General features: G+C 47.3%; 4 protein-coding genes across 6 annotated transcripts; 2 read left to right on the forward strand and 2 right to left on the reverse strand.

Annotated features, from left to right (window-relative positions):
• Nucleotides 1–11,885: 11,885 nt before the first annotated feature.
• Nucleotides 11,886–32,006, forward strand: LOC132766231 (zinc finger protein 658B-like). The gene is made up of 2 exons (XM_067464923.1): nucleotides 11,886–11,946; nucleotides 27,888–32,006. Exon 2 carries the CDS (start codon nucleotides 28,104–28,106, stop codon nucleotides 29,631–29,633), a length of 1,530 nt encoding a protein of 509 aa, XP_067321024.1. The 5' UTR covers nucleotides 11,886–11,946; nucleotides 27,888–28,103; the 3' UTR covers nucleotides 29,634–32,006.
• Nucleotides 32,007–36,290: 4,284 nt separating this feature from the next.
• Nucleotides 36,291–48,860, reverse strand: HSD17B8 (hydroxysteroid 17-beta dehydrogenase 8). Its single transcript, XM_060760723.2, has 9 exons — nucleotides 48,768–48,860; nucleotides 44,188–44,378; nucleotides 43,098–43,214; nucleotides 41,964–42,062; nucleotides 41,621–41,706; nucleotides 38,487–38,571; nucleotides 38,266–38,308; nucleotides 36,898–36,972; nucleotides 36,291–36,795 (listed from the first exon to the last, which is right to left on the reverse strand). The coding sequence occupies exons 1-9, from the start codon at nucleotides 48,814–48,816 to the stop codon at nucleotides 36,779–36,781; spliced, it is 762 nt and encodes a 253-aa protein (XP_060616706.2). The 5' UTR covers nucleotides 48,817–48,860; the 3' UTR covers nucleotides 36,291–36,778.
• A 4,204-nt stretch (nucleotides 48,861–53,064) lies between these two features.
• On the reverse strand, nucleotides 53,065–77,285 carry SLC39A7 (solute carrier family 39 member 7). The gene is made up of 8 exons (XM_060760613.2): nucleotides 77,109–77,285; nucleotides 76,260–76,813; nucleotides 72,685–72,853; nucleotides 72,509–72,589; nucleotides 64,022–64,150; nucleotides 61,081–61,170; nucleotides 59,280–59,476; nucleotides 53,065–54,849 (listed from the first exon to the last, which is right to left on the reverse strand). The coding sequence occupies exons 2-8, from the start codon at nucleotides 76,806–76,808 to the stop codon at nucleotides 54,598–54,600; spliced, it is 1,467 nt and encodes a 488-aa protein (XP_060616596.2). The 5' UTR covers nucleotides 76,809–76,813; nucleotides 77,109–77,285; the 3' UTR covers nucleotides 53,065–54,597.
• An 864-nt stretch (nucleotides 77,286–78,149) lies between these two features.
• On the forward strand, nucleotides 78,150–121,587 carry RXRB (retinoid X receptor beta). 3 transcript variants are annotated; one of them, XM_060760625.2, is made up of 10 exons: nucleotides 78,150–78,196; nucleotides 104,458–104,681; nucleotides 106,244–106,397; nucleotides 108,694–108,873; nucleotides 111,073–111,311; nucleotides 111,638–111,767; nucleotides 111,956–112,088; nucleotides 117,012–117,103; nucleotides 118,367–118,472; nucleotides 120,115–121,587. In XM_060760625.2, exons 1-10 carry the CDS (start codon nucleotides 78,187–78,189, stop codon nucleotides 120,260–120,262), a joined length of 1,416 nt encoding a protein of 471 aa, XP_060616608.1. In that variant the 5' UTR covers nucleotides 78,150–78,186; the 3' UTR covers nucleotides 120,263–121,587. The 3 variants fall into 3 exon arrangements, with proteins under 3 accessions (XP_060616608.1, XP_060616607.1, XP_060616610.1); XM_060760624.2 differs by lacking the exon at nucleotides 78,150–78,196 and adding an exon at nucleotides 78,325–78,497; XM_060760627.2 differs by lacking the exon at nucleotides 78,150–78,196 and adding an exon at nucleotides 78,349–78,497 and having other exon boundaries at nucleotides 111,073–111,245.
• The last annotated feature ends 309 nt before the right edge of the window (nucleotides 121,588–121,896 follow it).

The following is a 121,896-nucleotide window of genomic DNA, read 5'->3' on the forward strand; positions in this document are numbered from 1 at the left end:
TCACTTGGTTCCCTTTTTCGCTCCTTCTCTCCTTCCCTTGGCTCCCTTTTTCACTCCTTCTCTCGACTCCCCTTTTTGTTCCTTCCTCTCCTTCCCTTGACTCCCTTTTTCACTTCTTCTCTCCTTCTCTTGACTCCCTTTTTCACTCCTTCTCTCCTTCCCTTGGCTCCCTTTTTCGCTCCTTCTCTCGGCTCCCCTTTTTGCTTCTTCCTCTCCTTCACTTGGTTCCCTTTTTCGCTCTTCCTCTCCTTCACTTGACTCCCCTTTTCACTCCTTTTCTCCTTCCCTTGGCTCCCTTTTTCACTCCTTCCCTTGGCTCCCTTTTTTGCTCCTTCCTCTCCTTCTCTTGGCTCCCCTTTTCGCTCCTTCTCTCCTTCTCTTAGCTTCCTTTTTCACTCCTTCACTTGGCTCCCCTTTTCACTCTTCCTCTCCTTGACTTGACTCCCTTTTTCACTCCTTCTTCTCCTTCCCTTGGCTCCCTTTTTCGCTCCTTCTCTCGGCTCCCCTTTTTGCTTCTTCCTCTCCTTCACTTGGCTCCCTTTTTCGCTCTTCCTCTCCTTCACTTGACTCCCCTTTTCACTCCTTTTCTCCTTCCCTTGGCTCCCTTTTTCACTCCTTCCCTTGGCTCCCTTTTTTGCTCCTTCCTCTCCTTCTCTTGGCTCCCCTTTTCGCTCCTTCTCTCCTTCTCTTAGCTTCCTTTTTCACTCCTTCACTTGGCTCCCCTTTTCACTCTTCCTCTCCTTGACTTGACTCCCTTTTTCACTCCTTCTTCTCCTTCCCTTGGCTCCCTTTTTCGCTCCTTCTCTCGGCTCCCCTTTTTGCTTCTTCCTCTCCTTCACTTGGCTCCCTTTTTCGCTCTTCCTCTCCTTCACTTGACTCCCCTTTTCACTCCTTTTCTCCTTCCCTTGGCTCCCTTTTTCACTCCTTCCCTTGGCTCCCTTTTTTGCTCCTTCCTCTCCTTCTCTTGGCTCCCCTTTTCGCTCCTTCTCTCCTTCTCTTAGCTTCCTTTTTCACTCCTTCACTTGGCTCCCCTTTTCACTCTTCCTCTCCTTGACTTGACTCCCTTTTTCACTCCTTCTTCTCCTTCCCTTGGCTCCCTTTTTCGCTCCTTCTCTCAGCTCCCCTTTTTGCTTCTTCCTCTCCTTCACTTGGCTCCCTTTTTCGCTCTTCCTCTCCTTCACTTGACTCCCCTTTTCACTCCTTTTCTCCTTCCGTTGGCTCCCTTTTTCACTCCTTCTCTCCTTCTCTTGGCTCCCCTTTTTGCTCCTTCCTCTCCTTCTCTTGGCTCCCCTTTTCGCTCCTTCTCTCCTTCTCTTGGCTCCCTTTTTCACTCCTTCACTTGGCTCCCCTTTTCACTCTTCCTCTCCTTGACTTGACTCCCTTTTTCACTCCTTCTTCTCCTTCTTTGGCTCCCCTTTTTGCTCCTTCCTCTCCTTCACTTGGTTCCCTTTTTGCTCCTTCTCTCCTTAACTTGGCTCCCTTTTTCTCTCCTTTTCTCCTTCCCTTGACTCCCTTTTTCGCTCCTTCTCTCCTTCCCTTGACTCCCCTTTTCACTCCTTCTCTCGGCTCCCTTTTTTTGCTCCTTCACTTGCCTTCCTTTTTCACTCCTTCCTCTCCTTCACTTGCCTTTCCTTTTCGCTCTTTCTCTCCTTCACTTGGCTCCTTTTTTCACTCTTCCTCCTCCTCTTCTTCTTCTTTCATCTTCTGTCCCTTCTTTCTGGGGATCAGGTCTCCTGAAATAGGCTTTGGGGACCCTCCCCCCAAAAATTCCCTCTTCCCTTCCCTCTCCTTCACTTGTCTCCCTCTTCTCCTTCCCTTCCTCTTCTTTCTTTCATCTCTTCCTTCTTTCTAGGGATCTGGCCTCCTTTCTCTTCCCTTCCCTCTCCTTCACTTGTCTCCCTCTTCTCTTTCCCTTCCTCTTCTTTCATCTCCTCTTCCTTCCTTCCTTCCTTCCTTCCTTCCTTCCTTCCTTCCTTCAAGGGATCTGGCCTTCTCTCTCTTCCCTTCTTTCTCCTTCACTTGGCACTCTCTTCTCCTTCTCCTCCATCACCATCTCTGCAGATAGACTCTCCTTTTGGGAAATCTGGTATTTCTGGTTCTTTCTTTCTTTCTTTCTTTCTTTCCTTGCTTCTCCTTCTTTCCCTCTTCCTCCTTCCTCGCTCCCTTCTTTCTGGTTGCTTGGGGGTCTCCTTCCTCTCCTTTGCTTGCCTCCCCTTTTCGCTCCTTCTCTTCTTCCCTTGGCTCCCCTTTTCACTCTTTCTCCTCCTCTTCTTCTTTGATCTTCTCTTCCTTCTGGGGATCGAGCCTCCTGAAACACGCTTTTGGGGGTCCCCCCCCCCAAATTCCCTCTATCCTTCCCTTCCCTCTCCTTCCCTTGTCTCCCTCTTCTCCTTCTCTTCCTCTTCTTTCATCTCCTCTTCCTTCTTTCTGGGGACCTGGTCTCCTCTCTCTTCTTTCTCCTTCACTTGGCTCCTTCTTCTCCTTCTCTTCCTCTTCTTTCTGGGGATCGGGCCTCCTGAAACATGCATTGGGGGGACAACCCCCCCCCCCCAATTCACTCTGTCTCCCCTTCCCTCTCCTTCACTTGGCACCTTCTCCTCCTCCTCTTCCTCTTCTTTCATCTCTTCCTTCCTTCTGGGGATTGAGCCTCCTGAAACACGCTTTGGGGGGACCCCCCCCCCCAATTCACTCTCTCTTCCCTTCCCTCTCCTTCACTTGGCACCTTCTTCTCCTTCTCTTCCTTCTTTCTGGGGACCTGTCCTCCTCTCTCTTCTTTCTCCTTCACTTGGCTCCTTCTTCTCCTTCTCTTCCTCTTCTTTCTGGGGATCGGGCCTCCTGAAACATGCATTGGGGGGACAACCCCCCCCCCCAATTCACTCTGTCTCCCCTTCCCTCTCCTTCACTTGGCACCTTCTTCTCCTTCTCTTCCTTCTTTCTGGGGACCTGGCCTCCTCTCTCTTCTTTCTCCTCCACTTGGCTCCTTCTTCTCCTTCTCTTCCTCTTCTTTCTGGGGACCGGGCCTCCTGAAACATGCATTGGGGGGACAACCCCCCCCCCCCCAATTCACCCTCTCCTTTCCTTCCCTCTCCTTCACTTGGCACCTTCTTCTCCTTCTCTTCTTTCTGGGGACCTGTCCTCCTCTCTCTTCTTTCTCCTCCACTTGGCTCCTTCTTCTCCTTCTCTTCCTCTTCTTGCTGGGGACCGGGCCTCCTGAAACATGCATTGGGGGGACAACCCCCCCCCCCAATTCACCCTCTCCTTTCCTTCCCTCTCCTTCACTTGGCACCTTCTTCTCCTTCTCTTCTTTCTGGGGACCTGTCCTCCTCTCTCTTCTTTCTCCTCCACTTGGCTCCTTCTTCTCCTTCTCTTCCTCTTCTTGCTGGGGACCGGGCCTCCTGAAACATGCATTGGGGGGACAACCCCCCCCCCCCCAATTCACCCTCTCCTTTCCTTCCCTCTCCTTCACTTGGCACCTTCTTCTCCTTCTCTTCTTTCTGGGGACCTGTCCTCCTCTCTCTTCTTTCTCCTTCACTTGGCTCCTTCTTCTCCTTCTCTTCCTCTTCTTGCTGGGGACCGGGCCTCCTGAAACATGCATTGGGGGGACAACCCCCCCCCCCAATTCACCCTCTCCTTTCCTTCCCTCTCCTTCACTTGGCACCTTCTTCTCCTTCTCTTCTTTCTGGGGACCTGTCCTCCTCTCTCTTCTTTCTCCTCCACTTGGCTCCTTCTTCTCCTTCTCTTCCTCTTCTTGCTGGGGACCGGGCCTCCTGAAACATGCATTGGGGGGACAACCCCCCCCCCCAATTCACCCTCTCCTTTCCTTCCCTCTCCTTCACTTGGCACCTTCTTCTCCTTCTCTTCTTTCTGGGGACCTGTCCTCCTCTCTCTTCTTTCTCCTTCACTTGGCTCCTTCTTCTCCTTCTCTTCCTCTTCTTTCTGGGGATTGATCCTCCTGGAACACGCTTTGGGGGGAGCCCCCCCCCCCCAATTCACTCTCTCTTCCATTCCCTCTCCTTCATTTGGCACCTTCTTCTCCTTCTCTTCCTCTTCTCTCTGGGGATCGGGCCTCCTGAAACATGCATTGGGGTGACCCCCCCCCCCATTCACTCTCTATTCCCTTCCCTCTCCTTCACTTGGCACCTTCTTCTCCTTCTCTTCCTTCTTTCTGGGGACCTGGCCTCCTCTCTCTTCTTTCTCCTCCACTTGGCTCCTTCTCCTCCTTCTCTTCCATCTCCCTCTCTGCAGATAGGCTCTCCTTTTGGGGGGCTCTGGCCCGGCTGGTACCTTGAGGTGGCTATTCTTTTGGGGGGTGGTGGTGGTCCTCCATCCCCTTTCTGGCCTCCTCTTTCCTTCCTTCCTTCCTTCCTTCTTCTTTTCCTGCTTCTTTCTCGGACTCTGTTCCCCTGAGCCGACCTTTGGGGGTCCCTCTCCCCCTCCTCCCCCCCCACCCTCCTCCTCCTCCCTGTGGGTCTCTGCAGATGGACCTTCAATAGGGCCAAGATATTTGGGGGGGAGGGAGGGGGAGGAGGGCCTGCTCCTCAATGGGGCCAAGGGCTTTGGGGCTGGGGGTGGGTGGGGGGAGAGCCACCCAGGGAGACCAGTGTGGGGAGGGGGTGGGGACCGGTTGCCAAGGCGCTGGGGAGGGATGCCCAGGCTGTGGGGTGGGCTGCCAGGCTCTGGGGCCGCTGGTTGCCCCGGTGATGGGGACCTGAATGGGAGGCATGGGGCCCGGCCAGCTTCAAAGGGGACGCAGAATAGGGGCTGGGGGGAGAGGGAGGGGCACCCCCCACTAATCCCCTCCTCTGATTCAAGCAGCTGCGAGGAAGAAGAAGAAGAAGAAGAGGAGGAAGAAGAAGAAGGGGGCTTGGGGCCCACAGCCCATCTATCCATCCATCCGGACCACCAAGGGGTGGCAAAGGGGCAGAGTGACCATTTGGGGTGGAGAAAGAGAAAGAGAATAGGGAAAGAAAGAAAGAGAATGTCCCACTGGACACCTCCTGAACCTGGGGTGAAATGTGGGGAAAGGGGCACCCCATTGGCTTGTTTTTCCGGCTACATGGCCATGTTCAAGAAGCATTCTCTCCTGACGTTTCTCCTGCATCTACGGCAGGCATCCTCAGAGGTTGGGAGGCCTGTTGGAAACTAGGCAAGTGGGGTTGATATATATACTGACTGTGAGAGCCGTTCAGCAGTGGAACTCTCTGCCCCAGAGTGTGGTGGAGGCTCCTTCTTTGGAAGCTTTGAAACAGAGGCTGGATGGCCATCTGTTGGGGGTTATTTGAATGCAGTATTCCTGCTTCTTGGCAGAATGGGGTTGGACTGGATGATGGCCCAGGAGGTCTCTCCCAACTCTTTGATTCTATGATTCTATGATTCTATGACCTGTGGAATGATGTCTAGGGTGGGAGAAAGAACTCTTGTCTGTTGGAGGCGAGTGTGAATGCTGCAATTGGTCACCTTGAACAGCCTTGAATAGCCTAGTAGTTACTGCCTGGGGAAATCCTTTGTTGAGAGGTGATTAGCTGTCCCTGATTGTTTCTTGTCTGGACTTCCCAGAAGAAAGAACTCGTATCTGTTGGAGCTAGGTGGGAATGTTTTAATTGGCCACCTTGATTAGCATTTGATAGCCTGGCGGTTTTTAGGTGTGGCTTGTTACTGCCTAGGGAAATCCTTTGTTGAGAGGTGATTAGCTGTCCCCGATTGTTTCTTGTCTGGACTTCCCAGGAGAAAGAACGCGTATCTGTTGGAGCTAGGTGGGAATGTTTTAATTGGCCACCTTGATCAGCATTCGATGGCCTGGCAGTTTTTAGGTGTGGCTTGTTACTGCCTAGGGAAATCCTTTGTTGAGAGGTGATTAGCTGTCCCTGATTGTTTCTTGTCTGGACTTCCCGGGAGAAAGAACTCGTATCTGTTGGAGCTAGGTAGGAATGTTTTAATTGGCCACCTTGATCAGCATTCGATGGCCTGGCAGTTTTTAGGTGTGGATTGTTACTGCCTAGGGAAATCCTTTGTTGAGAGGTGATTAGCTGTCCCTGAGTGTTTCTTGTCTGGACTTCCCGGGAGAAAGAACTCATGTCTGTTGGAGCTAGGTGGGAATGTTTTAATTGGCCACCTTGATTAGCATTCGATGGCCTGGCAGCTTCAGACATGACTTGTTACTGCCTGGGGAAATCCTTTGTTGAGAGGTGATTAGCTGTCCCCGATTGTTTCTTGTCTGGAGTTCCCCTGTGTTCTTTATTTACTATTACGATTTTTTAATTTTCAAATACCGGGAGCCAGATTTTCTTCCTTTTCATGGTTTCTTCCTTTCTGTTGAAATTCCTCTGTTTCCTGGCCCACCCTGCTCTACACCTTCAAAACGTGGACTGTCTACAGACGTCACATGCAACTCCTGGAACGATTCCATCAGCGCTGCCTCCGAAAAATCCTACAAATCTCTTGGGAAGACAAGCAGACAAATGTCAATGTGCTGGAAGAAGCAGAGAATGTTTGAGGACCGGGACATCCGTAGGGAGACCAAGGTGCTTGTCTATAAAGCCATTGTCCTCCCAACCCTGCTATAGGCCTGTGAAACGTGGACTGCCTACAGGCGTCATATGCAACACCTGGAACCATTCCATCAGTGCTGCCTCTGGAAAATCCTGCAGATCTCTTTGGAAGACAAGTTTACATATGTCAGCGAAGAATATAATTGGATGGATGGATGAATAGATATTTCGAAAAAGTACCAAAAAAAGAGCACCAAAGTGTTGTTCCAGCAGAAGTCACCAGCCAATCCCTCTCCAATGCCAGAGATACAGCTTCATGGTGTAACATTAGAAAATGTGGACCATTTCCACTCCCTTGGCAGCCACCTCTCCACCAAAGTCAACATCGACGCCGAAATACAACACCGCCTGAGCTCTGCAAGTGCAGCATTTTCCAGAATGAAGCAGAGAGTGTTTGAGGACCGGGACATCTGCAGGGATACCAAGGTGCTTGTTTATAAAGCCATTCCCCTCCCAACCCTGCTATACGCCTGCGAGACGTGGACTGTCTACAGACGTCAACATTGACACTGGAATACCTCACCGCCTGAGCTCTGTGAGTGCAGCATTTTTCCGAATGAAGCAGAGAGTGTTTGAGGACCAGGACATCTGCAGGGATAACAAGGTGCTTGTTTATAAAGCCATTCCCCTCCCAACCCTGCTATACGCCTGTGAGACGTGAACTGTCTACAGACGTCACATGCAACTCCTGGAACAATTCCATCAGCGCTGCCTCCGGAAAATCCTGCAAATCTCTTGGGAAGACAGGCAGGGAAACGTCAGCGTGCTGGAAGAAGCAAAGACCACCAGCATTGAAGCGATGGTCCTCCACCATCAACTCCACCGGACCGGCCACATTGTCCAGATGCCCGACCACCGTCTCCCAAAGCAGTTGCTCTACTTCGAACTCAAGAACGGAAAATGGAACATTGGAGGGCAGGAAAAGAGATTGAAAGATGGGCTCAAAGCCAACCTTAAAAACTCTGGCATAGACACTGAGAACTGGGAAGCCCCGGCCCTTGAGTGCTCCAGATGGAGGTCAGCTGTGACCAGCAGTGCTGCAGAATTTGAGGGTGAAAAAGAGAAACATGCCAAGAGGAAGGCGCGTCAAGCCAACCCTGACCAGGACCGCCTTCCACCTGGAAACCGATGCTCTCACTGCGGAAGGGAGAAGATGTGGATCAAGAAGAGGGCTCCACAGTCACCTACGGACCCACTGCCAGGACACCAAACTTGGAGGACCATCATCCTCGGATTACGAGGGATTGCCGAAGCAAGCAATCTTGCTCTTCCAACTCTAGGATTCCAGGATTGTGCCTAATCCAGGCATGGGCAAAACAATAGACCTCCAGGTGTTTTGGACTTCAACTCCCACAATTCCTAGCAGCCGTTGGCAAGTGCCCCCTAGAGGATCTCAGTGTCCAAAGGGGTGGATTGTATGGGAGAAGGTCATCCTGTGGGTAACCTGGATCCAAACCATGGAGGGCTTTGTAGGACAATGCAAACACCTATACATACCTTGGGTTGTTGTGGAGTTTTTGGGCTTCTTGTGGATTTCCATGGCTTCTCCAACTCTGTGAAGCCATTGAAACTCACAAGGATGTGCTCACCAAGGTGGCCAATGGAAACATCCTCACTTGCCTCCAACAGACCAGAGTTCTTTCTTTCTTTCTTTCTTTCTTTCTTTCTTTCTTTCTCCCACCCTGGACATCACTCCCCAGATATATAAGCCCCATTTGCCCAGTTCCCAACAGGCCTCACAACCTCTGAGGATGCCTTTAGCCATGGATGCAGGAGAAACATCAGGAGAGAATGCTTCCAGAACATGGTCAGTCAGCCCGAAAAACCTACAACAACCCAGTGATTCCAGCCATGCAAGTCTTCAACAAAAGTGCAGGTTTTCAAAACCCTGGAAAGGGAGGTAAGGCAGCAACCCAATTTTTTTTGGGGGGGGGGGGTGTGCTTTTGTGCGTGAGCAGACGGACTGCCATCTGCTGGACAGCAAATGACCGTTCTTTGGTGTGTTGTCCAAGGCTTTTCTGGCCGGAATCACTGGGTTGCTGTACGTTTTCCAGGCTGTGTCTGGCCTTCCTCCAGAAGCATTCTCTCTGATGTGGTCGGAAGTGGACCCCCCCCCCCCCCCGGATTCTGTAAAAGATATTTCAAAATCAGGAAATTCATAGTTTTGCCAAGGACACCAAGCTGGAATGATCCCATAATACCCTATCTCTCCTCCTGTTTTTATGAATGGACTCTGACTACTCAGTGCTCCCCTGAACTTCCATGCACCCCCCCCCCCATGAACTCTTATGAGTTCTTATGAACTTTCATGAACTTTATAGGGACATTTATAAATTCTTGCCAAACTTTATGAATTTTTATGGACTTTGAGAGGGAGATGTAACTTCCCCTTAGACCCTGCATGACCCCCCCCCCTTCCTATGAACTCTGTGTATGCTACCTTGCCCCATTCCTCATTCTGATGCCGAGGTCGGCCCAGACCACTGCTTTCCAGAAGATCTGACCAGCTGCAGGGAGTTCCGCAGTTCCTGGACGCCGAGTTGGACCAACACTGATGAAATGTGCCCCAGCAGCAGCCTCAACCAGGGACTCTTTGCAGCCTTGTGCTCTCTCCTTTCGCTTCTTTTCCCAGCCCAAACATTGTAGCATAATCTTAAATAAAGACTAATTACATTGTAACCTTCACCTCTTCAGAATGATACTTTGTGTCCTCTTCCTGACTCACTAACCTAAAATGCATGAATTCACCTTTTTTCCGGGCCGCGGGCAGCTGCTTGCCCGCCTGGGATGCCTTCCAGGCGTCCCAGGGAGGCCGAAACTGTGTTTCTTTAAACCGTGGATATTATTGTTGTTGTTGTTGTTGTTGTTCATTTGTTCAGTGGTCTCCGACTCTTCGTGACCTCATGGACCAGCCCACGCCAGAGCTCCCTGTCGGCCGTCACCACCCCCAGGGTCTCCTTCAGGGTCAGTCCAGTCACTTCAAGGATGCCGTCCATCCTCCTTGCCCTTGGTCGGCCCCTCTTCCTTTTGCCTTCCACTTTCCCCAGCATCATTCCCTTCTCCAGGCTTTGCTGTCTCCTCATGATGTGGCCAAAGGACTTCTGCTTTCCCTCTAGTCTCCTTCCCTCCAGTGAGCAGCCGGGCTTTATTTCCTGGAGGATGGACTGGTTGGATCTTCTCGCAGTCCAAGGCACTCCCAGCACTTTCCTCCAACACCACAGCTCAAAAGCATCTCTCTTCCTTCACTCAGCCTTCCCTAAGGTCCAGCTCTCACATCCGTAGGTGACTACAGGGAAGACCATGCCTTTGACTAGGCAATGGATCTTGGTTGCCAGTTTGATGTCTCTACTCTTCACTATTTTATCAAGATTGGACATTGCTCTCCTCCCAAGAAGGAAGCGTCTTCTGATTTCCTGGCCACAGTCTGCATCTGCAGTCATCTTTGCACCTAGAAATACAAAGTCTGTCACGGCCTCCACGGTTTCTCCCTCTATTTTCCAGTTGTCAATCATTCTTGTTGCCATAATCTTGGTTTTTTTGACGTTTAGCTGCAACCCGGCTTTTGCGCTTTCTTCTTTCCCCTTGATGAGAAGGCTCCTCAGCTCCTCCTCGCTTTCGGCCATCAGAGTGGTGTCATCTGCATATCTGAGGTTGTGAATGTTTCTTCCAGCCATTTTCACCCCAGCTTTGCATTCATCCAGCCCCGCACATCCTCGCATGATGTGTTCTGCATACAAGTTAAAAAGGTTGGGTGAGAGTATGCAGCCTTGCCGTACGCCTTTCCCAATCTTGAACCCGTCTCCTGTTCCGTGGTCAGTTCTGACGGTTGCTACTTGGTCCTTGTACAGATTCCTCAGGAGAGAGGGAAGGGGGCTTGGGATGCCCATCCCACCAAGAACTTGCCACAATTTATTATGATCCACACAGTCAAAGGCTTTAGAAGAGTCAATGAAGCAGAAGTAGATGTTTTTCTGAAACTCCCTGCCTTCCTCCATTCTCCAGCATCTGGATATTGGCAATCTGGTCTCTCGTTCCTCTGCCTTTTCTAAACCCAGCTTGAACATCTGGCAACTCTCGCTCCATGCATTATTATTATTATTATTAAACTGTATTTGTACCCCGCTAGCATCTCCCGAAGGACTTGATACGACTTACAAAGGCCAAGGCCTCAACACACAACATAACAATACAAAACCTAAAGCAAATCAAAAACAATTAAAACAAAATAAACAACAAGCAATAAACAATACACTAAGACACAATAAAACTGGGTCGGGCCAGAGTAATGGGTACAGGATTAAAAGTGCTGATGTGGCAGGTGGAATATAAGGTTTATAGGGCAAGTGCAGTGTGCGGTGTGCAGCAATCTTACTTCTACTAAAGTGCTTGTGGGACTTGGTATTGGAGATTTCCTAATCTGGGAAGGCACATTGGAACAGCCAGGTCTTCAAGTTTTTTCTAAAGACTGCCAATGTAGGGGCCTGTCTAAGGTCTTTGGGGAGGGTGTTCCAGAGTTGGGGGGCCACCACGGAGAAGGCCCTGTCCCGTGTCCCCACCAAGCGTGCTTGCGACGCCGGTGGGATCACGAGCAGGGCCTCTCCAGATGACCAAAGTGAATGTGTGGGTTCGTAAACAGAGATGCGGTCACGCAGGTAGGCTGGTCCCAAACCGTTCAGGGCTTTGTAGGTAAGCACCTGCACCTTAAATTGGGCTCGGAATATAAACGGCAGCCAGTGGAGCTCATTGAACAGGAGGGTTGACCTCTCTCTGTAAGGGGCCCAGGTTAACATCCTGGCTGCTGATCGTTGGACCAGTTGGAGCTTCTGAGCCGTCTTCAAGGGCAGCCCCACGTAGAGCACATTGCAGTAATCCAATCTGGGAATCCTTTGTTGGGAGGTGTGAGCTGGCCCTGATTGATTCCTGCCTGGAATTCCCCTTGTTTTCTGAGTGTTCCTCTTCATTTACTGGCGTGGTTTTAGACTTTTCCAGGACTGGCAAGCCAGGTGGTCTTCTTTTTCCTGCTTTCCTCCTTCCTGTTGGAATGGCCCACCTGCTTCCTGTGGATTTCAGGGGCTTCTCTCTCTGTGTGGGGGTGGTGGGAGGGGCCCAACCACTGAAATCCACGAGAAGCAGGTGGACAAAGAACACGTTCATGGTGGAGCCCTTGGTGAACTATAGATCTCATACCTGCGTGTGTTTGTGGGAAGGAAGGGCCTCCCCCTTTGCCTCCCCTTGGCAGCCTTCGCCCTCCCATTGGCTGGGTCCGTGAAGCACCGCCCCCTCCGGAGGTGTCCCTCCCCAAGCAAGATTGACGGGCAGAGGAGGAGGAGGAGGAGGAGGAGGAGGAGGAGGGGCTGTGCAGAGCCTGCGGTGGAGAGAGGAAGGCCAGGAGGAGGAGGTGAGGAGGGCCAAAGGGAAGGGGCAAGGAAGGAAAGGCCTCCCCCCCCCCGCCCAAAAAATATAGCTTTAATGTATTGTATTTACATTACAGTACGTAACAGTAGCCAAATTACAGTTATAAAGTAGCAATGAAAATAATGTATTGTCGAAGGCTTTCATGGCTGGAATCACTAGGTTCTTGTGGGTTTTTTCGGGCTATAGGGCCATGTTCTAGAGGCATTCTCTCCTGACGTTTCGCCTGCATCTATGGCAAGCATCCTCAGAGGTAGTGAGGTCTGTTGCAATTAGGACAATGGGTTTATATATCTGTGGAATGGCCGGGGTGGGGCAAAGAGCTCTTCTCTGCTGGAGCTAGGTGTGAATGTTTCAACTGACTACCTTCATTAGCATTTGAAGGCCTGGCTTAGCCTGGGAAAATCTTTTGTTGAGAGGTGATTAGATGTCCCAGATTGTTTCCTGTCTGTTTTGCTCTTGTAATTTTAGAGTTTTTTAATACTGGTAGCCAGGTTTTGTTCATTTTCATGGTTTCTTCCTTTCTGTTGAAATTGTCCACATGCTTCTTGTGGATTTCAATGGCTTCTCTGTGTAGTCAGTGGAGCTCCTTGAACAGAGCTCCCAAACCCTAAGCTTAACCCTTACTTACTTACTAATCTTAACCCTAACCCTTACCCTAAACCTAACCCTAACACAAACCCTAAGACTAACCCTTACTTAGTGACTTACTTATCTTAATCCTAACCCAAACCCTAAACCTTACCCTAAGCCTAACCCTTAACAGTAATCTTAACCCTAACCCTAAGCCTAAACCTAACCCTTACTTACTTATCTTAACCCTAAGCCTAACCCAAGCCTAAGCCTAAGCCTAACCCTTAACAGTAATCTTAACCCTAACCCAAACCCTAAACCTAACCCTTACTTACTTACTCATCTTAACCCAAACCCTAAGCCTAAACCTAAGCCTTACTTACTTACTTATCTTAACCCTTAGCCTAACCCAAGCCTAAGCCTAAGCCTAACCCTTAACAGGAATCTTAACCCTAACCCAAACCCTAAGCCTAACCCTTACTTAATTATCTTAACCCAAACCCTAAGCCTAAACCTAAGCCTTACTTACTTACTTATCTTAACCCTAAGCCTAACCCAAGCCTAAGCCTAAGCCTAACCTTTTAACAGTAATCTTAACCCTAACCCAAACCCTAAACCTAACCCTTATTTACTTACTTATCTTAACCCAAACCCTAAGCCTAAACCTAACCCTTACTTATTTACTTATCTTAAGCCTAAGCCTAAGCCTAACCCTTAACAGTAATCTTGACCCTAACCCAAACCCTAAGCCTAACCCTTACTTACTTATTTATCTTAACACAAACTCTAACCTTAAACCTAACCCTTACTTATTTACTTATCTTAACCCTAAGCCTAACCCAAGCCTAAGCCTAAGCCTAACCCTTAACAGTAATCTTAACCCTAACCCAAACCTAACCCTTACTTACTTACTTTTCTTAACCCAAACCCTAAGCCTAAACCTAACCCTTACTTACTTATCTTAACCCTAAGCCTAACCCAAGCCTAAGCCTAAGCCTAACCCTTAACAGTAATCTTAACCCTAACCCAAACCTAACCCTTACTTACTTACTTTTCTTAACCCAAACCCTAAGCCTAAACCTAACCCTTACTTACTTATCTTAACCCTAAGCCTAACCCAAGCCTAAGCCTAACCCTTAACAGTAATCTTAACCCAAACCCTAACTCTTACTTACTTACTTACTTATCGTAATCCTAACCCTAACATTAACCCAGAAGCCGCCGTAGGTAATTTTCAACGGTAAGCAAACAATATTTTGGTGCTCCCCCCCCTCCCCCGAACCAGTCACTGATATATATTTTTTCTGTTCGTAGTGTGGGAGTTCTGTGTGCCATATTTGGTTCAATTCCGTCATCGGTGGAGTTCAGAATGCTCTTTGATTGTAGGTGAACTATACATCCCAGCAACTACAACTCGCATATGTCAAGGTCTATTTTCCCCCAAGGGCGCCCCTGGGCAAAACCAACTCTACTGCAAATAGAGTTGGTTTTGCGTACTTGCGTAATGGGCTGAGCTGCCCCTGCATCCACCAACCCTTCACCTGGGAATAGTAGGAGAGCTGGGTATCCGGAAGCAGCTTTTCCTTCGTGAGCGCTGTTTGTGAAACGCAGAATGGAACACAGAGATGATAGAAGGAATGTCAGAATTCTTTAACGGTAAAACCCAAACCCAGTGGTTCTCAACCTGTGTCCCTCCAGGTGTTTTGGCCTACAACTCCCAGAAACCCCAGCCAGTTTACCAGCTGTTAGGATTTCTGGGAGTTGAAGGCCAAAACATCTGGGGACCCACAGGTTGAGAACCACTGCCCTAACCCGAACCCTAAACCTAAGCCTAACGCTTAACAGTAATCTTAACCCTAACACAAACCCTAACCTAAACTCTAACCCTTAATCTTAACCCCAACCCTAACCCTAACCCTAATCCTAACCCTTAACAGTAATCTTAACCCTAACACAAACCCTAACCTAAACCCTAACCCTAACCCTTACTTACTTACTTATCTTAACCCTAACCCAAAGCCTAACCCTAACTCTTAACAGTAATCTTAACCCCAACCCTAACCCTAACCCTAATCCTAACGCTTAACAGTAATCTTAACCCTAACACAAACCCTAACCTAAACCCTAACCCTAACCCTTACTTACTTACTTATCTTAACCCTAACCCAAAGCCTAACCCTAACTCTTAACAGTAATCTTAACCCCAACCCTAACCCTAACCCTAATCCTAACCCTTAACAGTAATCTTAACCCTAACACAAACCCTAACCTAAACCCTAACCCTAACCCTTACTTACTTACTTATCTTAACCCTAACCCAAAGCCTAACCCTAACTCTTAACAGTAATCTTAACCCCAACCCTAACCCTAACCCTAATCCTAACGCTTAACAGTAATCTTAACCCTAACACAAACCCTAACCTAAACCCTAACCCTAACCCTTACTTACGTACTTATCTTAACCCTAACCCAAAGCCTAACCCTAACTCTTAACAGTAATCTTAACCCCAACCCTAACCCTAACCCTAATCCTAACGCTTAACAGTAATCTTAACCCTAACACAAACCCTAACCTAAACCCTAACCCTAACCCTTACTTACGTACTTATCTTAACCCTAACCCAAAGCCTAACCCTAACTCTTAACAGTAATCTTAACCCCAACCCTAACCCTAACCCTAATCCTAACCCTTAACAGTAATCTTAACCCTAACACAAACCCTAACCTAAACCCTAACCCTAACCCTTACTTACTTACTTATCTTAACCCTAACCCAAAGCCTAACCCTAACTCTTAACAGTAATCTTAACCCCAACCCTAACCCTAACCCTAATCCTAACCCTTAACAGTAATCTTAACCCTAACACAAACCCTAACCTAAACCCTAACCCTAACCCTTACTTACTTACTTATCTTAACCCTAACCCAAAGCCTAACCCTAACTCTTAACAGTAATCTTAACCCCAACCCTAACCCTAACCCTAATCCTAACCCTTAACAGTAATCTTAACCCTAACACAAACCCTAACCTAAACCCTAACCCTAACCCTTACTTACTTACTTATCTTAACCCTAACCCAAAGCCTAACCCTAACTCTTAACAGTAATCTTAACCCCAACCCTAACCCTAACCCTAATCCTAACGCTTAACAGTAATCTTAACCCTAACACAAACCCTAACCTAAACCCTAACCCTAACCCTTACTTACTTACTTATCTTAACCCTAACCCAAAGCCTAACCCTAACTCTTAACAGTAATCTTAACCCCAACCCTAACCCTAACCCTAATCCTAACGCTTAACAGTAATCTTAACCCTAACACAAACCCTAACCTAAACCCTAACCCTAACCCTTACTTACTTACTTATCTTAACCCTAACCCAAAGCCTAACCCTAACTCTTAACAGTAATCTTAACCCCAACCCTAACCCTAACCCTAATCCTAACGCTTAACAGTAATCTTAACCCTAACACAAACCCTAACCTAAACCCTAACCCTAACCCTTACTTACGTACTTATCTTAACCCTAACCCAAAGCCTAACCCTAACTCTTAACAGTAATCTTAACCCCAACCCTAACCCTAACCCTAATCCTAACCCTTAACAGTAATCTTAACCCTAACACAAACCCTAACCTAAACCCTAACCCTAACCCTTACTTACTTACTTATCTTAACCCTAACCCAAAGCCTAACCCTAACTCTTAACAGTAATCTTAACCCCAACCCTAACCCTAACCCTAATCCTAACCCTTAACAGTAATCTTAACCCTAACACAAACCCTAACCTAAACCCTAACCCTAACCCTTACTTACTTACTTATCTTAACCCTAACCCAAAGCCTAACCCTAACTCTTAACAGTAATCTTAACCCCAACCCTAACCCTAACCCTAATCCTAACGCTTAACAGTAATCTTAACCCTAACACAAACCCTAACCTAAACCCTAACCCTAACCCTTACTTACTTACTTATCTTAACCCTAACCCAAAGCCTAACCCTAACTCTTAACAGTAATCTTAACCCCAACCCTAACCCTAACCCTAATCCTAACGCTTAACAGTAATCTTAACCCTAACACAAACCCTAACCTAAACCCTAACCCTAACCCTTACTTACGTACTTATCTTAACCCTAACCCAAAGCCTAACCCTAACTCTTAACAGTAATCTTAACCCCAACCCTAACCCTAACCCTAATCCTAACCCTTAACAGTAATCTTAACCCTAACACAAACCCTAACCTAAACCCTAACCCTAACCCTTACTTACTTACTTATCTTAACCCTAACCCAAAGCCTAACCCTAACTCTTAACAGTAATCTTAACCCCAACCCTAACCCTAACCCTAATCCTAACCCTTAACAGTAATCTTAACCCTAACACAAACCCTAACCTAAACCCTAACCCTAACCCTTACTTACTTACTTATCTTAACCCTAACCCAAAGCCTAACCCTAACTCTTAACAGTAATCTTAACCCCAACCCTAACCCTAACCCTAATCCTAACCCTTAACAGTAATCTTAACCCTAACACAAACCCTAACCTAAACCCTAACCCTAACCCTTACTTACTTACTTATCTTAACCCTAACCCAAAGCCTAACCCTAACTCTTAACAGTAATCTTAACCCCAACCCTAACCCTAACCCTAATCCTAACCCTTAACAGTAATCTTAACCCTAACACAAACCCTAACCTAAACCCTAACCCTAACCCTTACTTACTTACTTATCTTAACCCTAACCCAAAGCCTAACCCTAACTCTTAACAGTAATCTTAACCCCAACCCTAACCCTAACCCTAATCCTAACGCTTAACAGTAATCTTAACCCTAACACAAACCCTAACCTAAACCCTAACCCTAACCCTTACTTACTTACTTATCTTAACCCTAACCCAAAGCCTAACCCTAACTCTTAACAGTAATCTTAACCCCAACCCTAACCCTAACCCTAATCCTAACGCTTAACAGTAATCTTAACCCTAACACAAACCCTAACCTAAACCCTAACCCTAACCCTTACTTACGTACTTATCTTAACCCTAACCCAAAGCCTAACCCTAACTCTTAACAGTAATCTTAACCCCAACCCTAACCCTAACCCTAATCCTAACCCTTAACAGTAATCTTAACCCTAACACAAACCCTAACCTAAACCCTAACCCTAACCCTTACTTACTTACTTATCTTAACCCTAACCCAAAGCCTAACCCTAACTCTTAACAGTAATCTTAACCCCAACCCTAACCCTAACCCTAATCCTAACCCTTAACAGTAATCTTAACCCTAACACAAACCCTAACCTAAACCCTAACCCTAACCCTTACTTACTTACTTATCTTAACCCTAACCCAAAGCCTAACCCTAACTCTTAACAGTAATCTTAACCCCAACCCTAACCCTAACCCTAATCCTAACCCTTAACAGTAATCTTAACCCTAACACAAACCCTAACCTAAACCCTAACCCTAACCCTTACTTACTTACTTATCTTAACCCTAACCCAAAGCCTAACCCTAACTCTTAACAGTAATCTTAACCCCAACCCTAACCCTAACCCTAATCCTAACCCTTAACAGTAATCTTAACCCTAACACAAACCCTAACCTAAACCCTAACCCTAACCCTTACTTACGTACTTATCTTAACCCTAACCCAAAGCCTAACCCTAACTCTTAACAGTAATCTTAACCCCAACCCTAACCCTAACCCTAATCCTAACCCTTAACAGTAATCTTAACCCTAACACAAACCCTAACCTAAACCCTAACCCTAACCCTTACTTACTTACTTATCTTAACCCTAACCCAAAGCCTAACCCTAACTCTTAACAGTAATCTTAACCCCAACCCTAACCCTAACCCTAATCCTAACCCTTAACAGTAATCTTAACCCTAACACAAACCCTAACCTAAACCCTAACCCTAACCCTTACTTACGTACTTATCTTAACCCTAACCCAAAGCCTAACCCTAACTCTTAACAGTAATCTTAACCCCAACCCTAACCCTAACCCTAATCCTAACCCTTAACAGTAATCTTAACCCTAACACAAACCCTAACCTAAACCCTAACCCTAACCCTTACTTACGTACTTATCTTAACCCTAACCCAAAGCCTAACCCTAACTCTTAACAGTAATCTTAACCCCAACCCTAACCCTAACCCTAATCCTAACCCTTAACAGTAATCTTAACCCTAACACAAACCCTAACCTAAACCCTAACCCTAACCCTTACTTACTTACTTATCTTAACCCTAACCCAAAGCCTAACCCTAACTCTTAACAGTAATCTTAACCCCAACCCTAACCCTAACCCTAATCCTAACCCTTAACAGTAATCTTAACCCTAACACAAACCCTAACCTAAACCCTAACCCTAACCCTTACTTACTTACTTATCTTAACCCTAACCCAAAGCCTAACCCTAACTCTTAACAGTAATCTTAACCCCAACCCTAACCCTAACCCTAATCCTAACCCTTAACAGTAATCTTAACCCTAACACAAACCCTAACCTAAACCCTAACCCTAACCCTTACTTACGTACTTATCTTAACCCTAACCCAAAGCCTAACCCTAACTCTTAACAGTAATCTTAACCCCAACCCTAACCCTAACCCTAATCCTAACCCTTAACAGTAATCTTAACCCTAACACAAACCCTAACCTAAACCCTAACCCTAACCCTTACTTACTTACTTATCTTAACCCTAACCCAAAGCCTAACCCTAACTCTTAACAGTAATCTTAACCCCAACCCTAACCCTAACCCTAATCCTAACCCTTAACAGTAATCTTAACCCTAACACAAACCCTAACCTAAACCCTAACCCTAACCCTTACTTACGTACTTATCTTAACCCTAACCCAAAGCCTAACCCTAACTCTTAACAGTAATCTTAACCCCAACCCTAACCCTAACCCTAATCCTAACCCTTAACAGTAATCTTAACCCTAACACAAACCCTAACCTAAACCCTAACCCTAACCCTTACTTACTTACTTATCTTAACCCTAACCCAAAGCCTAACCCTAACTCTTAACAGTAATCTTAACCCCAACCCTAACCCTAACCCTAATCCTAACCCTTAACAGTAATCTTAACCCTAACACAAACCCTAACCTAAACCCTAACCCTAACCCTTACTTACGTACTTATCTTAACCCTAACCCAAAGCCTAACCCTAACTCTTAACAGTAATCTTAACCCCAACCCTAACCCTAACCCTAATCCTAACCCTTAACAGTAATCTTAACCCTAACACAAACCCTAACCTAAACCCTAACCCTAACCCTTACTTACGTACTTATCTTAACCCTAACCCAAAGCCTAACCCTAACTCTTAACAGTAATCTTAACCCCAACCCTAACCCTAACCCTAATCCTAACCCTTAACAGTAATCTTAACCCTAACACAAACCCTAACCTAAACCCTAACCCTAACCCTTACTTACTTACTTATCTTAACCCTAACCCAAAGCCTAACCCTAACTCTTAACAGTAATCTTAACCCCAACCCTAATCCTAACCCTAATCCTAACCCTTAACAGTAATCTTAACCCTAACACAAACCCTAATCTTAATTGTAATCAAATTGTAACCCTAACCCAAACCGTAACACAAGCCCTAACCCTCCTTCCTTCCTTCCCAACCTCTCTCCCTCCCTCAGTCCCATTCCTTCCTCCCTTTCTTCCTTGCCTCCCTCCTTCCTTCATTCTGCCCTTCTTTATTTCCTTCCTTCCCTTGCTTTCTCTCTCCCTTTCATCCTTCCTTCTTTTCTTACCTCCTTCCCCTCCTTCCTCCCTTCCCTTCCTCACTCTCAGTTCCATCTTTTCCTCCCTTTCTTCCTTATCTTCCTCCTTTCCAACCTCTCTCTCCCTCCCTCAATCCCATCCATTCCTCCTCCCTTTCTTCCTTGCCTCCCTCCTTCCCTCATTCTTTCCTTCCTTCTCTCCCTCCTTTCTTCCTTGCTCCTTGCTCCCTTTCTTCTTTCCTTTCTTCCCCTCTCTTCCTTCCTTCCTTCCTTCCTTCCTTCCTTCCTTCCTTCCTTCCTTCCTCCTTCCTCTCCTTCCTTCCTCTTTCCCTTTCTTCCTTCCTTCTCTCCCTCCACCCCTCCATCCCTTCTTGCTTCTCTCCTTCCTTCCTTGGTCCTTTTTCCTTCCTTCCTTCCCTCCCTCTTCCTTTCTCCCTCCTTCCTGCTTCCTTGAGCAAGAATATTTGCCCCAGTATTTCCCAAGAAGATGGAAGCTGAAAAATCACATGGATGCAAACCACATTTAATTTTCTATTCAAAATGTTCTTTTTTTTATACTATAATTATTGTCTTAATTCACGTTACTATTAATTTTAATGAACATGTTAAAAGTTTTGATTGTAGTTTATTTTGAGATTGACACAATTCATTATCCTTCACCCTTGCGTGGTAGCCCGGATTCTGTTCTTTAGCCACATTTGTGGTTGATTCAGTGAAATCAATGTCACCCTCTAATATTGGAAGCTGCTCCCCTACTTTCCTTCCTTCCTTCTTTCCTTCCTTCCTTCCTTCTTTCCTTCCTTCTTTCCTTCCTTCCTTCCTTCCTTCCTTCCTTCCTTCCTTCCTTCCTTCCTTCCTTCCTTCCTTCCACCCTTCCTTCCACCCTTCCTTCCATCCTTCCTTCCTTCCTTCCTTCCTTCCTTCCTTCCTTCCTTCTTTCCTTCCTTCCTTCTTTCCTTCCTTCCTTCCTTCCTTCCTTCCTTCCTTCCTTCCTTCCATTTATATTTTCTCCCTTCCTTCTTTTCTGCCTTGCTTGCTCCTTTCCCTTCTTCCTTCTCGCCTGCCTTCTTTACTCTCTGCCTTCCCTCTCTCCTCCTTCCATTCCTTCCATCCAACATTTCTACATTTTTCTTCCATCTGTCCCTTAATTCTTTTCTCTTTTCCTTCCTTCCTCATATTTTGTTTGTTGAATCACCTTTTGAGCCAGGAAAACGTCTTCTGCCAACGGGCTTTTGGGGAAGAGTCTGGGGAGGTTGGGTATTGATTTATTTATCGCCTCAGGAGCAAACCAAACAGTTGCATTGCATTAAAAGCAAACTCACAAACAAACAAAACACAAAGTTTGCAGACGTGGTATTCTATTCAATGTCCTTTGACCAGTATCTGGCCCCTTGGGGTGCCTCTGGTGTTGCTGCAAGGAGGTCCTCCATGGTGCATGTGGCAGGGCTCAGGTTGCATTGCAGCAGGTGGTCAGTGGTTTGCTCTTCTCCACACTCGCATGTCGTGGATTCCACTTTGTGGCCCCATTTCTGAAGGTTGGCTCTGCATCTCGTGGTGCCAGAGCGCAGTCTGTTCAGCGCCTTCCAAGTCGCCCACTCTTCTGTGTGCCCAGGGGGGAGTCTCTCATTTGGTATCAGCCATGGATTTAGCCATGGAGAAATTACACTGCTTAGCCGATATTTCACCTCCTGACATCCACCGGGAAGTGGCAGCCAATAGTGAAAGGACCAAGGCAGAGACATTTCCAGCTCATCCCTTGTTTGGGTATCAGCCAGCACGTCAATGACTTAAATCAAGACATAGTTTTCTAAGATCTACAGAGACACTCGCTGGAACACCTCAGCAAGTGAGAGTCCAAAAGTGGCAGGCTCAAACCCAGAACCTCAACCAATGGCTGATACCAAATGAGAGACTCCCTCCTGGGCACTCAGAAGACTGGGTGACTTGGAAGGCGCTGAACAGACTGCACTCGGGCACCACAAGATGCAGAGCCAACCTTCAGAAATGGGGCCACAAAGTGGAATCCTCGACATGCGAGTGTGGAGAAGAGCAAACCACTGACCACCTGCTGCAATGCAACCTGAGCCCTGCCACATAATGCACAAGGGAGGACCTTCTTGCAACAACACCAGAGGCACTCCAAGAGGTCAGAGACTGGTCAAAGGACATTTAACCAACTACCAAACTCACAAGTTTTGTATTTTGCCTGTTTGTTTGCTTTGTTCTGTTAGAGATGTAATATAATGGACTGGTTGCTCTGACACAACAAATAAATAAAAGCCATGGATTGAGGTTCTGGGTTTGAGCCTGCCACTTTTGGACTCTCGCTTGCTGAGGTGTTCCAGCGAGTGTCTCTGTAGATCTAAGAAAACTATTTCTTGATTTAAGTAGTTGACGTGCTGGCTGATACCCAAACAAGGGATGAGCTGGAGATGTCACTGCCTTGGTCCTTTCACTATTGGCTGCTCCTTCCCGGCGGATGTCAGGTGGTGCAATACCGGCTAAGCAGTGTAATTTCCCCAGTGGTGAAGGGCGCAGACACCCCGTGATGATGCGGCATGTCTCATTAAGAGCCACATCCACTGTTTTAGCGTGGTGAGATGTGTTCCACACTGGGCATGCGTACTCAGCAGCAGAGTAGCATAGCGCAAGGGCAGATGTCTTCACTGTGTCTGGTTGTGATCCCCAGGTTGTGCCAGTCAGCTTTCGTATGATATTGTTTCTGACACCCACTTTTTGCTTGATGTTCAGGCAGTGCTTCTTGTAGGTCAGAGAACGGTCCAGAGTGACTCCCAGGCATTTGGGTGCGCTGCAATGCTCCAGTGGGATTCCTTCCCAGGTAATAATCCTCAGAGCTCGGGATGCTTGTCTGTTCTTAACATGAAAGGCACATGTCTGTGTTTTAGATGGATTAGGGATCAGCTGGTTTTGATAATCTTATAAAATGATTTCCAATTTTTTCTCCCCCCCCCCCTTCATACCAGATATATGAGTGCCACCCCTCTCTCAACTCTATTCCTTCTGTAATTAATAGTTTCTTATCTGTGTATAATTGTCTGTCTAGTCGATATAAATAAAATGTAATGTTTGTTTGTGGGATTAACATAACTCAAAAATCACTGGACGAATTTACATGAAATTTGGACACTACACCCCTAACAGACCAACGAGTGACCATCACTCTAAACCTCTCCCATAAAATAGTGGAAAGGACTTAAAACCCCCAAAAAGCTAAATGATGATACAGTGCATGTGCGAAAATGACAGCTCCCAGCATCCCCTAGACCAGGCCCTTTAAGTGAGGAGGATGCTCCAAATGCACTGCTTCCAAGCTGCAAGCTTGCTTCTCCTTGGATTTCTTTCAGAGCACTCCAATCCATACATATTTCCTATTCCTGGACTGCAACTCCCAGCAATCCTCCAGATAGATAAGATATATAGATTAGCCTGGTGGGGATGAGGGCAGGGCCTTCTTGGTGGTGGCCCCGCGACTCTGGAACTCTCTCCCACCAGAGGTCAGAACCGCCCCGTCTATCCTGGCATTCAGGAAACAGGTGAAGACGTGGTTATGGAGACAGGCTTTCGATGAATGAGATAACGCCCTAAGATTTGGATGGAAGATGATGTATATTCGATTTTAGCATGACGACTGACCACCGTAGTTTTAAATATATTTTGTTATTTTAATGTGTTACTGTAATTGTGAATTATGATATTTTTACTGATTGTATGTGTTTTTATGGTTGGAAACCGGGCTGAGTCCCTCAAAGAGGTGAGAAGCTCGGTATAGAAAACTTTGAAATAAAATAAATAAATAAATAGAGATAGATAGTAGGTACAGTATATTCTGGCGTATAAGACTACTTTTTAACCCAAGAAAATCTTCTCAAAAGTCAGGGGTCGTCTTATATGCGGGTGTAGTCTTATGCATGGGAGTCATCTTAACTCTATATTTTAACTGGAAAAGTTGGGGGTTGTCTTATACGCCCAGTCGTCTTATATGCCGGAATATACGGTAGATAGAACAATCAGGAGGACTTATGGGAGTTGCAGTCTAAGAATAGGTAGAGAAGGATGAAAAGAGAGGAAGAAAAAGGGAGGGGAAGGAAAGAGGGAGGGAGGGAAGAAAGGAAGGAAGGAAGGAAGGAAGGAGAGAAGGAAAGAAAAAAGAGGAAGGAAGGAGAAAAAGAAGGAGGAAAGGTTGGTGTGATGAAGTGTAAATTTTTATCTACAGTTATGAATGTATTGTTATAGATAAGTGTTTGTAAGGGTAAGTATATAGTATTGCATAATTTTGGGGGATGGTAGCCAGCTTAGCTTGCTTTGAGCTGAGTTGCTATGGAGATAGGGGCGGAGCCAACTGCCACTTGGCAGAGCAGCCATTTTAAAGCAGTCAGTCTGTGGTCGGTGAACTGCAGAAGTGGCTGGTTCTGTTGTGTGTAGAGAACCAGTGAGGATTCTGTAGTCAAAGAACTACGGGGGAAGGCTGATTCTTTGGTATTAAGAATCAGGAAGGTTTTGGCTTTGAGCCAATATAGTTTAGATAAGTCAAGTGACTTATTTATATTAAAAGTAACGGTTGTGGAAAAAGAGGGGAAGCCCTAATAAGCATCGTAGGTTCGCAGCTTGGGAGTGATCCTGGATTCATTGCTGAGCTTGGAACCCCAGGTCTCGGCGGTGGCCGGGAGAGCTTTTACGCAATTAAAACTTGTGCACCAGTTGCGCCCGTACCTTAGGAAGTCAGATCTGGCCACAGTGGTCCACGCTCTTGTTACATCCCGATTAGATTACTGCAACACCACTCTACGTGGGATTGCCTTTGAAGACTGTTCGGAAACTCCAACTAGTTCAGTGGGAGGCAGCCAGATTAGTCACCGGAGCGTCATACAGGGAGCATACCACCCCTCTGTTGTGTCAGCTCCACTGGCTGCCGATCCAGTTCCGAGCACAATTCAAAGTGCTGGTTTTGACCTACAAAACCCTATATGGCTCCGGCCCAGCGTACCTGTCTAAACGCATCTCCCTCTACATCCCACCTCAGAGTTTGAGATCTTCTGGGGAGGCCCTGCTCTCGACCCCACCTCTATCACAAGTGAGATTGGTGGGGACAAGGAGCAGGGCCTTCTTGGTGGTGGCCCCTCACCTGTGGAATTCACTCCCCAGAGAAATTAGGTCATCGACATCCCTCCTCTCTTTCAGAAGGAAATTAAATACATGGTTGTGGGACCAGGCTTTCGGGCAATTTGGCGGTTAGATAAGGACAATGATGACCAGAATCGATAGTACTTGACAATGTGGAATGAATTTACGGACTCCGAGATGGCGAACGCTGAGCATTAGATTGTTTTTATTGATTTTATTGATTTTGATGTATAAACTGACTGTCTTAATTGTTATAATTGCTGTTTACATGTTTTATCCATTGTTATGTTTATGCTGGCATCGAATTGTGCCTTTGTAAGCCGCCCTAAGTCCCCCCTCGGGGGTTGAGAAGGGCGGGGTAGAAATGCGTGAAATAAATAATAATAAATAAATCTTTATTGTAACAGAACCATCATCAAGAAAGAATAAGCATGTACCTGAAACGATCTGTTAAAGGAAGAAACATCTTTTTTTAAAGGAACTAAGTTTGAGACCTGTTTGTTAGAAGAATTAGACCTCCTAAGAGTTATTTAAGAACTGTTATGAACATAACCTTTGAAGATCTGTACCTCTAAGAGAAAGGAAACTTTGAAACCATCAAGCTTCTGTACCTCAATAAACTTTTTACAGTTTCTTTTTAAAGTCAAGCCTATGTCACCATCCCTTTCCAAGTCAAGTTACGCTACATATTGAAGAAAGACCAGAGCAACATTACAAGCTATTGGTTGTGTCATCAATATAATAAGCCCTCACAAAGAGGTGGCTCCTTTTACCAACTCTCTACATATTGGTAGCAGTTATATTTATACATCCTTACAATTTGGTGGCATCATTACAAATTAGTGGCCAAGCCTTTACAATTAGTAGCAGTAATATACGGGCGCCTTCACAGTTGGCCACAGCAACGTGTGGCGGGTACTGCTAGTTGTGTATAAAACGGCACTGAATGTTTGCCGCATATGTATGTTCTGTGATCCATCTTCAGTCCCCTTCAGGGTGAGAAGGGGAGAATATAAATACTGCCAATCAATCAATCAATCAATCAGTAAACGAACAATAGGATTCCAATTATGCTGACTCAGTGAGCCTGAGCCTGGACAGTTTGTTATGATGTATGAATCTGATCATTTTCGTTGGTTTCTGTGTATGTCCTTCAGAACCTTAACATCTGCATTTCTTGATATTTCCATTTTAAATATGACCATGAAGGGAAAAGGGAAGAGATCAGGGCGGTAGAGAAGGTTTTCAGATTTCATGCATGATCTGGGGGAGATCATCCGGAGTTTCGGGGTGCGGTGTCATCTGTACGCGGATGATGTCCAACTCTGTCACTCCTTTCCACCTGCTTCTGAGGAGGCTGTCCAGGTCCTGAACCGGTGCTTGGCCGCTGTGACGGACTGGATGAGGGACAACAGATTGAAACTAAATCCAGACAAGACAGAGGTACTCCTGGTTAGTCGCAAGGCCGAACAGGGCATAGGGTTACAGCCTGTGTTGGATGGGGCCGCACTCCCCCTGAAGACGCAGGTTCGCAGCTTGGGAGTGATCCTGGACTCATCGCTGAGCCTGGAACCCCAGGTTTCGGTGGTGACCAGGGGAGCATTTGCACAGCTAAAGCTTGTGCGCCAGCTGCGCCTGTACCTTGGGAAGTCTGACTTGGCCACGGTAGTCCACGCTCTGGTTACATCCCGTTTAGACTACTGCAACGCTCTCTACGTGGGGTTGCCCTTGAAGACAGCTCGGAAGCTCCAACTAGTCCAACGCTCGGCAGCCATGATACTAACAGGAGCGGAGCGCAGGGAGCATACAACCCCCCTGTTGCGCCAACTCCACTGGCTACCGATCTGCTACCGGGCTGAATTCAAAGTGCTGGCGTTGGCCTTTAAAGCCCTAAACGGTTCCGGCCCAAGCTACCTATCCGACCGCATCTCTGCCTATGAACCCACCAGGAGTTTGAGATCTTCCGGGGAGACCCTGCTCTCGATCCCGCCTGCTTCTCAAGCTCGGCTGGCGGGGACGAGAGATAGGGCCTTCTCGGTGGTGGCTCCTCGGCTGTGGAACGCCCTTCCTACGGACATTAGACTAGCACCATCTCTAATGGTATTCCGCAACAAGGTGAAGACCTGGATGTTTGTGCAGGCGTTTGAGTAATTTAGTGCAATTTGGTAATGGAACATAGGAATGGAACAATGGACGACGAACCTGGACTACGCTTGGATGATGAGAAGATTGGGTACGGTTGTGTTTTGTAATAATTGTGCATTGTAATGGCTTATTGGTAATTTATGGATAATGTGTTAAGTCAATTGTTCTATGTTGTATGGAACCACTGCTGTTTCTACTGTTTTTACTGTTTATGAACCGCCGTGTGTCACCTTCGGGCTTGAGATACAGCGGTATAGAAGCAAAGTCAATAAATAAATAAATCTGTTGCTTTTTCTTGACCAGGGAAATGAGGATCCTGTGGAGCTACCTCTGGCGTGATGAGAAACAAACTCGTGGATGCTGAGGAATTTGGAAGCCAAACTGCAGAAAAAAAGACCAATAATATAGGAAGGAGAATTCTTGTCTACGTGTCAATCCTACAGAACCCTTCATTTTGGATCAGAAAGGGAAAAAAATCAACTATCCATATTGCAGTTAAATATTCATATAATTGTCAAAATGGAGGAGAAAGCATATAAATGCCCTGAATGTGGAAAGAGCTTCGCTCAGAGTAGACATCTCCTTTTACATCAAAGAATTCATACTGGGGAGAAACCCTATAAATGCCTGGAGTGTGGAAAGAGCTTCATTGGGCGTGAACATCTACGCTCACATCGAAGTACACACACAGGGGAGAAACCCTATAAATGCCTGGAGTGCGGAAAGAGCTTCACTCATAGTTCAAGTCTGTGTTCACATCTAAGGATTCACACTGGGGAGAAACCTTATACATGCCTGGAGTGTGGAAAGAGCTTCCCTAGTAGTGGAAATCTACGTTCACACAAAAAGACTCACACTGGAGAGAAACCCTATACATGCCTGGAGTGTGGGAAGGTCTTCGGTCATAGTTCAAGTCTGTATTCACATCAAAGAATTCACACTGGGGAGAAACCTTATACATGCCTGGAGTGTGGAAAGAGCTTCCCTAGGGGTGGAAATCTACGTTTACATCAAAGGACCCATACTGGGGAGAAACCTTTTACATGCTTGGAGTGTGGAAAGAGCTTCCCGAGTAGTGGAAATCTCCGTTTACATCAAAAGACCCATACTGGAGAGAAACCCTATAAATGCTTGGAGTGTGGTAAGAGCTTCTCCCAGAGTGGATACTTACATTTGCATCATAGAACCCACACTGGAGAGAAACCCTATTCCTGCCAGGAATGTGGAAAAAGCTTCGCTCAGAAATCAGGTCTTTCTACACATCAAATAACCCATACCGGGGAACAACCCTATAAATGCATGGAGTGTGGGAAGAGCTTCACTCAGAGTGGATATTTACATGAACATCAACGTAGTCACACTGGGGAAAAACCTTATATATGCATGAAGTGTGGAAAGAGCTTCGATCGCAGTGCACTTCTACGTTTGCATGAAAGAACACACACTGGGGAGAAACCCTATACATGCCTGGAGTGTGGAAAGGGCTTCACTCAGAGAGGACAACTAAAGGCACATCAAAGAACTCACACTGGAGAAAAACCCTATACATGCCTGGAGTGTGGAAAGAGTTTCCCCTTCAGCGGCAGTCTACGTTCACACAAAAAGACTCACACTGGGGAGAAACCCTATACGTGCCTGGAGTGTGGGAAGAGTTTCCCTTTCAGCGGCAGTCTACGTTCACACAAAAAGACTCACACTGGGGAGAAACCCTATACGTGCATGGAGTGTGGAAAGAGCTTCACTACGAGTAGCCAACTAAATAGACATCAAAGAACTCACACTGGAGAGAAACCCCATACGTGCCTGGAGTGTGGGAAGAGCTTTGCTCATAGAGTAAGTCTACATAGACATCAAAGAACTCATACAGGAGAGAAACCCTATAAATGCATGGAGTGTGGAAAGAGCTTCGCTCAAAGTGCATCCTTATGTTCACATTCTAAAACTCATACAGGAGAGAAACCTTATCCATGCCTGGAGTGTGGAAAGAGTTTCCCTCGGGGTGGAAGTCTACGTTTACATCAAAGGACCCATGCTGGAGAGAAACCCTAGAAATGCCTGGAGTGTGGAAAGAGCTTTGTTTTCCGTGGAGGCCTACGTTCACATCTTAGAACTCACACCGTGGAGAAACCCTATAAATGCACAGAGTTTGGGAAAAAGCTTCTCTCAGAGTGAAAACGGCATTCCCATCAAAGAACCTGTACAGGAGAACACTGGGATTTGACACCTGAGGGATTCTGTGAGAAGTGAACAGGAAGCTTTGATAAATGGAAATGTGAGCATAATGTGGGCGTCTTGAAGAAAAACCTAGAAATGTTGGGCTCAAACTACATTAGAGACTGAAAGAAATTGCTACGATTACGTTCACAACGACACCAGGGTTTTATTTGTTAAGAATGCTGAACAATCTAGTTTAAAATAGATAAACTGGGTTGTTGTAGGTTTTCCAGGCTGTATGGCCATGTTCTAGAAGCATTCTCTCCTGACATTTCACCTGCAACATTTCGGTTGTGAGGACACCTCTGAGGATGCCTGCCATAGATGCAGGCGAAATGTCAGGAGAGAATGCTTCTAGAACATGGCCATATAGCCTGAAAAACCTATGACAACCCAGTGATTCTGGGCATGAAAGCCTTCCATGGCTCCAAATGGTGAGCCATGGACTTTAAAAAATATTTTTATTGAGATTTTTAACATAATGAATAAAAAAAAGTAGGTAAAGAGGAGAAATAAGGAAGAGGGTGGAAGAAGTTGGTATCAGCAAGGGTTGGGGGGTTAGGGATGTGGAAGAAATGTATTAAGGGGGTAAAAGGTGAGGGATAAAAAAAGACAGGATTGCTCAGGGAGGAAAGAGTAGGGAAGGGGAAGCGGGGATAAAGAGGAGATTCTTTCGGCTTCCAGTCACCTTCACATCTGATCTCTCACTTTCATTGGTTTATCTCCTCGATTGGAAGGCTAGTCCTCTTGTTGTATTTTTCATTAGAGTATTATATTTAATTATCATTACATGTTTATCATCCATCTGAGATTCTCTTGAATTAAGTAATTCTTCACTGGGTACCAGTCTGTTTTTGTTATCTTCATCTTCTGGTTTGTCTGTCCATATTCATAATGTCTATTATCTTGATCAGCCACTGTTCTTCTTGTGTGGGGGTTTCCTTCGTTCCCCAAAACCTCACGTAACAAATTCTGGCTGCTGTTGTGAAATAATTAAGTAATTTTCTTTATTGGCTTCTATGACAGGCACACTATAATATCCCACAGCTGAACACCAGTATAACATATCCCTATCTAATATATCACCAAATATCATGCCGCTGGACACCACTAAGGAGGAAAATATCACAACCAGTGACGTGAGGCTGGAGGCTTATTGATAATATGTCTGGGCAGGATAGTTCTTTCCCTCAAAGATTCACTTTTCCCTCAAAAATCCTACCCCCGTGCCTCCAATTTGGTAGCGAGATGTAGGTAGACATGTGTAATGATAGAGTGAACACTGCTTGTCTTTTAATCTTCTTTTGGTTTAAAGCTGCCACCAACCCAAGTTGCCTTAGGATTTTTAAAATGAGTTTTTGAGGTAAACTTTTCCCAATTCTTCCAACACTGCTCTTCCCCTCGCTCCCAGAATGACTGTTTGGATAAGAGACCTTTCTGTAGTATCAGGATGTTGAAGTTACTGGAAGTATCACCAAAGAATAATGATAGATTGAGGGACGATAGAGACTTTTTGAAAGTTAAATAGAAAAAGATTTATTTATAAAAACAGGCAACTAACTTCTTCTGAGAGGCACAAAACGCTTGACTTGTTGCAAAAGTTCCACAGCTTGATGGTTGCTGGAATGAGTTTCTTCACTTAGTTACATACAGAGCTAACCAAACAGATCTAGCTGCTAGTAACAAAAATCCCTCACTCTACTTCAGAGAAATAGTAATGAGTTTCTGACTAACCTATCCTCGGCAGTCCCCTGAGTTATCAGCTAACTCTTCCCAGAGTTCTTCCTGCTAACTAAATCAGCCTAGAGAGCTAATCCCTTGTGCTATCTCCCACAAGAAATCCGGTTGCTGTCTGACCCTTCTCCTGTCAGTTAATCAGCCCCTGTCTGACACAGACACTCTCTCCCTGAAAACCCAGTTTTCAAAAACACTTCATCCACCAGCTCCCAGTTCTCAACTCTACAGAAGCTGAAATCTTTCCCCCCCTAAGCTTTTGCTCCTCCCACTTGCTCTAGCCAAATCCCAGGAGACTTCAAACTCCTTCTATCTATCCCCACCCAAGATGGCTGCTTCCCTGTCTTACACTCTCAAAATGGAGGTTTGCCATACTGTTATCCAGGCTTCTTTTCCAACCTACTAGGTAAGATTCACTACAACTTCCAATTCTGTCTCTGATATTCCTAATAAAAAAGGTTCTGGTTTAAAGTCCATCTTTGTTTCTAATATATTTTCAATTTTCCCACGTATGCTCCTCCAATATGATTTGGCAATTTTGCATGACCACCACATGTGGAAGAAGGAGCCGATTTGTTCCTCACATTTCCAACATGTTTCACTTATGTTTGTATAACATCTGGCAAGTTTTTGTGGGGCGATGTACCACCTGTACATCATCTTCACCCAGTTTTCTCTCAGTTCCATAGCACAGGTGTATCTTATTTTTCTATTCCAATTTTTCCCCAATTTTCTAGATTATTGGGGGGGGGGGATATTCTCAGCCCACTTGATCATGCAATCTTTCATTAGTTCTGTCTCCGTTGACCACTCTAGTTGCTTCCTGTAGATTTTTGTTATCAGTTTATTTTCTGAAGTCATTATTTTGTCCCAAAGAGAGTCCCTTTCCATGAAGCCAATCTTTTTATCTTTTGTATAGTGTTCTCTAATCTGTCCGAATTGGAACAATGAGATTCCTGTTTATTTATTTATTTATTTACTTATTTATAATTCAAACTTATATGCGGCCACTCCCCTGGGGCTCGTAGCAGCTTACAAGAACAGGCTAAAATCGAACACAATTTGAAAACAATTTAAAACAATTTAAAAACAGGAATATCAAAGATCAAAGACCTGTCGAAACAGATAGGTCTGTCGGAAAGATGATAAGTCCCGCAAGGCACAGACTTCAGGTGGCAGAGTGTTACAGAGTGGTGGTGCCACTGCTGTAAAGGCTCTGTGTCTGGTTGCTGTTAGACGCAAGGTCTTGACACTGGGAATTTCCAATAGATCTTGGGGTTGGTAGAGGGTGAGGCGGTCTCTCAGGTACATGCAAGGCCTTCAAGGTGAGTACCATCACGTTGAAAGTGATTCGGTGCTCAATGGGTAACCAATGCAGCTGTAGTAAGATTGGTGTTATGTGGCATCTCATCGGAATTCCCGCAAGAAGCCGAGCAGCTGCATTTTGTACCAACTTGAGCTTCTGGATCACCAACAGAGGAAGGCCAACGTAGAGGGCGTTACAGTAGTCCAGTCTTGGGATGACCATAGCCTGGATCACTGTAGCTAGGTCGTCCCTGGACAGGGAGGGGGCCGCAGGTGAAAGAAGGCGGTTCTGCTAATGGTGGAGACCTGGTCCTCCATCATCAGCAGAGGGTCCAAAAGGATTCCCAGAGTCTTGACCAATGATGACAGGCGTAGCGCCTCGGCATCCAGGGTAGGCAGCTGGACATCCCCACTGCCTGGTCCACCCAGCCACAGGATCTCCGTCTTTGCTGGATTCACCCTCAACCTGCTGGCACGCAGCCATCCAGTCACGGCCTCGAGGCCTGGATGGAAACAATCGGGTACAGAGTCCGGTCGGCCTTCCCTCTTCAGCACCAGCTGAGTGTCATTGGCGTACTGGTCACACTCCAGCCCAAAACCTCGAACCAGCTGAGCAAGTGGTCGCATAGAGATGTGAAACAAGAGAGGAGAGAGAATGGCCCCCTGAGGAACCCCACAAGAGAGAGGGGACCTCTTGGAGACCAGGCCTCCCCTCTCCACTCGCTGTCCACGGTTGTGAAGGAGTTAATTCTGTGTTAATTCTTCTTGTGTTTTCAGCACCAGCCATGGACCTTTTTGGTTGCTGTTTCCAGGGCTTGTTTTCCAAAGGGTTCCATGTAGAAATTTGCTGCGACTGGGCTGAGAGGGCTCCCCATGGCTAGGCATAGGCATGTGTCAATACAGCTTTGTTGCTGTAAATTAATAATAGCGGGATCATGGAAGGGGGGAAAACGAGTGGTGTCGGAAGTCAAGGGTGGAAGGAAGGGGTAGGTGGAGTGGACAGATGTATCTCTACGTGGGGTTGCCTTTGAAGACAGCCCGGAAGCTCCAATTAGTCCAACGGGCGGCAGCCATGATACTAACTGGAGCGGAGCGCAGGGAGCATACAACTCCTCTGCTGCACCAGCTCCACTGGCTGCCGATTTGCTACCGGGCTCAATTCAAAGTGCTGGCGTTGGCCTTTAAAGCCCTAAACGGTTCTGGCCCAACTTATCTATCCGAACGTATCTCTGCCTATCAGCCCACCAGGACCCTCAGATCTTCTGGGGAGGCCCTGCTCTCTATCCCACCGGCTTCACAAGCGTGGCTGGCGGGAACGAGAGACAGGGCCTTTTCTGTGGTGGCCCCTCAGCTTTGGAACGCCCTCCCCATAGAGGTACGATCAGCCTCCTCGCTGATGGTGTTTCAGAAGAGATTGAAAACATGGATGTTTAAACAAGCATTCGGTTAATCCGTTGCAACAAATTTTGATGACTAAAGGATTGGTAATCATGGACGACGACTTTTGGATTGCGATTCCAGTTACGAGATGCATGGGATTATTATTGGTGGCCCAATAATTTGTATTGTATATGTGTTTTATGCTTTTAAACTGAATACTGTTTTTTAAGTGTTGTAAACCGCAATGAGTCGCCGACTTAGGCTGAGATATTAGCGGTATACAAGCGCATAAATAAAATAAATAAATAAATAAATAAATCTGTATTATGTACATTGGATTTTGTTTCTTTCTTTTACACTCTGTATACTTCCATTGCACAATAAAACATATATTGTCACCAAGAATTTGTTTATTTTATTATTTTATTTACTTCATTTATATAGCGCTTTTCTCAGCCCTTCGGTGACTCAAAACGGTTAACAATAGCAAAATTCAGTGCTCAACATCATAAAAAGAGTTAAAAACAGTGATATAATAAACAATCAGTTAAGCATAACTATAACATCTCATTAGCGTCTCGTAGGTAGAATCAAGATCCAATCTCATAATCCCTTGTTCCATGTTCCTATATTCAATACATTAGTATTGTCATCCTAGTCCATGTCCTTCAAACTCTACAAACATCTGTCCAAAGGCCTGGTCCCAAAGCCATGATTTTAATTTCTTTCTGAAAGCCAGGAGGGAGGGAGCAGATCTTATCTCATTTGGGAGTGTGTTCCATAGGTGAGGGGCCACCGCCAAGAAGGCCCTGTCTCATCCCTGCCAGACGCATTTGCGCAATTGACAGGAGCGAGAGCAGGGCCTCCCCGGATGATCTTAGATTACGAGATGGGACGTAGGGGTAGATGCGTTCAGACAAGAATGGTTTGTGCGCAGAGAGGGAAGGAACCAGTTATGTCAACGCAAGAAGAGTGGCCCATAGAGATCTGTGAATTGCTTATTTATTTACCTAGGCAATCCCTCATTGTCCAAGTACAGTTGTCCGCCAAGGTCGGTGTCCTGGCTGTGGGTCTGTAGGTGACTGTGGAGCCCTATTCTTGACCTGCATGTTCTTCCACAGTGAGAAGAAGAAGAAGAATTTTTCTACCACCGGCAAACCTCCATCTCTGAAGGTTCACCTGAAAAAATGCAGGTGGAACCAATCTGGGTCTTGGGCCTTTCAGTAGTGAAAGGACCAAGGCAGAGACATCTCCAGTCCATCCCTTGTTTGGGTATTAGCCAGCACGTCAACGACTTAAATCAAGAAATAGTTTTCTAAGATCTACAGAGACACTTGCTGGAACACCTCAGCAAGCGAGAGTCCAAAAGTGGCAGGCTCAAACCAAGAACCTCAACCAATGGCTGATACCAAATGAGAGACTCCCCCCTGGGCACACAGAGGATTGGGCGACTTGGAAGGCGCTGAACAGACTGCGCTCTGGCACCACGAGATGCAGAGCCAACCTTAAGAAAGTGGAATCCATGACATGCGAGTGTGGAGAAGAGCAAACCACTGACCACCTGGTGCAATGCACCCTGAGCTCTGCCACATGCACAAGGGAGGACCTTCTTGCAGAAGCACTCCAAGGGGCCAGATACTGGTCAAAGGACATTTAATCAACTACCAAACTTGCAAATTCTTGTTTTGTCTGTTTGTTATTGTTAAAAATGTAATACAAATGTCTAGTTGCTGATGACACAATAAATAAAAGAAAAATCTCACCCTGTGTTTTTAAATCATTTTATGTACATGCAGCCCACTCTGTCATTATGTTTGGTTTCTATGTTTTGTGTATATTGTTTATATGCTTTGATGTTTTATACTTTATTGTTATGTTGTTTATTTTATTGCAATTTGTATTTTTGTATTGTAATATGTTGTTTGGGCTTGGCCCCATGTAAGCCGCTCTGAGTCCCCGTCGGGGGAGATAAATAACGTTTATTATTTATTTATTTCTGCGGAGCATTCCCTGATTTCTGCCCATCTTCAGTTCCACTGTCTCCTTGGTGCTCCCCAAAAACGGCATTCACAATTGTGTGGTTATTATGTTTATTGTTATCATCATCATCCTCATCATCATCATCCCTGAGTGCACATTTATCTCATTGTAATGGATTCGCAGGTCTGTCCATCCAAAGGCACGTGAAATGATCAGGTAAACACGACTCAAAGTTTCTCAGTTGAGAAACCGCACGGAGAATCACGGTGTTGGAAGGGGCTCCCAAGGCTCATCCAGCCTGACCCTTCTGCCATTAAGGAAGGCACCGCCCAATCCCTCCCCAAAGATGGCCATCCACTTGGCCCTCTTGGTCTAAATGCAGCTTTTGGGGAGAAGCCCAAGAACAACCTTTGGGACCCAAACACACCCTCCAAAACACTTGTATAATCAATCAGTTTCCAATTGCATTCAAAATTGTCCTGCCACGCAGGTAATCATCCATAAAGAGTATGCAAAGGTCCCTTATTGGAGGGAAGCAGTCTCTCTGCATCACAGTCTTCAGAAGACGAGACACGGGGAGGTCAGATGAACAGGCCTCCTGCAGAGGAAAGAAGGGAGAGGAGCATTATCATGGCCGACCCCATACAGGCCCCCATTAGGGCTCCCTCTTAAAGGGCCAGCCCCCTCCAAAGCATCCCACCTGTGACCTCGATGCTGGCTCCGGTGATGTAGCGGCTCTCCTCCGAGGCCAGGAAGGCGCAGACGTCTGCCACGTCTTTTAGGGAAAGAGGAGGAAACAGCCAACGCTCAACATCAATTGACAATAGGACAGGATATGTCAGAAACATTGAAATTAACAAGGTATTTTTAATTACAAAAATTTGACTGAGGCACTGAAAGGGTTAAATGCATGCAGAGACTCAGAAAAGCTGTGGTTCAATATAAGCAGGCTGTGCCTGTGGCTTAGCAACGTCGCAGTCCGAGAGAGCTCTCAGTGTGACAGAAGCCTGTGTGAGAATGCCTCAGTGGGAGAATAGGCCTCGGAGTGTGAGGGAGGCCTCGGTATGAGAAGGCCTCCTGTGTGTCAGCAGGCGTGGCTGTGGCTTAGCAATGCCTCAGTGTGAGAGAGCTCTCAGTGTGAAAAAAGCCTCTGTGTGTGAGAACACCTCAGTGGGAGAATAGGCCTCAGAGTGTGAGCTATGCCTTGGTATGAAAAGGCCTAATGTGTGTCAGCAAAAGCTGCAGTTCAGGCATACCTGTGGCTTAGCAACGCCTCAGTCCAAGAGAGCTTGCAGTGTGAGAGAAGCCTCTCTGTGTGAGAGAATGCCTCAATGGGAGAAAAGGCCTCAAGAGTGTGAGGTATGCCTCGGTATGAGGCTTTGTGTGTGTCAGCAAAAGATGCAGTTCAGGCATGTCTGTGGCTTAGCAACGCCTCAGTCCGAGAGAGCTCTCAGTGTGAGAGAAGCCTCTGTGTGTGAGAGAACGCCTCAGTGGGAGAATAGGCCTCAGAGTGTAAGGTAGGCCTCAGTATGAGAAGGTCTCGTGTGTGTCAGCAAAAGCTGCAGTTCAGGCATACCTGTGGCTTAGCAACGCCTCAGTCCGAGAGAGCTTGAGGTGTGAGAGAATGCCTCAATGGGAGAAAAGGCCTCAGAGTGTGAGGTATGCCTCGGTATGAGAAGGCTTTGTGCGTGTCAGCAAAAGCTACAGTTCAGACATGCCTGTGGTTTAGCAACGCCACAGTCCGAGAGAGCTCTCAGTGTGAGAGAAGCCTCTCTGTGTGAGATAATGCCTCAGTGAGAGAATAGGCCTCACAATGTGAGGTAGGCCTTGGTATAAGAAGGCCTCGTGTGTGTCAGCAAAAGCTGCAGTTCAGGAGTACCTGTGGCTCAATCCAAGAGAGCTCTCAGTGTGAGAGAAGCCTCTCTGTGTGAGAGAATGCCTCAGAGTGTGAGATAGACCTCAGTGTGAGAAGGCCTCGTGCATGAAACTCCAGTGTGAAGGTTGAACTTTATTTGTTTTATGGAAAAGCTTATTTCAACAACAACAACAAGCTGGAGTTGTGGCTGACCTTCAGGGTCTCCCAGTCGGCCCAGAGGCACCATGGATGCAAACTGGGAAGGGAAGGGGAGAGAAAAAGAATCCAGGTTAGGAACACCGGTCACAATGAGAGAATTCAAACCCAGAGCTCTGCTCCGCTGCCACTCAAGAGTTGGAATACGTAGTTCGTGGCTTTGTGGGCCTGCCCAACAGCTCTTCCCCATTAAAGCCAGGGTCCACTCTGGTGCTGACCTTGTCCAGGACCTTCTGGGGGACCTTGTCCGTCATGGGCGAGCGGATGAAGCCCGGGAGCACCGTGTTGCAGCGGATGCCGTACCTGCAAGGAAGCACCGGATTGGGGTGTGTGTGTGATCCGTTTATTATGTTTTGTATTCCACCTTTCTTATCAATGAGGGACCCAAGGCAGCTAAACCATAACTACAGAACCCTAGAGTTGGAAGGGGTCTCTAAAGGCCATCCAGTCCAGCCCCCTTTCTTCTCTCGAGCCAGGCACGCAATGCCAATTAAAGCCATGCAAATGCACAACGAATACAAAGTTTAAAAGAAAAAATACGATTGGACCCTGTTGTGTCATTCACAACATTAGATGGGAAAAAGTACATATCAAAATGCATTTAAAAGACGGTGAGGTTGCCATAAATTCTCAATCACGATCCATGAAAAATGGAAATAAATTAGATAATAATAAGAATAACAACAACTTGACTTATATTCCACCCTATCTCCCCAAAGGGACTCGGGGCGGATCACGGTACAATTACATGGCAAACATTCAGTACCATTTTGGACAGACAGGACAGAGACAGACAGAACAGAAAGGAGGTATGTTGTGTTGACGTCCAGCTTTTTGGCACATAAGAGGTTTTGCTCAAATCCAGCCACAAGGGGGTGCTGTTGCTCTATCCTCTATGACGAAGAGCCATCAGGACTTCTTCCTTCCTTTTGCTCATCGGGCATTTTCTGTTCTTTTTTTCTTTTATACCTCCCTTGCTTGTGAAGAGGTTCCTTATTTCTCTACTTACAGCAAAAGATGTTTTCTAACTGCTTAGGTAAACAGTAAGCTGGGCTGACAGTCAGGTGCTCACGCCGACCCGGAGCTTCGAACTGGCAACATTTCGGTTGGTAGATCTTATCATTGCTGGTGATGGTGATGATAATGATGATGATAATATTTATACTCCACTTTATCTCCCCCAAAGGCGACAAAGCGTCTGGAGGACTTACGGGAGCCTACAGAAGCATGCTCTGCTCTCTATGAATTCTCCTGGGCGGCTCTACGGTTTATTGTTGAAGGCTTCCCACCAACAAGCCCGGCACGGGCTGCTGCTCTTTTTCCCTCTTCACCTTCCTCCTCCTTTTCCTTGGCGCCTTCCTTCCCACCAACAAGCCCGGCCCGGTCTGGGCCTGTTGATGGGAAGGGGGGCGCCGAGGAGGAGGAGAAGGAGGAAGGTAAAGAGGGTGAGGAGGGAAAAAGAAGAACCTATTTACCTTCCTCCTCCTTGGTGCCTTCCTTCCCGCTGATTGGGTGAGTGAGAGAGTGAGTGAGTGAGTGAGTGAGTGAGAGGTGCTGTGGAGGAGGAAGGTAAAGAGAGCGAGGAGGCTGAGCTTACGCTATCACTGCCGCCATCAGATCTGCATCCAGAGCGCATTGGCGGGGCCTTTCTACTCAGTGTTCCCTCGCTACTTGTACTTCTCTATTTTAAATTCATTTTTTTTTAACCGCGAAACAGCGAGTCCGCGGAAAGCGAACCACGAAGTAGCGAGGGAACACTGTAAACACTCCACTTGCCTCACTGCCAACAGAAGCTCTGAAGATGCTTGCTACAGATGCTCCTGGAACACGTCCATACGGCCCGGAAAACTCACGGCGACCCACTGATCCTGGCAATGAAAGCCTTCGACAATGTCTATATATTGACACATCAGATTATTTGAGAACACAGAAATGCTGGACCACTCTAACAACCACCATGTCAGACTACACAGAGAAGCCATTGAAATCCACAAGCATGTGGACAATTTCAACAGAAAGGAAGAGACCATGAAAATGAACAACATCTGGCTACCAGTATTTAAAAACTCTAAAATTACAACAGCAAAACAACAGAGAGCAAACATACAAGGACACCTAATCACCTCTCAACAAAAGATTGCTCCAGGCACTGCCAGGAAATCAAATATAAAATGGGGGACGAGGCCTGGTTCGAGAGCAGTACATGTGAAAAAGATCTTGGAGTCCTCGTGGACAACAAGTTAAACATGAGCGAGGAATGTGATGTGGCGGCAAAAAAAGCCAATGGGATTTTGGCCTGCATCAAGAGGAGCCTAGTGTCTAGATCTAGGGAAGTCATGCTCCCCATGCTCTATTCCGCTTCGGTTAGACCACGTGACCTGGAATATTGTGTCCAATTCTGGGCACCACAATTCAAGAGAGATATTGACAAGCTGGAATGTGTCCAGAGGAGGGCGACTAAAATGATCAAGGGTCTGGAGAACAAGCCCTATGAGGAGCGGCTTAAGGAGCTGGGCATGTTTAGCCTGAAGAAGAGAAGGCTGAGAGGAGATATGATAGCCATGTATAAATATGTGAGAGGAAGCCACAGGGAGGAGGAGGGAGCAAGCTTGTTTTCTGCTTCCTTGGAGACTAGGACGCAATGGGACAATGGCTTCAAACTACAAGAGAGGAGATTCCATCTGAACACGAGGAAGAACTTCCTGACTGTGAGAGCCGTTCAGCAGTGGAACTCTCTGCCCCGGAGGGAGTGTGGTGGAGGCTCCTTCTTTGGAAGCTTTTAAACAGGGGCTGGATGGCCATCTGTCAGGGGTGATTTGAATGCAATATTCCTGCTTCTTGGCAGAATGGGGTTGGGCTGGATGATGGCCCATGAGGTCTCTTCCAACTCTTTGATTCTATGATTCTAGGTGTTCAGTTGAAACATTCACACCTAGCTCCAGCAGACAAGAGTCCTTTGTCCCACCCTGGTCTTTCCACAGATATATAAACCCTTTTCCCTAGTTCCAACAGACCTCACTACCTCTGAGGATGCTTGCCATAGATGCAGGCGAAACGTCAGGAGAGAATGCCTCTAGAACATGGCCATATAGCCCAAAAAAACCTACAACAACCCAGTGATTCTGGCTATGAAAGCCTTCGACAATACAATATCTATATATCTCTATCTGTATCTATCGCATCTGTCTATTGCATATATCTATCTACCATAGCTATCTATTGCATCTTTCTATTTCTCTATTAGGAGAGAATGCTGCTGGAACATGGCCATACAGTCCTAAACACTCCCAGCAATGCATCTCTGGGGTTATTTACCACCCAAATTTCCCCCCGGGGCCCCTCCTGGACTGACCTGGCCAGCTCCTTGGCCGCCGTCTTGGAGAGGGCCTCCACTCCGGCCTTGGAGGCGGCGTAGTTCACCTGGCCCAGGTTCCCCACCTGCACAAAGGAAGAGGTGTCTGGCAAGGGGGAGGGGTCTCCACCAAGAGAGCCCCGGGGGTCTTAAGGTCTCTGTTTCAACCCATGGGAATGGCACAGGGGTTGGAGCGCTGGGCCACAGCTATGGAGACCCGGGTTCGAGTCTTGGCTCGGATACAGAACCCCACTGATTGGCCTTAGGCCTGCTATAGGGGTTGCGACCCAGAGGCACAAGGGCGGTCTGGATTTGCAAGGCCAGAGAGGACGACGGAGGGCACCTTTCCCACGATGCTCCCCATGTTGACGATGGAGCCCCCTCCGGAGGTGCCGCTCTCCACCAGGGCCCGGGCCACGGCCTGCGTCACCAGGAAGGTCCCCTGGAAGAGGAATCGCAGAGTCAGGAGGGGCCCCCAAAGGCCATCCAGTCCAGCCACCACCCGATCCCTCCCAACAGAAAGACCTATTTATCTAAGTCACACTGTGACTTTCCTCCCTCTTGACACAGCCTTGGCCTTTGCAGCCAGAGCATCCCACCCTTGACTCACCTTCAGCTTCCGCTTCCCTCCGCAGGCAGGGGTGCGGAGCAGGCGAGGGCTCTTCGTTGCAGGTGAACTATAAATCCCAGCATCTGCATCTCCAAAATGTCAAGGACTATTTCCCTCAAACTCCACCAGTGTTCACATTGGGGCATATTGAGTATCTGTGCCAAGTTTGGTCCAGATCCATCATTGTTTGAGTCTGCAATGCTCTCTGGATGCAGGTGAACTACAACTCCCAAACTCAAGGTCAGTGCTCACCAAACCCTTCCAGTATTTTTCGTTGGTTGTGGGAGTTCTGTGTGCCAAGTTTGGTCCAATTCCATCATTGGTGGAGTTCAAAATGCTCTTTAATTGTAGGTGAACTATAAATCCCAGCAACTACAACTCCCAAATGACATAATCAATTTTCCCTCCAACCCCACCAGTATTCAAATTTGGGCATATTGGGTAACGTAAGGTAAAAGTTTTCCCTTGACATTAAGTCCAATCATGTCCAAGTCTGGGAGTTGGTGCTCAATTTCTAGGCCAAAGAGCCAGTGTTGTCCATAGACACCCCCAAGGTCATGTGGCTGACATGATGGCATGGAGCGCTGTTGTTGGGTATTTGTGCCAAATTTGGTCCAGTGAATGAAAATACATCCTGCATTTCAGATTTTTACATTATGATTCATAACAGTAACACAATTACAATTAGGAAGTAGCAATAATAATAATTTTATGGTTGGGGGTCACCACAACATGAGGCACTGTATTAAGGGGTTGCAGCATTACGAAGGTTGAGAACCACTGCCTTAGACTCAAGCCAGGTCTCTCCCATCCTGTATCTACACATCTCTCCCGACTAAGGTCCCTTCTGTTTGCAAAAGCACCCACCTTGAGGTTGACCCGCAGCACGGCGTCAAAGGCCTCCTCCGTCTGCCGGAGCAGGAACTCGTCCATCGTGATGCCGGCGCAGTTGACGCAGACGTTGGCTGGGCGGGAGAAGTGGGTCTGGGGGCAGAAGCGGGTTAAAGGTGAAGCCTCGCAGAGGAACTCCCCCACTTTAAGGCAAGCAGATCTGGAGCAGGGGCCATCTGTTGGGAGGGCTTAGATGGGGGTGAGACTGGGTGACCTTTGGGGGACCCTTCCAGCTCTGGGATTCCAAGTGGGATTTCTCAAGTCCCAGCTGACCCCCAGCAAAGCCATTTCCTATCCCTTCCAACTCTAGCAGAACACAGCCAGCCTGCCTCCCTTCTCTGGGGGTCTTGAGCCAGGGGGCTTTCTGCCTGGCACAAAGGGGTTGGGTGGATTACAGAACGGCACAATTCAATGCCCATAAAATATTTAAACATAGATAAAAATTCACTACATAATAACATCAATAAGAACATCATAAAACCAATAAATCCTCCAGATTTCATTACAAAATCATTACATTGCCAGATCCGAGTCCAATTCAGCGACCCACAACCCAGTCCAAAGCCTGTCCATAGTCCGTTCTAAAACAAGCCTTTTACCCAAACGCCTCGTCCCAAAATCATGTTTTGAGCTTCTACCTAAAGGAAAGGATGGATGGAGCTGACCTAATTTCGCTGGGGAGAGTGTTCCACAGGTGGGGGGCCACCACCGAGAAGGCCCTGTCTCTCGTCCCTGCCACACACATCTGCGAAGAAGGTGGGAGCGAGAGCAGGGCCTCCCCAGATGATCTTAAAGTTTGAGACAGGACATAGAGGGAGATACGCTTGGACAAGTAAGCCGGGCCGGAACCATATAGGCCAAGACCAGCACTTTGAATTGTGTTTGGAAGTGGGCTGGCAGCCAGTGGAGCTGACACAACAGGGGGGTGGTATGCTCCATGTATCCCGCTCCAGTGAGTAATCTGGCTGCTGCCCATTGGATTAGCTGGAGTTTCTGAACAGTCTTCAAAGGCAACCCCATGTAGAGTAATGTATTCCCGTGCTGCCACTGCCCCAAGGGTGCTCACCTGGATGTGGGCCATGAGAGTGGTCACGCTGCCTGCGCTCCCAACGTCCAGGGGCCAGGCCTGGTGGTCCCCCGCCGGCAGCCCCTGCAGTGTCCCTTGGGCCCCGGCTTCGTCGCGGTCAGCAATGGCCACCGAGGCCCCTTCCCTGGCCAGGCGGGAGCAGACCGCGCGGCCAATGCCACTGCCACCCCCTGCGAAAGAGAGGAAGGCACGGCTCAAGGACAGCCAGGTGAGAGAGATACAGAGATAAGGTAGGCAGGTAGATAAAGAGAGAGATGCAACACAGGTATGATGGATTAGCATACTCTACATACACCCTCGCCTTGACACTGGGTAACTACCCCAACCCACTGTTGTGATATACACTATTATGCTTTGAATGTATTGTGTTTTAATTGGTCTGATCTTTTATATTAATAATAACAACAACAACACTATTTATATTCAATGCTGTTTGGACAAACAGGGCAGAGACAGACAGAATAGAAAGGAGGTAATTATGTCAACGTCCAGCTTTTTGGCGCCTTGGAGGTTGTGCTCGAATTCAGCCACAGGGGGGTTCTGTTGCTCCATTTGTGACGAAGAGCCATCAGGTTTTCATCCTTCCTTTTGGTCACCGGGTATTTTCTGATCTTTTTCTTTATGGTGTCCTATAATAGATCTCTGGCTTTTCAGCAGTTCTTAATTTCTCTACTTACAGCTCTAAGCTGTTTTCGAACTGCTTAGGTAAACAGTGAGCTGGGCGGACAGTTGGGAGCTCACGCCAACCTGGGGCTTTGAACTGGCGACCTTTCAGCTGGTAGATCTTATCATTGCTGGTGATTTACCAGCTGTGCTAAAGCCCGGTTTTAATTGTGTTCATTCAGTTCATACTTAGTTAAATTTGGTTGTGTATAAGTTATATTTAGTTTATTTCAGTCCATGTTTCGTCTTGATTGTTGTTTGCATGTTCTTGTCATGGAATATATGCCATTGTTTGTTATACTTTGGAAACTGTCCTTGAGTCACTTCAGGGAGAGAGGGTGGGTTATAAACACAGCATTATTATTATTATTATTATTATTATTATTATTATTATTAGAGTAGATAGATGCAATAGATAGATAGGATAGATAGATATATGCAATAGATAGATTGATGAAACAGATACACAGATAGAGTAAACAGATAAAGAGATGCAATAAGACTGATAGGGTAAATAGATACAACAAATAGATATATAGGTAGATATGGTAGAGAGATGCAACAGATAGATATGGTAGACAGATAGACAGACAGACAGATGCAATAGATAGATATGGTAGATAGAGAGATGCAAAAGAGTAGAAAGATGCAATAGATAGATAGATAAGCAGACAGATATGGTAGACAGATGCTATAGATCAGTGGTTCTCGACCTTCCTAATGCTGCGACCCCTTAATGCAGTTCCTCATCTTGTAGTGACCCACAACCACAACATTATTTTTGTTGCGACTTCACAACTATCATTTTGCTATTGTGAATCATAATGTAAATATCTGATATGCAGGATGTATTTTCATTCACTGGACCAAATTTAGCACAAATACCCGATACGCCCACATTTGAATACTGGTGGGGTTGGGAGGGGGATTGATTTTGTCATTTGGGAGTTGTAGTTGCTGGGATTTATGGTTCATTTAAATTAAAAGAGCATTCTGAACTCCACCAACAATGCAATTGACCCAGACTTGACACACATAACTCTCATGACCAAAAGAAAATACTGGAAGAGTTTGGTGGGCATTGACCTTGAGTTTGGGAGCTGTAGCTCACCTACATCCAGAGAGCACTGTGAACACAAACAATGATGTATCTGGACCAAACATGGCACAAATACTCAATATGCTCCAATGTGAACACTGGTGGAGTTTGGGGAAAATAGACCTTGACATTTGGGAGCTGTAGTTGCTGGGATTTATAGTTAACCTAAAATCAAACAGCATTCTGAACCTCACCAACAATAGAATTGGGCCAAGCTTCCCACACAGAACTCCCATGACGAACAGAAAATACTGTGTTTTCTGATGGTCTTTGGTGACCCCTCTGACACCCCCTTGTGACCCCCCTTGTGACCCCCACATTGAGAAACACTGCTCTATAGGAAAATCACCTATGTTTGTCTCTCTAGGCTTGTTTTTGTGTCCTGCAAAGGCTCCTCCTCTGTGGCTTGGTGGGTCTGCGCACATGCTTCACGGCAGCCAGAATGCTTCTATTGGGTCCAAAGGTCCTTCTTTTCCCAGGCAGATTGGGGGAGCAAGGGCCTTTGCATTTCTGCTGGAAATGGGGCAAGTGGGGTTTATATATCTATGGCATGTCCAGAGTGGAAAATATACATAAACCCCATTTGCCTAGTTTTCAACAGACCCCTCAACCTCTGAAGATGCCTGCTGTAATTGTTGGAGAAACATCAGGAAAGAATGCTTCTGGAACATGGCCAGACAGCCTGGAAAACTCTCAGCACACCAGTGATTCCGGCCATGAAAACCTTCAACACAATACTAATACTCCAAGCTTCTTGGGAGGACCTTAAGTCTTGAAATTCCAAAAAGTAACTTTCCTAAGCCTCTTGAGGAATTGCAATAAATAATAATAATAATAATACTCCCTCAAGCTTCTTGGAAGACCTTAGGCTTTGCAATTCCAAAAAAGGAACTTTTCCAGGCCCCTAGTGAGATTAGAGGCATTGCAATAAATAATAATACTACTCCAAATTTAGGCCTTGCAATTGCAAAAATTTAACTTTCCCAAGCAATTTGGAAGACTTGAGGCATTACAACACAAATAATACTCCAAGCTTCTTGGAAGAATAATAGAATCAAAGAGTTGGAAGAGACCTCCTGGGCCATCCAGTCCAACCCCATTCTGCTAAGAAGCAGGAATATTGCATTCAAAGCACCCCTGACAGATGGCCATCCAGCCTCTGTTTAAAAACTTCCAAAGAAGGAACCTCCACCACACTCCCTCCGGGGCAGAGAGTTCCACTGCTGAACGGCTCTCACAGTCAGGAAGTTCTTCCTCATGTTCAGGTGGAATCTCCTCTCTTGTAGTTTGAAGCCATGGCTCCATTGCGTCCTAGTCTCCAGGGAAGCAGAAAACAAGCTCGCTCCCTCCTCCCTGTGGCTTCCTCTCACATATTTATACATGGCTCTCATCATATCTCCTCTCAGCCTTCTCTTCTTCAGGCTAAACATGCCCAGCTCCTTAAGCCGCTCCTCATAGGGCTTGTTCTCCAGATCCTTGATCTGCTCCCTCTTCCCTATGACTTCCTCTCACATATTTATACATGGCTATCATGTCTCCTCTCAGCCTTCTCTTCTTCAGGCTAAACATGCCCAGCTCCTTAAGCCGCTCCTCATAGGGCTTGTTCTCCAGACCCTTGATCATTTGAGTCGCCCTCCTCTGGACACATTCCAGCTTGTCAATAGACCTAGCCCTTGCAATTCCAAAAAAAAGTAACTTTCCCAAGCAATTTAGGGGATTTGAGGCATTGCAATAAATAATTTTAGTAATGATAGTAATAATAACATTCTTTGCAATTCCAAAAAAGTAACTTTCCCAAGCAATTTGGGAGGTTTGAGGCATTGCAATAAATAATTTTAGTAGTAATAATAATAACATTCCTTGCAATTCTGAAAAAGGTAACTTTCCCAAGCAATTTGGGGGATTTGAGGCATTGCAATAAATAGTTTTAGTAGTAATAATAATACCATTCCTTGCAATTCCAAACAAAGTAACTTCCCCAATCAATTTGGGGGATTTGAGGCATTGCAATAAATAATCTTAGTAGTAATAATATTAATAATATTCCTTGCAATTTCAAAAAAGTAACTTCCCCAAGCAATTTGGGGGATTTGAGGCATTGCAATAAATAATTGAGTAGTAATAATAATAACAACATTCCTTGCAATTCCACAAAAGTAACTTCCCCAAGCAAGTAGGGGGATTTGAGGCATTGCAATAAATAATTTTAGTAGTAATATTAATAACATTCCTTGCAATTCCAAAAAAGTAACTTCCCCAAGCAATTTGGGGGATTTGAGGCATTGCAATAAATAATTTGAGTAGCAATAATAATAATATTCCTTGCAATTCCACAAAAGTAACTTCCCCAAGCAATTTGGGGGATTTGAGGCATTGCAATAAATAATTTGAGTAGCAATAATAATAATATTCCTTGCAATTCCACAAAAGTAACTTTCCCAAGCAATTTGGGGGATTTGAGGCATTGCAATAAATAATTTTAGTAGTATTAATAATAATAACATTCCTGCAAGCTTCTTGGAAGACCTGGGCCTTGCAATTCCAAAAAGTAACTTTCCCAAGCAAGTAGGGGGATTTGAGACATTGCAATAAACAGTTTGAGTAGTAATAATAATAACATTCCTTGCAATTCCAAAAAAGTAACTTTCCCAAGCAAGTAGGGGGATTTGAGGCATTGCAATAAATAATATTAGTAGCAATAATAATAACATTCCTTGCAATTCCAAAAAAGGAAATTTCCCAAGCAGCCTGGGGGGGGGGGGGGGGTTGGGGGTGCAAGAGGGTCAGGGCAGTGTACCTGTGACCAGGGCCAGGGTCCCAGCCAGCCTTAAAGGGCCAGGCGCCATCGCTCTGCCTTTGCAGCCACTGGAGTGGCAGCCAGGGAAGCAGTCAAGCCCCGCCCTCCTGGAAGTGAGTGCCATAGAGGCTGCAGGCAAGAGAGGGACAGGCCGCTCTGGGCAGCCCTCTCCGTAGCCTGAGTCCTCCAAGGGCTGGGAGGCCACTTGGCAACCATGCACCAAAGCCTCAAGGCTGCCTTTGACCTTTGCTTTGCTTCCAAAGGCTTCACTCAAGCAAATCAAGCCATTGGGAACACAACAAAAACCAAATGTGGTAGCTGGTTAAATGTCCTTTGCCCAGTATCTGGCCCCTTGGAGTGCCTCTGGTGTTGCCGCAAGAAGGTCCTCCATTGTGCATCATGTGGCAGAGCTCAGGTTGCATTGCAGCAGGTGGTCAGTGGTTTGCTCTTCTCCACACTCGCATGTTGTGGATTCCACTTTGTGGCCCCGTTTCCTGAGGTTGGCTCTGCATCTCGTGGTGCCAGAGCGCAGTCTGTTCAGTGCCTTCCAAGTCGCCCAGTCTTCTTCTGAGTGCCCAGGAGGGAGTCTCTCATCTGGTATCAGCCATGGATTGAAATGCTGGGTTTGGGCCTGCCACTTTTGGACTCTCGCTTGCTGAGGTGTTCCAGCGAGTGTCCCTGTAGATCTTAGAAAACTATTTCTAGATTTAAGTCGTTGGTGTGCTGGCTGATACCCAAACAGGGGATGAGCTGGAGATGTCTCTGCCTTGGTCCTTTCACTATTGGCTGCTACTTCCTGGTGGATGTCAGGTGGTGCAATTCCGGCTAAGCAGTGTAATTTCTCCAGTGGTGTGGGGCGCAGGCACCCCGTGATAATGCGGCATGTCTCATTAAGAGCCACATCTACTGTTTTAGCGTGGTGAGATGTGTTCCACACCGGGCATGCGTACTCAGCAGCAGAGTAGCATAGCGCAAGGGCAGACGCCTTCACTGTATCTGGTTGTGATCCCCAGGTTGTCAGTCCGCTTTCGTATGATGTTGTTTCTAGCGCCCACTTTTTGCTTGATGTTCAGGCAGTGCTTCTTGTAGGTCAGAGCACGGTCCAGAGTGACTCCCAGGTACTTGGGTGTGTTGCAATGCTCCAGTGGGATCCCTTCCCAGGAATCCTCAGAGCTCGGGATGCTTGTCTGTTCTTAAGGTGAAAGGCGCATGTCTGTGTTTTAGATGGGTTAGGGATTGGCTGGTTTTCCCTGCAGTAAGAGCCCCTAGAGCTTCGGAGAGCTTCTGTTCAACCATCTCAAAGCTCCCTGCTTGAGCAGTAATGGCACGATCATCAGCATAGATGAAACTCTCTGTCCCTTCTGGCAATGGCTGGTCATTGGTGTAGATGTTGAACATGGATGGAGCGAGCACGCTCCCCTGAGGCAGGCCGTTCTTCTGTTTCCGCCATCTGCTTCTCTGGCCCTGGAACTCAACAAAAAAGCTCCTGTTTTGTTCTGAACTGAGATTGCATGGCTGTGGATTTTGTAATTGCATTGGTTTTTTACTATTATTTATTTACTAGCTGTCCCCTGCTATGCGTTGCTGTGGCCCACATGGAGTTTCTGTGTGGGAGGTTTGGCCCAATTCTATCATTGGTGGGGTTCAGAATGCTCTGTGATTGTAGGTGAACTATAAATCCCAGCAACTACATCTCTCAAATGTCAATATTGTATTTTCCCCAAACTCCACCAGTGTTCACATTTGGGCATATTGAGTATTCATGTAGAGTTTGGTCCAGATCCATCATTGTTTGAGTCCACAGTGTTATCTGGATGTAGGTGAACTACAACTCTCAAACTCAAGGGCAATGCCCACCAAACCCTTCCAGTATTTTCTTTTGGTCATGGGAGTGCTGTGTGCCAAGTTTGGTTCAATTCCATCATTGGTGGAGTTCAGAGTGCTGTTTGATTTTAGGTGAACTATAAATTCCCAGCAACTACAACTCCCAAATGACAAAATCAATTTTTTTGAGTGAAGGACATACATTGGGTTGTTAGGTATATTGTGTCCAAATTTGGTGTCAATTCGTCCAGTGGTTTTTGAGTTCTGTTAATCCCACAAACGAACACTACATTTTTAGGGTTGTTGTAGGTTTTTCTGGGTTATATGGCCATGTTCTAGAGGCATTCTCTCCTGACGTTTCACCTGCATCTATGGCAAGCATCCTCAGAGGTAGTGAGGTCTGTTGGAAGTAGGACAATGGGTTTATATATCTGTGGAATGGCCAGGGTAGGACAAAGGACTCTTGTCTGCTGGAGCTAGGTGGGAATGTTTCAACTGACCACCTTGATTAGCATTTGATGGCCTGGCTGTGCCTGGGGCAATCTTTTGTTGAGAGGTGATTAGATGTGCCTGATTGTTTCCTCTGTGTTGTTTTGCTGTTGTAATTTTTGAGTTTTTTAATACTGGTTGCCAGATTTTGTTCATTTTCATGGTTTCTTCCTTTCTGTTGAAATTGTCCTCAACCACTGTCCCAGTGATTCCAGCCATGAAAGCTTTCAATAATACATTTTTAGGGTTGTTGTAGGTTTTTCTGGGCTATATGGCCATGTTCTAGAGGCATTCTCTCCTGACGTTTCGCCTGCATCTATGGCAAGCATCCTCAGAGGTAGTGAGGTCTGTTGGAAGTAGGAAAATGGGTTTATATATCTGTGGAATGGCCAGGGTGGGACAAAGGACTCTTGTCTGCTGGAGCTAGGTGTGAATGTTTCAACTGACCACCTTGATTAGCATTTGATGGCTTGGCAGTGCCTGGAGCAATCTTTTGTTGAGAGGTGATTAGATGTGCCTGATTGTTTACTCTCTGTTGGAACTGGGTTGATATATCTGTGGAATGGCCAGGGTGGGACAAAGGACTCTTGACTTCTGGAGCTAGGTGTGAATGTTTCAACTGACCACCTTAATTAACGTTTGATGGCTTGGCAGTGCCTGGGGGAATCTTTTGTTGAGAGGTGATTTGATGTGCCTGATTGTTTACTCTCTGTTGGAACTGGGTTGATATATCTGTGGAATGGCCAGGGTGGGACAAAGGACTCTTGACTTCTGGAGCTAGGTGTGAATGTTTCAACTGACCACCTTAATTAATGTTTGATGGCTTGGCAGTGCCTAGGGGAATCTTTTGTTGAGAGGTGATTAGATGTGCCTGATTGTTTACTCTCTGTTGGAACTGGGTTTATATATCTGTGGAATGGCCAGGGTGGGACAAAGGACTCTTGTCTTCTGGAGCTAGGTGTGAATGTTTCAACTGACCACCTTAATTAACGTTTGATGGCTTGGCAGTGCCTGGGGGAATCTTACTTTGAGAGGTGATTAGATGTGCCTGATTGTAACCCGGAAAAACGTACAACAACCCAGTGATTCCGGCCACGAAAGCCTTCGACAATACTACATTTTTATTCATATAGATCACGTCAGAAGCGAATTGAGAATACAGCTATAATGTACAGAAAAACCACCAATGACCAGCCACTGCCAGAAGGGGCAGAGAGTTTCCTCTATGCTGACGATCATGCCATCAATGCTCAAACAGAGAGCTTTGAAATGGCTTCAAGGTTGAGTAAGTTCTATCCAACTACACTTAACATTTCAAAATGTCATGATCAATGTTTTTAGACGGAGGGGAGGGCTGTTTTAATAGATCGATTGGTGGTATCGGTGATGTATTGGGCAATTTCTCAATGGTACATTGTGGAAAAGAGTTAATAAACATGTTGGTTTTTAAAATAATCATGTTATATTTATACCATTTTTTTTCTCTCTTGATCAAGACCCAAAAGGAGGGGCAATTAAAAATCTACAGCATATAGAAATGGAATGAAATCACTTAGAAGTCTATCAAAATAATCAAAACACGATGCATGGATTAATTCTCCGCCTTCCTATTTCCCCAGCTACGCTGAAAACGTCCCGGATTCTGTTCCTTTCTTCCTTCGTTTTCAGCACGACTCACAATCAATGTACAAATTTCAGTTGCCACAATTTAGTATTTGAAACTGACCCCAAGTTAGCTTTCTTCCATCATAACACCCCGTGCAATGCTCTACAACAGGCATGGGCAAACTTGGGCCCGGCGGGCGTTTTGGACTACAACTCCCACAATTCCTAACAGCCGAAGATTCCAAAAAATATCATGTAAATATATAGATATGCATATAAAAAGAAATGTACCATTCCGACAGCCCTTGGAAGGCAGGCATGGGCAAACTTGGGCCCTCCAGGTGTTTTGGACTTCAACTCCCACAATTCCTAACAGCCGGTAGGCTGTTAGGAATTGTGGGAGTTGAAGTCCAAAACACCTGGAGGGCCCAAGTTTGCCCATGCCTGCCTTCCAAGAAACTTGGGGGTATCTTTTGCTACCTATTTTTTTGGTGGCGTACTGGGGAGGGAGACTAAACATCCCATCATCCCCACAAGCAACACCCAAGTTCCAAAGGCCTGGAAAACCAGCCACGAAACTCTAATCTGGCCCCCACTTTCCACCGTTATATACATTCTGGAACCATGATTTTTTGAACAATGTCCCCACCCAAAGTCGGAGAAAGGAGGGACTACAACTCCCAGAATCTCCACACACCAGCCTGGGCAGGGGATTGTGGGAGGCGTAGTCACAAAGACCACTTTCAGCCTTAAGACGGAATCACATTAGCTGTTACTCCACTACGATGGCTCCCTCAGGCAGAACCCTGGGATTTGTAGTTGAGTAATAAGTCCAGGAGTCTAAGGCAGAATCACATAAGCTGTTACTCCACTACGACGGCTAACCTCAGGTAGAACGCTGGGATTTGTAGTTGAGTAATAAGCCCAGGAGTCTAAGGCAGAATCACATTAGCTGTTACTCCACTATGACAGCTTCCTCCAGCAGAACCCTGGGATTTGTAGTTGAGTAATAAGCCCATGGGATTTGTAGTTGAGGAACATGAGTTCTCTCTGGTTGAGAACTTTAAAGGTCCTTCCCTCTGAACTACAAGTCCCAGGATTCCATTGGAAGCAGTCATAACATTAGAAATGGAACGACAGCGTTGTGTGATATTGTCCTCAAGACGATTCCAAGTGTCCCAATTTGTGTATGAATCCCTTCTTGTTTTGGTCCCTTTTCCTGATGGCCCCTTCTCCATTCATTAGTAGGGGGCGCTTTGGCCCATGAGACCGAAGACAAGGAGGATCGCAAGTCCCATCACTCAACCCAACGACAAAGCCCTTGTCGTCGTTATCAGAGTCCAGATGGAGATATCCCATTCCTTTCCACATCCCATAATAATCCCCACCACCATCATATCCCGACGAATCCCACTGGAGATGTACCAGATGTTCCACATCCCATATTAATCCCAACCACCATCATTCTGTGTCCTCCTGGACAAGTCGGGACAGAAGAGTTGGACTCTCTGGAGTCCCAGACCGACTTCCTCGTCACTTCATGGCGCCCCCTGGAGGGCAGGAGGGACATGAAATCTCGAGAAGTTGGCCCTCTGGAGCGCTTCCTCTTTGCTCGAGAGGAAAGGGAAATCTGGACAAACTGACAAAGAATTGTTGGCTTCCTAGAGTAACAGATTCACTTCCTAATTGCAGGGTCCTCACGGCGCTCCCGGAGGACCAGGAAATCCGAAGCCCACCAGGGTGGAAGAGTTGGCCCCAGGGAGTACCAGGCACGCTTCCTCTCTTGACGGGTCGTCACAACGTCCCACAAGTCCAGGTGGTCCTGCTCGTGGGGGAAGTGAGGAAGTTCTGGCGCTCCCTTTGGCTCCTCTGTGCCCGGGTCGAGGGAAGCGCCCGCTGTCCGGAAGGGCGGCTACTCGTACTGGGCGATGAAGACCATCATGGCCACGCCTGCCACCAAGCCCATCACCTGCAGGAGGGACTGGATCGGGCCGGATTCCTGGAGCAGCTCCGGCAGAACCGAGACAGTGGCCACGTAGATGAAGCCCCCGGCCGTGAAGGGCAGGATCCAGGCCGTGGCCGCCTCCCCCGCCCCCTCCGCCAGCAAAGAGACCACTGTCCCCGCCAGCGCCCCCAGCGCCGTCACCAGCTGCAGCTTCATAGCCTGCCAAAGGGAGACAACAAAGAAGAAGAGGCGACAAGTCAGTCTTGCGTGCACATTGAAATGGTTCTCACAATTCTATTCTATATATATCTTGGGAAGTCTGACTTGGCCACGGTGGTACACGCTCTTGTCACATCCCGCCTAGACTACTGCAACGCTCTCTACGTGGGGCTGCCCCTGAAGACGGCCCGGAAGCTGCAACTAGTCCAGTGCGCGGCAGCCATGATTCTAGCGGGAGCGGAGCGCAGGGAGCACACAACCCCCCTGTTGCACCAGCTCCACTGGCTGCCGATTTGCTACCGGGCCCAATTTAAGGTGTTGGTACTAGCCTATAAAGCCCTAAACGGTTCCGGCCCAAGATACCTATCTGACCGCATCTCGGCCTATGAACCCACCCGGACTTTGAGATCTTCCGGGGAGGCCCTGCTCTCGGTCCCACCAGCCTCTCAAGCACGGTTGGCGGGGACGAGAGATAGGGCCTTCTCGGTGGTGGCTCCTCGGCTGTGGAACGCCCTTCCTGTAGACATTAGGCTGGCACCATCTCTTATGACATTCCGTAGAAAGTTGAAGACCTGGATGTTTGTGCAGGCTTTTGAATAATTCAGTGAAATCTCTGGTAAATTGAACATAGGAAAGAACAATGGACGATGAATTTGGATCACGTTTGGATGATGAGGCGATCTGGGGTGGGTTTTTTTGTGATAACTGTGTATTGATGTTTGTTTATTGCTAGAAATGAAATTGTGTAGTTTAACTGTTATGATATATTGATTACTGCTGTTTTTACTGTCTCTGAAAATAGCTGTTCTTTTATGATTTTGTGATTTTGCTGAAAACGAAAATGACATTTAGAAATGTGTACTGGCTCTAGTTTTTATGATATAAGCAATCACGTGATCACGTGTGGTTGAAAAAATGCATGTTGCGACTTACACTATGGAAGATTCTAGAATATTCTAGAAAGTTTGATGACGCAGTATGAGTGCCGTGTGCAAAAGCCAGAAAGCCCTATATAAGGCCAGACTTTTGAACGGTGAGAGTCAGTCAGTTGAAGTTCAAAATGAAGTTCAACAGGGACAAATGCAAGATACTCCACTTTGGCAGAAAAAATGAAATGGGTGACGCCTGGCTCGAGAGCAGTACGTGTGAAAAAGATCTTGGAGTCCTCATGGACAACAAGTTAAACATGAGCCAGGAATGTGATGTGACGGCAAAAAAAGCCAATGGGATTTTGGCCTGCATCAAGAGGAGCATAGTGTCTAGATCTAGGGAAGTCATGCTCCCCATGCTCTATTCCGCTTTGGTTAGACCACATCTGGAATATTGTGTCCAATTCTGGGCACCACAATCCCAGAGAGATATTGACAAGCTGGAATGTGTCCAGAGGAGGGCGAATAAAATGATCAAGGGTCTGGAGAACAAGCCCTATGAGGAGCGGCTTAGGGAACTGGGCATGTTTAGCCTGAAGAAGAGAAGGCTGAGAGGAGATATGATAAGAGCCATGTATAAATATGTGAGAGGAAGCCACAGGGAGGAGGAGGGAGCAAGCTTGTTTTCTGCTTCCTTGGAGACTAGGACGTGGAACAATGGCTTCAAACTACAAGAGAGGAGATTCCATCCGAACATGAGGAAGAACTTCCTGACTGTGAGAGCCGTTCAGCAGTGGAACTCTCTGCCCCGGAGGGAGTGTGGTGGAGGCTCCTTCTTTGGAAGCTTTTAAGCAGAGGCTGGAGGGCCATTTGTCATGGGTGATTTGAATGCAATATTCCTGCTTCTTAGAAGAATGGGACCTCATGGGCCATCATTCAGTCCAACCCCATTCTGCCAAGAAGCAGGAATATTGCATTCAAATCACCCCTGACAGATGGCCATCCAGCCTCTGCTTAAAAGCCTCCAAAGAAGGAGCCTCCACCACACTCCCCCTGGGGCAGAGAGTTCCACTGCTGAACGGCTCTCACAGTCAGGAAGTTCTTCCTCATGTTCAGATGGAATCTCCTCTCTTGTAGTTTGAAGCCATGGCTCCATTGCGTCCTAGTCTCTCTCCAGGGAAGCAGAAAACAAGCTTGCTCCCTCCTCCTCCCTGTGGCTTAAGATAACTCTGACCAAAAGGTCATGAGTTCGAAGCCAGCCCGGGTTGGAGTGGGTTTCCAACCAATTGTGTAGCCTGTTGTCGACCTTTGCAACCTGAAAGACAGATGCATCTGTCAAGTAGGAAAATTAGGTACCACCTCAAAGTGTGGGGAGGCTAAATTAACTAATTTGTTGTTGTTCCTTCGTTCAGTCGTCTCCGACTCTTCGTGACCTCATGGACCAGCCCACGCCAGAGCTCTTTGTCAGCCGTCACCACCCCCAGGGTCTCCTTCAAGGTCAGTCCAGTCCCTTCAGGGATGCCATTCATCCCTCTTGCCCTTGGTCGGCCCCTCTTCCTTTTGCCTTCCACTTTCCCCAGCATCATTCCCTTCTCTAGGCTTTGCTGTCTCCTCATGATGTGGCATTCAAAGGACTTCAACTATATATGAGGCCATAAAAAAAAAAGACTCAAGCAAAGCACTCCAGCAAAAAAGCATGCGGGGAATGTGGAAGTACTTCATCAGCGTCGCAGATGGACAATGAAAGCAACAGCTCCCCTGGTATCCAGAAAAAGTTAAATAGCTTCTGTGTATGTCTATATGTGTTTGTATGTCAGAAATTGGCATTGAATGTTTGCCATATATGTGTACACTGTAATCCGCCCTGAGTCTCCTGCGGGGTGAGGAGAAGGGCGGAAGAGAAATACTGCCAATAAATACATGAATAAATAAATACTAGCTGTCCCCTGCCACGCATTGCTGTGGCCCAGTCTGTGTATATATATGTATCTATATGTGTGTATATATTTGTGTATATGTGTAAATATGTGGTTTTGCACATGCATTGTAATGTATTTTTATTTATTTATTTATTGCTTTTAAAGTCTCTTCTGCTGTGTTTTCCAGTGTTTTTATGAGTGATGGTCACTTGTTGGCCTGAGAGGTATATTGAAGAGTGGTATACAAATGTAGTAAACAAACAAACAAATAAATGTTGGAGGGCTTAGAAAAGCCACAGAGGTGTTCTCAGTGGTGACTAAAATGATAAAAGGTCTGGAGAACAAGCCCTATGAGGAGCGGCTTAAGGAGCTGGGCATGTTTAGCCTGAAGAAGAGAAGGCTGAGAGGAGATATGATAGCCATGTATAAATATGTGTGAGAGGAAGCCACAGGGAGGAGGGAGCAGATCAGGGGTCTGGAGAACAAGCCCTATAAGGAGCGGCTTAAGGAGCTGGGCATGTTTAGCCTGAAGAAGAGAAGGCTGAGAGGAGATATGATAGCCATGTATAAATATGTGTGAGAGGAAGCCACAGGGAGGAGGGAGCAGATCAGGGGTCTGGAGAACAAGCCCTATGAGGAGCGGCTTAAGGAGCTGGGCATGTTTAGCCTGAGGAAGAGAAGGCTGAGAGGAGATATGATAGCCATGTATAAATATGTGAGAGGAAGCCACAGGGAGGAGGGAGCAGATCAGGGGTCTGGAGAACAAGCCCTATGAGGAGCGGCTTAAGGAGCTGGGCATGTTTAGCCTGAAGAAGAGAAGGCTGAGAGGAGATATGATAGCCATGTATAAATATGTGAGAGGAAGCCACAGGGAGGAGGGAGCAGATCAGGGGTCTGGAGAACAAGCCCTATGACGAGCGGCTTAAGGAGCTAGGCATGTTTAGCCTGAGGAAGAGAAGGCTGAGAGGGGATATGATAGCCATGTATAAATATGTGAGAGGAAGCCACAGGGAGGAGGAGGGAGCAAGCTTGTTTTCTGCTTCCTTGGAGACTAGGACGCGGAACAATGGCTTCAAACTACAAGAGAGGAGATTACATCTGAACATTAGGAAGAACTTCCTGACTGTGAGAGCCGTTCAGCAGTGGAACTCTCTGCCCTGGAGTGTGATGGAGGCTCCTTCTTTGGAAGCTTTTAAACAGAGGCTGAGTGGGCATCTGTCAGGGGTGATTGGAATGCAATTTTCCTGCTTCTTGGAAGAATGGGGTTGGACTGGATGGCCCATGAGGTCTCTTCCAACTCTTTGATTCTAGGATTCTTGAGACATGTCCTAGATCCCCCAGAGCAATTCTATGGCCTGCTTCTGCTGAAGTGGCTCACTGCAGTAATGGTACTGAAAATTAGATGTATATGGGTATAGGCACACAGCCATTTGATCTGCCTTCCTGCCTTCATGCTAGGGAACCTGGAGATTTATAGTTTGGCGAGGACTCCATCCAACAAAACCCCTGAGTAAATCTGGCATTGGCACACCACCCTTCCAAATGGGAATGCCCTGGGACACAGAATGGTGAGGGACATGAGTTCCCCCCAAGAAAGCCCTGAAAGCCCTCTGCACATGCCCTGGTGAGAGTCGAGGCTGACCTTGCGCTTGCTGCAGCCGGACTGGACGAGGATGGCGAAGTCCCCGACCTCGTGGGGCACTTCGTGGAGCAGGACGGTGAGGGTGGTGACGGCGCCCACGGTGCTCCCGGCCAGGAAGGAGGCCCCCAGCGCCAGGCCGTCCGTGAAGTTGTGCGCAAAGTCCGCCGCCAGGTTCAGGTAGCCGGCCACACGCATGTCTGTGATGGAGCAAAAAGGGGGAAGGAGGAAGAGAAGGAGGAGAAAGGGGGAGGAAGGAACACAAGGAGGAGGAGGAAGGAGAGCAAGACAGAAGAAGAAAGACAAGGTTGGGATGAAAGAAGAGAAGGGGAAAGGGAAAAGACAGGAGGAAGGAGAGAAGAGGAAGAATGAAGTGGAGAAGAAAGGGAAGAGGAGGAAGTATGAGAAGGAGGAGGAACGTGAACAAGAGGGAAAGGAAGAGGAGGAGGAAAAAGAGGGAGAGGAAAAGAGAACAATGAGAAGGGGAAGGAGAAGGAGAAAGGAAGAAGAGAAGAGAAAAAGAAAATGAGGAATGAAACAAAGAGGAGAGGAACAGAATGAAAATTGAAGAATAAGGTGAAGAAGAAAGAATAAAAAAGGACAATAACATGAAAGAAGGGGAAGAAGAAGAAAGGTAGTGGAAGGGAAGAAGAAGGATTAGAGAATGAGGAATGAGAGGAAAAAAGGAGGAAGAAAAGAGAGGAAGAACACAGTGGGGAAGAAAGAAGAAAAGAGTGGGGGAAAGAAGAGAAGCGGAAGAGGAGGAAGTGAAGGGACAGGAAGAAGGGAGGGAAGGAAGAAGAGGAGCAAAAGGAAGAGGTCAACGAGGAGGGAAGGCAATAATGAGAAGAGAAGAAGAAAATGGTGTGAAGAAAAAGAGAAAGAATTAGGAGGAGGAACGTGAAGATGATAGCAAAGAAGAGGGAAAGGAGGAGGAGGAGGAAAAACAGGGAGATGAAAGAGAACAACAGGAAGAGAAGGGGAAGGGGGTAAAGGAAGGAGAGAAAAATGAGAAGAGGGAAGAGAAACGACAGGAAGGGAAGAAAAGGAGGAAGGAAAGAGAGGAAGAACACAGTGGGGAAGAAAGAAGAAAAGAGTGGGTGAAAGAAGAGAAGCAGAAGAGGAGGAAATGAAGGGATAGGAAGAAGGGAGGGAAGGAAGAAGAGGAGCAAAAGGAAGAGGTCAATGAGAAGGGAAGACAATAATGAGAAGAGAAGAGGAAAAATGATGTGAAGAAGAAAGACGAGAAAGAACAGGAAGAATTAGGAGGAGGAACATGAAAGTGATAAGAAAGAAGTGGTAAAGGAGGAGGAAAAAGAGATGAAAGAGAACAATGAGAAGAGAAGGGGAAGGATAAGGAAGATGAAGGAGAGAAAAATGTGAAGAGGGAAGAGAAAAAAGAGGAAGGGAAGAAAAGGAGGAAGAAAAGAGGAAAAATGAGGTGGAGAAGAAGGAAGAAGAGGGGGAAAAGGAGGAGGAAGAAGACGGGAGAAAGAAAAGACGAGGGTAGGAAAGGACAGATTAAAAGAAGAGAAAAAAGAAAGGGGAGAGAAGAAGAAAAAGAAGAGAATGATAAGAAGAAGAAGGAAAGAGGAAGAAGGAGAGAAAGAAGGGGATTGGAGGAGGAAGGAAGACAAAAGAAGAGGGACAACGAGAAGCAAGGAGGGGAATGTGAAGAGAGTGGAGAAGGGGAAGAGAAGGAGTGGAGAAGAGGAGGAGGAAATGGAAGAGTGAGAGAGTTGGATGAGTTGGATCCCCTTCCCTGCCCCTCTCAACAGGACCCACCCCCCTGCATCCCACTCACTGCTCCCAGGGGCCTTCCTCTCCTTCTCCTTCTCCTTCTTCTTGAGGACTGCCTTCTCTCCTTCGTCATCACTGCTCTTGGCCTTGGAGGCTGCAAAGAAAGGCAACATTTCTCCTATTTTCACACTGAACCTGTGCTCCTAAACCCTGACAATGCAGAGGGACTGAGATATTATAGGGAATACTCCGTTTTCTACAGTACGAGGGTTGAATGAAAAGTAATGCCTCCACCTTCGTTACTTGGGTTTGGATGGGAATATTTTAATAACTCAAATGCAGAAATAATCCTTGGAATGTGCTCTTTAATGACCACTATTCACCTTTCCACATAATCACCAGACAATTGGAAACATATCTCCCAACAAGTTTTCTGAAGCCATCGCAGAAGAAGTCGACATTCTTTTTCTGCAACCAGCGTCTCACAGTTCTCTCAACGTCTTCATCAGAAGCATAAGGATGTTCCCACAGATCTTCTTTCATTATCGGGAACAGATGGAAGTCAGACGGTGCTAAATCTGGACTGTTTGGAGGACCTCACCTCTGAGGATACTTGTCATAGATGCAGGTGAAACGTCAGGAGAGAATGCCTCTAGACCATGGCCATATAGCCCGAAAAAAACCTACAACAGCCATGAAAAAACTTACAACAGCCATGAAAGCCTTCAACAATACATTGTTTGGAGGATGTTGTACAGTAGTGAGATCCAGTCTCTGTTGAAGCTGTTTGCAATTTATAATGTAGATTTCAAAGTATGTATGTATGTTTAAAATGCAGTAGCTATATACCGAGGGTAATGTATTCCTGTGTGGAAAGAGTTAACTGAACCATGGAGGGAATGGCATTCCTAGAGAGGTCATAAATCACGTGTACAGAGCAAATGGACACAGCCTCGCAAAGTCATACGTCACTCTGGAAAGCAAGAGGTGTGGACTAGTACTGATAACAGTGTGTTCGCAATGTTACGATCGGACGGTAAAGAAGTAAGTTTACAATGTGCTGAGTGTTAAGTAGCTTCTAATGTATATAGCTGTAAAATAAAGTAGTTTATAGCCTAAGGTGGCTGTGAATGATCTGTTCCTGCCTTGCTGTGCTGCCGATGCCACTGATAGTATGGTGGTGAGATCCAGTCTCTGAAGTTTCAAGTCTGTGCGCTTTCATTTCAGGCGTCAGCATCCTGGGTCCCCATCATGCACAGATCTTCCGATAGCCAAGCAAAGCAATAATGTGACCCACACGTTCTTGTGAAATGCCGATTATGCTTGGAGTTTCTTTCTGAGTGATACGACGATAGTCCTGAATCAATCTGTCAACCTTTTGCTTGTGAAACTCGGTGGTTGCTGTCACAGGACGTCCAACTCTTTCTTGGTCACACAAGTCAGATATTCCCACTTCAACATCTTTAACTTACTCACCCAACAACACACAGTACTCACAGTACTCACATCAACATAATCCTTATAAACAGCTTGCATCCTCTGATGAATCACCTTCGAGGCGATACCTTCTGCTGTGAAGAATTCAACAACTGCACGTTGCTTAAGTTGCATTGACCGACCGTCTGTGCAGGGTTCCATATTTCACACTTTAGCAACACAACTATTCAATGCTAAGGCTTCCCGCCAAAATGGAACTGTAGAGGAGAGTCTACTGAATAAGCCAGTACCTGCCGCATACCAGCACTGCCGTCTGATGAGGAGTTATGAGGGTCCATTCAATGCTAACTCTTCCTGTCAAAATGAAACTGTAGAGGAGAGTCTACTGAACAAGCCAGTATCTGCCGCATACCAGCACTGCCATTTGTTGAGGAGTTATGAAGGTCCGTTCAATGTTAAGGCTTCCCGCCAAAATGGAACTGTAGAGGAGAGTCTACTGGACAAGCCAGCACTTGCCACATACCAGCGCTGCCATCTGATGAGTTATGAAGATCTGTTCAATGCTAAGGCTTCCCACCAAAATGGAACTGTAGAGGAGAGTCTACTGAACAAGCCAGTACCTGCCACATACCAACGCTGCCATCTGATGAGGAGTTATGAAGGTCTATTCAATGTTAACGCTTCCTGCCAAAATGGAACTGTAGAGGAGAGTCTACTGAATAAGCCAGTATCTGCCGCATACCAGTACTGCCATCTGATGAGGAGTTATGAAGGTCCGTTCAATGCTAAGGCTTCCGGCCAAAATGGAACTGTAGAGGAGAGTCTACTGAATAAGCCAGTATCTGCCGCATACCAGTACTGCCATCTGCTGAGGAGTTATGAAGGTCCGTTCAATGCTAAGGCTTCCGGCCAAAATGGAACTGTAGAGGAGAGTCTACTGAATAAGCCAGTATCTGCCGCATACCAGTACTGCCATCTGATGAGGAGTTATGAAGGTCCGTTCAATGCTAAGGCTTCCGGCCAAAATGGAACTGTAGAGGAGAGTCTACTGAATAAGCCAGTATCTGCCGCATACCAGTACTGCCATCTGCTGAGGAGTTATGAAGGTCCGTTCAATGCTAAGGCTTCCCGCCAAAATGGAACTGTAGAGGAGAGTCTACTGAACAAGCCAGCACTTGCCACATACCAGCGCTGCCATCTGATGAGTTATGAAGATCTGTTCAATGCTAAGTCTTCCTGTCAAAATGAAACTGTAGAGGAGAGTCTACTGAGCAAGCCAGTACCTGTTGCATACCAGTACTGCCATCTGTTGAGGAGTTACGAAGGTGGAGGCATTACTTTTCATTCAACCCACATATAAGCAGTGTACATGAGGCCTTGTCTCCATCGTGGTTGAGCCTATGATTGGCTGTGTGAGCACTTTCCTCTGGAGAACCAGGTGGAAGGGATCTTCAGAGTTGGGATGGGACCCCCAGATGCCATATAACCCACCCCTTCTGCCAGCTGAGCCCTTCTGACAGATGGCCACCCAGCACCCCCAGCATGGAAGGCCTTGTGGAGGGGCTCACCGTGGCTGTGGGTGTGTCCATGGCTGTGCCCCCCCTTGACGTGCCGCACGAACTTCTCCACCACCAGGAATGCCACAATGCCCCCCAGGACCCACAGGCCCACTGACATCATGTGCTGGTGCTCAGGACCTGCAGAGAGACAGACAGACAGACAGATATGGGGACAGGGGTGAGAGAGTGACAAGGCAAGGGGTGGGTCTCATTTTTCCCCACCATAACTTGCAAATAAATTGGTTCTAAACTGTGTTCAAAAGTAGAAGGGGACTGGCACTTCGATTCTAAAGTTTTTTTTCCGAATTTTGGGAGTAAAGGTTTCGGAAGATCAATCCCGACAAGACAGAGGTCCTCCTGGTCGATCGTAAACCGGATCGGGGTATAGGGTGGCAACCTGTGTTGGACGGGGTTACACTCCCCCTGAAGCCACAGGTCCGCAGCTTGGGTGTCCTCCTGGATTCTTCGCTTACGCTTGAGGCTCAGGTGTCGGCGGTATCCGGGAGGGCCTTTGCGCAACTGAGACTTGTGCGCCAACTGCGACCATACCTCGTGAAGGCTGATCTGGCCGGGGTGGTCCACGCCTTGGTCACCTCTAGAATGGACTACTGCAATGCGCTCTACGTGGGGCTACCCTTGAAGACGGCTCGGAAACTTCAATTGGTCCAGCGTGCAGCAGCCAGGATGCTAACCGGGGCTTATTATCAAGAGAGGTCAACCCTCCTGTTCAAGGAGCTCCACTGGCTGCCATTTATTTTCCGAGCCCAATTCAAGGTGCAGGTGCTCACCTACAAAGCCCTGAACGGTTTGGGACCACCCTACCTGCGTGACCGCATCTCCATCTACGAACCCACACGCTCGCTCCGGTCATCTGGAGAGGCCCTGCTCGTGATCCCACCTACGTCGCAAGTGCGCTTGGTGGGGACACGGGACAGGGCCTTCTCTGTGGCGGCCCCCCGACTTTGGAACGCCCTTCCAAAAGATCTCCGACAGGCCCCTACTCTAGCCGTTTTCAGAAGGAATTTAAAAACTTGGCTGTTCCGTTGTGCCTTCTCAGACTAGGAATCCCCACCCCAAGTCCTAGTAGCACCTTAGCATAACTAATCGTCGCTGCACACCGCACTTTTAATCCTACGTGCCTCCTGCCATCTCAGCACTTTTAACCCTTATACCCCAGTGCGCCGGCCGAACCAGTTTTAATAATGTCTTGATGTACTGCCATTGTCGTTATTTTGCTTATTGTTTTGATTTGCTTTGCTATTGTTGTGTTATGTTTTCTATTGTATTGTGTTTTGAGGTTTCGGCCTGTGTAAGCCGCATCGAGTCCTTCGGGAGATGCTAGCGGGGTACAAATAAAGTTAATAATAATAATAAATAATAATTCGGAACTGTAATGAAACTTACAAATCTGCACAAGTCCTTTGTTAATGGCAAACATCACTGTCAGTGGGGAAATTTCAGGGTTCCCCTCTCTTTCATTTTTTGAGCTATCCCGATGAAACTTGCCACCGTGGTAGAACACATTTACCACGGTTAGCCCACCAAATTTCAGAACGTTTGACTTATCCATGGATTTTTGGCAATTTTTTAAAAAACAGCATTAAGCAAACATGACAAGAGCAATTTTTCTATCTGACGATACAAGATAATCATAGAATCATAGAATCATAGAATCATAGAGTTGGAAGAGACCTCATGGGCCATCCAGTCCAACCTCATTCTGCCAAGAAGCAGGAATATTGCATTCAAATCACCCCTGACAAATGGCCATCCAGCCTCTGCTTAAAAGCTTCCAAAGAAGGAGCCTCCACCACACTCCGGTGCAGAGAGTTCCACTGCTGAACGGCTCTCACAGTCAGGAAGTTCTTCCTCATGTTCAGATGGAATCTCCTCTCTTGTAGTTTGAAGCCATTGTTCCATTGCATCCTAATCTCCAGGGAAGCAGAAAACAAGCTTGCTCCCTCCTCCTCCCTGTGGCTTCCTCTCACATATTGATACATGGCTGTCATATCTCCTCTCAGCCTTCTCTTCTTCAGGCTAAACATGCCCAGTTCCCTAAGCCGCTCCTCATAGGGCTTGTTCTCCAGACCCTTGATCATTTGAGTCGCCCTCCTCTGGACACATTCCAGCTTAGAGTCAATATCTCTCTTCAATTGTGGTGCCCAGAATTGGACACAATATTCCAGATGTGGTCTAACCAAAGCAGAATAGAGGGGTAGCATTACTTCCTTAGATCTAGACACTATGCTCCTATTGATGCAGGCCAAAATCCCATTGGCTTTTTTTGCCGCCACATCACATTGTTGGCTCATGTTTAACTTGTTGTCCACGAGGACTCCAAGGTCTTTTTCACACGTACTGTGTAACAAGGGATCATTCCCCCCAACTTTCAGGAATACCAATACATCTACTGATTTATGGGAACTGTTTAAAGTTTTCAGAAAAACAAACCGTTTAGGGCAGTGTTTCTCAACCTGGGGGTCAGGACCCCTGTGGGGGTCACGAGGGGGTGTCAGAGGGGTCGCCAAAGACCATCAGAAAACATAGTATTTTCTGTTGGTCATGGGATCTGTGTGGGAATTTTGGTCCAATTCTATTGTTGGTGGGGTTCAGAATGTTATTTCATTGTAGGTGAACTATAAATCCCAGCAACTACAACTCCCAAATGTCAAGGTCTATTTTCCTCAAACTCCTCCAGTGTTCACATTTCAGCATATTGAGTATTCGTGCCAAGTTTGGTCCAGATCCATCATTGATTGAGTCCACAGTGCTCTCCAGATGTAGGTGAACTACAACTCCAAAATTCAAGGTCAATGTCCACCAGACCCTCCCAGTATTTTCTCTTGGTCGTGGGAGCTCTGTGTGCTAAGTTTGGTTCAATTTCATCATTGAGGGTGTTCAGAATGCTCTTTGATTGTAGGTGAACTATAAATCCCAGCAACTACAACTCCCAAATGTCAAGGTCTATTTTCCTCAAACACCTCCAGTGTTCACATTTCAGCATATTGAGTATTTGTGCCAAGTTTGGTCCAGATCCATCATTGATTGAGTCCACAGTGCTCTCCGGATGTAGGTGAACTACAACTCCAAAAATTCAAGGTCAATGTCCACCAGATCCTCCCAGTATTTTCTCTTGGTCGTGGGAGCTCTGTGTGCTAAGTTTGGTTCAATTTCATCATTGGGGGTGTTCAGAATGCTCTTTGATTGGAGGTGAACTATAAATCCCAGCCACTACAACTCCCAAATCAATCCCCCCCAACCCCACCTGTATTCAAATTTGGGCATATTGGGTATTTGGGATTTGAAAATACATCCTGCATATCAGATATTTACATTACGATTCATAACAGTACCAAAATTACAGTTACAAAGTAGCAATGGGAATGTTATGGTTGGGGGTCACCACAACAGGAGGAACTGTACTAAGGGGTCGCGGCATTAGGAAGGTTGAGGACCACTGGTTTAGGGGGAGAGATAATGATCTCTCTCCTCTCCTAATTGGCGCATTCTCCTTCCAAGGAGCACTTGGGAATGTCGCTTAAAGCCGGGCTTTTGGAATCGCTCCCATTGGGAGCCTGGCCTTCCAAAACTATGGTTAAGATGGCTGTGATTAGCCAGGCAGATGGCAAGCTATTGAACCTCAGCAGACTGAAAGCCAAAACCAAGGTTACAACAACATCTGTTATAGAACTCCAGTATGCCGATGACAACGTAGTCTGTGCGCATTCAGAAGAAAACTTTCAAGCCACTCTAAACACCTTCGCAGAAGCAGACGAGAAGCTCGGCCTATCATTGAACATCGAGAAAACCAAAGCGCTCTTCCAGCAGGCACCAGCCATGGCGGAAATGTTGACCATTTCCGCTCCCTTGGCAGCCACCTCTCCACCAAAGTCAACATTGAGACTGAAATTCAACACCACCTGAGCTCTGCGAGTGCAGCATTCGTCCAAATGAAGCAGAGAGTGTTTGAGGACCAGGACATCTGTAGGGAGACCAAGGGGCTTGTTTATAAAGCTATTCCCCTCCCAACCCTGCTAAACGCCTGCGAGACGTGGACTGTCTATAGATGTCAACACCGAGACTGAAATACAACACCGCCTGAGCTCTGTGAGTGCAGCATTTTTCTGAATGAAGCAGAGAGTGTTTGAGGACCGGGACATATATAGGGATACCAAGGGGCTTGTTTATAAAGCTATTGTCCTCCCAACCCTGCTATATGCCTGCAAAATGTGGACTGTTTACAGATGTCAACATTGAGACTGAAATACAACACCACTTGAGCTCTGTGAGTGCAGCATTTTTCTGAATGAAGAAGAGTATTTGAGGACCGGTACATCCGTAGGGAGACCAAGGAGCTTGTTTATAAAGCTATTCCCCTCCCAACCCTGCTAAACGCCTGTGAGACGTGGACTGTCTATAGATGTCAACACTGAGACTGAAATACAACACCACCTGAGCTCTGTGAGTGCAGCATTTTTCTGAATGAAGAAGAGTATTTGAGGACCGGTACATCCGTAGGGAGACCAAGGAGCTTGTTTATAAAGCTATTCCCCTCCCAACCCTGCTAAACGCCTGTGAGACGTGGACTGTCTATAGATGTCAACACTGAGACTGAAATACAACACCACCTGAGCTCTGTGAGTGCAGCATTTTTCTGAATGAAGAAGAGTATTTGAGGACCGGTACATCCGTAGGGAGACCAAGGAGCTTGTTTATAAAGCTATTGTCCTCCCAACCCTGCTATATGCCTGTGAGATGTGGACTGTCTACAGATGTCAACAATTAGACTGAAATACAACAGCGCCTGAGCTCTGTGAGTGCAGCATTTTCCCAAATGAAGCAGAGAGTGTTTAAGGACCGGGACATATATAGGGATACCAAGGGGCTTGTTTATAAAGCTATTGTCCTCCCAACTCTGCTATATGCCTGCGAAATGTGGACTGTTTACAGATGTCAACATTGAGACTGAAATACAACACCACTTGAGCTCTGTGAGTGCAGCATTTTTCTGAATGAAGAAGAGTATTTGAGGACCGGTACATCCGTAGGGAGACCAAGGAGCTTGTTTATAAAGCTATTCCCCTCCCAACCCTGCTAAACGCCTGTGAGACGTGGACTGTCTATAGATGTCAACAATTAGACTGAAATACAACACCACTTGAGCTCTGTGAGTGCAGCATTTTTCCGAATGAAGCAGAGAGTGTTTGAGGACTGGGACATCCCTAGGGAGACCAAGATGCTTGTTTATAAAGCTATTGTCCTCCCAACCCTGCTATATGCCTGCAAGACGTGGACTGTCTATAGACGTCACACTCCTAGAATGATTCCATCAGCGCTGCCTCCGGAAAATCCTGCAAATCTTTTGAGAAGACAGGTGGACAAATGTCAGCATGCTGGAAGAAGCAAAGACCACCAGCACTGAAGCGATGGTCCTCCGCCATCAACTCCGCTGGACTGGCCATGTTGTCCAGATGCCCAAACACCATCTCCCAAAACAATTGCTCTATTCCGAACGGAAAACGGAACATTGGTGGGCAGGAAAAGAGATTGAAAGATGGGCTCAAAGACAACCTCAAAAACTCTGGCATAGACACTGAGAACCGGGAAGCCCTGGCCCTTGAGTGCTCCAGCTGGAGGTCAGCTGTGACCAGCAGTGCTGCAGAATTTGCAGAGGCACGAAGAGGCACCCATCCCTCCACAGCCCAACCACCACCTCATAGCTCCCAATGCCACACCCGTGCAAACCATTATATTATAATATTATTAGTAATATTACATGTAATATAAATATATGTTTATAATATTGTATTATTATTTGTATTATATTGTATTACATGATAATATTAAAAATATTATATGTAATATACAATATATAATATTACATCTATATATATAAAAATGTTCTGTGCATAATGAGTACCTTAAAAACAAAAGAACCAATGAACGAAATCACACCAAACTTGGCAACAAAGCATCTCACAACACAAAAAATTATGATTTTGTCATTTTGGAGTTGTAGTTGCTGGGATTTATAGTTCACCTACAATCAAAGAGCATTCTGAACCCCATCAACAATGGAATTGAACCAAACTTGGCACACAGAACTCCCATGACCGACAGAAAATACTGGAAGGGTTTGGTGGGCATTGACCTTGAGTTTTGGAGTTGTAGTTCACCTACATTCAGAGATCACTGTGGACTCAAACAATGATAGATCTGGACCAAACTTGGCACAAATACTCAATATGCCCAAATGTCAACACTGGTGGAGTTTGGGTAAAATAGGCTTTGATGTTTGGGAGTTGTAGTTGCTGGGATTTATAGTTCACCTACAATCACAGAGCATTCTGAACTCCACCAATGATGGAATTGAACCAAACTTGGCACGCAGAACTCCCACGACGAACAGAAAACACTAGAAGGGTTTGGTGGGCATTGACCTTGAGTTTTGGAGTCGTAGTTCACCTACATCCAGAGATCACTGTGGAAACAAACAATGATGGATCTGGACCAAATACTCTACACAAATACTCAATATGCCCAAATGTGGAGTTTTGGGGGAAACAGACTCTTGACATTTGGGAGTTGTAGTTGCTGGGATTTATAGTTCACCTACAATCAAAGAGCATTCTGAACCCCATCAACAATGGAATTGAACCAAACTTGGCACACAGAACTCCCAATGACCAACAGAAAATACTGGAAGGGTTTGGTGGGCATTGACCTTGAGTTTTGGAGTTGTATTCACCTACATCCAGAGAGCACTGTGGACTCAAGCAATGATGGATCTGGACCAAACGTGGCACAAACACTCAATATGCCCAAATGTGAACAGTGGTGGAGTTTGGGTAAAATAGGCTTTGACGTTTGGGAGTTGTAGTTGCTGGGATTCATAGTTCACCTACAATCAAAGAGCATTCTGAACTCCAACAATGATGGAATTGAACCAAACTTGGCACGCAGAACTCCCACGACGAACAGAAAACACTAGAAGGGTTTGGTGGGCATTGACCTTGAGTTTTGGAGTCGTAGTTCACCTACATCCAGAGATCGCTGTGGAAACAAACAATGATGGATCTGGACCAAATACTCTACACAAATACTCAATATGCCCAAATGTGGAGTTTGGGGAAAACAGACTCTTGACATTTGGGAGTTGTAGTTGCTGGGATTTATAGTTCACCTACACAGAGCATTCTGAACCCCACCAACAATAGAATTGGGCCAAACCTCTCACACAGAGCCCCCATGTGGGCCACAGCAACACGTGGCAGGGGACGGCTAGTTATATTAGATTGCAACATTAGCATAGCACAGGAGACATGTATCTGGTCTCGTGCCTTCTTACTTCTGGTAGGAAACGAAAGGCAATTCCCACTCAAGATCTGTGGGTTGCCAAAATGATGAATCTGGTGGAGATGGACAACTGGGCCATGCCATCTCCAGGCTCTCCCAGATCGGAGGAAGAGTGGCAGCCTTTTATTGACATTTTCAAAGAGAGATAACCACTCTTACAGAGATACAAGGATAGCAAGGAAAGAAGAGGAAGACGCAGGTTCGCAGCTTGGGAGTGATCCTGGACTCATCGCTGAGCCTGGAACCTCAGGTCTCAGCGGTGGCCGGGAGAGCTTTTGCGCAATTAAAACTTGTGCACCAGTCTGATCTGGCCACGGTGGTCCACGCTCTTGTTACATCCCGAATAGACTACTGCAATGCGCTCTACGTGGGGTTGCCCTTGAAGACTGTTCGGAAACTTCAACTAGTCCAGTGAGCGGCAGCCAGATTGCTCACCGGAGCGACATACAGGGAGCATACCACCCCCCTGTTGTGCCAGCTCCACTGGCTGCCGATTCAGTTCCGAGCACAATTCAAGGTGCTGGTTTTGACCTACAAAACCCTGTACGGTTCCAGCCCAGTGTATCTGTCCGAACGTATCTCCCTCTACGTCCCACCCCGGAGTCTGAGATCATCTGGGGAGGCCCTGCTATCGACCCCACCACTGTCACAAGTGAGGCTGGTGGGGACGAGGAGCAGGGCTTTCTCAGTGGTGGCCCCTCACCTGTGGAACTCACTCCCGGGGGAAATCAGGGCATCATCATCCCTCCTCGCCTTTAGGAGAAGGGTGAAGACTTGGTTATGGGACCAGGCCTTTGGGCACTCCGGCAATTAAATCAGACAACCAGGCGAGTAAGACCAGCAGGATTGATGAAGTGGAACGTAAAACTAGATCTATGAGTAGCGAACGCTGACCATGTAAGAGGAGAAATTAGGTTTGTATTTGGTTTTATTGATTTTATGGTTATAATGTATATTTGGTGTTAACTGTGTATTGATGTAATTTTGTGTTTGATTGTTTTTATGATGCAGGCATCAGATTGTGCCTTGCTTTTGTAAGCCGCCCTGAGTCCCCTTCGGGGTGAGGAGGGCGGGGTAGAAGAAGAACCCCAAATAAATAAAATAAATAAAAGAGCAGTGAGGCACATGCTGGATCCTTACCCTGGTGGGAGTGTCCGTGTCCAGTGGGCCCGGCGTGGGAGTGGGAGTGCCCGGCTGTGTCCCCGTGGTGGGAATGGGGCTCTGCAAAGAGAGGAAGGCAATGAGACTTGGGGGTCCCCTGCAGCCCACCACCCACTCTCTCTCTCTTTTGCTCCCTCCCTCCTTCCCTTACTCACCCAAGGCGTGGGGGATGAGGTGGAGGAAGGCGTCTCCAAGGAGTCCCCCCGAGGCGAAGCTGAGCAGCAGCTTGAGCAAGGCCTGGTGCTGGGCCGAGTTGGACTCCACCGGGATCAGGAAGAGGATGAAGTAGGGCGCCGCACTGATCAGCAACGTAGCCCCGATAGCCTGCGGGACGAGAGCATGTTAGCGCTCACAAAGGGCAGGCGTGTCCACTAGGCCTGGGTAACAACGCAAAAATTTGTTTCTAAAATGGATTTGTAATTGGGGGTTTTTTTTGTTTCGATATTTAAAATAATTACAAAAGTTTCCCAAAAAAAAGTTTCGGTATTTACGAAATTTTGTAAATATTTACAAAACATTTTGTAAAGATGGCGCCCTTTTTTTTTCCCAATATTTTTTAAATATTTTTTAAATTTAATTATTAATTTAGTAGAATAGGGATTAATTATTATTAATTATTATTAAGGAGGGAAGGCAGGCACTCACTCTGGCGGGCCCTCTCGCTCGCCGCTCGCTCGCCCCTCTCGCTCGCCGCTCGCTCGCCCCTCTCGCTCCAGCAGACAAGAGTTCTTCCTCCCACCCTGAACATTATTCCACAGATATATCAACCCCACTTGCCTAGTTTCCAACAGACCTCACAACCTCTGAGGATGCCTGCCATAGATGTGGGTGAAATGTCAGGAGAGAGTGCTTCCGCCCCTCTCGCTCGCTGCTCGCTATTATTATTAATAGGCAATGCTAAGCAAGCTGGCCAATTGCAACATTCAGGCAGGAAGCAGCCAGACCATGAAGCTGCAAGACCATTCGATGCTCATCAAGCTGGCCAGCTGCAACATTCACGCTTGCCTCCAGCAGACAAGAGTTCTTCCTCCCACCCTGAACATTATTCCACAGATATATCAACCCCACTTGCCTAGTTTCCCAACAGATCTCACAACCTCTGAGGATGCCTGCCATAGATGTGGGTGAAATGTCAGGAGAGAGTGCTTCCGCCCCTCTCGCTCCCCGCTCGCTATTATTATTAATAGGCAATGCTAAGCAAGCTGGCCAATTGCAACATTCAGGCAGGAAGCAGCCAGACCATGAAGCTGCAAGACCATTCGATGCTCATCAAGCTGGCCAGCTGCAACATTCACGCTTGCCTCCAGCAGACAAGAGTTCTTCCTCCCACCCTGAACATTATTCCACAGATATATCAACCCCACTTGCCTAGTTTCCAACAGACCTCACAACCTCTGAGGATGCCTGCCATAGATGTGGGTGAAATGTCAGGAGAGAGTGCTTCCGCCCCTCTCGCTCGCCGCTCGCTCGCCCCTCTCGCTCGCCCCTCTCAGCAAGCATCGGCAGGCGGCCATCTTACGTATTTCCGAAATGGACGGAAATACAAAATTTTCTGGCGCCTGCCGTTTCGATATTTAAAAACACTTCCAGGTTAAAAAAAATGTTTTGTAATTGTTTCGTAATTCAAAAATTAACGAATTTTTTAACGAATTACGAATTAACGAAACGAATTGACCAGCCCTAGTGTCCACATTGGAGAACTGACGCACTTTTGACGCCACTTCAACTGTCAAGGCAACAGGATCACAAGAGTTACAGCTCTGCAAAAGCTTTAGCTCCCTCTTCCAAATTGTAAACAAACTGCGACTCCCATGATTCCCTAGCGGTGAGCCAGAGAGGCTCAAGTGGTGTGAAACCGCATTCATTCTGCAGTGCAGATGCACCCAAACCCTTCCCCCTGCGGGCCGGCATGCAAATCAGGGCTGGGCAGCGGCTAGGAATCTCAACAGGGCTAAATACAAAGTGCTGGTCATCATCTATAAAGCCCTAAATGGATTGGGTCCAGGCTATTTGTGTAATCACGTCTCCCTATAACTCAATGAGCAAATAGACAGGCGGCAGGCGATTAGTCAAAACAGGCAAACCGAACAGTGGCTTCAGCGCCCTGCCAGAATCCGACAGAAAAAGATAAGGGAATCTCAATTAAAGCGAAACCAATTTCTGAGTGCTTGGGATAGCTTAACGAGGGGATAAAAGTTCCAAGTATGGGAAATATAGTCAAATGAAGCATACTGTTGCACTGCAGAGGACAGGAACAGGATTCAAAACGATCTTGACAGATTAGAGAGATGATTGGCCAAAACTAAGAAAAGGAAGTTCAACAGTGACAAATGCAAGATACTCCACTTTGGCAGGAAAAACCACATGCAAAGAGACAGAATGGGGGACGATGAGGCCTGGCTCAAGAGCAGGATGTGTGGAAAAGATCTTGGAGTCCTCGTGGGGAGGAAGTTAAACATGTGATGTGGCGGCAAAAAAAGCCAATGGGATTTTGGCCTGCATCAGGAGGAGCCTAGTGTCTAGATCCAGGGAAGTCATGCTCCCCATGCTCTATTCCGCTTTGGTTAGACCACATCTGGAATTACATTGTGTCCAATTCTGGGCACCACAATTCAAGAGAGATATTGACAAGCTGGAATGTGTCCAGAGGAGGGCGACTCAAATGATCAAGCCCTATGAGGAGCGACTTAAGGAGCTGGGCATGTTTAGCCTGAAGAAGAGAAGGCTGAGAGGAGATATGATAGCCATGTATAAATATGTGAGAGGAAGCCACGGGGAGGAGGGAGCAAGCTTGTTTTCTGCTTCCCTGGAGACTAGGACGCAATGGAAGAATGGCTTCAAACCACAAGAGAGGAGATTCCACCTGAACATGAGGAAGAACTTCCTGACTGTGAGAGCCGTTCAGCAGTGGAACTCTCTGCCCCGGAGTGTGGTGGAGGCTCCTTCTTTGGAAGGTTTGAAACAGAGACTGGATGGCCATCTGTCAGGGGTGATTTGAATGCAATATTCCTGCTTCTTGGCAGAATGGGGTTGGACTGGATGATGGCCCAGGAAGTCTCTTCCAACTCTATGATTCTATGATTCTATGCAGGACTGCATGGCTCACGAGATCTCTTCCAACTCTTTGATTCTAGGCAGGGCAGGAAAAGCCCTGACTGTAAACACCACACCATTGTGGTTTGCCTGTTCGGTCTGCCTGTTTTGACTAATCTCCTGCCACCTATCTATTTGCTCATTAGGTTTTGCAGCTGGGTCAGGTGCCCAGTTGTTTTCAAGCCCCGAATGCTGGGAACTCTCTGGTAGGAATTCAGGGAGTACACTATCATCCCCACACCCTTCTGGGACATTCTCATGGGAAACTACACTTTGCAAAAGGGTCTCCTGGTCCTTCTCTGCATCGGTATCATTGCCATCTTGAAATTCATTGGCATCACTTCCCAATCCAAAGCACCCTGATCCTGAAACACAATCACAAGCTGAACTCCAACAGAAATGGAGATGGGCACCAGAGTCTCAGAGTTGGACTCGACTGGACTTAATGTCAGGCAATACGAATGAAATGCAGAGAACTAGGGCGGGTGTGACTGGCTTGAAAGGAGATCCTGGGAGTCTCAGGGGATCACAGGCTGAGGACTATGCGCCAAGAGTGTGATGTGGCGTTTCCCTCCCAACCCCGTGATATCATAATGATGGAACCAATCCCTCCTCTGCAAAGAGTCCCCAGACTCACGTAAGTCCACAGCCACGCTGTCTCCAGCTTCTCTCTCCTGGGAGGGGGCCTCTCGTGGTCGGGGAAGGCCCCGCCCTGGCTGGGGCCACCAACGTGGTCCTCGTGCGAATGCCCATGAAGGTGGCTGTGGCTGTGATCGTGGCGGGGTCCCTCGTGCGAGTGGCTGTGGCCGTGGTGGAAGTCCTCATGGTCATGGTGGTGGTGCTCAGAGGGATCGCGCCAGAGGTGCTCGTGAGTGTGGCCGTGGCCAGCGTGGCTGTGGCCGTGGTGGAAGTCCTCATGGTCATCATGATGGTGGTGCTCCGCGGGGTCGCGCCAGAGGTGCTCGTGCGTGTGACCGTGGCCGTCGTGGCTGTGGTGCGAATCCTCATGGCTGTGGCCATGGTGAAGGCCGTCGTGGCTGTGTCCGTGGTGCAAGTCCTCGTGCGCATGGCCGTGGAAGCCTTCGTGCTGTGCAGATGACGTCCTCAGCAGAAGCAGGAACACGGAACAGACCACCAGGAGGGTCACCACGGTCCTCGGCCACCGGCACGCCACCATCTTGACCATTGTCTCTGGAGGGAAGAAATAAGAGTGTTAAGGGCGTTGGAAGAGGCCCCTAAAGAACATCCAGCCCTGCCCCCTTCTGCCTTCCAGGCAGGGACACCACACAAGCCCTCAAGACAGATGGCCATCCAGCCTCTGCTTAATATAATATATATTATATTATATATTTTCTATATATAATAATAATATTATAATAATACAATATAATATAATAATATATTATAATAATACAATAATATAATAATAATATAATATAATTATAATAATAGTACATAAACTTTCACATAAGCTGAATCCCTTCACCTTCTTCTGGGGCTGCAGTCCTCCAAGGGCATAGAGTCGCGGGGAGAACGAGGCCAGAGCGTCCCCCGGTGACCCTTTTCTCCAGATCCCTCACTCCGCTCTCCCGGATCCGTTAGCAACACCGGGCTTAAAACCTGACGTGGCACCTAGGCCACGCCCACTCGGTCCAAACCTCGCGAGAAATGCCCCTCCCTTCATTCAAATCCCAACTTTTGCCCTTTCTCAATATGGCGGCGCCGGCGACAAACATGGCTGAAAATGCCACCCGATGGATTGTCGCCCTCAACAAACATGGCGATCAATCAATTTCCCAACTTTTGCCCTTTAGCAATATGGCGGAAAACGCCAACCGAGGGATTGTCGCCCTCAACAAACATGGCGGTCAATCAATTTCCCCTTTTTGCCCTTTCGCAATATGGCGGCGCCGGCGACAAACATGGCTGATAAACGCTAACCGAGGGATGGTCGCCCTCAACAAACATGGCGGTCAATGTATTTACCAACTTTTGCCCTTTCGCAATATGGCGGAACCGGCGACAAACATGGCTGAAAACGCCAACCATAGATTGTCGCCCTCAACAAACATGGCGATCAATCAATTCCCCCCTTTGCCCTTTCACAATATGGCGGAGCCGGCCAACCGAAGGATTGTCGCCCTCAACAAACATGGCGGTCACTTAATTTCCCAACATTTACCCTTTCGCAATATGGCGGAACCGGCGACAAACATGGCTGATAAACGCCAACGGAGGTATTGTCGCCCTCAACAAACATGGCGGCGGTTTGTTTTAGGGAAATTGTCACCCTGGGGCGGGGTAAATAAATAAAACAAGGCTTGGTGGTTGTAGGTCTTTCGTGTGGCATGACTCTTGTTCCAGAAGCATTCTTTTCTGACGTTTCGTTTCCATTTATTAGGGGGGAGTTGTGAGGTATGCCCTCAACAAAGATGGCCCTTCGTTACCTCAGACGCCGCCGCCGCCATCTTTCTTTCTGGTGGAGGAGAGCACATTCATGCGGAGAGAGGAAAGGGGGGGAGGAGGGGGCGGGGCTGTCTCCTGGCCCGGTGCATTGTGGGAGGATGGCCAACGGTGAGTGAGGGAGAGAGAGAGGTAGGCCTTGGTCTCGTCGGAGGCCAGCGATCGCGCGCGCGGGGCAGGCTGGGAGTCTGGCCAAGGCGAAGGGGAGGGAGGGAGGGAGAGAGGGAGGGGGGCGCCGCCGCGCTGCCTGACGGGAAAGGAAGGCGCCGCGCGAGAGGCCCCCAGCCAGGCCCGGCGCGCGGTGCATTGTGGGCAGGCCCAGGCCAAGCTGAGGCGGCGAAGGCAGTGAAGGCGAAGGCGGAGGCGAAGGCGGGGAGGAGGATGATGGGCGACGCCGGGAGGCCCGGGGCAGGTGAGGAGGCCTTTGCGGGGAAAAAGGGAGGCTTCTTTCTCCCCCGCCTGGCGTCAGAGTCGGGTAGGGAGGTGGGTGGGTGTTGTTGACAGCCCGGAGAGGAGAGAGAGTAGGCTTCCTGCCTCTGACTAGGCCTCGAATGGAACCATGGCTTCCAATGACAGGAGGGAGATCCCACTCCAGAATCCTAGAGTTGGGAGAGACCTCCTGGGCCTTCATCCAGTCCAACCCCATTCTGCCAAGAAGCAGGAAAATCTCATTCAAAGCACCCCTGACAGATGGCCAGCCTCTGCTTAATAATAATAATAATAATAATAATGATAATAATAGAATCCTAGAGTTGGAAGAGACCTCCTGGGCCCTCATCCAGTCCAACCCCATTCTGCCAAGAAGCAGGAATATTGCATTCAAAGCCCCCCTGACAGATGGCCATCCAGCCTCTGTTTAAAAGCCTCCAAAGAAGGAGCCTCCACCACACTCCCTCCGGGGCAGAGAGGAAGAATGTGTCGGCAAAAAAAGCCAGTGGGATTTTGGCCTGTATCAATAGGAGCATAGTGTCTAGGTCCAGGGAAGTAATGCTACCCCTCTATTCCGCTTTGGTCCAGTGAATGGAAATACATCCTGCTTATCAGATAATTGCATTATGATTCATAACGGGAGCAAAATTAAAGTTATGAAGTAGCAAAATAATGTTATGGTTGGGGGTCATCACAACATGAGGAAAAGTATTAAGGGGTCGCGGCACTAGGAAGGTTGGGAAACACTGGAATAGGTGTACTGCCATTTTACGGGTACCTACCCTCATTAGGAAACCTGGGAATTTATAGTTTGGTGAGGCCTCCATCCAACAAAATCCCTGAGTAAATCTGGCATTGGCACACCCACCCTCCTTCCCCTCATGAGCTTCCTTGCCTCCAGTGACAAATGCAAGATACTCCATTTTGGCAGGAAAAACGAAATGCAAAGATACAGAATGGGGGACAATGCCTGGCTGGAGAGCAGTACGTGTGAAAAAGATCTTGTAGTCCTCATGGACGGGAAGGTGAACATAAGCCAACAATGAGAAGTGGCGGCAAAAAAAGCCAATGGGATTCTGGCCTGCATCAATAGGAGCCTAGTGTCTAGATCTAGGGAAGTCCTGCTCCCCATGCTCTATTCTGCTTTGGTTAGACCACTCTACCTGGAATATTGTGTCCAATTCTGGGCACCACAATTCAAGAGAGATATTGACAAGTTGGAAAGAGAGCTGTTCAGCAGAGGAACTCTCTGCCTCGCACTTCCATGGAGGCTTTGAAGCAGGGGCTGGATGGCCATCTGTCGGGAGAGCTCCGAGGGTGCTTCTCCTGCCTGGCACAAAGGGGGGTGTAGCCAAAAGGTCCTGTGTAGCCTTTTCCAACTCTAGTATTCTGTGATTCCAAGACTGTGGAACGACCTACCAAAGGGAGAGCTAAAACAGCTGTCAGAATGTAAACACAATTGAAGGCCGGCTTAGAATCCTAGAATCAAAGAGTTGGAAGAGACCTCCTGGGCCATCCAGTCCAACCCCCTGCCAAAAAGGAGGAATATTGCATTCAAAGCACCCCTGACAGATGGCCATCCAGCCTCTGTTTAAAAGCTTCCAAAGAAGGAGCCTCCACCACACTCCGGGGCAGAGAGTTCCACTGCTGAACGGCTCTCACACTCAGGAAGTTCTTCCTCGTGTTCAGATGGAATCTCCTCTCTTGTAGTTTGAAGCCATTGTTCCATTGCGTCCTAGTCTCCAAGGAAGCAGAAAACAAGCTTGCTCCCTCCTCCCTATGACTTCCTCTCACATATTTATGCATGGCCCTCATCATGTCTCCTCTCAGCCTTCTCTTCTTCAGGCTAAGCATGCCCAGCTCCTTAAGCCGCTCCTCATAGGGTTTGTTCTCCAGACCCTTCATCATTTTATTTGCCCTCCTCTGGACACATTCCAGCTTGTCAATATCTTTCATCAATTGTGGTGCCCTGAATTGGACACAGTATTCCAGGTGTGGTCTGACCAAGGCAGAATAGAGCACGGGGAGCATGACTTCCCTAGATCTAGACACTAGGCTCCTATTGATGCAGGCCACAATCCTATTGGCTTTTTTTGCCGCCACATCACATTGTTGGCTCATGTTTAACTTCTTGTTCACGAGGACTCCAAGATCTTTTTCACACATACTGCTCTCGAGCCAGGCATCGTCCCCCCATAGATATTCAGTATATAGTTCAGTGTAATTCAATGTATTCACATAGATTGAAATGAAAAGGAGCAACTGCTCTCAAACACAATACATGTAATACAGTCATCTATATAAATAAAAATGTAGTGTTCATTTGTGGGATTAACATAACTCAAAAATCACTGGACGAATTGACACCAAATTTGGACACAAGACACCTATTTGCACACAGATACACACTACGATTGTCCTGTAAGATTTAAAGTATGATTTGAATTGCAGCTTGAATCATGTCCTCATCGTTTAGACTAATAGATAGGTATGTCAACCCAAAACAAGGTATTTCAATGTAAAATCATCCCATAGTATTTATTATTATTACTAGCCATCCCCTGCCAGGCGTTGCTGTGGCCCAGTCGGGTGAACTGGAGTCCTGGTTTCTGATATATGTAATGTCTATATGCTTGTGGGTAAACAGTATTTTTTTTGCTGTTTCTTTGTCAGTGTCGATGTGGAGATTGCCTGGTTTGCCTACTCTGGAACATGCAACATAATTGTCCTTTTTTAAGGATCCCTTTCAAATCTATGATGCTATATCTCTCTCTCTGTGTGAATCATATTGATCTATCTATGTCTATGGCTGGATGGCTCTTTGTCAGGAGGGCTTTGATTACGTTTTCTTGCCCTGGTGAGGGGAGTTGGATTGGATGGCCTTAAGTATTTTCTGTTAGTCATGGGGGTTCTGTGTGGGAAATTTGTCCCAATTGTGTCATTGGTGGAGTTAGAATGCTCTTTGATTGTAGGTGAACTATAAATCCCAGTAACTACAACTCCCAAATGTCAAGGTCTATTTCCCCAAACTCTTTCTGTGTTCATATTTGGGCATATGGAATATTCATGCCAAGTTTGGTCCAGATCCATCATTGCTTGAGTCTACAGTGCTCTCTGGATGTAGGCGAACTACAACTCCTAAACTCAAAGTCAATGCCCACCAAACCCTTCTAGTGTTTTCTATTGGTCAAGGGAGTCCTGTATGCCATGTTTGGTTCAATTCCATCATTGATGGAGTTCAGAGTGCTCTTTGATTGTAGGTTAACTATAAATCCCAGCAACTATAACTCCCAAATGACAAAATCATCATTATTTTTAGTGAAGGACATACATTGGCCTGAGAGGTGTCTTGTGGCCAAATTTGGTGTCAGTTTTCCAGTGGTTTTTGAGTTATGTTAATCCCACAAATGAATATTACATTTTTATTTATATAGATTATTATTATTATTATTATTATTATTATTAAACTTTATTTATACCCCGCCACCATCTCCCCCAGGGGACTCGGGGTGGCTAACATGAGGCCAAGCCCAGCAATTACAATAAAGCAAAATAAAATACATACTACAAATAATAACATCAGATAAAAAACAACCAATAACACAATACTACAATAAGGTAAATACAGCAAAGGTAGTAAAGGTAAAGGTTTTCCCCTTCACATTAAGTCTTGTCGAGTCCTACTCCATTTCTAAATCGAAGAGCCGGAGTTGTCTGTAGACACCTCCAAGGTCATGTAGCCAGCATGACTACATGGAGCACTGTTACCTTCCTGCCAAAGTGGTACCTATTCATCTACTCACATTTGTATGTTTTTAAACTGTTAGGTAGGCAGAATTTATTTATTTATTTATTTATTTATTTCATTTATTGACCGCCCCTCTCAGCCCAAGGGCAACTCGGGGCGGTGAACAACAACAAAGAAGACAGTGTACAGTGAGCCGCGACGATACAAACCAGACAAATACAACATAACATATACTTATACTAAAAATCCGCTTCGTCAAGTCCTGGGGTCATAGCCAAAATTCGTAGTCCTAGTTCATTCCATTGTCATTCAATACACTCAGTTGAAGGCCTGCTCGAAGAGCCATGTTTTCAGGCCCCTACGAAAGGCCATCAAGGAGGGCGCCTGTCTAACTTCAGCAGGGAGGGTGTTCCACAGCCGGGGGGCCACCACCGAGAAGGCCCGCTCTCTCGTCCCCGCCAGGCGTGCCTGTGAGGCAGGCGGGACCGAGAGAAGGGCCTCCCCGGATGATCTCAAGGCCCTCGTGGGCTCGTAGGCCGAGATGCGGTCTGCAAGGTATTTTGGGCCGGAGCCGTTTAGGGCTTTGTAGGATAACACCAGCACCTTAAATTGGGCCCGGTAGCAAATCGGCAGCCAGTGGAGCTGGGACAGCAGGGGCGTTGTATGCTCTCTGCGTCCAGCTCCCGTTAACAACATGGCTGCTGCGCGCTGGACTAGCTGGAGCTTCCGGACCGTCTTCAAGGGCAGCCCCACGTAGAGAGTGTTGCAGTAGTCGAGGCGGGATGTGACCAAAGCGTGTACCACCGTGGCCAAGTCAGACTTCCCAAGATACGGGCGCAGCTGGCGCACGAGCCTAAGCTGTGCAAATGCTCCCCTGGTCACCGCTGAAACCTGGGGCTCCAGGCTCAGCGATGAGTCCAGGGTCACACCCAAGCTGCGAACCTGCGCCTTCAAGGGGAGTGCGACCCCGTCCAGCACAGGCTGTAACCCTATACCCTGTTCGGCCTTGCGACTGACCAGGAGTACCTCTGTCTTGTCTGGATTTAATTTCAGTTTGTTCGCCCTCATCCAGACCATTACAGCGGCCAGGCACCGGTTCAGGACTTCGACGGCCTCCTTAGTAGCAGGTGGGAAGGAGTGACAGAGTTGGACGTCATCTCCGTACAGGTGACACCGCACCCCGAAACTCCGGATGATCTCACCCAGCGGCTTCATGTAGATGTTAAACAACAAGGGGGACAAGATGGAACCCTGAGGAACGCCACAGGTCAACGGCTGCGGCGTTGAACAGGAGTCCCCCAGTAACACCTTCTGAGTACGACCCTCCAGAAATGACCGGAGCCACTGCAGGGCAGTGCCCCCAAGACCCATCTCCGCAAGGCGCCCCAGAAGAATACCGTGGTCGACGGTATCGAAGGCCGCTGAGAGGTCCAGGAGCACCAACAGGGACACACTCCCCCTGTCTAGCTCCCGGCGCAGATCATCCACTAAGGCGACCAAGACCGTCTCGGTACCATGTCCCGGTCTGAAACCAGACTGTGCCGGATCCAGATAATCCGTGTCTCTCAAGAATACCTGGAGTTGTGAGGCCACCACGCTTTCCATGACTTTGCCCAAAAAGGGAAGATTGGAAACAGGCCGAAAGTTGTCCAATTTAGTGGGGTCAAGTGATGGTTTCTTCAACAGCGGCTTTATAATAGCCTGTTTTAGGCTCGCTGGAATCTTGCCTTCCCGAAGGGAGGCGTTAACCACCACCGTTACCCACTCGGCCAATCCCCCTCTGGCCTCCTTAAGAAGCCAGGATGGGCAGAGGTCTAGGATGGACGTGGTGGGTCTCATTCCTCCAAGTACCTTGTCCACATCCTCGGGTTTCACAAACTGAAAAGAATCCAACAAAATCTGACAAGCAGGTGCTTGTGTCACATCCACGGAGACTGCATCTAATGTGGCGTCCAGCCCGGAACGGATCAAAGCGACTTTGTCTGCAAAGAACCAAGCAAATGCTTCACAGCGCGTTGCCGAGTTGTCAGGGCTCCCACCAGTGGGGGGAGTTAATAGACCTCTGACAACCCGGAACAACTCCGCCGGACGGTTCTTTGCAGACGCAATAGTGGCCGCAAAGAAAGTTTTCTTTGCGGCTTTTATTGCCGCGGCATATGCCCTCAAAAAGGACACAAACCGTGCTCGGTTTGACTCGTTTGGGTCCGATCGCCACACGCTCTCTAGAACCCTCTTCCTTCGCTTCATCGCTGCCAGCTCCTCGGTGAACCAAGGGGCTGGTTTAGCTCGGTTACTTGAGAGGGGACGTTCCGGAGCGATCATGTCAATAGCCCTGGTCATCTCCCCATTCCAGAGAGCGACCAAGGCCTCGACATTGTCGCCTACCGCGGTGGCGGGAAACTCCCCAAGAGCCGTCAGGAATCCGTTCGGATCCATTAGCCTCCTGGGGCGGACCATCTTAATGGGTCCTCCACCCTTGCGGAGGTTGGGGGGCGCAGTGAGCCTAAATCTAATCAGGAAGTGGTCGGTCCACGGCAACGGAGAGATGGACAACTCCTCCACACCGCCACCCTGCTCCCATCCCTGGCAGAAAACCAAGTCCAATGTGTGTCCAGCGCAGTGGGTGGGGCCAGAAGTTGGGATTAGCAGCAGGAGCTCACCCCATTCCCCAGATTCAAACTGCTGACCTTTCAGTCAGCAAGTTCAGCGGCTCAGCAGTTTAACCCACTGTGCCACCAAAGGCTCCCATAATGACTTATCAAAACCTGATGGGATACTACTCACTTTTAATGCATGTGTGAATGTGCCTTCAAATCACTTGCAACTCCATGAATTTCATAGGATTTCCTTAGGCAAGAAATACTCAGAGATGGTTTTTCCAGTCTCTCCTTCAAAAATAGTATTACCCAGGCATGGGCAAACTGTATGCTCATTCTGTTGCTGTGTGTGGTATGTGTTTTTGTATAATCCATTTGAACAGAGGCTGGGTGGCCATCTGTCAGGGGGGCTTTGATTGGGCTTTTCCTACATGGCAGATTGGGGTTGGACTATCTATCAACTCTTATTCATACCATTGGAAGAGACCACCTGGCCGTCTAGTAACTGTCACTGAGTCAGTCACATGACCTGCAGCCCCTCCCACTACTTTCAGTATATAGAGATAAGGTAACTGCAAACTACAAAGAAGACAATGTATTGTCGAAGGCTTTCGTGGCCGGAATCATTGGGTTGTTGTAGGTTTTTTCGGGCTATATGGCCATGGTCTAGAGGCATGACACATACTGCAGGATATAAAACAACATATATTAAAGCAGACAAACATCATACAAAGGGGCTTGAGAATGTAGCTTCTCCCAACATACATGGCTCTCATGTCTCCTCTCAGCCTTCTCTTCTGCAGGATAAACAGACCCAGCTCTTTAAGATGCTCCTCAGAGGGATCATTCATGGTCTCCACACCTTTGATCATTTAATCCTCCTCTGGACACCTTCCAGCTTAAGAGTCAATATCTCTTATTGTCTATTATTATTATTATTATTGTTGTTGTTATTATTATTATTATTATTGTTGTTGTTGTTGTTGTTGTTGTTATTTGTGCTTGGTGTCCTTCTTAACCCTGGGAGCCTTATGGGTGAAGCCTATCAGTTAATGAATAATTAATAATAATGGATCTTTGCCCTGAAAGGAAGGGATCTCCCAATTTCTTCTAATTTATCTAGAAGAAGGGCATCTTCTGATGAGAGGGAAGTTCCAGGTGTCATTGGAAGGAGATAATTTCCATGTCTCCTGCTTGACTGTCAGGAATTAGGTTTCACCAAAAGACTCCCAGAGCTAAGAATGACACCAGGAAATAATAGTAATAGTAATAATAATAATAATAATAATAATACAAAATCCAGCATATATATCTCATTTACTGTGACATACTGTGCTTTTGTGTCAGTAAAGTAGTAATAATAATAATAATAATAATAATAATAATAATAATAACATGAATGGGTCACATTGCACTATGTATAGTATATAATAATAATAATTATTAATGATAATAGTAATAATAATAATAATAATAATAATACAAAATCCAGCATATATATCTCATTTGCTGTGACATACTGTGTTTTTGTGTCAGTAAAGTAATAATAATAATAATAATAATAATAATAATAATATGAATGGGTCACATTGCACTATGTATAGTATATAATAATTATTATTATTAATGATGTATTATTATTAATAATACATCTCACAGTCCTAGATGCTTGGGAAGTGTTCGACTTGTGATTTTGTGATACGAAATCCAGCATATAGATCCATTTGCTGTGACATACTGTGCTTTTGTGTCAATAATAATAATAATTTTATTTATTACCTGCCTCTCCTGATGGGTTGAGATAGGTTACAACAAATTTGGAAAAAAAAATGAAATAAAAATACAATAAATTGCTAAATTACATAGATAAAAAGACATGAATCACAGAATAATAGAATTGGAAGAGACCGCATAGACCATCTAGTCCAACCTCCTGCCATGCAGGAAAAGCACAATCAAAGCACCCCTAAGAGATGTCTATCCAGCCTCTGTTTAAATGGATTATACAAAAATGTATATCATACATAGCTACGGAATGAGCAGTGTTTCTCAACCATCCTAATGCCGCGACCCCTTAATACAGTTCTTCATGTTGTGGTGACCCCCAACCATAAAATTATTTTTGTTGCTACTTCATAACAGTCATTTTGCTCCTGTTATGAATCATAATGTAAATATCTGATATGCAGGATGTATTTTCACTCTCTGGACCAAATTTGGCACAAATACCTGATACGCCCACATTAGAATACTGGTGGGTTTAGGGGGGATTGATTGATTTTGTCATTTGAGAGTTGTAGTCGCTGGGATTTATAGTTCACTTACAATCAAAGAGCATTCTGAACTCCACCATCGATGGAATTTAACTTGGCACACAGAACTCCCATGACCAACAGAAAATAGTGGAAAGATTTGGTGGGTATAGACCTTGAGTTTGGGAGTTTTAGTTCACCTACATTCAGAGAGCACAAACAATGATGGATCTGGACCAAATTTGGCACAGATGCTCAATATGCCCAAATGCGAACACTGGTGGAGTTTGGGAAAAGTAGACCTTGATATTTGGAAGCTGTAGTTGCAGGGATTTATAATTCACTTAAATCAAAGAGCATTTTGAACATCACCAATGATAGAATTAGGACAAACCTCCCACACAGAACCCCATGACTAACAGAAAATACTATGTTTTCTCATGGTCTTTGGTGACCCCTCTGATACCCCCTCACGACCCCTCTGGGGGTCCCGACCCCCAGGTTGAGAACCACTGATATAGTGGTAATAGAATGTACCATATATACTTGAGTATAAGCCGACTTGAATATAAGCCAAGGCACCTCATTTTACCACAAAAATACCAGGAAAACAGATTGACTCGCGTATAAGCCGAGGATGGGAAATGCAGCAGCTAAGCGTAAATTTCAAAATAAAAATAGATACCAATTCAATTACATTAACTGAGGCATGAGTCGGTTAAATGTTTTTGAATATTTACATAAAACTGTAATTTAAGATAAGACTGTCGAACTGATTAAACCATTATTCTGACCTTCTTCAATGTAAATGTGATTACGTATCCTTCCAATAATAATAAGAGTAAAATAATAAATGTAATAATAATAATAATAATAATAAATGGAAATGTAATAATAGTGGTAATAATAGTGTAAAATAATAAATGTAATCATAACACTAATAAATAGAGTAAAATAATAAATGTAGTAACAACAACAATAATAAAGTAAAATAATAAATGTAATCATAATAATAATAAATGGAAATGTAATAATAGCGGTAATAATAGTGTAAAATAATAAATGTAATCATAACACTAATAAATAGAGTAAAATAATAAATGTAGTAACAACAACAATAATAAAGTATAATAATAAATGTAATAATAATAATAATAATAATAAATGGAAATGTAATAATAGCGGTAATAATAGTGTAAAATAATAAATGTAATAATAACACTAATAAATAGAGTAAAATAAATGTAGTAACAATAACAATAAAGTAAAATAATAAATGTAATAATAACAACAACAACAACAGATTAAAATAATAAATAACCTTGACTCGAGTATAAGCTGAGGGAAACTTTTTCAGCCTAAAAAAAGGGCTGAAAAATTAGGCTAATATTTGAGTATATACAGTAAATCAAAACTCCTGATTGAAAGTTGACTGGGCCGGGCACCTATCGGGAGAGATGGGTCTTCAATTGTGTCTTACTTTCCAAAGGCTCCTTTCGCTCTTCCTTTCTCAGGCCATTGCACAGTCTTTTTTTGGAACCAATGAAAAGGGGTTCCTCTGAGTGACAGTCTTTTCAGGGACTTCCCTCTTAGATCCACACAGAGTTCTTCTCATATCTATTGAGCTCTGTGGCCCTGAGTTGACAGCATCATCATCATTATTATTACTATTATTATATTTATAGCCCAGTTTCTTCTCTTAGGCAAGACTCAAAGCGGCTCAAAGTTCTCAACATAGTGTACGTTGTGATTTATAACTTACAGCATATAAGCATTAAAATAGGTTTAAACATAGAAAAAATAGTTACGGTCACCTAAAAACCCTTGGAAAAAGAATTCAAGACTACAGAGCACCTAACGGATCTTGTTTGTGTGACAACGGCCATGGAACGTGTCTTTGATATTTCAAATGCTATATGCACCTTAAACAATTTACCATTTTGTGCCCTTTGAGCCCCCAGTGGTGCAGTGGGTTAAAGTCCTGAGCTACTGAACTTGCAGACTGAAAGGTCATGTGTTCAAATGCGGGGTGAGCTCCCACTGTTAACCCCAGCTTCTGCCAACCTAGCAGTTCAAAAATATGCAAATGTGAGTAGATCAGTAGGTACCGCTCTGGTGGGAAGGTAACGATGCTCCATGCAGTCATGCTGGCCACATGACTTTGGAGGTGTCTATGGACAATGCCGGCTCTTTGGCTTAGAAATGGAGGTGGGCACCAGAGTCCCGGAGTTGGACTTCATGTCAGGGAAAACCTTTACCTTTTCCTCTACCTACCCTTTGGGTTTTTTGTTTTGTTCTAATTCAGATCAGATAATTTAATTGCACAGATCATCCTTTTGCAGTTTACTAACTGTTTCCTTTAATCAGTTAATTCTCTTTTCATTGACCGACTTGTTAAATTCTATTTTAATATGTGTATGTTGTGGATTTTGAACTGCCGTGCTTCTTAATGCTCTTAGCTGCTTTGCATCACAATTGAGCAAAAAATGGGGTGATAACAATAGTAATGATAACAACAGCAGCAAAAACTGAAGAAGTCAGAAATGAAATCCATGTAAACGAGGGCTGTCCCCCTCCTTCCCTCAAATTCCTGGAATTGGAAATGTCAGTGGCTGGGCTTTCTTCTCTGTAGATCATAAACAGTCCGATCCACGTGTCGTTTTGCAGACGTATTAGTCACCTTGTGTGGCATAGTTTACGGCACATAACAGTTCTATATATTCCAAAAAAGGAAGTAAATTATTCCAAAAAGACAGAAAGAAATGGGAAGGAAGCATGGGGAGGGAGAGAAGGAAGGACAGAAGGAAGGAGGAGGGGCCACGGATAGGGCTGAGCCTTTGACCTGACAGCTAAATCAGCTGTTGGGATTTAAAACACCACTCTGAAGACCCATCTCTTCCGATGACAGGAGGCCAGCCGGCGCAGCCCGTTTTAACTCTGACTTGTACATTTGCATACTATTGGTATCGTGTTTTAATCTTTGTACTATGTGTTTTGATGGTGTTTTGTTTGGGTGGGTGTTTTGGCTGTGTTTACTCCACCTTGAGCTGTGAGGAGAGGCAGATAACAAATATAAAAGTACCATAATAATAATAATAATAATAATAATAATAATAATAACAACAACAACAACAGGTCCCACCTTTTGCAAGTGATGGAGGAGAGACAGGGGAGGAATTGGGGGTCAGGATAGGAAGAAAGGGGGGGGGAGGTTGGGAAGAAGGAAGGCTGACCCCCCTCAAAATACAACACCAAGATTCTCATCCTTTAGTATTTGTATCTCAGGATTGAGACAGAAAGCTGTTTTCCAACATTAATAAACAATAATAATGATTAGGTTCTTGTGGGTTTTTTTGGGCTATAGAGCCATGTTCTAGAGGCATTTCTCCTGACGTTACGCCTGCATCTATGGCAAGCATCCTCAGAGGTAGTGAGGTCTGTTGGAAGTAGGAAAAAATGGGTTTATATATCTGTGGAATGGCTGGGGTGGGGCAAGGAGCTCTTCCCTGCTGCAGTTAGGTGTGAATGTTTAGCTGATCACCTTCATTAGCATTTGAAGGCCTGCCTGAGCCTGGGAAAATCTGTTGCTGGGAGGTGTTAATCTGTGCCTGGTTTTTTCCTCTCTGTTGTTTAGCTGTTATAATTTTAGAGTTTTTTAATACTGGTAGCCAGATTTTGTTCATTTTCATGGTCTCTTCCTTTCTGTTGAAATTGTCCACATGCTTGTGGATCTCAATGGCTTCTCTGCGTAGCCTGACATGGTGGTTGTGAGAGTGGTCCAGCATTTCTGTGTTCTCAAATAATATGCTGTGTCCAGGCTGGTTCCTCAGGTGCTCTGCTATAGCTGACTTCTCTGGTTGAAGGAGTCTGCAGTACCTTTCATGTTCCTTGATGCGTGTCTGGGCAATGCTGCGTTTGGTGGTCCCTATGTAGACTTGTCCACAGCTGCATGGGATACAATGGTAGACTCCTGCAGAGGTGAGAGGATCCCTCTTGTCCTTTGCTGAACGGAGCATTTGTTGGATTTTCTTGGTGGGTCTGTAGATTGTTTGTATGTTGTGTTTCCTCATCAGCTTCCCTATGCGGTCAGTGGTTCCCTTGATGTCTGGCAGGAACACTTTTCCTCTGGGTGGATCTTCATCTTGACTCTCGTGGCTTGTTCTTGGTCTTGCAGCTCTTCTGATGTCTGAGGTGGAGTCTCCATTGGCCTGGAGAGCCCAGTTGAGGTGGTTCAGTTCATCTTGAAGGAGGTGGGGTTCGCAGATTCTTTTTGCACGGTCTGCCAAGGCTTTAATGGGGCTTCTTTTTTGACTTGGGTGATGGTTGGAGTTTTTATGTAGATATCTATCTCTGTGTGTGTTCAGCTAAACATTCACACCTAACTGCAGCAGGGAAGAGCTCCTTGCCCCACCCCAGCCATTCCACAGATATATAAACCCATTTTTTCCTACTTCCAACAGACCTCACAACCTCTGAGGATGCTTGCCATAGATGCAGGCGAAACGTCAGGAGAAATGCCTCTAGAACATGGCTCTATAGCCCGAAAAAACCCACAAGAACCTAGTGATTCCAGCCATGAAAGCCTTCGACAATACAATAATAATGATATTTACCACTTCTTCAACTTGTGTGGGTGAACTGAGGGGAGGAGGCCGCCCCCCTCAAAGACACATATTTTACTCCCACAGATGAAGAGGGAGAAAGGCTGGCGGGCGTCATTAACTGGGCCTGGGTCTACACTGCCATACAATGCAGGTTGATCTTCAAACTGAATAAAATATATCATAATAGTTCCAGCCTGAGTAGAGAAATAATGTATTATTTTTAGCATTGTAAGCAGATTTGAGGCCTGTTTAAGACAGGAAAGCAGGATAGTGATGATGATGATGACGATGGTGATAATAACAATGATTATGATTGTGATGATGGAGGTGTTTGAGAGGAGTAACCCCTCATATCTGAAGCTAGGGTTGAGATTTCCCTTCCCCAAGTGCTGGGGGAATGTTGCTGTAATCAAAGTCTGGAGAGGGAGAAGGAGACAGAAGTTGGATAGGAAGCCGTATTCCTTGAGTCTTGTTGTGAAAGAGAAGCACAGATCTGTTGGACCAAAGTTGACAGCCTTCCTGGGTTCACCGGAGGCAGGAGAGAGGCTGCAGGGAGATGGGAGGATTAGGATTAGCGGAGCAAAGTCTTGCGTATGGGTGGAATGGGGGGACCGCCGTCTGGCAGGCTGCCTCAACCCTGCTTCACTCTTCCAGCAAAGTGTGTGGCTCTGAGCGCATTGAGGAATATGGCAAGCGTTCCCCCAAATTGTGTTTTCTTCCTATTTCAATACCCTCTTAGTCCACCCCGCCCCCCACCAACTTCCATGGATATGGATTCTCTGTGCAGTAGAAGAGATCTTCCATGGTAGTGCTTAATCTGTCTCCTGCGGCTCAGGAGGGAGATGCGACTCATGAGGGGCTTTTGAGGGATTTATCTCATACAGAGGGTCTGCAGTGATGTTATTATTACTGCCTCTGAGGATGCTTGCCATAGATGCAGGCGAAATGTCAGGAGAGAATGCCTCTAGACCAGGGGTCCCCAAACTAAGGCCCGGGGGCCAGATGCGGCCCTCCAAGGTCTTTTACCCGGCCCTTGCTCCGGGTCAACCTAAGTCTGAAATGACTTGAAAGCACACAACAACAACAACAATCCTATCTCATCAGCCAAAAGAAGGCTCACACTTCCCATTGAAATACTAATAAGTTTATATTTGCTAAAATTGTTCTTCATTTTAATTATTGTATTGTTTTTAAGTGGTTTTGCACCACAAATAAGATATGTGCAGTGTGAATAGGAATTCATTCATTTTTTTTTTCAAATTATAATCCGGCCCTCCAACAGTTTGAGGGACAGTGACCTGGCCCTCTGTTTAAAAAGTTAGAGGACCCCTGCTCTAGACCATGGGCATATAGCCCGAAAAAACCTACAACAACCCGATGTTATTATTGTAATTCTCCCTATCCTACTTTTATCTCTTTGCGTGAGACGAAAAGTGCCTGGGGTTTGGCTCTAGGACTTTCTGTAGGCATCACAATCAGTGGGTGCTCAAGTCCCTAACATGGAATGGCAAAAATGAAGGTTTGATTTATGGAATGTTTTGCTTTGATGTTTTCAAACCATGGATGACAACGGCCTAGTCAATCATATGCAATATTAAGATGTTGCTGCCACGCAAAATGGCAAAATCAAGGTTTCAGGTTTAGGGGTGTTTGTTTTAATATTTTCAAGCAGTGAATGGTGGAAACTGTCGATTATTTATTTATTTATTTATTTACTTTATTTATATACCGCTTTTCTCAGCCCCCAGGCGATTATATGCAACGCCTTAGTGAAATCCTGGAATGGCTTACCTTGTATAGAACAGAATAATACCAGTTCACTTCTGGGACGTTTATCTTAAAGGGATAAGGTGTGGATGGAGGTATCTGTTGATACAGACTCTTGGGATGCTGAAGTCCTACCAATTCCTTCATAATATTCCTAGCTGTGTAAGGCCGATTCTGTGGATACAGAGCCTGTGGATATGGAGGGCCTTCAGGCCCTTGCCTTGACCCTGCAGGCCCCTTCCTGTGCTGACAGGACTGTCGAAAAGGGGAGAGGGGTGCGGAGGCGGTCATTATGCAGGAAAAGCCTGGCCAGAACAACCCTGGCAGATGGCCCCCCAGCCTGTGTTTGAAGACCTTCTCAGAAGGAGGGTAATTCTATGGTAATGTGTACCAGAAGCTGCTTTGCTATGAAACATGGTTTCCTGATTCTACTGTAATGTCACCTTGAATATGGGGGCTGAACTATACTCTGGGCCTCCCATGGGGATTCTTCACCTTCAGTGTTTGTGGCCAATGGGAATAGAATCCAGGTCAAGATCGGGGAAAACAAAACAGCTGCTTTCATAGTGATTTTGCACAAATCAGCCAGATGCACCCGAGAGCAACATACACTTTGAATCTCATTTATGAGAGGAAAGTAGGGTGATAATACTGATAATAATGCCCTCCTGTTCTATTCCTTGAGAGCTGGTAAATTAGGAGCCTTCCAGCCTCCTGCACAAAGTGAATAGAGTGGTTTTGCTACATGAGTGATGTCCCTTTGGCCCTCCACTTTTGCAGGTTTAACAGTTAGGGATTGGATTATTTGCGGATTTGATTGTTGTGTTCTCCCTAGGAATCTCTACGTCGTTCAGGGTGGCTCTGTGATCAGCTTCTGGCGGAGGACCTAGAGATTCCTAGAGAGGTGGTGGTCTTCCAGGTAAAAATAGTTTTTTTCATTCATGCTTTCCCCCTTTTGTGGGGGACTTGGGCCCCGATCCCCAGCAAAAGCAGAAGAGGGCTGCTGGACTGAGAAGGGGTCTGCAAGCCCTGGGCCAAACTATAAATCCCAGCATTTAATAGCATTGAGCCCTGGCCATTAATTTAGAGATGGTGTCCCTCAAGTGGGAGCTCCTGATGCAGCTCCTGAAGCAGTTCCTCTTTTGCTTTGGCGCAACACTTAAATTACCATATTATGCAAATGTAACGTGCACCCTAATTTCAACGAGGTAATTTAGCCAAAAAAGGTGAGTGTTACATTCTAGTAAATAGGGTATTTTTTAACCTTCCATGTCACATCTTCCTGTCCCACTCTGCAAAGCAGAGGCTGCTCCCAGTCAAGGGATCATTTGGGTTTCCCATTTCTGCAGGATGCTTTTCCAAGTCATCTCGGGAGCCTTTTCACACAACACAATTCTAATGCCACAATTCCACTTTAACTTTCATGGCATCGTCGTCATACATATTTATTTGTCCCCTTCTTCTCTTCACAGCTCCAGGCCAGGGTATGATACGGACAACACAAATACATATACAGTAGAGATTCGCTTATCCAACATAAACAGGCTGGCAGAACATCAGATAAATGGAAATGTTGGATAATACAGAGTCTCCTCTTGTTACCTGTCCGACATGGCACTAGACACCTAGAATACTAACAACAGGGACTCAAAGGGTTAAGGCAAGGCAATGCCTCAGGGCTAGAGCGGCCCAGCAGGAAGTGCCCAGATGCGGAAAAGGAGTGTGGAAATCACAGAGGGAAGGAAGGAGGATGCTTCCGGTCCTGCCTCTTTCCCCCCTTTCCTCCCTCCTCCTCCTCCTTGTCTTGCCTTTTTCACTTATTGGGAATGAAGAGAGAGTTGGGGAGCGCTCCTTGAATTGAAAGGGAAATGCTGGTGGAAAGGGGGGGGGGGGGGCGTGTCGGATAAGACGAAATGTCGGATAAGCAAAGGTTGGATAAGCGAGACTCTACTGTATTAAAAAACAGAACCAAGATTAAAACCCCAACACTAATAAAATGTACATTCAAAATTCATAGTTTAAAATTCATTTGGTGCGGCCAGAAGTGACCCAGGTGCATTCTCTGAAGTCCTCAGGTTTGCAGGTGGGGAGGCACTCGATCCTTCATCTTCTAACTCCTAAGAATTTGAAGTATTTCTGAACATACTGCGAATCTCAGGGTGGCCTAAGAACATGGCAGTTAAAGCTTTAATCACAGCACCATTGTTCTGGACCCTGGACTGTACATAGTGCAACGTGACCCATTCATATTATTATTATTATTATTATTATTATTATTATTTTACTGACACAAAAACACAGTATGTCACAGCAAATGAGATCTGTATGCTGGATTTCATATCACAGAATCACAAGTCAAACACTTTCCAAGCATCTAGGACTGTGTGATGTATTTTCGAATAATGCGCGCAGATCCAAGTCAGGTGGCCTTTTGCAGTTGACAGATCGTGATTTTGTCAATGTTTATGGTTTCCAAATGCCAGCTGAGATCTTTTGGCATGGTACCCAGTGCGCCAGTGACCACTGGGACCACCTGGACTGGTTGATGCCAGAGCCTTTGCAGTTCGATTTTGAGGTCCTGATAATGGCTGAGTTGGATTGTTGTAAGTTTTTTCATGCTATATGGCCATGTTCTAGAGGCATTCTCTCCTGACGTTTCACCTTCATCTATTGCAAGCATCCTCAGAGGTTGTGAGGTGGCTGAGTTATATCCCTTGTTGATCTCTTTGATTAAGACACAAATTGGCTACTGAGGCACAAAGCATAACTGCAGGACTGTTGTGCTTACCTACTGCTGGAAAAAAATGTTATCTCTAGAGATGTTTAGGTCCTCCAGTTCTATAGAAGCTGGCCCTCTCAGTGTGGTTTGACTCCAGGTTCCATTATTCTCTGCTTGATAGGGAATCCTTTGGGTCAGTGGGTGTTGTAGTCCACCAAGGTCTGAGTGAGCCTCTAGTATTAGGAAGCTTTCTTCCCCAATGACCCTCCACAAGGAAGTACAAAGAAGCCTAACCCACAGGCCTGGCTTGCCTTCGGAGGCCAAGGTTGCTCTTGGGAGACTGCGCTTCCTCTTCTCTGTGGGATGTCAGTTCTTGGGGCTTTTTTGGTCGCTTTTTCCCAATTTGTCATAGAGAGGAAAAAGAGGAAGGCTTTGGGAACAGGGTCAGTATTGCAGAACGAAGCCTAAACTTGGACTCCGAAATACCCTACCCGGCAAGAAAGCACAGAAAGTGAAAAGCGGAAGTGGCTCAGTGGCTACCCCTGAGTCATCGTTTTGGCTGAAAATGAGGTGAAACACCTAAACCCTCTCCCTTGGAGTCGGCCAGTTCTAGTGTGTCCTGTTTGGAGAATTGTTGTTGTTGTTATTATTATTGACTGATGGCCATTGCTGAATGAGAGGGACGGCTCTGTGATTCCTCTTGTGCCCTAAATCATAGACTCATGGAGTCATAGAGTTGGAAGGAACCCCCAAAGGACATCCATCCAGTCCAATTTGCTTTTGCCAGGCAGGAAGACATGATCAAAACTCTCCTAACGGATGGCCCTCCAGCCTCTGTTTAAAAACCCCTCAGAGAAGGAGGTTCCACCAAACTCTAGGGGAAAGCCCAGTGCTGGAAGTGTTGAACTTCATGAAGGACAAAGTGCTCAGATGGCCATTCGCTGAGCTGCTAAACTTGTTGACCGAAAGGTTGCAGGTTTGAATCCGGGGAGCAGCGTAAACTCCCGCTGTCAGCCCCAGCTTCTGCCAACCTAGCAGTTTGAGAACATGCAAATGTGAGTGGGAAGGTAACAGGGCTCCATGTAGTCATGCCAGCCACATGACCTTGGAGGTGTCTATGGACATTGCTGGCTTTTTGGCTTAGAAATGGAGATGAGCACCACCCCCCAGGCACAACTTAAATCCAGACAAGACAGAGGTACTCCTGGTCAGTCGCAAGGCCGAACAGGGTATAGGGTTACAGCCTGTGCTGGACGGGGTCGCACTCCCCTTGAAGGCGCAGGTTCGCAGCTTGGGTGTGACCCTGGACTCATCGCTGAGCCTGGAGCCTCAGGTTTCAGCGGTGACCAGGGGAGCATTTGCACAGCTTAGGCTCGTGCGCCAGCTGCGCCCGTATCTTGGGAAGTCTGACTTGGCCACGGTGGTACACGCTTTGGTCACATCCCGCCTCGACTACTGCAACGCTCTCTACGTGGGGCTGCCCTTGAAGACGGCCCGGAAGCTTCAGCTAGTCCAGCGCGCGGCAGCCATGTTGTTAACGGGAGCTGGACGCAGAGAGCATACAACGCCTCTGCTGTCCCAGCTCCACTGGCTGCCGATCTGCTACCGGGCCCAATTTAAGGTGCTGGTGTTATCCTACAAAGCCCTAAACGGTTCCGGCCCAAAATACCTTGCAGACCGCATCTCGGCCTACGAGCCCACGAGGGCCTTGAGATCTTCCGGGGAGGCCCTTCTCTCGGTCCCGCCTGCCTCACAGGCACGTCTGGCGGGGACGAGGGAGCGGGCCTTCTCGGTGGTGGCCCCCCGGCTGTGGAACACTCTCCCTGCTGAAGTTAGACAGGCGCCCTCCTTGATGGCCTTCCGTAGGGGCCTAAAAACATGGCTCTTCGAGCAGGCCTTCAATTGAGTGTAATGAAATTGACACTGGAATGAACTAGGACTACGAATTTCGGCTATGACCCCAGGACTTGACGAAGCGGATTTTTAGTATAAGTATATGTTATGTTGTATCTGTCTGGTTTGTATCGTCCTGACTCACTGTACACTGTCTTCTTTGTTGTTGTTCACCGCCCCGAGTCGCCCCCGGGCTGAGAGGGGCGGTCAATAAATGCAAGAAATAAATAAATAAATAATAAATAACTGAATTTAATGTCAGGGGAATACCTTTACCTTTACCTATCTTGGCATTGGACTCAAGTACAATGTGATGAGATCCTCCAGTGCCAAGATATAGCATTAAAACCAAATTCAGAGTCATCCAGGCTGTGCCATGCCATTCCCACTTTCCCTGCATGGATTTGAATTTGGGAAATGAAGGAAACTGGCAGGAAGGAATGTGGTTCAGATCCCATAGACAATTAAAAGCTTCATAAATGGATCCTGGAGCAAATCAAGCCTAGACTGTCTCTAGAGGTGAAGATCAATAAAACAGTGTATTTTGGACACATAATGGGATGACATGTCTCCCCAGAAGGGATGATCATTCTGGAAAAGGTAGAAGGAAAAGAGGAAGGCTGCCTTCCAGGTGGAGAGGCTCAACCAAGGAAACCTAGTGAGACTGATGATAAGAAAACACCTTGGAAGCCTCTCATATATTGACAACAGTATTTATTTTTTCATATTCATTGCCTAAATAAGTATAAAACTGATAAAAATAGAAGGAGCACAACGGCTAAATATTTTTTGACTAAAAATAGGCAACAGCAACCACATTGTTTGTAGCTTGGAGCAGCTCTTCCTTTGTGCATGAGGCAGGACATTGTGGACAATCATACAGATGCGGAGTTGTTTGTTCTGCTCCACAGTTGCACAAAGGTTGTGCCATTTGGCCAGGTTGTCTTTTGATCTGCCCACTCCCTTCCTAAGTCTGTTCAGGGAATTCCAAGTTGCCCATTCTTGGTTTGCCCCTGGAGGAAGACCTTCGTGGGGGTCCATCCATTTGGGATTTCTGGTTTACCTGCCCAGAGGGAGGCTCTTGCTGTTGCTGGGGGAACATTAAGAGGAGTGGTGGTTCTCATGAAGCTTTCCCTTGATTTGAGTCTATTGGGAGGAGGCTGGTAGCCATGCAATGGGGGGCTTTCTCAGGGTTCAGCCTTATGACAGCCATTCATAACAACAATGGTAGAAAGTAGCAGGACCAGAAGAAGACTCCCATCCAGATGAATGGACTCAACCAGTTAAGCCATGGGCACCCTGACTTTGCAAGGCCTGAGTCGCTGCAAAGATGCAAGGGGAAATATCCAAATGCAGGGGGAGACTACCCTGGGGGCAACTGCTCCTGAGCCCCCAGTGGCGCAGTGGGTTAAACCCCTGTGCTAGCCGGACTGAAGACCAACAGGTTGCAGGTTCGAATCCAAGGAGAGCACAGATGAGCTCCCATCTGTCAGCTCCAGTTCCTCATGCGGGGATGAGAGAAGCCTCCCACATGGATGGTAAAACATCAAAACATCTGGGCGTCCTCTGCACAATGTCCTTGCAGACGGCCAATTCTCTCACACCAGAAGCGACTTGCAGTTTCTCAAGTTGCTTCTGCTCCTCTGTTGTTTGTGTCCCTTTGGGTTTTATCTTTTTCTCCGTTGTGCCTGTTGATGCCCCTAAGTCTTGCTGTTTGCCACGTAGTAATTGGGGCCTTCCATCCTCCATGCCAGGAATGTGGCTTTTGGCTTTTAAATGCTGGAGCGGATGTCACGTTGTGGAGGAGTGGGGAAACTTGTTTCCTGCCACTCTGGAGACTGGATTCAAAGGGCAAGAAAAGCGATTCTGCCTGAACATGAGGAAGTACTTCCTGATGGTCAGCGGACTATTCTGCCTGGGAGTCCAGTGGAGTCTTTTGAGCAGAGGCTGGGTGGCCCTCTGCCAGGAAGGCTTGGATGGTGCCTCCCTTTATGGCAGAAAATGGGTGTGACTGGGTGTCCCCTGGGGTCTCCTCCCACTCTAGGATCCCTTGGCCCTGTCCTCTCAGCTGGTGCTCAGGAGGGGCGCCTTGAGCAACAGAGGGAGGGAAGAGAACATTGCTCAAGACCCATTCCTCAGTCAGTCTTCCCCAGAACAGAAGGAAGGGGAGGAAGGAAGGAAGGGACTCCTCCTCCTCGTCACGTGTGGAAGCTTGTTTTCTTCCGCAGACAGGATCGAAATGGTCAGGGAGGAGGAGGCCCTGACCCAAGATCAGGAGGACATGTTGTTGACCAGCAGAAGGCAGTGGACTCGCTTTCCTTAGGGATCCTTAAATAGAGGTCAGTCTCTGGTTGGTGTTTTGATGGTGGGTTTCTGGCCTTGTGGGCAGAGGGTCAGACTAGATGGCCTCTGGAGGTCCTTCCCATCCTGAAGCCTAAAAGGTGGAGAAGAAACCCAAGGTCCCAAGAGGCAGGGGCAGAGAGGGAGACAGAAGAGGGTGCATGGGGTGAGCTTTCAAGGGTCACCTCTCTGGCTGCTTGTGGGGTGGAGGTGCCATCTGCCTTGACAGAGGCTCTTCTGGTAGTTTCCCCTCCCTTTCAAAGTGCAGTCTGGATCATCAGGCATGGGCAAACTTGGGCCCTCCAGCTGTTATAGATTTCAACTCCCACAATTCCTAGCAGCCTAGTCCCACCCTATTCTGCTTTGGCCACACCTTCTGGAATTGTGGAAGTTGAACTCCAGAACACTTGGAGGGCCCAAGTATGTCCATGCCTGTGTTAAACCAACCCTTCCCTCTCTGAATTGTGTCCCCTCCCCAAATAAGGAAGTTCCGTCCCTTTGGGACAGCAAGCACAAAGTCTGGAAACAAGTCTCCTGTCAAGTACTCGCTAGCCGTGCCACATTGTAGGTCTTAAACACCATGGGAGCTCCCTGCAGTGTGGAGGAAGAGCCCGAGGGGTCAATTGGGATCATACAGGGTTCGGCAAGGCCAGGCCGGTGAATTCCCAGGAAGGAAGGAAACAGGGCCTCTCCATTGGGGTTGGTGGCTTCCCTCCTCTTCCTTTGAGGGTGGGGACTACCCTTCTCCCTCGCTGCTGCAGCAGCTTACTTACTTACTTACTTACTTATTTATTTATTTACTATGCTTATATACCGCAATTCTCAGCCTACTGGCGACTCATTGCGGTGTACAACACGAAAAGGTGCAACAAACAACATACAATAAAATAATCCACAATACATAATTATCAACATCATCAAAACATCATCCTTACTACAAGATCATTCCGAGTCGTCTCATCGTCAAATTCACAATGCAATACCATTTCCGTAATTCCATTCCTATGGTCAAGTTACCAGTCATTGCACTTCTATTCAAAAGCCTTCCTAAACAGCCAGGTCTTCAGCTTCCTGCGGAAGATCAACAGGGAGGGGGCTAACCTGATGTCTACGGGAAGGGTGTTCCACAGCCGAGGAGCCACCACCGAGAAGGCCCTATCCCTCGTCCCCGCCAGCCGTGTCTGAGACGCAGGCGGGATCGAGAGCAGGGCCTCCCCGGAAGATCTCAAAGTCCTCGTGGGCTCATAGGCCGAGAGGCGGTTAGTTAGGTATCTTGGGCCGGAACCGTTTAGGGCTTTATAGGCCAGCGCCAGCACCTTGAATTGAGCCCGGTAGCAGATCGGCAGCCAGTGGAGCTGGTACAGCAGGGGAGTTGTATGCTCCTTGCGCCCCGCTCCTGTTAGTATCATGGCTGCCGCACGTTGGACCAGTTGGAGCTTCCGGGCCGTCTTCAAGGGCAACCCCACGTAGAGAGCGTTGCAGTAGTCTAGACGGGATGTAAGCAGAGCGTGGACTACCGTGGCCAAGTCAAACTTCCCTACTTACTTAGGTGATCCCTACCTACTTACTTAGGTAGGTAGGTGATCCCTACCTACTTACTTAGGTGATCCCTCGTTGACCGAGTAAGATTGTCCTCCAAGTGCAGTGTTCTGTCGGTGGGTCCATAGGTGACTGAGGAGTCCTATTCTTGACCCGCATGTTCTCCTGCAGTGAGGACATTGGTTTCCAGGTGGAAGGCAGTCCCAGTCAGGGTTGGCTTGACACACCTTCTTCTTGGCACATTTCTCTCTTTCGTCCTCCATTCGTGCCTCTTCAAATTCTACAGCACAGCTGACCTCCAGCTAGAGCGCTCAAGGGCCAGGGCTTCCCAGTTCCCAATGTCTATGCCAGGGTTTTTAACGTTGGCTTTGAGCCCATCTTTAAATCTCTTTTCCTGTCCACCAATGTTACAATTCGCATTATTGACTTCGGAGTATAGTAACTGCTTTGGGGAGACGGTGATTGGGCATTCGGACAACGTGGCCAGTCCAGGGGAGTTGATGGCGGAGGACCATCGCTTCAGTGCTGGTGGTCTTTGCCTCATCCAGCACACTGACATTTGTCCGACTGTCTTCCCAAGAGATTTGCAGGATTTTCTGGAGGCAACACTGATGGAATCGTTCCAGGGGTTGCATGTGACATCTGTAGACAGTCTACGTTTTGCAGGCATAGAGCAGGGTTGGGAGGACAATAGCTTGGTATCCCTATGGATGTCCCAGTCCTCAAACACTCTCTGCTTCGCCGAGCTCAGGCGGTGTTGTATTTCGGTGTCAATGTTGACTTTTGTGGAGAGGTGACTGCCAAGGGAGCAGAAATGGTCCACATTTTCTAATGTTACACCATGAAGCTATATCTCTGGTATTGGGGAGGGATTGGCTGGTGACTGCTGGAAGAGCACTTTGGTTTTCTCAATATTCAATGATGGCCGAGCTTCTCTTATGCTTCCACGAAGGTGTTTAGAGCAACTAAAATGCAATTCCAGGCTTTATCCAAAGGAGTCAAGTGTCCAGATAGAGGGGAGCCCTAGTCCCACTCCAATCTGTTTTGGTCACACCTTCTGGAATAATAGCCCTTTGCCTGGTTCTGGGTCAAGATATGGATATTGACAGGACGGAAGGGGTCCAGCAAAGGGCCACCAAAAGGACTGGGAAGGTTTAGCTCAGAGAAGAGAAGAGAGAGAGAAGGGAAGAGGAGAGCCATTTTCCATATTGGAAAGGAGGTCCCATTGAGGAGTAGAAAAAGGTTGTCTTGATTGTTTTATTATGAGTCCCCCCTCAGGGATGAGAAGGGCGGGGTATAAATATAGGAAATAATAATTAAATAAATTGTCAAAGGCTTTCATGGCCAGAATCACTGGGTTGTTGTAGGTTTTTTCGGGCTAAATGGCCATGATCTAGAGGCATTCTCTCCTGACGTTTCGCCTGCATCTATGGCAAGCATCCTCAGAGGTAGTGAGGTCTGAGGTTTGACCTCACTACCTCTGAGGATGCTTGCCATAGATGCAGGCGAAACGTCAGGAGAGAATGCCTCTAGACCATGGCCATATAGCCCAAAAAATCCTACAACAACCCAAATGAATAAATGGTTGCCCTCTGCACCCAGGCACTGTTCACATGGTCGGATCCTGGCACCTAAAGGTTCACTTGTAATTTCGTGACTCTTTTCTATGAAAGGAATCGTTAATGCTCTTACGAGTGTCTGTGTTTGCAGTGGGGAGTGGGATTAGAAATAGAGACTTATAAGGAGTTGCTGGTGTATACATTTTGGGGTGGGAATATTGTCAAAAGTATACACCATTAGGGGTGCATACACTTTTGGAGTGAATGGAAACATTGGGGTTCTCTGTTCTCACCAAGCTTGAAATATATAGCATCCCTAATGAATTACTGCACAGGTGTAGTTTTTTACTCTTTTCATCTTCTGGCTGCGGACATGTATGATGATGGTTCAGCTGTTTTCCCATCTTGTCCATCTCCTCTTTGCATTGCTTGACCCAGAACCAGAAAAAGGGTCATTTCAGGTGACCGAAGCAGGCGTGTTTCCAAGCCAGGTGTCCCATCCACCCATCTTGTACAGCAGGCAAGGGCAAGCTTCAACCTTCTCTGTGTTGTGGGAGTTGAAGTCCAGAGCACCCTGAGGGCTGAAGTTTGCCCTTGCCTGCTTTACAGTATATTTCTGCCTTTTGTTTTTATGGCCGGAGTGCGATGCCGTCCATTCTTCCCTGTTGAAGTGCATTCTGTGAGCCTTGGCCGCAGGAAACAGCCCAATGGTCATGTGTTTCCTGGTGCTTTTGCACAACATCCGGAGAGGAAGCTGAGAGTGTCAAGGCTGGTGGGAGTGTGGGGGGGGGGGGGGGCTCTTGGGAAATGCTGGGCGGCAGATTGGAGACTTGGGGGGGGGGGGTGTGGAAGGGGCTCCTGATGTGGTGCCCATGATGCCAGTGGCCTTAACCCTTTCTCCGTCTCTTTCTTTCTCCTGATGCAGACTGCCGGAGCCCGGACAGCTCTTCGCTCAGCTCCTCCCCGACCCTGAGGGGCACCCCCCCGCCGGAGCCCTCAGCCCCGCTGCACCCCTCCATGATTGGCTCGGCCATGACCACCTCCATCGGCGGGCTGGGCTCCCCCTTCCCGGTCATCAGCTCTTCCATGGGATCGCCGGGCCTCCCTGCCACCCCCTCCATTGGCTACGGACCCGTCAGCAGCCCCCAGGTGAGGCCTTCTCCGATATGCCTGTGTATCATAGGGTTCAAAGGGACCCCTCCAGGGGCCAACCCTGTTCCACCAGGTAGAATGACACCACCCAAGCCTTCCCGACAGATGGCCATCTGGCCTCTGCTTCACAATCTCCAGAGGAGGAGGAGACCCCTCTGGATTCTCAGGCAATTTATATTCCACTGAAATGGGAAGAGATCCCAAAGGGATCCCAGTTCAGAGCCACCCTCCCAGGTTGAAACCACTATGTCACGCTGTCTCAATTCTTTCCCTCTCTGTTTCTCACCTACATTTCTTTCTCCCTTTCTTCTTGTCCTTCCCTCTGTCTCCCACCTGCCTCCCTTCTCTTCCTTCTCTCATTTTCCTTCTCCCTTTTCTTCCTTCCCTTTCTTTCTCACCTACCTTTCTTTCTCCCTTCCTTCTTTTCCTTTCCCCTGTTTCCCACCTGCCTCCCTCCCTTCTCTTCCTTCCCTATCCTTTTACTGCTTCTCTTTCTCTCTTCCTTTCTTCCCTCTCTGTTTCTCACCTACCTTTTGCCCTTTCTTCTTTTCCTTCCCTCTGTTTCTCACCTGCCCCTTCCTTCCCTTCTTTCTCTATCCTTTTCCTGCTCCCCTTTCTTCCTTCCCTCTCTGTTTCTTATCTTTCTCCCTCTTCCTTCCCTCTGTTTCCCACCTGCCTCCCTTTCTTCTCTTCCTTCTCTTTCTTTCTCCCTCTCTTACTTCCCTCTCTGTTTCTTACCTATTTTTCTCCCTCTTCCTTCCCTCTATTTCCCATCTGCCTTCCTTTCTTTTCTTCCTTCCTTTCTCTGTTTACCACCTACTTTTCACTCTCTGTTTCTTCTCATCCTTCCCTCTCTGTTCCCTACCTGCCTTTCTTTCTTCCTTTTCTCCTCCCCTTTGTTCTTTTTCCTACCTAGAATCATAGAATCAAAGAGTTGGAAGAGACCTCATGGGCCATCATCCAGTCCAACCCCATTCTGCCAAGAAGCAGGAATATTGCATTCAAAGCACCCCTGGCAGATGGCCATCCAGCCTCTGTTTAAAAGCTTCCAAAGAAGGAGCCTCCACTACACTCCAGGGCAGAGAGTTCCACTGCTGAACGGCTCTCACAGTCAGGACGTTCTTCCTTATGTTCAGATGGAATCTCCTTTTCTTTTCTCTCTCTCTCCTCCCTCCCTCTGTTTTTGGAGGGAGCAAGTGTGGAGTGGAGTGAGATCGAAAGAGGAAAGGAAACGAGAGTGAAGAAGCAGGAAGAGGGTGGCAGTAGTGACAGAGCGGCAGCAGTCTAATGTTTAGATTAGGGTCAGTGGGTCTTAGTTTGGGGACCTGTGCCTTCCATCTTCCTTTCTGGGCTGCCCCAAATCCTTGGGTGTCTGCAAAGGGCCCATAGGCTGGATGTTTTGTGGGTCTGGTCTAGAGATGAATCCCAAAGGGGATGGACAAGAGATGGCTCTATGCATGTCATTCGTTTCTGCCAAAGCGTAGCCCTGTGCCTTCCTATCAGGATCCCCCTCCGCCAGCCCCGTCCCCCATCCGCTTCTCCTCTTGCTGCCTTTGCAGATCAACTCCACGGTGAACCTCTCGGGCCTGCACTCGGTCAGCAGCTCAGACGACGTGAAGCCCCCGCTGGGCATGAGGGTGGTGCCGGGCCACCCCCACGGGGCCCTGATGCCCGGCAAGCGCCTCTGTGCCATCTGCGGAGACCGGTCCTCAGGTGTGCCGACCCCCACCCACCCCTCGGCCGCTCTGGGGCCCATTCTGCTGAGGCTCCGTATACCTGCTTGACTAGGGCATGTCCTCGGTCTTTGGTCATGCTCTTCGTTAGAAATACTCCTTGTTCATCTTTTCCACTTGAGGAATGCTCCCATTAGGAAATGCGTAATAGCACCTTCTAGAACAGTGTTTCCCAGCCTTCCTAGTGCCGCGACCCCTTAATACAGCTCCTCATGTTGTGGTGACCCCCAAACATCACATTATTTTGCTACTTCATAACTTAGATTTTGCTCCTGTTCTGAATCGTAATGCAATTATCTGATAAGCAGGATGCATTTTCATTCACTGGACCAAATTTGGCACAAATACCCCATATGCTCTAATTTGAATAGTGGTGGGGTTGGGGGGGGGGAGTATTTACAGTATTTACCTTATTGTAGTATTATGTTATTGGTTGTTTTTTATCTATGTTATTATTTGTAGTATATATTTTATTTTGCTTTATTGTAATTACTGAGCTTGGCCTCATGTTAGCCCCCTTGAGCCCCCTTGGGGAGATGGTGGCAGGGTATAAATAAAGTTCAATAATAATAATAATAATCTATATAGATAAAAATGTAATGTTCGTTTGTGGGATTAACATAACTCGAAAACCACTGGATGAATTGACACCAAATTTGGACACAAGACACCCCTAACAGACCAATGTATGTCCTTCACTAAAAAAATAATGATTTTGTCATTTGGGAGTTGTAGTTGCTGGGATTTATAGTTCACCTACAATCTGAACTCCACCAGCGATGGAATTGAACTAAACTCCACACAAAACTCCCGTGGAAACACTGGAAGGGTTTGGTGGGCATTGACCTTGAGTTTTGGAGTTGTAGTTCACCTACATCCAGGGAGCACTGTGGACTCAAACAATGATGGATCTGGACCAAACTTGGCACGAATACTCAATATGCCCAAATGTGAACTCTAGGGTAGGAAATAGACGACATTTGGGAGTTGTAGTTGTTGGGATTTATAGTTCACCTACAATCAAAGACCATTCTGGACCCCACCAACAATCACATTGGACCAGACTTCCCACATAGAACCCCCATGACCAACAGAAAATACTGTGTTTCTTGATGGTCTTTGGCGACCCCTCTGACACTCCCTAGCGACCCCCGCAGGGGTCCCGACCCCCAAGTTGAGAACCACTGTTCTAGAAGGTCATGCCGCTAACAATGACTATTTCTAACTAATAGCATTAGGATATGCAGATTGAGACTCAAAGTGGGCAGTGAGTGAGGAATGGGGAGGGGTAGAGGTGTGACTTTTCACCCCTATGAAGGGCATTATGGGGCAGGACTGGGAAACAGGCGGAAGAGAGAGAGATTGGAGGAGGAGGAGGATATAGCCATATACAGTACAATCCCTTGATCTGCAGGGGATGTGTTCCAGGTCTTTGTGTGGATGTCTGAAACTACAGATTTTTTTCACTGTATCAGAAGCAACTTGAGGAACTACAAGTCACTTCTGGTGTGAGAGAATTGGCCACCTGCAGAAATAATTGCCTAGGGGATGCCTGGATGTGTTACCATCCTGTGGGAGGCTTCTCTCATGTCCCTGTCATGGGAAGCTAGGGCTGACAGTTGGGAGCTTTCCCTGTCTTGCAGAGTCTAACTGCCGACCTTCAGGTCAGCAGTTCAGCCAGCACAAGGGTTTAACCCATTGAGCCATTGCGACTCCATCTGCAACTACAGATGATAGAGAAGGAAGGAAGCTAGAGCACTGAAGGGGGAAAGTTATGAGGGGAGGGGAGAAAAGAAAGAGAAAGAAGGGAAGACCAAGGTGGGGGGGAAAAGGAAGGAGAGAAGAGGAAGGAAAAGGGAGAATGTGGGTGAGGGAAAGCAAGAGAAGGAGGACAGTGAGGAAGAAAAGAGAGGGAAACGGAGAAAGGAATGAGAGAGTCACAAAGGGAGTTGCCAGGGCATGTGAGGGAGGCCTTGTCAGAGCTGGGGAAGGGAGAAAGCAGGTGGGCAGTGACCTCTCTGACCCCTGGGCAAGGCCGCTGGGGATATGCTCTGTTTGCTCCATGTATACAAATGTTGATGCATCTTTGAATCCAACAGTTCTTTGGGTTTGGGATTGAAGTCTAATTTGGGAGGAGGGTCTGGTCTATGTGTGTGCTGGGGGGGGGGGTGTTCTGGGGGAGCCCGCAGCCTCTGGGTGGGAAGGAGGGTGGGCGGGAGAGGGAGGGGGGCAGTGCTGTCCGCGACTCAGTCCTCGCCTTCCTCCGGTGCCCCCAGGGAAGCACTACGGGGTGTACAGCTGCGAGGGCTGCAAGGGCTTCTTCAAGCGCACCATCCGGAAGGACCTGACCTACACCTGCCGCGACAACAAGGATTGCATCGTGGACAAGCGCCAGCGCAACCGCTGCCAGTACTGCCGCTACCAGAAATGCCTGGCCACCGGCATGAAGCGGGAAGGTAGCGGGGGGCAGACCCCAGGGCGGGGCAGGGGCAGCAAGGGGGCGGGGAGACCGTCTCCATCACGGGGGCGGTCAAGGGGGAGGCCGGGCATTGGGAGCAGTCTCAAGAGTCCCTCGGGGTGCCCTTGGGAACCCAGACCGGCCTTCATGGCCTCGTGACATGTCTCGGCGGGATCCAGGGCTTCTCCTGTCTTTGGCGGAGGCTCCGGCCAGTTGTTGGGAGGATGCTAAGAGGTGCCGGTCCCCAGAGTCACTTCCATTGGGGTCGGGGAGAGAGGGAGGGGGGGCCTGGCTCCATGAAAGGGCAGCGTCAGCGGTCAGGGCGTTCTCCGTGAGCAGTGGCAGCGGTTGATCTCTGTGTTCGTCCTCCCCCCACGGCTAGGGCTCCCGCCGGGGCTTCCCTGGGTCCGAGGGGAGCGTCGGCGGGAGTTCCCTTGCCACCACCAGGCCAGGCGGCATTGGGCAAGAGGCCCGGCCCTCCCCCTGTCTGCCGGGCAAGAGGAGAGCAGGGCCTGCTGCCCGTGCGGCCTGGTAGTGGTCAGTCCCCATATCCTCTCTCCCGCCTTTCCCCCCTCTCGGTCCCCCCAGAGGAGAAAGAGAGGGGCAAAGGGGGAGAGACCTGACAAAGCTGTAGGCACGTTTAGCATCTATAGCAGAGTGCAGCGGAAGCACGCTGGGCCCATAACCTAGAAATATTTGGTTCCTATAAGAGAGTCGAGTACAGTGTAGTCGGTGAAATATATGAGTGTATGGTTCAAAAAGAAAGGTAAATACTTAGGTTTACTGTTGGAAGAGAGTACATTTCAAATAAAAGACTAGATAGGCAAAAGAAAGTTGTCTGAATTTGGAAGGAGAGTCCCTCATGCTGACTCTCATGTCTCTGTGTAAGGCCTTTTGAGGCAGAGAGCCTCGTGGTGCTCCCTTTCCAAACAAAGGGTCATAAAGCACTCACCCAGCCTCTGGGCCCATAACCATTGGGATGTTTGGCATCTACGAGGGGTATTTTTTAAGTAAGGTACGTTTGAACATAAGTACACAACGAAAGTTTATTTCAAAAAAGTAAATTTATTTTCAGAAAGTACATACTTCACTCTATTTTTCGACATAATTGCCAAGTTTGTTCAAACACTTATCATACCTCTGAACCAATGTTAAAATACCCTCTTCATACAAACTTGCCGCCTGCTCCGATAACCAAGAGTTCACTGTAATCAAAGAAGGGCTACCGGAGCGGTCCTCATCATGGACGTTGTCACGGCCATCTTTGAATTGTCGTACCCACTTTGCTTTCACTCATAACAGTATCACCGTACACTTCACAAATCTGTCGATGGATTTCTGCAGCAGGCAGGTTCCTTGCTGACAAAAACAGTATCACTGAGCAAACCTCACATGCGGAGGGTGAGTTGAGAGTCTTAAACATCTTTAAAGCACAGAACAGAACCGTACAGGTGAGCTACAGAACGGAAACTAAGCACAGTTGTTCCCGAGGCATGCCGGTACACGACGTATGCGCTCATTGCGGTATGCGCGCAAACTACTAGTGTCTACAACAAAACAGACCTTACTTAAAAAATACCCCTCGTATATCAGAGTGGAGCGCAGTGTAGCCAGTGCTATTGTGTATGAGCTTATGGTAGGAAACAGGAGACACAGGATGCTCTGGTAAGGCTTTAAAAAGCTAAAAAGATTTATTATTGCAGGTAATAACTGCCCTGAGTCACCTGCAGGCTGAGGGGGCGGTATATAAATAAAGTAAATAAATAAATAGTAAATAAATAACACATCTCGTATAAAAGGATAGATAGATAAGGAAAGTTACCTAACTTTTAGTAGAGGAGTCCCCAGTGCTGATGCTCACGTCTGTGCCAGCATCTTGAGGCAGAGAGAGGCCTCATGCTGCTCCCTTCTCAAACGAGAGGGTCATAAAACACACAAAAGTCATCTGGGAAGAAGGGGGAATTGTCCTCGTCACGCAGGCAGGAAGTTACATAGATGTAGGAAATGGAGGTGGAAGGAAGGCAGCACAGGATTCCCTCTGTCCCTGTTGCACTCTGCACAAGTGTGGGTGCTTCTCCACTTCCAAAGGAAGTTTCTGCTTGGATCTTGGGTGCGTTGCGGTGGGGGGAAGGGGTCGGGGGCGCTCCGGGCTGCCTCTGACCCCCGCTTATCTCCCCTCCGCCCCGCCGGGCCCCAGCCGTCCAGGAGGAGCGCCAGCGCGGGAAGGACAAGGATGGGGACGGGGACCTGGCCTGCGGGGGCGCCAACGAGGACATGCCGGTGGAGAAGATCCTGGAGGCCGAGCTGGCCGTGGAGCAGAAGTCGGACCAAAGCGTCGACGGGGGCGGATCCGGCACGGGGGGCAGCTCGGTGAGTTGGAGGGGTGCGGCGGCGGGATCAGGACGCTCGCCCCGGATGTTTGACGTCAACGAGGAGGTAAATACTGAAAGGGGCTCGCCCAGATTCTTAGGGGGAGTCCAGGCCAGGGGGGAGGTATCTGCATGGCATCCCTGCCTTTAAGGCCGGGGCCGAGGGGTCATGTTCGGGGGTCCCCAAAGGCATTTGGCGAACCGGACAGTTCCATGACCCTTGGGGGTGTGACGGGGAGGGGGCTGAGAGGCCTGGAGTGAGCACCGAGTGGGGCGGAGGCGTGTGTCTTGTGATTTCCCCTCCCCACGAAGGCCCCCAACCCACCTGCCCCGTCTCTCCTCCTCCTCCTTGGCTCCCCTTCTCTCTGCGGCGGTGGCGGCTCCCCCTCGCAGCCCAACGACCCCGTGACCAACATCTGCCAGGCGGCCGACAAGCAGCTCTTCACGCTGGTCGAGTGGGCCAAGCGCATCCCCCACTTCTCCGAGCTCCCCCTCGACGACCAGGTCATCCTGCTCCGGGCAGGTGAGAGGGGCATTTGCGGGAATGGCGGGCAGGAGAGTCGCTGATTGTGCCGACCTGCAAGACGCCTTCTGTCAGCCTGGAACAGGAGGAAACCAACACTTCACCCTGATGGGCTTGGTTAATAGGGGCCCAGGCAAGTCAGATCAGACCCCCAATGACCGCCCCCCCCCCACTTTCCCCCCTGGCAGGCTGGAACGAGCTGCTGATCGCCTCCTTCTCGCACCGCTCCATTTCGGTGAAAGATGGGATTCTGCTGGCCACGGGCCTCCACGTCCACCGCAACAGTGCCCACAGCGCCGGCGTGGGAGCCATCTTTGACAGGTGAGTGGGGCTGGGAGAGCGGCACTGCCAGTCACCCCACAACCTGAACATAAAATATTGGCAGGGTTTGGAATACAGGAATCCTCCCCTTGTGGTCATTGCTAAATGTTTTTAAGACAACCTCCATTGTATTGTCGAAGGCTTTCATGGCCGGAATCACTGGGTTGTTGTAGGTTTTTTCGGGCTATATGGCCATGGCCTAGAGGCATTTTCTCCTGACGTTTTGCCTGCATCTATGGCAAGCATCCTCAGAGGAAGTGAGGTCTGTTGGAACTAGGAAAATGGGTTTATATATCTGTGGAATGACCAGGGTGGGACAAAGGACTTTTGTCTGCTGGAGCTAGGTGTGAATATTTCAACTGACCACCTTGATTAGCATTTAATGGCTTGGAAGTGCCTAGGGGGATCTTTTGTTGAGAGGTGATTTGATGTGCCTAATTGTTTACTCTCTACAACCTCCATTGCCGGCCAATGAGCCTTGCGCTGCACTGTTGAGGGCCGGCCACAAGGGGGCAGCAAATCATCGCCAGGTTCTCAGACAGGCCACCTTCGAGGACCACCTCAATGACATCATCAGGAAGCGCCTTAGAGCAGGGGTTCTCAAAACTTTTCTGCCGCAGAGCCATTTTTGAAGCAAAAGATTCTCGTGGAGCCCCAAGAAATGTTATTATATTATAGCAGGGGTTCTCAAACTAAGGCCCACGGGCCAAATACAGCCCTCCAAGGTCATTTACACAGCTCTCGCTCAAGGTCAACCTAACTCTGAATCTACTTGAAAGCACACAATAACAACAACAACAACAATCCTATCTCATCAGCCAAAAGCAGATCTACACTTCCCATTGAAATAGTAATAAGTTTATATTTGTTAAAATTGTTCTTCATTTTAATCAGGTAGGGAGACTGTAGTGCAGCGAGGTGGACGGTACACTAACAGAATCCCTATTCTGTCCCGGTCACCCAACCTCAAGTGGACGCATTCAAAATTTGTTGACTGCGGGATGGGACCCCTGGTCAGAGGGATGGAATCTCTATAGACCACTGCAACCCCGCCTCCCCGCCCTCCGGATCTCGGCTGGTGCTGCACGGAGAAACCTGGTGGGCAAAGCTGGGTCAAATTCACACCTCCAGCTTCGTCCAACCAGGTCTCCATAATGCACGCCAGATCTGCCCGTTCATCCAGGATTAAATCCTGGATGAAAGTTGTTTTTCCATTGACAGATCTGGCATTCAACAGCACCACCTTCAATCCAGAGGGACCGCCATCCTGGTTACACCAATTTAACCATATCAGGAGACCGGTTTGGAATTACTAATGTTGTTACACGATCCCTAGGCCGAATTAATGGTCTCCTTTTCCCACATCTCCCCTTCCCCACCACCACTTCTATGGGGGCCCCTCGGCTGATGGAACACCCCCCCTCCTCCATGCCGCATTCCATATCCAAAACCTCAACATGTATCTCATTGTTGGCTATTTGGGTTGTTCGGACCTCAGCTTGCCATGATCTTCCGTTCCCTTTATCTCTCCCCCCCCCCCCGTTCTATTATTTCCCAAGATCTCCAGCTTGTTTTGTCCCTTGCCCCTTTCACAATTAACTAGCAACAAGAATAGTGAATACACAGGGATAGGGGACCACATGGGTGGTCATCCCCAACAGATGGCCACCCAGCCTTTGCAATCATAATCATAATAGCAGCAGAAACCTAAAAACATGGCTCTTTCGTTGTGCCTTTGGAGAGTGACCATTCATCCCATTTCTGTCCATTCTATCTACAGTGTTGTCCTTATGATGCACTTTCCCCCATCCTAAATTTAAGACCTAACCATACTGTTTGTTCTTTTTTGGGCTCCTCTCAACTCCTCCCTCACCCAGGGTTTTATCATTTTATCTTGTCCATTTGGCCTGCCCATTGTGTTCGGTTTTCTGTTATGCTATTTTCCTTTGTTTATTTTATTTTGCCATTGTATGTACTTTATTGTGATGTAAATTTTGTTGTACTTTGCACTTTATTTTGCTGTATTATATCTTTGGGCTTGGCATCATGTTAGCCGCCCGGAGTCCCCTTCAGGGAGATGGTGGTGGAGTATAAATAAAGAATATTATTATTATTATTATTATTATTATTATTATTATTTAACCCTTGGGGTCCTCCAGTTCAACTCCCTACTGCCGTGCAGGAAAAGCACAAAGTACCCCATGAGTAGTGGGAGAGAAATAGGGTTTTGGAAGCCAGGAAGACAAGAGGAAAAGATTTTGGTGGTAAGGGTGGAGGGGGGAGAACAGGAAAGAGGAGGGAAAGCTTGGAGGAGGAACAACAACTGTGGAGCCCCCGAGTATGCTTTGCAGAGCCCTAAGGGCTCCTTGGAGCACGCATTGAGAACCGCTGCCTTAGAGGGTGGGATATAGATAGACAGGATGACTTACTGGGGGCAAAGCTGCTTAGCTTCCAAGGACACCTGGGGCCTTTGAGGGTGAGGCCTAAGAAAACCGTCAAGGGCCAAGACGCCCTTGACAGAAGCAACAGGCGGCATAAAGAATCCCAGCCCTGAAGGCCGCGGCAGGGTCCTCCTCCCCAGACAAGGAAGAGCCATTCAGCAAAGGCTTTCTCTTTCTAAACGGGAGTGCGTTGGCCCTGCTCTGAGGCCGAGAGAGTGTGGCCTCCAAGGAAAGGCGGAACTTGATGCCATTTAATCGATTGTAAAAAAAAAAAATAATAATCCAGGGTCTGGACCTTAGAAGCATCCTTCAGTTTATAAATGGTTTTAAAAATTTCTAATAACTACCCTTAGAAAAAATGTATTACCTGGGAAACACCGAGGATACATGGGTTGCTGTAAGTTTTCCGGGCTGTCTGGCCATGTTCCAGAAGCATTCTCTCCTCATGTTTTGCCCACATCTATGGCAGGCATCCTCATAGGTTATGAGGTCTATTGGAAACTAGGAAAATGGTTTTTATATATCTGTGGAATAGTGTCCAGGGTGGGAGAAAGAACTCTTGTCTGTTTGAGGCAGGTGTGAATGTTTCAATTGGCCACTTGATAGTGTTTAATGGCCGGACAGTTTTTAGGTGTGGCTTTGTACTGCTTGGGGGCATTCTTTGTTGAGAGTGATTAGCTGTCCCTGATTGTTTCTTGTCTGGAGCTCCCCTATCTTTAATTTTAATACTAGAAGCCAGATTTTGTTCATTTTCATGGTTTCCTCCTTTCTGTTGAAATTGTCCACATGCTTGTGGATTTCAATGGCTTCTCTGTGTAGTCTGACATGGTGGTTGTGAGAGTGGTCCAGCATTTCTGTGTTCTCAAATAATCAGGGACAGCTAATAAACAGCTTTGCTCTCACAGAGCCTCTTCTCACACCGAAGATACACAGGAGCTTCACACAGTAGCTTTTTACACACAGCAGCCTTCACACTCAATGACCTTCAACCTGGGGCTTCTCTCACTGAAGCTTCTCACACTAGGCCTTCTCATACTGAGGCCTTTCTCCCACTGAGGTGAACTAACACCGAGGCCTTTTCATATTGAGGCCTACTAACACTGAGGCCTTTCTCCCACTGAGGGCTCTCTCAGACTGAGGTCTTTCTCCCACTGAGGTGAACTAACACTGAGGCCTTCTCATACTGAGGCCTACTAACACTGAGGCCTTTCTCCCACTGAGGGCTCTCTCAGACTGAGGCCTTTCTCTCACTGAGGTGAACTAACACTGAGGCCTTCTCATACTGAGGCCTACTGACACTGAGGCCTTTCTCCCACTGAGGGCTCTCTCAGACTGAGGCCTTTCTCTCACTGAGGTGAACTAACACTGAGGCCTTCTCATACTGAGGCCTACTGACACTGAGGCCTTTCTCCCACTGAGGGCTCTCTCAGACTGAGGCCTTTCTCTCACTGAGGTGAACTAACACTGAGGCCTTCTCATACTGAGGCCTACTGACACTGAGGCCTTTCTCCCACTGAGGGCTCTCTCAGACTGAGGCCTTTCTCCCACTGAGGTGAACTAACACTGAGGCCTTCTCATACTGAGGCCTACTAACACTGAGGCCTTTCTCCCACTGAGGGCTCTCTCAGATTGAGGCCTTTCTCTCATTGAGGTGAACTAACACTGAGGCCTTCTCATACTGAGGCCTACTGACACTGAGGCCTTTCTCCCACTGAGGGCTCTCAGACTGAGGCCTTTCTCTCACTGAGGTGAACTAACACTGAGGCCTTCTCATACTGAGGCCTACTAACACTGAGGCCTTTCTCCCACTGAGGGCTCTCTCAGACTGAGGCCTTTCTCTCACTGAGGTGAACTAACACTGAGGCCTTCTCATACTGAGGCCTACTGACAATGAGGCCTTTCTCCCACTGAGGGCTCTCTCAGACTGAGGCCTTTCTCCCACTGAAATGAACTAACACTGAGGCTTTCTCATCCTGAGGCCTACTAACAGACTGAGGCCTTTCTCCCACAGAGACCTACCACAGACTGAGAGCAACTAAGCTACAACCACACCTGCTTATACTGAACTGCAGCTTTTGCTGAGTCGTTTCATCCATTTAACCCTTTCAGTGCTTCACTCACGTTTTTGTAATTAAAAAGACCTTGTTAATATTTAATATTTCTGACAAGACACTCACTGGAGGACCTAGGAATCCTCTCTAGGCATTTACTCGCTCTTCTAGCAAGACTATGTTAACTTCTGGCAAAAGCATACCATAGAATCACCAGGAGAATGGGAAGATTCTTAGAGAGGACACACTTTGTCGGGTGCAAGGAGGTGGAGCTGTGGGTCCAGGCTCCGTGGGCATGGGGTGGTGCTACCTTCAGTTGCCCTGCCCTGCCTGCCCTCATGCCCCCCTCCCTCCCATTAACTCTTTCCCCATCTAAAGGCCTTTCTCCCCTTGTCTCTCCTTCCTCCCTTCCCTCCTTCTGTCTCCTGCAGGGTGCTGACCGAACTGGTTTCGAAGATGCGCGACATGAGGATGGACAAGACGGAGCTGGGCTGCCTCCGCGCCATTATCCTCTTCAACCCAGGTGGGGGAGCCCCTCCCTCACAGACTCCCCAAAGGCTGAGATCATTTCAAGAGACCTAATGTCCTTGCTGTTTGAACCCAGGACTCCATTGTCTCCCTGTCTCCAGGGCAGCAGAACAGCAAGTTGTCCCTTTCTCCTCCTCAATGGGACATCCTTCCAAATATGTAAACACGGCCTTCACCCCCTTCTCTCAGCCTTCTCTCATTCCCTATCGCTCCCATTCCTTATAGCAGTGTTTCTCAACCTGGGGGTCGGGACCCCTAGGGGGGTCGCGACCCCTAGGGGGGTCGCGAGGGGGTGTCAGAGGGGTCACCAAAGACAATTAGAAAACACAGTATTTTCTGTTGGTCGCGGAGGTTCCGTGTGGGAAGTTTGACCCAATTCTATCATTGGTGGAGTTCAGAATGCTCTACAAATCCCAGCCACTACAACTCCTAAATGTTAAGGTCTATCTTTCCCAAACTGCACTGGTGTCCGCATTTGGTCAGATTGAGTATTCATGCCAAGTTTGGTCCAGATGCATCAGTGCTCTCTGGATGTAGGTAAACTATAACTCCAAAACCCAAGGCCAATGTCCACCACACTCTTCCAGAATTTGTTGTTGGTCATGGGAGCTCTGTGTCCCAAGTTTGGTTCAATTGCCTCATGGATGGAGTTCAGAATCCCCTTTGATATTGTAGGTGAACTATAAATCCCAGCAACTACAACTCCCAAATGACAAAATCAATCCTCCCCTCAACCCCACCAGTATTCCAATTTGGGTGTATCGAGTATTTGTGCCAAATGAATGAAAATACATCCTGTATATTGGATATTTACAAGATGATTCATAACAGGAGCAAAATTATAGTTGTGAAGTAGCAATGAAAATAATGTTATGGTTGGGGGTCGCCACAACATAAGGAACTGTATTAAGGGGTCACGGCATTAGGAAGGTTGAGAGCCACTGCCTTATAGGGATTCATGGCTTTTGATGGCCCTTCTTCTGTCCTGCCCATCTCCTCCTTGACTTGCTTTGCCCAAAACTGGACCCAGGGCTGTTAACATTCCAGGTGGGAAGTTCTGACCAAGGCAGAAGAATGGAGAGGGACTAGGGCTTCCCTCGGTCCGAACACTGGACTCCTCTTGATGCAACCCAGAATTGCACTGACTTTTTCACCTGTTGCATCACACTCTCCCTGCTTTTGTGATGTAGGCCTTTGTTGTGGAGTGTGTGTGTGGACTCCCACCTTGACTCCCCCCCCCCTTTTCTTCCCCTTCCAGACGCGAAGGGCCTCTCCAACCCCGGGGAAGTGGAGCTTCTGAGGGAGAAGGTCTATGCCTCCCTGGAGTCCTACTGCAAACAGAAGTATCCTGAACAGCAGGGCAGGTAGGAGCAGAGGCCCTCTCCGCCTCACTGGGTTCCCTTCGCAAGCAAGGCATCCTCAGAATGTACTTCAACTACAGGATTGCATTGGACTGCACTCCCCTCACTTCGTTATAACCCTCCTACCAGATACATCCTACCTTGTTCATGCCCAGCGTTTATTTTTTTAAAATTTTAAACTATTACATTTGGCCTGGCCATAGGTTTTTAAATCCTCATGTATTATTGTTATATTTATTTATTTATTTATTTATTTATTGTGTCAGGGGCAATCAGACAATTGTATTACATTTCTAACAGAACAAAGCAAACAAACAGACAAAGCACAAAGTTTGCAAGCTTGGTAGTTGATTAAATGTCCTTTGCCCAGTATCTGGCCCCTTGGAGTGCCTCTGGTGTTGCCGCAAGAAGGTCCTCCATCATGCATGTGGCAGGGCTCAGGTTGCATTGCAGCAGGTGGTCAGTGGTTTGCTCTTCTCCACACTCCACTTTGTAGCCCCATTTCTGAAGGTTGGCTCTGCATCTTGTGGTGCCAGAGCGCAGTCTGTTTAGCGCCTTCCAAGTCGCCCCGTCTTCTGTGTGCCCGGGGGGGAGTCTCTCATTGGGTATCAGCCATTGGTTGAGGTTCTGGGTTTGAGCCTGCCACTTTTGGACTCTCGCTTGCTGAGGTATTCCAGCGAGTGTCTCTGTAGATCTTAGAAAACTTTCTAGATTTAAGTCGTTGACGTGCTGGCTGATACCCAAACAGGGGATGAGCTGGAGATGTCTATGCCTTGGTCCTTTCACTACTGGCTGCTACTTCCCGGCGGATGTCAGGTGGTGCAATACTGGCTAAACAGTGTAATTTCTCCAGTGGTGTAGGGCGCAGACACACTGTCATAATGTGGCGTGTCTCATTAAGAGTCACATCCACTGTTTTAGCGTGGTGAGATGTGTTCCACACTGGGCATGCGTACTCAGCAGCAGAGTAGCATAGCGCAAGGGCAGATGTCTTCACTGTGATTTATATTGTTATATGTGATTTATATTAATTTGTATTTCATTGTATTGTTTTGTTTATTGCTCTCTTGTTTATTGATGTGTTGTTGGGCTTGGCCTCATGTAAGCCGCTCTGAGTCCCCATTGGGGAGATGGTGGTGAGGTATAAGTAAAGTATTATTATTATTATTATTATTATTATTATAGAGGTCGCTTTCCCTCCACTTTCCTCTGAAATGGAGCGCCTGGAGTGCCTTGGCAGTCTCCCTTCCATTTCCTCACCCTGCTTAGCTTCCAAAGTCAGCTTTTAGCCTATGACAGGCATGGACAAACTTCAGCCCTCCCTTCAGGTGTTTTGGACTTCCACAACTCCTGGCTGTTAGGAATTGTGGGAGTTGGAGTCCAAAAATACCTGGAGGGGTTTTCAGAGCAGGCAAGGAATCTTCAGATCTGTCTTCCTCTGAAATATTGCGTACAGCACCAGGCATTGCTTGCCGCCCTCCCATCTATGTGTGAACCAGGGTTGGACCTGCTTAACTTCTGAAATCAGGCCGGGCAGGCGCCTTCAAGATACTGAGCTGGACTGGGTGGCCTTTGGGTTTCCCTTCTGGCTGTAGGTGCCCCTCGGCCAGCTCCCTATAGATGCTCCTCGACCCCTGTCTTGCAGGTTTGCCAAGCTGCTGCTGCGCCTGCCGGCTCTGCGGTCCATCGGCCTGAAATGCCTGGAGCACCTCTTCTTCTTCAAGCTGATTGGGGACACCCCCATCGACACCTTCCTCATGGAGATGCTGGAGGCCCCCCACCAGATGTCCTGACCGGGCCCCCGACCCATTTGCAGCCTCACGCAACACTCCTGCCAAGAGAGAGAGAGCGCGAAGGAGAGAGCGAGCGAGAGGCGAGGGGAGGAGGAGGACAACGGCAGAGGAGGGGGTGTTGCTCTCCTTCTCTCCCTCCTTCTCTCCCTCCCTCCTGAAATGAGACCCCCCGAAGACTTTCTCTCTTCCTCCCTGGTTCCCTCCTTCCTCCTCCTCTTCCTCCCATCTGCTGACCCTCGAACCTCACCTGTCCCTGACCCCACGGTTAGGCCTTGGGTTCGCATGAGGGGGGGGGGAGCTAGGTGGGCCCCCTGCTGTGGACGCTGCTGCTCAGAATCAGGTCTAAAGCCAAGGTACTCAGCGTTGGGGGTCCCTTTGAGGGGTCCCCTCCCTCCCATGCTTTTTTGGGGGCGGAGCCAAGGGGGAGTCGTACCCCTCCCCCTTTTTTTCTCTAGGGATCGGCTTCCTTTCCCCCTTTTCCCTTCTGGACTGAAAACGAAGAGACGGTGTTTGTTTCCGAGTGGTTTTGCCCAGAGAAGGAAGGAAGGGGGTCCTCTGTGGGCAAGGCTTCGCACGAGGAATTCCCCAGTCCTTTCACGTGTCTCCTCACAAGCCCCCCCCCTCGAAATGATAATAATGATAATAATGGGATTTTTATTACGATATGAAGACCGCCGTGGTTTTAAACCCCTTTTTTCCAGGAGGGAAAGCGTAGCTAGAGCGACTTTGTATTTTTTAGCCTCAGTAAGTGGTGACCCCCAAGGGTTCTCTTAGATGTTTCTCCTCCATCCCCCCCCCCCATTGAAATACTGTTTTAGCTGCACTTTGACCTGACCCTCATCTATGCAAGGAGGGGAGGGAGGGGAGGGGGAGGGGAGGGAGGGAGGTTTTCAAGAGGAGGGGTCCCTTTCCTAGAATCACAGAGTTGGAAGCACTCAAAAGCGTTTGGCTCTCCCTCTTTGTCTTTCGGGGTCTCCGTGTTCTTAAAGGGTAAGGATTCTGGTTCTCCTCCTTCCCCGTAACACTGGGGGAGGCATCCGGAGGATGGAGGAAGAGAGACCGAAGAGCGGGGCCGTGTATTGGGGGGTCAGAGAGCCCCTTCCTCGCACGCTGCTCTCTCCATGTACCACCTCCCCCCCCCCCCCCACTTTTTGCCTCAGCATGCCTGGATCCTTTTGCCACTTTGTCCCCCCCTCCTAGAAAAAAAAATGTTTGAGTACTGTTAATATTCCTCCTTCCCACTTTGTCCTGGATGAACCGCTATGTTATTATTATTATTTTTGAGTTATTAAAAAGCTGCTCTTTCCAGAGGACCCCTCCTCACACCTCTCCTGGCCTTGGCTCTGCTTTTGCTGTCGGAACAGTGCAGAATGGGTAAAGGGGACCCCAAATCTGTTAAGGCCAGATGACGGTGGAACTGTCTTCCTGGGCCCCTCTCTTCACTATTAAGGCCGGAAAATGGAACAGAAGGGGAAAGGGAGCACAAAAGAGATGAGGCAGCACAGGAATACCTGGCTATTCCAAAGGGATCCCAGTCCATTAGGGCCAGATAATGGAGCAGGAAGGGAAAGGCAAGATGCAACTGTCTTCCTGGGCCCCTCTCTTCACTATTAAAGCAAGATAATGGAGCAGAA

Source organism: Anolis sagrei, chromosome 2 (assembly GCF_037176765.1).
Source record: "Anolis sagrei isolate rAnoSag1 chromosome 2, rAnoSag1.mat, whole genome shotgun sequence".
Taxonomy (NCBI): Eukaryota; Metazoa; Chordata; class Lepidosauria; order Squamata; family Dactyloidae; genus Anolis; species Anolis sagrei.

Bases quoted from the DNA above. Each gene is read 5' to 3' on its own strand.
- RXRB (XM_060760624.2), top strand. From the start codon at position 78,467: ATGATGGGCGACGCCGGGAGGCCCGGGGCAG. The intron at 112,089-117,011 runs GTGAGTGGGGCT...TGTCTCCTGCAG, and splicing joins GTGGGAGCCATCTTTGACAG to GGTGCTGACCGAACTGGTTT. The intron at 117,104-118,366 runs GTGGGGGAGCCC...TTCCCCTTCCAG, and splicing joins CATTATCCTCTTCAACCCAG to ACGCGAAGGGCCTCTCCAAC.
- HSD17B8 (XM_060760723.2), bottom strand. From the start codon at position 48,816: ATGGCGCCTGGCCCTTTAAGGCTGGCTGGGACCCTGGCCCTGGTCACA. The intron at 42,063-43,097 runs GTGGGTGCTTTT...TTCCTCTTCCAG, and splicing joins TGCTGCGGGTCAACCTCAAG to GGGACCTTCCTGGTGACGCA. The intron at 41,707-41,963 runs GTGCCCTCCGTC...TCCTTTGTGCAG, and splicing joins TGGGGAGCATCGTGGGAAAG to GTGGGGAACCTGGGCCAGGT.
- SLC39A7 (XM_060760613.2), bottom strand. From the start codon at position 76,808: ATGGTCAAGATGGTGGCGTGCCGGTGGCCGAGGACCGTGGTGACCCTC. The intron at 72,854-76,259 runs GTGAGTCTGGGG...CTCGTCCCGCAG, and splicing joins CAGCGTGGCTGTGGACTTAC to GCTATCGGGGCTACGTTGCT. The intron at 61,171-64,021 runs GTGAGCCCCTCC...CTTTCTTTGCAG, and splicing joins TGGACACACCCACAGCCACG to CCTCCAAGGCCAAGAGCAGT.
- LOC132766231 (XM_067464923.1), top strand. From the start codon at position 28,104: ATGGAGGAGAAAGCATATAAATGCCCTGAATGTGGAAAGAGCTTCGCT.